General features: G+C 44.2%; 3 protein-coding genes across 7 annotated transcripts; 2 read left to right on the top strand and 1 right to left on the bottom strand.

Moving 5' to 3' along the window:
* The first annotated feature begins 14,069 nt into the window (after positions 1-14,069).
* On the top strand, positions 14,070-19,914 carry SLC46A2 (solute carrier family 46 member 2). The gene is made up of 4 exons (XM_009955403.2): positions 14,070-15,177; positions 16,731-16,814; positions 18,479-18,635; positions 19,857-19,914. Exons 1-4 carry the CDS (start codon positions 14,115-14,117, stop codon positions 19,912-19,914), a joined length of 1,362 nt encoding a protein of 453 aa, XP_009953705.1. The 5' UTR covers positions 14,070-14,114.
* A 6,385-nt stretch (positions 19,915-26,299) lies between these two features.
* Positions 26,300-76,763, bottom strand: SNX30 (sorting nexin family member 30). The gene is made up of 9 exons (XM_086479643.1): positions 76,602-76,763; positions 53,144-53,332; positions 46,884-46,994; positions 42,991-43,149; positions 40,418-40,613; positions 39,577-39,776; positions 34,299-34,385; positions 28,457-28,609; positions 26,300-26,610 (listed from the first exon to the last, which is right to left on the bottom strand). Exons 1-9 carry the CDS (start codon positions 76,761-76,763, stop codon positions 26,551-26,553), a joined length of 1,317 nt encoding a protein of 438 aa, XP_086335769.1. The 3' UTR covers positions 26,300-26,550.
* Positions 76,764-86,635: 9,872 nt separating this feature from the next.
* INIP (INTS3 and NABP interacting protein) lies at positions 86,636-100,119 on the top strand. 5 transcript variants are annotated; one of them, XM_086479674.1, is made up of 7 exons: positions 86,636-86,667; positions 87,259-87,434; positions 87,872-87,947; positions 94,991-95,093; positions 97,616-97,706; positions 99,454-99,575; positions 99,996-100,119. In XM_086479674.1, exons 3-6 carry the CDS (start codon positions 87,923-87,925, stop codon positions 99,547-99,549), a joined length of 315 nt encoding a protein of 104 aa, XP_086335800.1. In that variant the 5' UTR covers positions 86,636-86,667; positions 87,259-87,434; positions 87,872-87,922; the 3' UTR covers positions 99,550-99,575; positions 99,996-100,119. The 5 variants fall into 5 exon arrangements, with proteins under 5 accessions (XP_086335800.1, XP_086335804.1, XP_086335802.1 ...); XM_086479678.1 differs by lacking the exon at positions 99,996-100,119 and adding an exon at positions 99,749-99,844; XM_086479676.1 differs by lacking the exon at positions 99,996-100,119 and having other exon boundaries at positions 87,259-87,363; positions 99,454-99,844.
* The last annotated feature ends 34,765 nt before the right edge of the window (positions 100,120-134,884 follow it).

The raw sequence follows: 134,884 nt of genomic DNA, 5'->3' as shown, positions 1-134,884 counted from the left end.
CCACACAATATCAGAAATACCTACAGAGAAAAGTCAAATATGGATTTCCTTTCCAGTTAGTAAATACAGCTGGAAGCCAGAAAATGGCTTAGAAAACATGCCTGAAAATTTATTCACCAATTCTGATCTCAAATCTGTGAAGAAAAAGAGGTGATTGTGTTTTCAACACAGAAGAGGCTTTCTGGCTTTCTTTGCCTTTCCTTGCTCTGGCTAAGAGGTATAGCATATTGGACTTACTGGCACACAGGAGGAAAGGGAACTCCTTCTAGATCTCCCTTTTGGGTTTTACGAGAATTAAAAGCGGAAATTGGACATTTGCAGGGGAGCATTTAGATATTGCAAAACTAACACAGTGATGCCAGTGGGTGGCAGCAGCTCAAGAATTTTTGGCAACACATTCAGCTGTTACCAGCTGTTGATATTTGTTTAATAACACACACTTAGGAGATCTAAAATGCCCGATTGCATAGCCCAAGCTTTAGAGTATTTTTACAAAGTAGTTAAGGACTATAAAAGAGCCATTTTATCCATCATTTCTGGTGTAGTCATAGAATCATAAAATGGTTTGGGTTGGAAGGGACCTTAAAGATCGCCTAGTTCCAACCCCGCTGCCATGGGCAGGGACACCTCCCACCAGACCAGGTTGCTCAAAGCCCCATCCAACCTGGCCTTAAACACTGCCAGGGAGGGAGCAGCCACAGCTTCTTTGGGCAACCTCTTCCAGTGTCTCACCACCCTCACAGTGAAGAACGTCTTCCTTATGTGTAATCTAAATCTACCCCCAGAGATGCGATGGAGGCTGCCTTCAGCACACACAAAGAGTGGACAAAGACAGACATGCAGAGGAGCCTGATGCCCCTGTTCTTCCACCTGCATGATGAAGGCCACAGCATGGCTCAGGTGGGGATTTCTAAGCCTTCTGAATGTGCCTCAATTGGGGCCCAACCTCCAAAGTCCTTGAGGAGGGCTCCGAGCCCCTCCCCGCCTGCAGCGACAGAGCTGTCAGCAGCTGAGAAGGTGGGCAGGGACATTGCCTGCGCCTGCCCTGCCTGATCCAGCAGAGCTCAGAGCAGTGCGCAACCACAAAGACCTAAGAACTGGAGCCCCCACGGGCTTCCCAGCGGGTTTGCACCCCCAAACCTTGCTGAACCCTGCTCTCCCAGGGAACCCCCAGTTCCTGTCCCCTGGGTGTCAGTGCCATCTCCCAGTCCCTGCTGCTCTGCAGGCCTCTTGGGAAGCCCTCCTTGGAGCTGCCTGGTTCCTGAAGCGGGGGCAGATCAGGAAGCTGCTGGAGACAGAGGAAACATGGAGCCCTGACTGCCCGATGTGGGGCCAGATGCCCATGGGGCTTGCTGCACCCAGGGTGACCCAGGATGGACACAGGCATCCTGGAGGCTGGAAGCAGAGGCCTGGACACAGCTGGCCTGCCTGTGTCTCCCAGACATCAATAAAAGGCCTATGGAACTCCACGCGCTGTCTGAGCTCCTCTTCCCCAAGCCACACTGCTCTTCTGCCCCACGTACCCGTGAGGTGTACCTACTCTGCTGGGCCCCACACTGCCCTGCTACCCCCCTGCCCCCCCCCCCCCCTCAGATAGCTGTAGGGGCCACGTCGGGTGCCATTTTCACACCTGCGGAGTCCTGCTATCCCCCAGGCCCCCATGAGGCCCCAGGAGGGCCCGTACATGGCCCTGTGGAGCCTTGCTGTTCCCCAGGCAGCTGGTGGGGCTCAGCTGGGCCCCACGTGGAGCCCCAGGTAGTCATGCTGCTCACTTGCACCTTCTATGGGGCCCTGAGATTCCCAGGAGAGCCCTTGGAGCTTTCCTGAGGGGCTGCTTGGCCCCGCACATGCCCTTGACAGGGCTGTGAGAGGCCCTGGCATTCTCTGGATGGCAGCAGGGCCCTGCTCGGGCCTTGGCTAAGCCTGGCAGCCATGTCCAGATATGAAAACACACAGCTCAGAGCCTGATGCTTCTCCACTTTCTGCTGGCCAGAGCAGCAGTTCCTCCCCCAGGCACACACAGGGCACTGGGAGGTGTGGAGAGTGGCCCCACATGCCACCTCGCTGCCCATTGTCCCCAGGATGGGACAGGGACTGCCACGGGGACAGGGATGGGACCCTACAGGCTCAGATCAGGGAAAATGTATCTTGACACCACAAGTACTCCTGAGTTGCAGCTCAAAGAAAGTCAGCTGTCCCCAAAGCACCTTCTCGAGAAGGCATAGCAAGCAGAGCTGGCACAGCAAGCAGAGCTGGCCACCGTCCACAGGCTAGCTATTGCCCACAATGCTTTGGTTGCAGGTGCAGGCCCAGCTGCTCCACCACTATTCCCGGACATTCTCATCTGCTTAAATTGTGAAGATTTTCAATCCTTTTTATAATTACTATGCAGCTCAGTTTTATCTACCATTTGTCCTACCACTACACTCCCTGCTAAAAAGTCCCTCCTCATCTCTCCTGATATTGTGCCTCTGATAGTTGTAGGTGGCTTTAACAGGCCTCAGTATGATGGGAAAGCAAACAGAGAGGCAAAGGATCTTCTCTGCAGAGGTGGGTTTGGTTGAGCCACTTTAAAAGGAGGGAGAGCTTTTGGTACGGTGTTTTCAGTTGGGAGAAGGAACAGGAGTTTAAAAAAACCTGCAGAAACAGGGTCTGTAGTTTAAGGAAGCCAAGTCAGACCTGTAGCAGCGGAGAGACAGGGCTAGGCAGGAACAGAGGTACAAATATTAGCATGGACATTAGCACTGATGATGACTTTCAATTATGTTCTAGTTATTGAGTTGACTTGGTCGGATAATCCAGGAAACTATTAGCAGTGCGTGGGTCCAGCCCTTCACTCCTCTCCAGGTTAAAGAATGAACAGCAGCACATGGTGCAAGACCAAGGGGCAGGGGCTATCGTGTCACATCAGCAACAGCATAGAGGAAAAAATAAAAATAAAAAAACCTCCACAAACTAGCAAACAAACAAAAAAGCCAAGCAGCAACAGAAAAAAAAAAAAAATAAAACAAAATGTCATACAAATCTTAGGGTGTGCTGCTAGCTCTGGCCGAGCCCTGATTAATTGGCAACTTAACCCACTGCTTTATCAATGGTGTCTCCAGGAAGAAAGCTTTTACAGTAAGCACTAAATGTGGCATCAGTGTGAGAGCTCCTGCCCAGTCCCAGGCATGTGTCATCTCTGCAGTGATTTCAGGGCGGTGTGCCATCACGAGCTGGAAATGTTTCAGGCCTTGTTCCAATCTAGAGCATGGCAGTAGCGGCAAGAAAAATCGATGAAGGGAGCAAAAAAGTATGCAAAGCTACTTTAGCACATCTCTGTTACTGCAAACTGCACAGAGAGGATGGCATGGTGGGAATCTGTGCAGCAGCAGTGACATCTGGAGGGTGGAATGCACTGTCCATAGGAAGATCTTAATTTCCAAGGGTGTCCCCTGGAAGCCAGATTCTGGGAGAAGCCATTACCCGGGACAGACATGCTGACATGCATCAGTCTCAGGGCCCCATTAGTGCCAAGCCCACTACGATGACACCTGTGTTATTAATGCAGCAAACCCTCTTGGGATCAGCAAAGGATCAAGAAGAGAACTATGGCACATTTCACAAGCTTCCCAGGGGGACACAGTTGGGCTGGGGAACCCCAGAAAACACCGTTCTTAGCATGCACACACAGTACCCTGGGCATGCCTCCTCCTATATCAGTTTTTGGGGTGCACCAGACCTCCCAGCCAGCCCTTGTTGGGAGTGGTTGCAATTTCTTTATTGCCTCAGCAAGCAGCTTGGTGCAGGGCTGTGGATGGGCATGCAGAACGCTTTGCAGGTGCTGTGCTACACTGAACTCTTGCTGTGGCAACTGTTGCTGGCTGGGAAGGTGTATGCAGGGCAAGTGGCAGAGTGGCAGGCTAGAAACAGCTCCATGAAGACAGGAGGGTTTCACAACAGGCTGCAGCAGATAGACCAGGACGATGCACTCCCCTTCGGGGTGTCACTGATGACAAGAAGCTGTGCACAGATGTCCCCAACAAGCACATCTTCCTCTTGCAGCATCTGGGAAAGCTGATCTCTCTCAGCCCTACCTTAAAATGAGCATCAAGGCCTCAAGCTGCAACTGAAACACAAGAAGCCAGGAAAATGCTAGCAAAAACACATGGATAATGACATAACCCTGGTGAAGCAGCACTTTGCAGTACTCATGCAAGGCTTCAAAAGTGTTGCAAACAAATAACCTGTCATTAGAAAGGAGGGAAGAGCTTGGGTCTCTGCAAAGTGTCATCTCCATGGAGAAAGGTGGAGTTTCCTGGTACACAATGGGAATTGACTTGCTGGGCAGCTTTTTCACAACCGCATTGCATGGAGGAAGCAGAAAGGATTCAGCCCTACATAATTGGAGTGAAAGAAGGAAGGCGCTAAAGTAGGGTGCTTGCTCACTCCCTGGTAAGGTTTGTCTGCTTCTGGGAGCACAGCTTTGGGGTACAGCACCAGCCCAAGGTGGACCCAGACTTTCAGAGTATTACCCTTTCCTTCTCCCTGCCATCTCCTTGCCCTCTGCTGTTTGCTTCTGGTTTCCACATTATGCTATCTGCACTTAAAATATAGCTCTTTTCTGGCAGCAAAACTAGATGACTCACACAAGCATGGATATCTCACCCTGCTTCCACTGAGCCTTGGATGGAGAAGACACTTGATCGGACCAAATCCCCAGCCACAGGTCCCTGGCTGATCACCACTGCAAGGCCCCATTGGCCTCCAGTCAGGCTCCCTCCCAGGCTGTTTTCCTCTTCTCATGTATTTAACTGGATTTACACTTCTTTGGCAGAGCATCCCATGGAATATGGATAAACTGAGATCCACGAGATAAAACTTAGACGTACCAGATCTACCAAAGCACTTAGTCACCTAGATACCTCTAAGGACCTTGTTCTTTGAAGGCTACACAGCCCTGAACTCAGCTGGAAGCCCATGGATTGAACGTGTGCCAATGTACTATAAAATGATGTGGGTATGTTAGTGGGGTTGACCTGAAAGCATGTTTGGGGAGAGCCAGGTGAAACAAAAATATTTTTTGGGTGCATTACTTGTGCCAAAAGGGGCATGAGTACAGCTTTTCTTTAATGCAGTGTTTGAGGAAAACAACTGAGCGAAGCTCCAGCCACGGAGTGCTGCGGAGAAGACAGACTGAGCTTTTATAGAGGACTTTTTTAAAAAGAAGTTAATTGCAAGCTGTGGGACTTGATGTAAAAAGAAAACGAAAATTTCTGGCAGGAACGGAGAGGGGGATAAGTAAGGCAGGTCAGAGGGGAGTAGTATGAACAGTGGAAAACAGAAAGATAAATAGGGGAAAATCTTGCTGATGGGAATTTTTCATGCAGGGAGCCATTTCTGAAGCCAGCTGAAAACATACTCAGACCATGTTTAAGCAGGGATGGAAGCTATATGACAAAACACATATTTACCCAAGCCTTCTGGAAACCAGACAAAAAAACTCTGCCAGGTCCAGACTATGGTGGTACAGGACAAGATTCAGCTCATCTGTCCCTCTTGGCCACTGTTTGCTGAGTCAGTCTTCAGCAGAAGGGAGTCAGGAAATAGCTGAATGATATCATTACTCATGAGACCCGTAATTTATTGACATGCAGATTCTTTGAGTTTATAAATTAAAAGGTAAGTCAATATAGTCTGTCTAGATGTTTCCAAGGAATTTATTACCAAGATGCCCCAGCACTAAAGGATCAAATCAGCATTTCAGTACCCCAAAGGATTTTATTTTTCAAATATTGCTTAATCTCTTGTTCCTTTCCTGTATAGAAGTATTAAATCAGTGTGGTTTTAAATGTCAGGGAGGTCACTTTCTCCGTTTACTCCATAGGCATCTGCCTGCTTTGCCCTAGGCTGCCCTGGCTACATGTCCTTGTAGAGGGTGCCTGAAAGCTCATAGCCAGACATGACTTGTTAGCTGGTACCAGCTCCCACTTGCATTTTGGAGGTGACATCCAACACAAGATGTTGAACTGGGGTAGTTACTGACCCTTGGAAAGTGATGGTGTGGAAGTGCATCACATGTGGCAATGAGAGGCATGATACCACATCACCTGGGCATGGTCCAAGCCCTGCAGCAGCAAAGCAACCTCATCTACAGAGCAAGAAAAGCAAGGTCCTCTGGAGGGAAGAGCATCACTTGAAATTAATCTTATCTGTGTCCTCTTGATTTTCAGCAAACAAGAATGTCTCAGGTCCTGCAAAAACTGGAAAGCTCATCAAGTGTTAGCAGTCTTTTGGGAGGTGAGTGCAGCTGGCAGTCCTCCTTTTCAAGGGCAGCGCTGGCACTCAGTTGGTGACTGAGGTGCACTGTGCAAAGCTGTGCCAAAATGGGTAAAGTGGTGCCACTGCCCATGTGCGGTTAGCTGGAGGTATCAAACCACTCAGAGGAACTTCCCAGGAAGTACAGAGGTTGTACTGAGAAGAAGCAGTGCTGCTTTCTACCAATATGGGCAATTCAGCAACCATGCAACAGGGTATAAAAGTGAAGTCTTAGCTCAGCAAAGCTTTGATTACCCTAGGGTGCTGAAATGAAGGGGCAAGGGAATAGCAAACATCAGTAACAGCACCTGTCTTGCCACGCAGCTTAACATTTACAATTGTATATAAATTTATTCCTGCTTGTTAGATACTGAAGAACTGAAGCCTGGAAGAAGTTAGCAGCCACGATATTGCTGGAAAGCTGCCCAGACTTTCTTTTTTCCTTGGTACCTTTTACCCAATACTCCTCTTCAACTCCAGAATTTCCTGCAGATACAATGGGACACTTCAGAGAAAGGAGAAGAGGCACAATATTTTGGTCCCATTAATGTCTTTTTATGCACATACTGTAGTCCTAAGGATACACAAAATCTGCCAAGGCTTTTCATTCACCAGCTGCCTGGGAGGGTGCTAGCAAAAATTCTCCTGAGTAGTGTGCAGAGACCTGTTTTGCCCTATCTACATGAGCTTTCTCTAGAGCCTGGAGCTTTCTCCTGGAGCAGCTTGACTGATAACAGAGTTGGGGGCCTGGGAAACCCCAGACACATCTTCCCTGTGTGTCAAGTAGGGTTGCAGAGCCTCAGCAGCCCTTGCTGCTTTCAAGGGAGGGCTCCCTTGCTCACCCAGGCATACTTCTGCTCTCTCATCTGAAGATTACTCCATTGGTGCCATTTTCCACTAGTGCCCTGCAGCAAAGTGGGTACGGACACAGTCCCCTGTAGCCTCCCAGCCACCCTCATGGAGGATGCTGGCATCCTTCCCTGCTGTCCCAGGGACCTCTCCACCCTGCCAGCTCCTAAGAAGTGCCCCCACCCTCAGGCTGCAAGCTGGGTAATTAGCCAGGCTGGCTGTGGCACATGTTAAAAACCAGGGCTATCCCTGTTCTCTGCTGTGCCTCGTGATGCCAGGTTGCCTGGAAGTCCTCAGCCAGCATTGGGGACTGTTTGCAGTGAGACAAACAGTGATAGGCACTGCCATGCAACCTCATACCCTGAAACCAACTCAGGCTTTGTTCAGCAGCCACCACCAGCTGCGCTGAGGAGCTTGTGAGTGGTCCGTGGAGGACCTGCCTGGCCCTGAGCAGATGGTGCTCTGTAATCAAGGGAAGGGTTTGAGAGCTTGCTATCAAGTTTCTTCTGTTGTTTTTTTTTTTTATTACTTCTGAGCTGCAAAGGTTCAGTAAACACCCCCCACTGGAAGAGCTGCCACATGGAAAAAGAGGGTGGCGAGGCTCATGAATGTCACCAGAGTGTGCTGCAGCATCTGCAGCTTTTGGGTTGTGTGTGCGGTTTCTTGGGCTTTTTTAAACAAATGACATGAATGTGTTTGACAGGATGTTTTGCATAAAAAAGCCTGGAAAATTTAAGTATCCAAGTGACTAAAACCATAGTTACTTTTTCTTGCCAATTTCTCTGCTCAGAACCTAGCCCAGAAGAATAAGCAGAGAGAGGCTGTGAGGAGTGAGTTACCAACTGCCTGCTCAGAATGTCCGGGGTGGATGCCACTGCAGGCTTGTTGCAGGTGACGGCTTCAGCACTTGCTCTACCTGCCTTCAAAACATAAATTTAGCCATGCAAAGGGCTAACCTGAGATCTGTCAGGTGAAAACAGCTGGACTACCAGGCAAGGGTGTCTCCAGAAGAACTAAGAGTGAAAGAAATATTTCACTTTCCGTCCTCTCCTCAAAAAGCACTGGGCCTTACACAAAGCACAAGGCAGAGCCCGTATCTTTAAGCATTTTTGGTGCTTTTGATTGGTTCCACCTCTTACTCTGGAAAATGGGGTGGATTCGTACACTTTCTCATTCCATCTAATTGTACCTGGCTAGGGCTGAGCTATCTAGCAGCCCAGAAAAATTAGCAGGCCTCTTCCCTGTGCTCTTCTTTTCTTCTTCTCACCCTCCACCACTGCACAAGGATGTGTGGGTTACTGTCTCTTTTTCCTCCTTTATTCTGCCACATTAACATTTCCAATGTTCTCTGTGTATAGTCTTCCTCTAATTCACATCCACGCTTAACACACAGTTGCTCTCCAGTCTTATCAATCCCAAGTCAAATTTATTCACACAGTCCTTCTTCTACAGATCTTTTATACACCCTTAATGCCTTTTCTCAAACATTACCATTTAAATGTGTTTGTAGGCTTTTCAGTACCCATTCATCATTGACATAAAAGTTTCTAGACCTACACAAAAAATTAAATATGAAGTAGATAATCAAATTTCTAAACAGCTTTGGGGAGCACTTGAGAAGCAGAGGACAGTTTTTGGTTTTGAACCGAGTTTTTACAGATTATTGACTGTAGTTCGTTCAGTAGTGAAATTTTTTCATAGTCATGTTTTTGCTATGGTTATTCCAGACTGCCCACTTTTGCTTTATTCAACATAGGATTGCTTAAGATGCAGTTTTGGATAGTTTGTTTCATCCCATTTCTCAGGTCCATTGTTGCCTGCACACTCTTGAACTTTTCAGTACTTCTGTGTCAAACCCATATACTTTGACAACAACTCAAAAAAGACATGAATATTAATGAAAAGGAGGATCTGCACAAAACATACAAAAAATCACTTAGCACCAGGATTATTTGGGCTTATCTAAGAACTACAGCAGGATCTGTTCTGTGTTGCAGCTGATCAAGCAGACACCAGGTAGCACAAAAAGCTATTTTTTCTGCTTCCGTGAAAGTATTAATGTTAAGGCACACAGTTAGCTTAAACTTGCTTAAATTCCTCCAGGTAAACAAACAAAAAAAAAGCCAACTCAGCAAAACCTGTGTGTTGAGGATGCTGTTTTGTCTTTCCAGCACAGGGAGAAGCCCACAGGAGACTCCAACCAGGTAAGCAGGAAACTCCAAACTGAGAAAACGAGACAAAAACATGACATTTGGGGGTGAAAGCAAGCCAACACAGGTTTCTGGTGCTGTTTGGTCAGCCAGCATCTGTCCCAAAGGAAACTGGACAGCGCTGCTCTTTCCAGCTCATCACTGCTCTCCCATGTTGTTCTCAAAGCAGTGGGAAGCACCAACTTCTTTCCAAGGGAAGTCTGGTGGACATCCACTACCTTAGCACGGGGTCACCCCTCCTCACTGTGCTTCACGTCAGTGCACTCCATGAGGTCTTTCCATGGAGCAAATCTGTTCTCCAGCTTTTTGCAGCCTGCACAATGCCCCAGGCTTTGCTCGCATGGGGCAACGGGTGAGGCCTCAAGGCATGGGGGAATGAGGCACCACATGGTCGCACTGCCTGTGGCCTGGGCTTCCTCTGCCTCCCATAAGTAGCAGAGGAGAGCAGATATCCCCATAGGTGATCTCAGTATGTCTGGTGGTGCTGCACCTCCTGAGTGCCAGACTGCTGGCTCAGAGGTCTCACTGTCTAAGACACATAAGGGTGCACCTATAAGGACATGGTGCCGTGTTTTATTACGCCAATGGTGGACTTACCAGCTGTTGTGCTACAGACACTGGCACCAGTATCATGAGTTTCCAAACAGCCTGGATGTCGTTTTCCAGAGCTGCTGAAACAAGGCTGCTGGGGTGGCCTTTTACATCCAGGTATTAGAGTTCACCATTGGCACTTCTGGATCCCATAAGGCAACTGCCCTGGACCAGGATGCTGCATCCCTGTGGTGATGCAGGAGCTGCCAGGAGCTGCTCCCCCTGCCCCGTGCACCCGGCTTTCTGTGCAGCCTCCACTCTCCCTCCATATCCCCCAGCTCTGTAAGCAGAACCACATGCCTTGTGAGGACAAGGGCAATGTATAATTAAACACTGGCCAGCGAGGAAGCCAGCCTCCCAAACCACAGAAAGAGCACAGCTTGGCATTGCAGTGTGCGGCCATTTATGACGAAGACATATTTTCCGAAGGAAAACAGGCCATCACTGAAAAAGCTGCTTCTCCCCAGTGTTTGCAACCAGCTCTCCCTCTCTCCAGTGCTGTAACATGACCACAGCTCCACCCGGGCTCAGAGCCAGGCACTTTCCAGTCCCCAGTCGGGTTTCCCCACCTTGCCATTGCCATAAAGTTGCAGCAGGCATCAGGACAATCTGCACGTACCAAGGAGGAGGAGGAGTTACGGAGCTGATTTACCATCTCAAAGGAAAAATATCTTGCCAGTGTGTTGAGGAGACTAAATCACAGATCCCATCAGCAGGCTTAGGTGAGGGAGAAGAAGAGGGCTTGTGTGCCTACGATGCATTGCAGTCTTGGATGTCAAAAGGACCTTTTCAGACAAGGAATGCTGAAGATCAAGCTCCAAGATGCTGGCACCTGCCAAGCCCAGCTGCCCCAGCATACTAAAATCCCTACAGCAGCCCTGTTCAGAAAGAAAAAGTGATGTAACTGTCATAAACGGTGTAAAAAAAGAAAACACAATACTGCATAGGAATGTATAACATCATCACAGGGAGACATTAAACATGTTTATTTGGCCAGACTGACAAATGTTCAAGAGCTAGTGAAACATGGTGCTGACCTGGCCTCTGGTGGGCTTCCAGACAAGACAGCTCTAGAGGGGGATGCCCTAAAACAATGTGTTCCTTTTCCAGCAGGCAATACCAGTGAATTCTTGCTTTTAGATTGGTCTCAGTGATTCTGTAGGTGCATTTTTCTTAAACGTCAAGAGCCATTCTCATAAGGCTCCACTCTGTTTATGCCACGCAAATATATTTTAAAGTGGATCAAATGTCCCTGTAAATGTTGGTCATATGAGAACTGGGCCCCATGGAAAAGCTGATGCTAGAGAATAATAATTTTGAAATCTTTGTGGCATCAAATGAATACGGTATTCATGAAAAGTATTTTGCAGTGGGAAATATTCTGGAGCCTGTGTTAAACTCTTAGTTTAGCACTCCCTGTTTTGCAGTTACTGACGTGAAATTATAACCTTCCCTGAGAACTAGTTCTAAAAAGTACATGTAATGTGAATGAACACTCAGAATATCCTGGAAATACATATTTAATTCATGAGATCACTAACAGCATTAAGTGCAGTTCATTAGCTATCTAGGCCTGAATAGCATTAAGCCTAAGTATCACCTAAGATACAACCACATCTTAAACACAACACACCTTTCCCCGCCCCACTCTGGTCTCCCCGGTCTCAGCTCTGCTCCCTCTTCCCCCCCAGCAGCGCAGGGGGCAGGGAATGGGGGTCACAGTCCGTCCGGCACGAGGTGTCCCCGCTGCTCCTTCCCCCTCAGGGAGAGGGGCCCTCGCAGCCCTCCCCTGCCCCACCGCGGGGTCCCTCTCCCGGCAGACAGCCCTCCGCCCACTGCCCCAACGCGAGTCCTTCCCGCGGGGCCGCAGCTCCCCAGAACCCCCCGGGGCGGGTCCCTCCCGGGGCTGCCGCCCTCCCACCGACGGGCGGCTCCAGCGCGGGCTGCCTCGGAGCCACGGCTGCTCCGGGCCCGGCCCCTGCTCCTCCGGCCCGGGGCCCTCCGCGGGCTGCAGGGCGACCTCTGGGCCACCGCTGGGCTCCAGGGGCTGCAGGGGCTCAGCCGCCACCCCACCGCGGGCCGCAGGGGAACCTCTGCTCCGGCACAGCTCCCCCTCTCCTTCCTCACCGACCCGGGTGTCCGCAGGGCTGTTTCTCTCACATCCCCCTTCGCTCAGTCAACGGGTTCTTTCACTCCTAAATAGTTATTCGTAGAGGCGCCATTGGCTTGACCTTGCCCAGAGGCGGGTCCAAATTGGAGCCCGGGGACCTTCTCGAAGCCTCTTACAGGAGCCACCTCCATAGCCCACTCCCTCACTCCCAAAACCTCGCCAGACACCAAACCACCACAACTGGTCACAGGCCGATGCTCTGCAGTTTTCAGGAAGGCTGTCTGGAATTTCCACGCTCCGGAAATATTCCAGGGTTTGGAGAAAAAGATTTGTCCCACTTATGAATAAAAACTGAAGAAACTAGACACCTTTTACAGAAAATCTGGGGGAAAAATTAAAAAAAAAAAATAAAAAAAAAAGCAGCCAACTGTTTGAACAACCCGCATTATATTTTACAGCTGTCTAGGAGCAAAAAAAAACCCCCTCAAATTCTCTGGTGGAACAGAAATTGTCTAGCAGCAAATCATTCTAGCAGACGATTCCCCACTTCTTCCCATTTTAGTTCTTGGGACTTTTTTCCTTGAATTGGAATATAAAATAAATATTATTGCACAACTGAACCAACAGTGAAAAAATTAAACTCTTGAGCCATGAGTACACAGGCATTGAGTAAATGTCACTGAAGCAATAGAGAGTGCAACAGGTTAAGGTTTTAACATTGTTCTTGCAAATTAATCATTAATTTATTTTTTAAAGTAATCATAAATCTTCCTAGAACAGATTGTTATTCTGCCTGTTATGATTCATTAAACCAGTGCAGAATGAGATCATTACAATTTAAGTTAGCATTTTTGAGGCTGCCAAATATCCTCCAAGTATTTCCTGCAGCTGAGACCGCAAGCATCTTCCTTGGAGCTGGCAGCCTGCTTGCGCCGCAGCCTGCTCACGCCCCATCCTGCTCCAAAAGCTTCTTGTGCCTCTGGCCAGCCACTCCATCATGTCCGCAGGGACCCCAAGCCACTTGGAGTGGGTCACTTCGCTTGACCCCCTCAAGCAGCAGCAAAATCAGAGGCTGACTTCAAGCTGCAAAGCCGCATGTTGCATCAGCACCTGCAGAGAGGCACAGCCACCACCCTGAGGAGCTGGGACTGGAAAACACTTCTGCGAAGGTGGGCTTTCACCCAACGCAGCCTCCAGCTCAACTGGCTGATTACTAGGGTGCAGTGGTCACCAATGCCTTTAAATAAATTGGGACTTTTCTCCTCCACTTGGAAATTCCCACATTGTAAAGCCAAAGGATGCAGAGTGGCAGCTGTGGGAGGCAGGTTACCAAAAATAGGCTTTTCCCTTTTAATTTCTTTTTGGTGTAATTTCCTGACTGCATTATTGTGACGACAATGACATAAAGGGCACGACACACGAAGAGGGCAGACAGGAGCAGGTAAGACCAAAGGAGCCAACATATTTGTGTAGGAGAAATGAAAAAGTGCTGGAGGTAAGGGGAATTCACAAATTACCTGACAAAAAAGCACACAGCCATCCCCTGCCCCCTCAGCCACCCTGAGAGTCCTCTGACTCATGAAGGATGCCAAAAGGGAAATTAAAAAAAACAAAGCAAACAAAAAACAAACCACCACCCCAAATTGCAGCAATTACTTGATCAGGGCATTTTCACTTCCTAAACTGGGAGAGAGACATTCCTCTGGGTCATCTGACCTCTGTTGAAACTACACCAGGAAGAGAAGCAGGAGCAGTCTGCGAGCGCAGGGCGTTCTCCAGCTGTACAAAAGCCTGCTGTGTGTGAGCTGGAGATCAGAGCAGCACAGGGATGTGGGTGCATGTGTGCTGATACACAGCAAGGCGAGGTGCAAGTATCCTCCCAGCCAGATCATCTCTTGCACAACTCACTGATTCTGTGCAGCCCGGCGGCCTTTTTGTTTTTTTCCTCTGCTGCTCCTCTCCAAGGATGCCTCCAGAGCAGAGCTTCTGAGAACCCATTTCCTTCCGTGCAGCTCCCTGAAAACAGCTCTCCCCAAGAAGAGGCGTTTGCCAGTAGCATGGTGGGAGTCACAGCAATGAGGACGTGGATTGAGCCGGTGGTCGCAGTTTCCCAAGTGGCCAGTGCGTTCTACGACACGGCACTGCTGCTGGTGGTGAAAAACTACTACAACCTGACCAATGCCACCGCTTCCTCCCACGCACTGGAAGATGCTCAGCAGAAGGCTGTCTCTAATTTTTATATCATCTACAACCTAGTTCTGGGCCTGAGCCCACTGGTGTCAGCCTACAGCTTGTCCAAGCTGGGGGACAGGATGCATCGGAAGATCCCCATCTGCTTCCCTCTTCTTGGCTACTTGGGCTCCAAAACTCTTCTGCTCCTCCTGATCCTGCTGGGCTGGCCGATCGAGGTGATGTACGGGGCTGCTGCCTTCAATGGGCTGACGGGCGGTTTCACCACACTCTGGGCTGGTGTCATGGCTCTGGGATCCCTGGGGTCCTCTGAGAGCAGGAGGTCTCTGCGGCTCATCATTATTGAGCTAGTGTATGGCCTTGCTGGCTTTCTGGGAAGCATGGCATCCGGCTACCTCTTTGTTGGCTTCAGTGACCGCTATCGAGAGGGCACTGTACTGGTGGGCTGCAGCATTGCTTGCTATGCTTTCTGCCTTCTCTACAGCATTTTTATCCTGACAGTCCCCAAGCCAGCACCTTCCTGCCCAGCGAAAGCCAAGAATGCAGAGGCAGGCAGCCAGCTACCAGCCAACACAGCAGCAGCAGCAGGGAGTTCCCAACCTTCAGAGATCAGCAACTCCACTCCAGTATCCCCATCAAAACTCATCATCATCATGCTGTTTGTGGCAGCAGTGCTCTATGACCTTGCCGTCGTTGGTGCAATGAATGTACTCCCACTTTTCTTGCTGAGGGAGCCTTTAAGTTGGAATGCTGTGGAGATCGGCTATGGCAATGCTGCTGGGTACGTGATATTCATCACCAGCTTCCTAGGGGTATTTGTGTTCTCCAGACACCTGAGGGACATTACCATGATCATGATCGGAGTGGCATCCTTCAGCACTGGCATCCTCATCATGGCCTTTGTGCGGTGGACGTTCCTGTTCTACATTGGTGAGTTGAACGGCCACTTGCATGAGTGAGGGCACCCTGAGAAAGGTTGGGTTGGGGTGTTTCAGCATCAGAAGGTCTTTTGCTCTGCTTCACTGCAAGTTTCAGAGCAGGGAGCTTGGCAGACCGTCACATGCGCCATTCCCAAGAGGATTTCATTATCATGCCGGTCTTCCCACATCTCCCTTTGTATCAGCACCCTACAAAATCTAGAGGGAGCATACACTCCTGCCAAGCTTAGTTTAAGGCTGGTTGATTTGTAATTCGTCAGTTGGTCATAGCCCAGATCTGAGCAGGGGAACAATGCTGCAGGGGAGAGGAAGGTTGCTGGCTACCTGTACTAGTGGGATTACACAACTGCATTAATGGGAAACACTTGCTTCTTGTGAGGTAAGGATTAAGGCTACAACAGAAATAAAGTGGCATAGGTTTCCTATGAAGCAAACATCTTAAGATATGATTTATTTTTGCTACATTAAGGCATTTATGGCTGATGGGAAACTTAATAGTGAAACATTGGAGCTGCTTTAGCAACTAAAATATCATGATAATGTAGTGTACAAATCTTACACTATGTATAAGTGACCAAGGGACAGGTAATAGATAGGGAGCATCCCACAGCAAAGGAAAGGCAAGTTTATTGTTGGGAGGTAGCCTCCGTGGGAACACAGAAAACAAACACCAAAAACTGCATCCGTTGTGGCAGTGAGATGGATGATTCATATGTGACGTTGTGTGTTGCATGGCTTTGAGGTTTTGCTTCTGAAAGTGAGAAAAAGATCTAAGAGAAATGGCCTGAAGTGATTTTTCTGTCTGCCTCTGTAGGGAACGAGAAATTGAAAATCAAAGTTTTTCTAATGGGAAAGACATTAGGATATTATATTTGTGTACTAAGCCAACCATTGACTGAAACGTTTAAGAGATTTTGGATTTTTAGGCAATCAGGCTGGGGAACAAAAGGTAAAATAAAATAAAAAAAATGCTAGTTTAATACTAAGTCCATCGTGAACACATGCTGCTACACAGTGTGCAGGATGCTTATTCCCTGCATTGCAGAAACACCTCAGTACACTAGACAGGAACCAAGTCTCCACTGAGGTTGGTTCTGCTGACAGGAAAGTAATTCCAGCTCCCTGAAGGTTTTTACACTAGAGAAAGCCTAAAATACTGCAAGCTAGAAGCACCGAGATAGAAAACAGCTATAGTGTTATAAAGGTACTGTTCCCATCAAATCATCGGCCTCACTATCTCAAAGGACAGTGCTATATTCCATCTACGCTGGGATTTCAGGCTGAGACCAAGAGGCCATGGCTGGTTTGGGCAAAGTACCTCTGCTAGTGGGAGCAATAGGTGGCTTATACCACCATCGCTTGGATGAAGTGAGGACCTACACTCCTACCAAAGATTTGTACTTCTTTCTTGTATTCAGTGGACAAGAAAAGGTGAAGCAAAGGCCTTGCCCAAGCCAGAGGCACAGAGTTTTCAAAAGCAGTGGTGGTTGTGTTGGGAGACAGGGAGCAGGTACTGATGATAACTACATATTCCTTGCATTGCAGCACGGGCAGTGATGCTCTTTGCCCTCATCCCCTTACCAACCATCAGGTCCATGTTATCCAAGCATGTCGAAGGATCATCCTATGGTAAGTACTTTGGTTACCTCACTGATCAAAAAACCCACAAACCCCTCCATTCAGCCTAAGGTACAAAGAGAAAGGTAAGTTATTGCTGCACTTTGTGCTTTGCATAATAAAACCAGAACAGTTGGTACCACAAATGGGAAAGGAGGAACAGAGAAACTTGCAGGACAAGATTGTCACATCCAAACTTCTCATCCTCGGTTAGGTCATCATTTACCCACAAAATTTTCAGCACGTGCTTCAAGAGATTATTGTCAAGTGCGCAGCTCAAAGGCAGGGAAAGTATCTGAGGTGCTACTCAAAAACACAGTACTCCAAGGAAAACCAAAAGAAGCAAGACATTGGGTTGAAGCACTGTGATATTCACACCATTTATATTTGGCTTTTTACTTCCAGTTTTGGGAAGGATGGATTTCTTTCAACTTTTTTCAGTTATGCTTTCTAAATATGGCTCCAAGTGTTAACCTGGCAATTTGTTCATGTCAGACCATGATTTAACTAACAAAGGATAACCTTCGCATAAAAATAGGCCCTTTTTGGTAAGCAGGAGCAGAAATTCTTTTCTATGAAAAAATGTATTAGAAAATTGTAAAATCTATGTATTTTACAACACCATATTGAAGGCTACAATTTTTACCCCAATCATGGATTTAGACGCAACAGACAGGACTGGACATACATTCAAATAGCACCTCAGGCCCCTGACTGGTCATGTCTCCTCCAAACATGTTCCCGCAGCCAATCCTTACCTCCTTTTCCCTTCTACCATATGAACACGACACTGGTCTGTCACCAGTTCATTCCTACTGCTTGTGCTCCTCAACGTGCTCGATAGCAAACTCACCCACATGCCACGCATGCCACAAATAGCGCAGCTCACACCCCAAATTAATCATTATAATTAATCATAATGTTGTTTTTAACCTCCACCATGAGCCATACAGCTGCACCTGGTTACAGCAGGTGACCAGCTGGCGAGCAGGACTATGCAGCAGAGCAGCCCTTGCTCCTGGTAGCAGCGATGTCTCCTTAGGTGGTGGCCACTGGTGCTGTGTGGCTGGAGAAGGCTGCCAGGGCAGCAAGCTCAGCGCACAGCCCTGACCTTGCTCCTGGTTTGTACACCCTGTCAGGGCTGGGTTACTTCCCCTTCCCCCATTTACTACTACAGAAACAGAAGTGTGCACTTCAGCAAAAAGCTGTTTCAAGTAATATTCAGTTTCTGCCTTTCCCCCACCCCTAAACATCATACAAATCCCATGCACCTCCCCATTTCAGGCATTATTACCATTTTAACCCAGCAGTCCACTCTTCTGGCCTAGGGCAGAAGCAGACCCTGACTAAAATCTCTCCTGTCCTGAAGATGTTAACCCAAGACTATGTTTCTACATCCTAGGGAAAGGAGCACTTATGGCCCAGTTTATTGATAGTCTTCCCAGCAGATACCTCTACATCTAGACTGTTTAAACGATTTTTTGTCTTGTGTCTAAAAGAAGGAAAAGTCATTTAATTCTGATCTAGAACAGAAGCAGATACAAGCTCATGCCATCTGGTTCTTGTGAAGCAGTGATCACATTGCTCTTCCACGCAGTGGTGATCCTGGATTTCCAAGCGAGGTACCAGAGCTATTTTTTTCATCCCTGGTAACAAACTATGCTTTTGATTTACAGGTAAGGCATTTGTCCTGCTGCAGTTGTCTTTAGTTACCACGGGAGTACTGACATCTACAGTCTACAACAAGATCTATCAAAACACACTGACCTGGTACAGCGGCTTCTGTTTCATTTTGTCTTTTCTAGTCGGCTGCCTAAGTCTCCTCCCCTTAAGGTAAGGAATAAGAAGGGTTTTGTCCAAAAGGACATGTGTATTTTCTCCATGCTTCCTGATTCTAGGTCTAAATATAATACAGATGGGGAAAAAAAATAATTTTTTTGAATTTAAAAAAGAAAAATTGGAGGAAGAGAAACAAAAATCTTGCAGAAATAAGTTGACAAATATTGAGGAGATTCAAAGAGTCTCCCTCAGGTGTTTCTTTCAAAGAGAAACCATTACTACCACATAGTGAAGGAAAATGTTACTTTTCTGATCCAGTTAATTTGCCCAACTGTACAGCTACAGAGCAACTGAGAGGTACAATCTGAAGAACAAGTTTTAAGTACAAAAGCAGCTTAATTTGAAAAAAGAAAGCTTAAACAGCATCTCCTTCTACTCTTACAGAATTTTTGAAGGATCTGCCTCCAAATCTCACCTTGCCTGTCATCCCCTCCCCAAGACCCTCCAGCTTGTTACATTACTAGAAACAAGACTCTTCCAGTATGAAGTTAAAGTGAATGGTGATAGTGTCAGTATTTAGTCCATGCAATAATATTATTTTCATTCAGATATAAGACAAATACTGGATAGGCTAATGTCTGATCCGGGGCAAAATTTTTGCCAAGTTTTGCTGTAATCAAAAAAAAAAATAGTAGAAAGTCTAAAGGCACTGACTTCAGTGTTATGACTTAGACAGGAAGAAAAGAAAAAGTGACACTAAGGAAAGCTCCTATACCATCAGCTCTGCCTCGTTCAGAGCACTGAAGGCTTTCTGGGCTTCTGAACACATTTGACACCTGCTGTCAGCAGGACTACGAGTGTGGGGAAGGCTACTTCATACTCATTGTTCCTCTGGCTCTGCTTCTCTCCTCATTTTCCAGACAAAAAGGGTGATTAATTTCTTACGCACAACGCTGCTGTTCAACAGCGAGTCACTGCTAGCTACTCAACTGCTTTTAAACACAGTCTCCAAACAGAAGTTAGCACCATTATCAGCATAAACACGGGTTATTAGGACTTCAAGTCTGAAAGGTGCCAATGTCATTGCTTGAACACAACAGTAACCTACAGAGAGGCTGGCAGATCCTTGAGAGGAATCACATGATGAGCACTCAGCCAGCTCCAGACACCCCAGCAAAGTTTAAGCTAAAGAACTGATGGGGAAAAAGCAAACAGTAATTCAAGAAAGTCGTTTGCTAGCTCTCTGGTAACCTGTATTTTTGTTGCTCTTTACAGCATCGTGGCCATCAAACAACATTCAACCGCTGGCTCCCTTCAGATTCTGACTGAGTGACATAGCCTGTACCAGCTAAAGCATCTTTTGGTCTTTATCAACCTTCTGAGCTGCTAACATGGAAGGTTTGCCAAGCATTAGTCCTCACAATTATCATCATTTCAGGAAGCATCTCATTTCTGTTTCCATTTCACAGCATGCCATGGCCTTTCAGCCACTGAGCTGACACAGGACAAAGAAGTTTGCCTTGTTATTTCTGTAGTACACCATCTTGCAGAGTATGTGCATCAGCTATTGCACGCCAATGGTCACCAGAACATTTTGCTTTCCTGCTAGGCTGGTTAGCAATAACACAGAGAGACAAAAACAGGGTAGAAATGAAAACGGCGTTTCTAGACACATCACTCAATGTGGAGGGGGAAAGCACAGGATCAGTTTTCCATTAGTTCTTTCTTGTCTGTTCACTCAGAAACCACAGCGCAGTTCTTGACTTTGGCTGGTGAAGCAGATGTCTGCAAGACACATGCTGCACGTGCACAGTCGTCAGCAGTAGACACCTGCTCTCTGAGGGCTACAGAAGATGTGTCAGCCCAGCCGATGAATGTTACATAGAAGACAACTAAATACAGAAATACCACTGTAAAAAAACCATAAGATTAAGACACTTCTGGTAATCCCTACAATAAAACACTCTTGAACAGATGTTCACACCCCTAACTTCTGGGAGGTTGTCCCACTGTCCCTGGACAGTGCTTTAACAGAGCTCATGGGAGGGCACCTACGACTCAAGAGCTGATACTGGCATTTCAACACACACCACCAGAATGTACTACTCTTGTAACACGTTAAGAACGGCTAAGTGCAGCACACTACTCCTACAGGCTTTACGGACCTGTAGGGACACTGTCAGGTAATAGTCACCTTGTTACCCCAGCTTTATGCTGGGTTGAAACTCCTACCAAAAAGAACCTCATACAATACAGCAACTAGCATAAGACGTTGTCACTAAATTCAAATATGATTCTAAAGACTGGCATGCTCCCGAGGGACCAGGGCTTAAATTATCTGCTAATTGAATTAACAAGGATTAAGTGGCTTCCAAGATCCTGGACTAAAGGCAAGTTAAAAGCCCTCCAGTAACTTAAAATAATCTGGAGGCAAATCAGGCAGCTTCAGTTTGAGCCAGGGATGCAGCAAGCAGAAGTTGATTACTCACTAAGCAACCCCTTATTCTGAGGAAGTTGCTCCCAGCCCTGTTCTCCCCCCACACACACAGTCTTGCAATCTTTCCTTAGCTTCAGGCTTCACCTTCAAGTAATACCAGATATGCTACAGCAACAGAGAGATGACTTTTAGTTAAATCAGCAGTGGGACAAGATTTTAAGGGAAGGGTATTTCTGCAGTAAGATAGTGAGCTGCCCAACAAGGAAAGATCACACATCATTTGAATGGTGAAGGCTGCAAAAAATGAAACTTTATATTTTAGGTAAAGGAGTAATCTTTTAATACATTTATTGGTCCATTCCATTAAATTAATTGAGGTAAACAAATGGTGCATTTTAAAAAAACATACACACTAATAGAGAATTACAAACAGTTTTACCTCAAAGCATTTTTCTCCATCAATACTAGTTCCATAGTAAACAATGCACAAAGTATATTTATACAGAGATATATGAAAGGGTATAGAAACATGCCAGCACCAGAAGGCAAGACAACATTTCCTAGCCTGTGAGTCTGAACAAGAGCACAGCTGCCAGATTTGGTCGAGTGCAGGAAACAAAAGCCTCCTTCCCCTTTTTACATTGTTTACTAGCTAATTCACACAGAGACAAGTCTTTTCACAGCTTTCATGTGGATTTTTAATGGTATGAATGGTGACACTAGTTCCGGTGAGTGCATTTACAGAAGTTAGAAGTGGAAGAGTCTAGGCAATGAGCCGGCACCATTTTGTTGGACACCTTCAACAAGGAGGGGGATGAGATCCACCTCCACTCACAGGCAGCTGCCATCACCTGCCTGGCCCAATTCTCCAAACCTTAAGGAGAGACAGAGGGATGCAGGCACAGAGGAAAAGAAAACAAGGACAGTGCTGCTTTATTTTCATACATTGAAGACAAAAGCCCTTTGGCTGTTTGCTATTGTAAGACTGTCCCTCTGCAATGTGTCTCCCTGTGCAGTGGGAATGTGGCACTGGCCCCAACACTACTACTTGATCTGAAGGTACAGATACATATCCCAGCAGCAGAGTTAAGGAAGTGGTTTAGCTTCAGAGCATAAAGAACCAAGGCCTTCAAAGTAGTCTAGGACAGGGACTAGCCTTTAATGGTTTAGCATGCCACCTACATAATGGTGATCTACTTAAGCCTTTTTGGAAAGTGCGTTATTTTCTGCACAAGTACTGGGCCTGAGCCATGCAACCTTAAAACTAGCCCAGTTCATCACTGCGTGCTTGTACAACTCAGCCCAGCAAGACTCCAAAGTGCTAAACATAGAACTAAGCATTGCCATTTTATTCCATAAAATTGGTTAAACAGCGCTCCCAGAAAGTTTAAAATGCAATGTTCACACTGCCAGAAGGCAAGTTTATTCCTGTGATCCCCAGTTTTACTGTAAAAAAAAAAAAAAAAAAATCTGTCAAGTAGTAGCAACTCCCCTACTTTAAAAAAAGACCCTACTTTCCCTATTTATGGGTTGTAGTAAAAGTTAATATACCAAGGGAAAGACTGTTCTGCCTTCAGATTATAAGAAGGCTGAACAGCTAATGAGCTGGTTTAGCTTATGCAATTTTGCTCAGCAGATATCAGCACCAGGATTTTAAACAGTCTGCCACATTAATCATAATAATACTTGGTTAAATTGTGCACGTTTTAACAAAAGCATGGCTCCTGTCAAAACACTGAACAGTCACTGGTGGGCTTGGCGTCCTTTTGTACCTTGGCATCTGCAGGACCAGCACTGGAAGCAACACGCATCACAAACAGGCTATGCAGAGCCACTGCTGCAAAGCTATCTCACAGTACCTCCGCAGGACTGCCTCCGCCACTCATGCTTTGCAATGTTTCTTCCTATCATTTGTCCTGCTGCTCTATCCTTAGCACAAATGTCAGTGTGACGCAAACCCAAGTAGAGTTTGGTGAAAAATCCATAGTTTAGTCTTTGATACAACTCACATTAGAAGAGTTCGTGTCTTTAGAGCTACACCTATTACCTTTTAATTTTTCAATGGAAACCTGAAAAAGCCATGATGTTTCAACATCTGTGTTTATTGCAGGAGTCAGAACCTGGTAAGGATACATATGAGCAACACACGCTTCATTACCAAGCATGAAAACAAGATGCCAGTGCTTGCTTTATTGCGCTAATGCCAGTTCAGAGAAGAAACAAACATCCCAGAAATTACACAGAAATAACCAGGACAGTGGTGAATTATGCATCCTCTGAGAGGGAACTTGGTCTGGCTATGGATTGCTAGGAAAACTGGGCTAATTTAAGGACTGTTGAAGGACCCACATGTTACATAGGCTCGCAGAAAGGGTGCAACTACTTTTGATGTCATTTTAGTGCGTGTGCAGAGGGTGATCTTAAGTGACTGAATACTCAAGAAGTTACTCAAAGGTGAAGCCCCTCCACTACTCCTGCTTCCCTTTACCAACACGTTTTACTTTTCACACTTAAGGTTTGGGTCCAAAGAAGAAACTGCTGTCCTGTAAGGATTACAGGATAACATGTTAAGAGTTTCACTAACAGTTCCGATCTCACTCTCCCACTAACAACAGTTACGTAAATGCGCTTTACAGGTGTCACTCTTAACATCTTACAGGAGTTTCCTGCTATTTTGTAGTTCTGCCATTTGGCACTGCTACCCCAAACATCACAGTCAGGATCCTCCCCACACCTCACAGCCTCTCCCAGTTATCTAGTGATTTACAACAGCTCTTTATAAAGAGACTCCTCCATAGCCCATAGAAGCTGAGATACCCACCACCCTTCCTACACTGCAGCAATTCTTGCAGAAGACTCCTCTCCTGAATGTTAAGTTTCATCTCCTTGTAAGGGGCTTAAGAGGTTTCGGTGGCCACAGCTGAGGCACATGTTCCAACCTCTCCTCCAGATCAACTTGCAGGTGCCACAGAGCCACATACTCCAACCGGAAAGTGCAAAGCCTACCTGCCTTTCAACAGCTTAGCCAGAAAGGGATTTATCCAAAATTGAAACATGCTTTGGATACAGACTAGTTTAAAAACCATACCATATAATCAGTGGCATCAGATTAAAGAAAATTTAAGCTAATCTTCAACAGCTCTAGCCTCAACAGTAACACGTTGGTTTGAACTTCACTTGGTACTCCCCACTATCCAATACCCTTCTCATGAACAGCTGTGATGTCAATCACTAAATTCCCCAGAACCAACACCCACTTCAGTTTGACATAAAACTAGGAGGGAATGGCACCTCAGAGTTGTAAGGCATTAGATGAAACCTACTCACCAGTAGGAAAAACACCATCATCCTTTCTACTCATCTTTCACTTTTTTTTTTGATAAGGTGAAGGGAAGACTGTGTAAATAGTACTTCAAGTTACATTTTGCTTGACTCACAGTGATATAGTAGAGTCAACTACAAAATTTCATTTACCACACAGGAATCAGCTCAAAAAAAGCACATTGACATCCGTTTGCAGGAAATGGGGAAGACTGTAACCCTGAAGGTCAGACTGTTAAATGGTATGCAAGGGAAAGATTGAGGAAAACGCTTGGTCACCGCTTCAAGATGATCCCCTTAAGGACTTCCCTTGCACAACATGAGTAGTTTTAGTTTGTCATTCTGAACATAACAGCAATTTAAAGCAGAGCTCTCCTTTACACTAAATACATGCATACTGACAAACTGTGAGCTTAAACCAAAAAGCATAGTTTGTTTAGTACCACAGAGTTGTCAATGGATGCTGAGTTAAAAAGGAAGACCTCTTAAAGTGTCTTAAACTTGACTTTTGCACCCAGAGAGCATCACCTCATTAGCCTGACGCTACCACATTGCTGCAATAACTCATCTTGACTGTTGCTATAAAGCCATCAAGCTGAGTAGGGGGGCTTCAGCTATACTTGGTGTTTATGAAGGGATAAAGTTCAAACCAGACTGGTACCTGGTAGGTTGTCACAGGAGAACACAGAAGTTGCACGTAACTCAATTACTGCTCAGATTCTTTGCAAGAATGTTGCTGGAGATGGAAGTAATCACTCAAGTTTAGTAGTAAGTGCTCAGAGTTATTTATTCCCCCAAATCCGAATATTACACTGATATTAGCCCCAAACACCCTCACTTAGGATGGTTAAAAAGAATTTATCTGCATGCTGTTAAACCAAGATTCTGGGACCCTGGAAATCATGGCAGCATTCCTAAGGCTATTAACACCACGCAGGCATTTACTTGAGGTTGGACTGCATGAGAAAGGGAGAAGAGGGACTTGCAGTTACCTTTCTAAAGGCCAATAAAAATTACTACGAAAATCGACTGTACCAAAAGTAGTCCTAAGAGACTTGCCGTGTGGTTCAGTAGAGACAGGTATGAACACTGTGTGTACCTAATAGTGTATCCATCTACCCCCACCAACCTGTTTAAGGCAAGTTTCACACACAATGATGCTTGCTGTAAGCAAGCGTTTGACGCTTTTTGGCTTTTGGCTGCTGCAAAAAAATACGGGGAGAGAAAGCAGAGTTGTACCTTTACTACAGCAGGCACCTTAAGTGACCAAGCCCAAAGTGGCTCTAGTTCAGAAAAAAAAAAACCACACAACAAAAAACCAAACCACATTTAAAGCATGGACCAAGAGAATTCTACCATGCAACTTCCAGAGCTAGCTTTAGGAAAAAAATACATGACAGACTCATACTTCCTTCTACCACTCCCATAAGCCTTGAAAGGTTGCTGTTCAACTCACTCCCACAGCTAGGCTGATTTTGATCCCCAAGTTAGTCACAAGTACACTTCAGCCAACTGACATTACTTCATAATCACCAAGGTAGACAAAGATACTCAGTATGAACCAACAGCATGCCACACTCACAAAACCACAGTACATGCTTGCATCACAGGCTATCTGCAGGTGGTGTTGGTGCGTTCTGTCTAGGACCAGCCCAACTCCCACACAGAAAAGTCTCCAGAAACCATTTTATTCAGAGGGAGCATACGGGCAGTAGCAAAACAGAAAATACTCATTTCCAGCCTTTCCCTGTCCATCCAAAAAAAAAAAAAGGGATAAGGATTTGTTAGGGAGTACCGTATCATAGGAATAATTTTTTTTTTTTTAGCAAACAAAACAGAATGGTAATAAAGATGTCATTTGGCACCTTGCAGTAGAGTTTTATTTTCATCTTTTTAGTGTTCCACTCATCAGTTCCTTCCAGACTAGAGAGGTAAGTTTTATCAAGATCCCCGTGCACTTTCAGCATGAACCCCCAATCACTCCATAGGATAAAGAAGGAACCATTCAAGATAACTCAAAAAGATGAAACATACCCCAGTTCAAACACAGAAAGTGAAGAAAAAAAATATTCAAATAGTTTTCAGAGAGTCTGTTCCAGCCTAAGTGTAGCTGGCATTTCAGTTAACTTGACAAAAGGAGTCCTTCATACAGTTCCAGTATGTCTAGTGGTACTGAGCACGGAAGTGCTAGACTGTCCATGAAGGTACTTCTTATTTGGTCTCTGGCTTGTCTTGCAATAGTGGTATAATTGACTCCCACGCCGTAAGGCACTGAAGAAAGAAATAAAGATTTAAAAAATAGATTGTACATCAGTTCTTGCAACTTTTGACCAACCCTTCCAGACCAACAGAATGCAAGCTCAAGAAACACTACTCAGGTTTTTATAGATTATTACAGAAGCTGGGAAACAAACAAAAAACCCCAGAATCTCAAACAGCAAGAAGGTGTTCAGAAGACATAGCTGCAGTTTCCAAACAAAGAAAACAAATTACAGCTTTCCAAAGTCATCAGCTGGCCCAAACCATTAAAAACCATCAGAATACCCAGGGTTTCCAAATATCAAACTAGATTCTTCTGAACTGAAGAACAAAACAGCCTTCAGCTAGGCAGACAAACTCTTTCTAGTAGGAACTCAGATCTTTGTGGTCTGACTGTGGAAGAGGGCTGATTTGGACACAATGGCAGCTATTATAGACTCCTCCAGCAAACTTATTTGAAAAGCCCATGCATTTAGTGAAGGTAGTTCAGAGACAACAGTGTGCTCCAGTACAACTCTGGGACTTGACTCCACTGCGTGATGACCTGGTAGTGTCTGGTACAATAAAATAAAAGTGGAGTCTAGCTTCTGGGTTATTAGAAAGTCACTCCAGGCTTTGGAGTAATTTCCTCAGACAGGCATACTTACTTCAGTCCTTGTGCTGTGTATCAGTACCGCGGTCTTTCAACCACATACTGCCCAGAAGTCAAACTGGACAAATACAGACTGTGGAATATGTACTATTAAACACTGGAAATGAGCAAACTCATCACCAGCTCTTGTATATACAAGTCACTGTTGTCAAGCATCTTTCTTCTAATCTTGCTGATTGTACTGTATGTGAACAGAGTATTTCTAGATGCGTATCCTGAAATTATTAGATACTTTCCTACCAAAAATCTTCCTTGCTGCAGCTGAGAGCAAAACTAACATGTACAGATTTAACTGTCAATTGCAGAGGCACTGCTGGATGTTCAGTGGAGTCTTTAATAGCCCCCTCCACAGCAGTCTCAGAAGAGAGAAGAGACCAGGGTGAAGGAAGTGCTGTGTGACTAGTTAGGAATTACTGACAAGACAGACATTGGAAGGGGCAAAGGAAGTGCGTATTAATATTACACGGAGATGTAACCTAGCAAAGGAAGAAGTTTGTAAAGTAAATGGGGAAAAAAGCAATAGGCAAGAAGGTGAAGTAAGTCACCATGCATAAAAGCCTAGTAGTGTTTAATATATCAAGCATGATATATCCATCACGAAGGAAAACTAGATTGGCAGCACATGCAGTTAAATGTCAAGGCCCTTTCACTTAAACAACAAATGGCAAAACATCTGACACTGAATCTCAGGTACACATGCACCAACTGAAAAAGGGCAGATGCACCTGACGAGGTACTTCCAGGACTAACATACAAGTGACAGAGATTAGAATAATTTATGCATACCAGCTGTGATCCATGGGTGTATATTAACCCATGTATTTTGGTTCACAAAAGGAAGAACCAAGATATTTTTCCAGTTTGGTAGTATTACGGGAACATGGAATTTCAGTCTTTTTCATTGTCACTACTGCTGCTCAGCAATTTGTTCAATTCCAGAATGCAAGACAGAGGCATGCAGGCTGAAATGCTGTTACAGGGCTACCTTGCAAAAGACTGCTAGTCTCATGCAGATCACTTGAGCATGACTCAATAGATTACACTAAGCTGCTGACAAAGAGCGGCTTCCACAGCACTAGAGAACTAATTTAGATGTCCAATATTCTTTTCTTCAAGACAGCGTGAAGATTTCCTGAAGAATTATCATCACCTCAGAGGAAAACGAACTACCCTTATTCCTGCCAATGCTCCAGCAGTGCCACATACCTTCTCGTAGTACTGGATGTTTTTATCCGCCATGCCCATGAGTAGCTGCCTAAAGTCTTGTCTTTTGTTGTTCTGCCATCTCTCCATATCTGCTTTCAGGTCAGCATTGAAACACTCTACTCGGTCTTGACATTTCTCAACATCTGTGGGTACCTGCAGCAAAAGAAATGAAGATCAAAACCGTCACTGAGTGCTAGACTACTGAATTAGCTCAAACCTCACTGAGCAAAGCTACAGAGGAAGTGGTAAGTTAACAGTCCAGGAGTTACCCTGAATAAACTCAGTTATGGCTCCAGGGAGAGAAGCCCCAATTCTGTATTAGGTGAGGAGATAGGATTGCTTAATTTGGTCTCCACTGTTTGAGGTGGCGGACAGTTGTGCTGTCCTTCTCCACACCAGATGAAGGCAGACTGAGGAAGAGCTTGCTAGAGGCACATAAAGAAGAAAACCACCTGGTGTAAGTAACGGGTGCCCAGGCTCAGTTCCTAGTTCTCAAACTGAGCAGCTTGTCTACAGCTCCATAGCAAGCTTTCTCTCCTCCTCCCCATTTACAGTTGTTCGAGGCATTTCCTAATTTACACTAGTGTGTACAAAATAACAAACATTTAGGTTTGTCTAAAGAGCTGTGTAAGAGACTTCAGTGTACTCTCTCAACCATAGTATACAAACAGCAGTGATCAACTATGGCTGCAGAATAAAATTCCTAAGCCACTACGTTTCTAACTTCCTCTTTTAACCTTACAGGCTGCCTGAAAAACATGCAAGTGCAAAGCACTGATGATCATCACCATGGATTGGCTCATAGGCCTTTGGGCTCAACACTGGACACATAATCACACATAAACAATGTGAGAAAACTTGAAGGACAACTTATTGCAAGCCTAGGTAGAGATTTCAATGGATTATGACAGTAGTCACCAGCCCAAGGTAGATGCACTTTAGGCCAAAGAAATTGGTGTTCTTTCTTTGTGTTTTAACCACCAGGCAACTACAGGAACAATTTACAAAGGTTTCTTCAGGCAGGAAAGCCATGAACACCTTTCTCTCCCTTCTTGTGCTGCATGATCCACACAGATGGGAAGCCTGTAAGGACATGCAGACTAAACCCATGACCTCAGAAAAGCAACCTCCGAGCTCTAGCACTAACATTAGAAGGAACTTCTACTCTGGAAGCTGTGACTTGCACAAAGGCAAAAAACAGAATGAAGAACAATTTGCAGAAGTTTGTAGTGCCTCCTCTCATACTTGACACTTTCAGGACATTCCCTTTTTCTTTGAGGGGCATGAAGGAAGGAAGAAGATGAACAGAATATGTAAGAAGCTTCATGGGTAGCAATATAGGAAGTTAGAGGTGTGCTACTACCTTGCAGTTTGGCAAGGTACACGACCTAGACAGAAACATACCAATTCTGTTTCTTCTCCATGATGTGGATTAGGGTCAATCACTGAAGAATTACAAAATCACAGAACGTTAAGGTTGGAAGGGACCTCTGGAGATCATCTAGACCAAACAGCTGCCAGAGCAGGATCACCTAGAGGAGGTTACACAGGACAGCGTCCAGGCAGGTTTTGAATGTCTCCAGGGACGGAGACTCCACAACCTCCCTGGGCAGCCTGTTCCAGGGCTCTGCCATCCTCAAAGAAAAGAGGTTTTTCCTCATGTTTAGATGGAACCTCTTATGTTTAAGTTTGTGCTCACTACCTCTTGTCCTGTCACTGGGCACCATTGAAAAAAAATACTGGCCCCATCTTCCTGACACCCATCCTTTAAGTATTTATAAGCATTGATAAGATGCCCCTCTCAGTCTTCTCCAGGCTAAAAAGCCCCAAGTCCCTCAACCTTTCTTCATAGGAGAGATTTTCTAGCACCCTCATCATCTTCATAGCCCTCCGCTGGACTCTCTCCAGTAGTTCCTTGTCTCTCTTGAACAGGAGGCACCAGAACCGGACACAGTACTGCAGATATGGCCGCACTAGGGCAGAGTAGAGGGGGAGGAGAACCTCCCTCGACCTGCTGGCCACACTCTTCTTCATGCACTCCAGGGCACCATTGGCCTTCTTGGCCACAAGGCACATTGCTGGTTCATGGCTAACCTGTTGTCCACCAGAACTCCCAGGTCTTTTTCCACAGAGCTGCTCTCCAATAGGTCGACCCCAGCCTGTACTGGTGCATGGGGTTATTCCTCCCCAGGTGCAGGACCCTACACTTGCCCCTGTTGAACCTCATTAGGTTCCTCTCTGCCCAGCTCTCCAGCCTGTCCCAGTCTCACTGAATGGCAGCACAGCCTGCTGGTGTGTCAGCCACTCCTCCCAGTTTTGTGTTATCAGCAAACTTGCTGAGGGTGCACTCTGTCCCTTTGTCCAGGTCATTGATGAATATGCTGAACAGTATTATATTCACTAATACTCAGAGAAGGCCCTACATCTGTTTTCCAGTAAAGCTGTTCAAGACACAGGAAGTACCTCCTTCATACTCATGGGATTTATTTACATAACTGAATTTACACTACAGGCAGCTTGGGGGTTCAGTAGCTACACAATTCTCCCACCCTCTCTGAGCACTGTAATTCTGGCTACAGAATCAACTCTGCTACAACTCCAGACATGAAGTTCTCTTGTAGGCTTCAGACAAGAACTACCAAGCCAGTGGCTGGAAGGTTTAGAAGATGCTCCCCTCAAGGCAAGTATTCCTTGTGTCATATTTATAAGTACTCTGCTACCTCAATGGGAAAGGCTAGGCTATCAAGAGAAAGTCATGAAGTCTAGAAGTAAAACCACAGAAGATTTCCCAGTCAAGTTAAGTTAGTTTCTAAGCATTCGGCAGCTTCCTGCTTCTTCTGCCAGAACTTGAAATCACAATGAAGCTATTAAAAAAAATTAAAAAAATCTGTTCTCTCTCACAGTCAGTTCTCCTGCAGGTCAAGCTGAGAGGGCTGTACGAGTTTAGAGCTACAGTGACAACACAGTGGTCAGCAAATGGGTCATATATGTTTTAATTAAGGAACAACAGCAATGAACTCCAGCTAAGTTTCCACCAGCATCCTGAAAGCAGTATTTGATCCTGCACCACTCCTATTTGGGCAAGTAAATATTTTTCCTTCCAAAACTGCAACTTCCCAGGACAGAATTTGCAACTCAGTAGCTGAAACAAAAATTTAAGTTAATTAACAGCTTTTAAGCACTTTATATCTAGTGCAAGGTTAATGAAAAGAGAGATTATAGTTACAACATCAAATTTGGGCATAAGTTGAAACACCAGTGCTGATGCTTTTATCTCCTTTTACCATGGAAAATACTAAATATTAGCTAGCAACTAGAAAGAAGACTGGACATTGGGGAAAGTTGCTACTTTCTTACTGATGGCTGGTCTCAGCTACTTGAATAGCTCAAAAAGAATAAACCCGAAAACCAAGTGACAACTGGCTCAAACTAATACACTCTGGAAGGGCCCATCACTATCTTCATAAGTCAATTTAAACAAAGAAGAGATGTATATGCAGAGTCTAAGTATGCCTCACAGCTAGAATTTAGTGTGGTCAAGTGCAGACAGCATCGCTTGTGGTATAAGCATGTCCACTTTTTAAAAACTCCTCTACAGCATGATTACCAAGTCACAAATGGTCCTGAAGCACAACAAATCTGGCATCTATTAGGTAACTACCCTACTTATCTCCGCATATGATATTTCTATCTTCCTAGTTCTCTGGAAACATATATTGTTACAAGCCTCTTTTTTTTTCCTGTAAATAGACATGGTCACTTTCTACTTCAAGTGTTGCACTGTCATATTTACCGTTTCCATAGATCACCACACTACAAAACCTTCAGGCAGACAGAATAAATTAGGTCACCAGATGTGAACTTCATCTCACTAAAAGGAATCAACGCTTGCACTTCACTACGGTGATTGGATTACTGCAAAACCAGCTCCAGCGTGGGTCAGAAATGGGTAAGAAGCACTTCACCACTGTACGTAGAAACACAAAGGCTGCAGACTCTGCACTAATACTGTTACAGTAGTATTAAAAACACCACACACACTATGCTTTTGGTGTAAACTTCAGCATTCTGAGCAGTATTTGCTGACACTTACACTGGCCCTACATGCCTTCTGCATTTATAGGCCACCAAGTTCTAAGCTGGTCATCTCACTGTGAGAATGACCTAATGACACAGACCAAGCTTCATGAAGCCAATCTGATTATGTGCACAGCAAGTACCGGAATGCCCTCCCGTGGAAGAGATTAACAAGTAGTGATAGGCTCTTACTTCTTGATCCACAAGCAGGCCTTTTTTCCCTTAAGATTTGGTTTTGACATAATTTCTGCCCAATCAGCTAAATGTGCCAAAAGGAATACAAATGCCATTCACTGTATAACCCAGCTCACGACTTTCTGTCTGCTTTTAGTTTCCAGCAAGTCATAGCCAGGAGACCTCATTGAATGCAAGATGTGCTGCTAGCCACAGCTCTGAGCTACTAGCTCTTACAGACAAGGACATTCCCTACAGGTGGAAAGGATCTTAAAAGCACAAGCTAGTGTTTCATGAACGTGCAAGGAGTTCCAGTAGTTGATTCAACTTCATACTGTACATGACAAAAGATTTATGTTCTAAAAAAAGGCACAAGGAGTTCCCAAAAGATAGGCTTATACTCTGGAGATGAAACACAAGTATTCAAAAAATTCTTAGACAGCTATTTAAGTGCTGTGCTTTACACAATAATCCCATGAAGAAGTGAAATACAAAACCCTTTTAGGAGGTTAGTGATCAGCAAAGTTCAGCAGTTCCACTGCATCAAGATCCATCTATTAAAATGCCTAAAAACCTCAACTGGCTTGCTGGATATGCTTGATTTAGTTCACTCCACCCTATATACAACTTGTTAAGAATATCTCTTTATACAAAGCAACGCTGAGGAAGTAAGAGCACATACTACATCAGCCAGCAGTGGGTCAAGCAAAACATCAAAATAAAAGAGCACCACAAGATACCTAAGACACCACTATTTGTAGAGTCTGTGACAGACACAAGATCAGAAAAATACTAGTTTGCATTTCTATGATCTGGTCCTCTTCAGCTTCTTAGATTAAAGACATTAAGCGAACCTCCTATAATATTATTGTACAATAGTCCTAATGCTGGAAAGCCATCCATTAGTTTTTAACATAAAGACAAAGGGGAACCAAAAAAACCCCAAGCAGAGGAAAGGAACAAAACCTGTTGGTGAAAGTTGTGGTGATTTAAGATAGGGCTCCTGCACACTGCTTCATGCAGAAAGCAGGTGGCAGCATAAGCACACCAGTTTACAGTTTTGCTTCTGTACAAAGCCCAGCCAAAACCTGTCACCCATTAACACGTGCTGTGTCTGTTCAGCATCACACAGGAAGCGTTCCTGAGCAGAAGGGGCGAAATATGGAGACTTCAACAGTCAAAACAGGTGTCCTACAATACAGTTCAGCAATGCCAGGCCTAGGACCTTAACTCAGCTAGCTGACGTACTGCTAAGTCACCAGGGACTGTTCTACCATTACTTCAGTCTGTGTCACTAAACCCTCCAACTGACTGCTGGCTGTTGTTCAAGGGTTACACAGGTTGGAGCCATCCTGCTCTGAAAGTTGGGAGACCAGTAGCACAGAAGTCGCTAGACAGGTTATATATGTTTATACATAGGTGTTTATTTCACACCAGCTTGCCAACAACAAACTTCTGTTCTGCCAGAAATAGCTTATACTGCAAAGAAGCCACCAGACCAGACAGAACAGGTTTTGTTTCTCCTCTCTTCTCAGGAAGTAATGTAAGTGCAAGACTAAATCGATTTTTGTAGAGTACTTTAAGTACTAACCTTTGGACGGTCTTCTTTTTTCAAGGCTACTGCTTCCAGTTTTGCTTCATACTCCGCTTGAACTTGGTCTCTCTTCTTCAACACATTCTATGGGCAAGAGAAGAGACAGATGTGAGAGGGAGCCTCTTGATCCTTCCCTCCCCAGCCTGCAAGAAACTGTGAAGTGATACAGCTTAAGTGCTAATTTAGTCCGAAGCCAGACTTTCAGCCTTACTTTGTCCTATTTTAAAGTATTTAGGGAGTAGCTTTTAAAAACAAAAAGAACCTCCTCTCCAACAGCTGGCAGGGTCAGATAAAATTCAACTTTTGCACAAGATGAAAGCATGCAAGATGTCATGTAACCATGAATATAACTCTGAAGTAATTCAATTAATCAGTTAACCTGTTATTATCACGAAATAAAAGGTTATTCATCAGTTAACCTGTTATCATGAATAACCCTGAAGTAGTTAGTTTACCTGTTATTATCACAAAAAAGGATATAAACAAAAGCATCAAAGCTGTCAAGGACTACTGCTAAGCTTTTGATATCCTCAAGCAGCAGACTGACAACAGCATGGGCTAAGAGACAGGAACACCGCCACAGAAGGTATTACATCTCCCTCAAAGTCCTACAGCAAACTGTTACATTCTCGTGTCAGAATAAAAGTAAGCTTTGCTTTTAGATCAGTGGGGGTGTGTTGGTTGTTGGTTTAATTAGAAAAATAATGAAAAGATAGTGAAAAGCATGACTTATGTGAAAAGCACTGAACTACCTGAGTGAGTTTCACAAGCCGTAAACACTTTATTGACAGAGTATTCTCAGAACAGAGAGCAAAAGATGCTGCTCTTATCTTGTACTGCACCCACAAGCCAAGATCTGCACTAAGGTTATACTACAGTCCTACAATTTAAAAACAACCACAGAAATCGGTCTTTTTAAGAATATACTACTAAAAAATAAGCAGTTCTGCATCTGCAAGAGTAGGCAACTTGTTTCCTTGTGAAGACTGAAAAAGTAACTAGTAATTTTTTAATAACTCTGTTGATGCAAAGTTATTACTAAAAATGCTCAGAGGGAAGTCAGCCAACACTCATTGCTGAGGCACCTGAATTTCTGATATCAGTAATCTGAATTTCTCTTGCAGCCAAGCTGGCTACTTCATGCTTTGAGTCTTCCTTTCTGCCACCCAGAAGGAACTACCCAACTAGGACAAAAGGAGATAACTAGTGATTTTAACAGTTTTGGACAAGACTAGTAAAGCAGGACTAGTCATGTGCGCTGCTGCCTACAGAAGTATCTGTTTAAAAGAGTAGTTGTTCTCAGAGCTCTAAGAGCCAGTCTAGCCAAGAACTGTTTCCTAATTAAAGATGTACAAACCCTGCATCTACTAATCATCATCTTCCCCCTCCTCCTTCTTAAGCCAAGGGCAGGTCACCAGTGCAGTTGCTCTAGTGTAGGGATAGGAGACATTGCAATCAATATTCTTACAAATCTCAGTCCATGATAAATGGGAATGGGACCCCATTCACAAAGTTGCTATTGGTTTAGGCAGAAAAAGGGGTCAAAACTGAAAAATTCACCTTCAATACCTTAAACCTCCCCTTTTGTCCACAAAGGGTGCAAGCAAGCATGCCATTGGTCATGTATGCTTGAAAAACCACAACGTTCCCATTCCTTTTGGAATCTAAGCAACTATGTGAGACAGCCCTTAAGTGATTGCAGTTACTAATGCAATAAAAGCCTGAGAGATTTAACAGGTATTTCTATTCTGTATTGCTTCTCGAACCTGAGTCAACTGAAATTTCTCCTCAGAAGCAATTGCATTCAGCTTTTAGGAGCCTGGGGCTAGTACAGTAAGCTGGATTTGTACCGGGAGTGGTCAATGATTAACAGGTATCAGCAGACTAGATTCAAAGGTAAGGCGACTTATTTCTCCTTAAGTGCTCAAGTCTGTCCACTGTGGACTATCAACAATATGCTTCTGAATATAGCTTTAAGTATCCATTAATGGCTGACCTGTAAGCAATGAACAAAATACTGCCTTCCCTTTCACTTGTCCTGTATGTGAAAGGAAGTGTTTCCTCTGGCACCTCCAGGCAATCTCTCCTCAGTAGCAGATCAATGCATTAACGCTTCAGCAGCTCCTCTGAAAAGCTCTGTACCAAGTATCCCCAGGCTTACCATAGGCCATGCAATACTTCTGCTAGTTAAGGTCTCACTTAGAGACAAAAATTTTTTTAAGAATAAAAGTTGGAAGAAACCAACCCCAAACAAAAAACCTCACACACGACATTTCCATTAGGTGGGGACAGAATTAAACCACTGGTCCCTGTACAAGTAAGGCTTAGCTTGCTTTCAGTGAGACAGGCCCTTCTCCATTTTGATGTCAGTATCAGTTGAAATATTTCACCTTGGCCTATCTCTCTGAAGGATCTTCAGGAGTTTAGCATCAGTCTCCTTTCTCAAATTGCAGTCCTATGCCATTTGCACACCACATAGCTTCCTGCTACGACTAATGCATGCCTTCAGAGAGACAGCGCTATTCATGTGGTGCTAGCGTTGAACATGCATTAAAAGTAATGTCCAAGCACACAGCTGAGGATGGCATCATCTGATAAGCCTTGCTGGCAGTGTTAAGCATACAGAGTTCATATAACATTTTAATATAACCACTGAATTATGTAGAGCAGAGTTTGTCCTCTGCACTTGCCTTCCTCCCTGCGGAACACCAGTGTACCACAAAAAATGTGGTACCACACGTCTGCTGACAAGGGCCTCATTGCACCAGGATTTGAGATGTCATCTGGTCATCTCATACATGGCCTGTGTTTCAGGAAAGGTCTCTCCTAGACAGTAACAGCACACATTGTAATACAAGCCCACAATACCAATCTCTCCCTGCTTCTGCAAATCTTTCAAACGAACTCAGAGATGGGGCTTCCCTGGAGTCAGTCAGTATTTGTTTCCACCAGAACTACCGGGCTTCACCTCCATATGTGAAGTTCTCTCAGGCTGCCCTTCTCAGGTATAACACACCTTCTGAAGACAAAGGTGAACACACATCTCAAACAGTGAGGAAAACCTGCCAGTTGTTATTTTAAGGGACATTCACCCAGCTAGAGATTGCTCTACAAACTAAGTTCCCACACCTACACCTGGGCTACAGTGTGCAACAGAGAAAGCTATCAAGGTTGCACTGAACTCCTAGTACCTAAAGACCTACTTTCCACCAAGTACCCTGTTCAAAAACTGTGCTCTGAAATACCAAAAGAGACTTTAATTTCACAAGCAGGCCTCACAGCAGCTGATGAATAGGACTGCACTGCTAATGAAGAGGATAGTCCTTTCAGCAGAAAGCCTCCTGCACTCCAAGAGTAGCCTCCTTTACAGTTACTGACTCAGTTTTTGAGGGTCTGGGAAGACAGTTCTGTAGCTGCTTACTGCAGAAATAGCAACAGACTGATAATCTCTAGCATAAGAAAACTGTATTTGGTATGATCAAAGAGATTTATTTTGGTATTTGGGAGGGAAGGAAAATAGGAACGGTCTGCCTTGGCTAGCAATAGTTTCTATTCTTGATTTTCAGACAGAGTAAAGCTAATGAGATGCCCAAGCTGGACACTAAGCAGCATAATCCTAATTTGCTATTAGCTGCTATTTTGCAAATGTGGTGTCTGGATCCAACCAGTTCCAAAGCACCAACACAATGAGTATGTTCAGTCCATTACCAGAGAATAACTGAAGGAAGACTGAATCCTTTAGGGCACTAGAAATCAAGTCAACAGTCTAAAAATTAAGCTAAAAAGCAAGGGTTTTCTCAGCTGAAGAGGTACTTTAGACAGTTAAACACCACTTACCATAGGGAGAGCGGCATTAAAGACTTGCAGTTAAGACTACCTGTCGGCTTGGAGACTGCACTTACGTGTCTTTGCCATCATCTGACAAGAGCCCTGTTACAATGCAGCTGTCTCCAAGCCGACAGGTAGTCTTAACTGCAAGTCTTTAATGCCGCTCTCCCTATGGTAAGTGGTGTTTAACTGTCTAAAGTACCTCTTCAGCTGAGAAAACCCTTGCTTTTTAGCTTAAAAAAAGCTTCCCCTGCTACATTTGTGAAAAGCACCTCTCACAACTCAGCTTGCCACTTCAGATGCCATGTCCAGTAAAGAAAACGCACCTCATTTATGCTGTGGTAAATACCATGACTACAAAAGCAAAGAGTGTACTCAGGGAACTAGTGCAAAGCCTTCTGCAAGAATACTTCAGCCAGGCGAGACAGGAGCCATACAACTAGCTATCTGAAGCTGGGAAAAGAAATCTGCAAGTAAGTGTTTCAGTTCTCAGTTTGAGAAGTGAAGATGATTAAAAGGAAAAATAACTATCATGTTGAGATTGCAGGTTTACAACAGGCTATTAGATCTCTAAAGGAGCACATATAGCCTTGTAACAGTTGTTGGAAGTGGAAAGTCCTTAGAAGGAATTTGTCTGTTAGTACACTATAGAGGGACTGCTAATACATACTGGACCATGGGCATGTAATGAAAAGCTCTAACAACCGAAACAGAGTCCTTGGTTTCAGTTTTCAGTGCAGTCAGCTCAGTAATTCTTTTCCACATGCAATGGAATTGACTACCAATGCTCCTTAACTTCAAGAGAATAAAAACTGCAAAAGTAATAAAAGCTACTTCAACGCATAAGCAGTAAGATAACAAGTTCTTAGAGAGATTAAGAGTCACAGAACAACATCTTTAAGCAGTTACTCGGTACACAGAACTTTACAACAGACACATTCTGCCTAGGTACGGGGATAAAAGAGGAAGCAGAGTCTGTCATTTGGGCACATGGTTTGAAAAGGAGCCACTCAACTCTGCTACATACAAGTGACAGAAGCTGCTAATGCTACCTTGTTTGCAGGGCCAGACACTGACCCAGCAGTGAAGAGCTGAGTCATGACCAACTTTCTAACAATTCAAAGAGAAGATTCTAGGCAGCCACAGGATGTCTCTTACAGAGTATCACCTACCACTCTGATAAAGGAGCAACTCTTCAACACTTTGCGTACAGCCTAGCATTACTGACCTTAGCTTGACTAAATAGCAGAGCAGATAATGCTACCCATACAGCACCCTGCTACTAAACATACCTAGTTTTGGTTTGATTATGAAAAATCCTCTTATTTAATGTATTATTTACTCCCTCAATCTTCCCACCACCAACCTTCTCACTGTTAGAAAGCATGAACTCACTGATACATCATTCCATGCAAACACAGTGTTTCTGCCACAGGGCTCTCTTTACCTTCATTGATTCTGAGTACAATATATATTCCCTAAGCACAGGCAGGAAGTCTTCTGTCATGTCTTCACTGAGTTCTTCAAGAGCTGTGCAGCAGTTCCCAATACAGGCAGACACCCCTTCCAGTGGCTCTGATAGCTCCACTTCCAGCCCTCCCCAGGTTGAATAAACGGGTCCATATTCTCGTAGTTCCACCAAGTATTCTGCAAGAGGCAGATGGAAAAGTAAATTAACAGTAAGTGTGAGGTACAAAGATCTGCAAACACTCACACCAAACAGGAGAAACCATGAGCCAAACTTGGCAAACATTAACTCCCCCAGGAGTCAAGTCTTGTATTGCACCAGCATCTTAATAGGCAGAGCTCTATGGCTGCATAGGTCCAAGTTGCCTCCTGCTTAATTGACCATTCCTAAAAGCTTTCAATACAAAGACACTTGCATCTGTCCAGAAGCCAAAGTATATTTTTTCAAACATATGTAAAACTTGGCTCTGCTAGGACAGGTCTGTACAGGTTATCTCTGTACAGGAATTCCACCTGTACCCCTCCAGATGGAATCTCAGGTTTTTCCCCCTCCTAGAATTCTTTCCAAAAATAAGTCTAGTAGGAAGGTAGGGTGGTTTACAACAAGAGTGGCTTTAAACAAACATTGGAGAGTTAAGATAAGATACTGTGTTAGGCTTTGGGCCTGCTTTAAATCTGCAAGAGGCATTAGATTTTGCTCTGTGCGTGGCTCATTACAGGTCAGAATCACTGATGCAAGTTGTCTTGGTCATGCCATCAATCAGAACAAGATACAGGGCACTCAGACTGAAGCATTATGATAGAGCACCTTCTGTCCTTACCCAATTGTTCCTTGATAATCCGTTGTGCTATTCTGTCAATGGTACCAAGCTTTAGAGAGAATGTGTCTAGATACTCCCCAATGGCTGCAAATTCCAGTGGACGACTTCTTAATTTGTAGCCTCCTGTGACATATTTGACAGATTCCCCCACCTTTGACAGCAATGCCATTCCTTGCTTTTTGTAGGCATTAAGATCCTAGGAAGTAAAAAACCCAAAAAGTTTAGAAATGTTTCACTTGCATGTTCGAAGGTTAATACCAGGAAGGATACTTTCCAGTCAAGACCAAATCTTGCGAAGGCAAGAGATTACATGTGACATATAGCCTTGGACAAAACCTCACTTTGTACAAGTTGTACAGCTGAGCACAGTTTCAAGATTACCTCTAGAGGGAGATAAGCTATCCAGAAGAATGGTGTGAAGTACACTATAAATGATTTCAGTGGTCCACCTTTGCACATGGCCAGACCTTTCCATGCTTCTGTATTGTCACCAGGGAAGTAGGGATATTGACAGCTCTGTTTCCACCAATACTGCTCATGCCATTCATCCACACATACTTTTAAGCCACAGCCCACAATACCACTATTATGCCAACTCACCAGCAGACTCTGGTGACCTAGGACAGAGCTACATATTGCATGCCTATTTAGTCAGCAGCCTCCTCACACCAGTTGTGTGCTCAGATAGGAGGCAGGGGAAGACTGTACACAAAAGCACAGCACGAAGAGACTAGCACAACTTCTCTGCAAGACAGACTGCAGCTCAGGCTGGGTCAGATGTAGCCATATTGCCTGTACAGAAAGCTTAAACTTCCTTGCCAACGCTTTACAAGTTGGCACAAATCAACATTCAGACAACCTATATTAACAAGGTTGTTCACCTACAATCTTCAGGGGATTTCACCTTGACGGCACATCAGAAAAAAGGGATTTTAGGTGAGCCAAAATGCCGTCCATTTTGCATTTTACTCCTTCCAGCAGGTGTCACTATTCAACATCTCAGAACAAGCTTAAGAGCTATAACTAGGTTATCCTACACCGCTTGAGGAAGGGATGTTTTCAAATCAAGTAGACCTGTAGAGGTCAAGAATCAAGACACGGTATTACAGACTAGAGTAAAAGCTTAAGCATTCTTTAAAAAAAAAACCCCACAAAAACAACAGCCATCTTCAAAACACGTACTACGGTATTCTTTCCAAGTGCTTCTACATAAGTCAAATGTAAGCCTGATTAAGGGAACCTGACATCTTAGCAGCTACTATCATTTTTAATTATGTTTGAATTTAAATGCAGTGGTTCCTTGAGTCTTGCCTTCTGCCTGTCCTAAGCACTACCTGCAAGCAGGCATCAGAAAGAGACCCTTTAACTCAAAATTATTCACTCACTTGCTCAAGCATTCTGGTGTGTACTGGTCCAAACAGGGAACTTGAAGAAAGATTGGCTTCTTTTTTTCAACCAGAAGGTGTTCTCATGACTTTCTGCATTCCAAAAGTCCAAGCACACTGAACTGACACCTCACTGCTGCAATACAGCAAGTTCCAACACTAGAGACAGCTGGAACAACATGTGTCCTTTTCCCTCAGCCTCTCTGGATGCTCTGTATTCCCAAGGCAAGCCCTGCCATGGGCTGAGGATAAAGTCCTTACCATTCATTTTACAGGGGTGGGAGAAGACGACAGCAGCTAAGGAAGTTGCATCATGCTTTGACAGCTGAAAAGCAGAACAAAGCTATCTGACATTTAACTATCAAGGTGCTAAACAAATTCTGCATTTCTGCCTTATTTCAGCAGTTAAGTTGACCATGGAGGGGAAATAAAAGGGAAGTGGAGACTGAGTTTCATACTACTAGCAAGCAGAGCACAAGCCTGAAGGAAGCTCAAATTGTCACATTTGAGTGAGCTAGTGTAATGTGACACTGGAAAGACCCGCTTTTACAGCTCTCCTCACTTATCAAGTCAAACCCAAGCATGACTGTACGTTCTCCTAGTCTTTTTTAAAATGCAGTTCAAAAGACAGCCAAAGAAAATTGTACCGTTGCTGGTTGAGTCACACAGAAGATGAGCATAAAGTTTTTGACCAAGAACAAACAAGAATGAGGTCTTCACAACTTAGTTTTGAGGGTAAGAAGTGCAAGCAGTATAGAAGGCAGACAAGAAAGAAAGTCAAGAAATTCGCAAGTTTTTGTGCAAGAGAGATCTCTCCTCCTCCCCCACTTCCCACCTCCCCAAAAGAGTATTTTACGAAGTTTACAGTTTTCTAAATTCTGAACCTCTCTTGATTCAGATGAGTATGTTCTAGACACACAAGGATACAAAACTAGTAAGTCTGCAGAACTAAATTTGTAAGTCTGCAGACCACCCCTCCCTTCAAGCAAAGCGAGCCCATACAGTTGTCACAAACAGGGGTCTGTCACATACAACACTGAGTCCCCAGCAACTCTCTGGTCTTTTACGGGAAGTTCTGACCTGCGCATGTAGTTTTACTAATGCCTTTTTACTTTCATTTCAAAAGAGACCACAAAGGTGCCTGTTCTGTTGTCTCTGTCAATGACTGTTTGCAGATTACTGGCTTACCTTGGCTGTGAGAAACACGTTGAAGTGCTCATTAAAAGAAAGCACCGGGTGATCAGTTATTCTCTTCAAGAATTTGTCTAATGCTTTCCTCCTTGTCTCCACAAACTCTTCAGAAAAGCGATCGACAACTCCCTTCACCACAAATTTCTCAGGAAGAGGCTGTGCGAGACAAGCAAAATGCACAAGATTCAAAAGACCAAAAACTTGCTTCTGCTATTTAGAAACAGACAAAGCAATCAAACTCCAGTCTTAACAGGAACCGAAATGTTACATTTGCTAACAGGAACCACACATCAGTTGGGATGCAAGCCCTGCTCTGAATTACCCTTTAGATGGTCTGGACTAACATTAGCAATTCCAATGAGTGGCTTCATCTGAGAGCTACATCAGTGAAGCTCAAACAGGACTCACACCAAGTACTTCTAGTGTAGCTTAAGGCATTCCCCCCCTACTGCTATCCTTGTTTGCAAGCTCCAGAACTAAAGAAGATGTCAGCAGAGGTGCACGCTATTCACTGCAGCAGTGCGCACACACTCAACCCCTGATGTTGAAGCAACGCTGCTCAGTCCAAGGAAACTCAGAAAATTTAACAATTCTACTTGCTCTTTTTCCCCCTACACACTGAACAATTGAGAGCTCCTCAACAGGGTGCTTCTGTGGAGGGCTGATAGTCTTAGTGATAACACCACACAGATCAGACACAGACGAGCAGGCTTGACACAGCAAATGGTCAACTAGTCCAGGCTGGACCTTCCTGAAGCACTTGCACACTTAGTCATCTATCACAGCCGACACTGCTAAGCATGTTTGTGTAAGTGACAAAGGTCTGCCAACGCATGTGCTCTGTCATCTTACTCCTATTTTGACTCCACCAGTTCGTCTCTGCAGTACAGCTTAACATGTAAACCCAAGTCTACCTACAGACTTGCTAGTTCTGCAGACCCTCCTGTTACACTTAGACTCCAGGCTTCCACTTCAGATGGAAGATAACTCTTTAAGCTGCAGCATGGTTAGTCTCAGCCCTACCACTAGATCTGCTTTTTTTCTCTCCAGACAGCATGGACTCCAAGATTAGTATCAGTTTTAAAACTGTGCTTTGCATTTTGTTCTTGTGAAACAGTGTCCAGACAGTTAATCTGCCTACTCTTAGGCTAGCAATGACATCCATTTTCACCAAATTCAGGATTCAGGATTCTCCTCTGCAAAGAGTTTTTGTCACCTGAAATCTGTTACAAAAGTAATTCAAAGAGAAAAAGTTGCATACACATATGCCTTTCCCACCATACCCTAGCTAATATGGGACGTACACGAAGACTGCACGTCCTAAAAAAATCCAGCCAGCATGACTTAGCTGCAACACAGCTACATTTTGACCACTGTATTTAGTTCTTTTAATGTAAGACTTATCTTATTATATCTTATTATGCTTAGCATTCAGATGAGTCATTCTAGTTAAACCAGTGTAAAGTACACTCTAATTAGCCTTCTTCAGAGTAATGCTTAGTGCAGCAGTCTTCAGGGCAGAAGAAACTCTCTTCCCTTGCTTTGTAAACTTTAGCTGGGACTCTAGGAAGTCACTACCTCAGGACCATATGCAGGAGGAAAAGCACAAACTGGAATAATAAAGAAACCTAGTTCAACCAAACACAGGCAAACTAGCACTGAATAATCACTAAAGTCTGAGCATTTGAGACCCACAGAATGGTGCACCTCTCTATTACAGAGACTTCTGACATTTAATTTGGTTTTAGCTATAGCAGTAGTTATAGTCCTTTACATTTTAGGCCTTTGGAAGTCCCTCCCAAGCAGTCAGCCCACGCAGCTAGCAATGGATATCCTGCTTTAACTATGTGTTACTTATCTACCTTACAGTCTTGCTGCTTAATTTTCTGCTCTTCCTTGCTGTGACATGTGAGCAGAGTTCACTGCAGTCAGAAAAAGCTTCACTTATCCAGACATCACCATCCAAAGACAAGCTCCTTGGCTTATCTTTCTAGTTGAGAGACAAATCAGAGCATTTTTACTGTTGTTTGAAAGAACAGATTAGAATAGGTCTCAGATAATTTTTTTAAAAAGTAAAAATCAGTTACCAAAGAGATGAAAAGGAACCAATATTCAGTTTAGTTTGGGCTCCTAAGTGTAGGCTATCATGACTCACTGCAGTGAGAAGACACATCAACATCGTTTGTTACAGGAAGATTTTAGACAGAGTCACTATACAGAGATTAGGAAGACAACTCCCTTTCATTATTTTGTTAGACAGAAGGACTCCAGGGATTGCAGTATCCCCAGTAATAAATACAGATACTCATAGATTGGCTTGAAACATCCTTTCAGAATACACTTGGGACACGGTGCACCTGAAACTCCCTTTAGCTTCTATTCCCCACCTACTTCTAGGCAATAAATACATAAAGCATTCAGCAGTCTCACCACCATACCACTGCATGGAGGAGATTAATAGGAAATTCCATAACTGGTCATTTGTGCATAGACAGGAGAAAAAAAAAAAAAAAAAAAGAGGGCAGCACATTCTTATGCTTCCAGATTTTGTAGAAGAGATGCACGTAAGAGATTGCCTTGTTCTGCAGCTGGTTTCATGTCCAGTATTAGAGCCACCTGTGCCAAGCCTGCCATTCTGTGTGCAATGAATTCCAAGTCACAGCAAAGCAGCTTGATTTCCTGGCTGTGACTCACCTTCTGCAACTAGACTATTATTAATCGCCTTTCAGTCTTCAGGCAGGACTGGCAGCCTGATAGCACGCTCAAGAATCTGTAGAAGCTTAGCCTCAATAGTTTCAGCTGTTCAGACAACACGGAGGGAGGAAAGAGGGTCTGGGCAGCTAATGCCTTAATGTCATGTCTCCACCTTACACCAGCAAGCTCATTCTCTCTTCTCCCTGCCCCTCAGTAAACATAGTTGCTGCCAGTTAGTGGTTTCACATGATTTTGTAAAGTATTTCTTATCTTTGAGAGACTGAGCTGTTATTCCACTTAAGAGTCAAGTCCCAGAGTAACTAAGGACTTAAATAGCTCTCTACACTGGAGCAGCCTAACTGAACACTTCCCACACAGCCTAGTCCTTGCTGAGGGAGGGAGAGCAGAGAAATTTCCACCCCATGTCACATGGGCAAGCTAATGTAAGGCTAGCAGTGTGGCTATTTCCTAATTCACCTCCTCCAGGCCTTTTTGAATTTCTTTGTTCAAAAGAGCTGATGGTGGTGATCTCACAGGATTCCTACCTTCTCACATCTTCTACAGCATGAAAAACAGACTGCTGAAGATCAGTATCAACCTCTTCATATCACATAAGGTGGTCAGACTTAAAAAGTGACAAGAAGGGGTACAGTAATTTAGCTAATCTCATTAGCTAAACTTCTGTCAACTGAAGGCACAGAACAGCTACCAAGCCAGAGGCTAAGATTTGTAAGTCTATGCTATTAAACATTAGCACATATACTTTTAAAATACTCTCTTTAAAATCACCTCAAAAGGCCATCTTGAAAATTGACTGAGCCTAGGTACTGAAGTACCTGTGTGGCTTTTCATAAGCCTTGGATACTCAAAAATCTAGATGTAATAATTCAGCAAACAGACGAAGCATATTCCATTTATGCCACAAAAAATGTAGTCACCACCCATATTGCCCTACAGGAGGCTGCCAAAGCTCACCTCTCAGATGTGCCACCCAAGAAAGTTTTAAGTTTCATAATTAGTCAAGAATGGGACGCTCTTCCCACTCCACTAAAAGAGCATGTAGTACCATACATAAATCTAAATACTAGAAGAAAATTAAGTACTGTATTTAAATCTAAAGAGACATCACCAAAATATCACCCTTGGAAGACAGATACAGAACTGTCCTTAATAGCAGATTCTTGCTTACTACCTACGGGAATGAGATGTGTTGGCTGAGACTCTTCCAGCTTGTTTCTCAACCAGTCAAAGTCTTGGTATCGCCGGCGGACAGAATACTCTGGCAGATCAAACTCCGCTCGCGTGGTCTGGAAAAAAGAACAGGATACACTTAGTGTGCACTGAAACCTCTCACTTCAGAGCTTAGCAGCAAATGCAGTACAGCCATCACTGGCAAGGCTGAGGCCAAAAAAGCCTTGCACAGGGACACCATCACCAAAATTGTGTTTGCAGCCAGCATAACAGAAAGATCCTCTGGCCTTTCAAGCAGCGGGAAAGCCAGCAATAAGAAGAGTGATTGCTTGGAGCTGATGTGTTCTTAAGACCTATTTGTACTTCATTACATGCTCTGCTCAGACACACTTTATGGAGGGAGTCTGTAGAGAGGAGAGGAGAATACCACGCACCATGTTAATCTCTTGGCAGTTACAAGTTTGTGGGAAAGACTGTACGAAATCTCATTCTAAGGACAGGACTATTTTAGCCATCAAGAATTAAAAGCAAAGATATTTAATGACTTGATTATTCTATGACATGTATTAACGATGGGTGAAAAAATGTTTCACCACTGCCCTATATTTCAGAAGTGACAGACATTACACTCCTTCAAGGTTAAAAGATTAGAACATAAGCCACTACTAGGTTTGCCAAAGGACTGTTTTTGTCAATTTCTGAGAGGAAGAAACAAGTTTGTTTAAATTAAGTTTGCGTATGCCTGATTAGAGATACCAGTACACCGAGTTTGTATCTTAGAAGTTTTTCAGTACTTTCAAGTTTTCATTCTTTAGGGCAAGGAGTTTTTCAGACAGAAGGTAAGTATGCAGAGAAACTGATGGCAAATGTTTTATCCGGTCTTCAAACAGTCCATAGCCTGGAAAGTTGATTGTGTGCAGTTGCTTGCCCAGCACATATTGCAACTGCCTAAAAGCACTAATGAAACTGTGTTCCAACTAGGAGTCTCTGCTAAAAAGCCTGGTACTGCAATAGCCCTGACTGGAACATAAATGGCCCTTTATTACACCCCACTGGTAAGCACAGCTCACAAAGAAGCCTAGAAAGCTATACTTAGCTACTTGCAGTATCAAAACCATCTTGCAATGAAGATGATGCTGCAGCACCAGCACACTACATGTCTACAGTGAGACATCAAAACCACTTCATTCTAGGGAACACACCAGCTCTTCTAGCTTTGAACTGGCATTGTCCAGAGCTAGGTTGCTTTGCTACTCCTAGCCTTTACAACCACCTGCTAAATTCTAGCCGAGATTTTGCATTTACTTCCAGACTGAGAGGAATTGCCCCATATTTGGAGAGAACCAGGTAGCAGCCTTTAAATACAATCCACCTCTTCACTTGCTCTCTGGATGGCACCAACTTTTCAGTTACTGCATGTTACTCCCACAGTCCCCACTGGGGATCCTGTACAAGTTCTATGCCAGAAATCTCTTTCTAGGGGGAAGCCAGCAGCCTTAACACACTATCAACAGAACAGTAGGTCTAGCATACTATAAACAGCATGCTAATGTGATATTACCTATGAAATGGTTTGGTTTCTAGAAAAGGAAGGCATAGAGAGACAGAAAAGAAATCAAGCTCACCTCCTCCCTGCTTTGACCTGCTAGCTATGGTATGAGATATACATGTTTGCCCATGGATTAACATAATAAATACTCACCAATGGAGTAGTTGTGTTTGTAGATGAGGGACTACCAAGACCTAGACATTCACACACACACTGTGAATTTGTGCTTTACTCAGCTACACCTCAGTGTAACAACAGCTTATCTAACATGTTAGAGTGCCACACTGTAAATGAAACTTCTGAGACTTCACATGAACCATTTTCACTTGTTTTGAGTAAGCGACTGAACAGTGTCACGCCACGACAAGATAATTCACACACATGTAGACAGCCCTCATCAGCCAATGCTGCTGACCAACTTGATCTGTTAATAGGGCAGCTATAACTCAGCCTTGCAGGAGACAACCTGAAATTAAAAAAAAAAAAAGGTAATGATTTAGTAGTAGGGAGAGCTTTTGTGAACTGGCTGTGATGGGTCAAAGACCTCTTAAAAGAGATCAGACAGTGAATGAATGAGAGTAATGAGGATATACATACTACAGTGTCTTACCCTGCAGCACAAGAATGAAGGTAAAGTCTCCCACTCATTAGCGCTGAGAATCTTATTAACCAGTATTCTGCTAAGAGTTAAGGGAAACTGTAAAGATAGTATTTACTCTAGAAGTAGGAAAGCAGGATAAGTCCCAGTATACTAACTTAACATCAGTTATCGTTCATCTCTAGCAAACTGCTCCTGCTGCCTTTATATCACAAGCAGATTTGCAAAGTTTTCCATATATCAGGTTTTGTTCCTCAGAGGGAGGCAGATGAAAGCACATCATAGTCATCAGTATTTCAGTATCTGCTGTACGGGCTGTCACATCTAGACAGCAAATAATCTTTTCAAAGACTCCTTGGACCTTGAAGGTTTTAACGCTATCTCACTAACACTGAAAGCATTTGGATCTCAGATCAAACTGTTAGCTTAACACAAGTTATTTTTTCCAGACTGCACACAAAAGGGAAGAGGGTCTTGCCACTGCCCAGGGACAGCAAGTGAAACCTCTGGTTTTGACACAGTTGAATTCCTCCTGCTTTCTTAGTAGGATCCATAAATTTCACCTTGCAAGGACACATATCTCTCCCAAAGGAAGCTGAGAAACTTATGTGGCAGATCTCAACCTCCCAAAAGCAATGGGCAAGACACTTCCATGGTTTTATTGAAGGCTCCAGCACAGTTCCACTAAGTCAGCACTACAGTATTCTGGGCACAGTTTTAGTAGCTGGAAAGCATGCAGGATTACAGACACTTTTACTCCTGTTTTGACTTGAGGCAATATTAAGGCAATCACTGAGCCTTGGTCTTGTGTAAGATTCTTGCTTTTCTTGAAAGGAGTTAGCAGCCAAACCTAAAGCTAGCTTGTGATGACTACATGAAAGTACTTTTGTACACTAGTTCTAGTCTTGTACTCACTACAGCTGATCATGGATTCCTCTCCGTGTTACTATTTAAGTTGGAGGAAAACCTTCAACTAGAAAAAGTGGACAATGGCAGAGGGGGAAGGAAGCACAGTTGACGTTCTTAGCAGTTGATAGTTTCGTTTGCTCTTTGAAAAAAAGAGATAACACTTAGACCTGCTCTACTCCAGGGATCAACCTGTTTCACGCACTCAGGTAATCTACAAATGCATGCACTGGAAGCAGGAGGAGAAGGATAGGGAAAAGAAAACAAGACCTCCACTTCAGTATTGACTGATTTGAAAGCCTCTCCCTTCAAGCTTGCAAAGCAACTGCATGACACTGAGGAATGGCACACAACTGTTCAGACCTCCAGGGGAAAAAGCACAGAAGAAAGCCTTGCTGCCCTAGAAACTACAACAAAAGTGAAGTTAGAAGTATACTTACTTATATTTCCCTCAGGAGAAATGGCTACGTAACATAAGGGTAAGCTTTATTTTCCCCCTCCCTCCTTAGAAAGATCTGCTTCACAAAAATCCCTCTAGAGTGTACATCAGTCTGAAGGGCACAAAGGTGTATCATCAAGAACACCAGAGACGCTTCAATCATCACGGCCAAGACCAATTAAGTTCTAGCACAAGCTTCATCCACCTTTTCCATTTCACTAGCCTCCCCGTATTAAGAAAACTGCTGTTAGCAAGAAGAAAACAGGATATGAGAGAGTCAAGACTGGTCTGAATCACTGTCCACGTTTTGGGGAATTCTACCTGGCTCCCACTAAGAAGCTGTGAAAGCAGGGGCACAAGAAGGACCAAGTAAACTCTAAGCTCTTTTCTCAGCTTCCCTGCAAGCCACTGTTTTGGACCAAATGTTTTGGACCCTTTCTCAGCCACCACCACCTGCTGACAAAGCTATCAGTAGATGAGAAGTCTGGGGCACGCTGCAGGACCTCTTTTTTGCTGTTACAACGAAGGACCTTTCTAAAGAAAGAAAAGAAACCCACACAACACAAAAACAAGACTGCAGTCAGGTTACACTCATCCTTACGGCGGTGTCCAGTCACAGCCACAAGCACACAAAACAGCACTAGCAATTACATTCACCTTTTCCACCTAGCAATGTTCGTTTTCACAGTAAGGAGGTCTTCAGCATAACTCAGTCTAGGACCCGTATCTATCTAAACCTTTCAGGTTACAGTAGCATTCTTCAGTGGAGGGAGAAAAAGCACAGCCATCCCTGCCTCCTCATCCAGAGCCATCAGAGACCCCTTCAGCCCTTTACAGGTCTCAAACCCCGCTCATGCAAAGCTGCAAGGGAAGTGGTGGGAAGATATGACCTTAGACTGATGACAGGAGCAAAGTCCGCTATAGAACTTTGACCTACAACCTGAGGTTGAGCATCAACACCCATCCTTATCACCATCTAGGGATTAAACACAGGGGTTTTTTGCCATGTTTAATTACTGCTTTCAGCTACATGGCTGATTGAGCAACTAGTTTAGCATCAAAGAGGCCTTGTTTATCGGCAAGAATACGTCAGACCATTAATACCATCTTTTTTTTTAAACAATGGTAGATACTGCCAGAGGTGCTGACCGTAGAGGTTAGTCAGAAGTTTACAAGAATAATAAAACCAAAGAGGTGAGGCTTTCATGGTGATTGATAAGAACAAATTATGCACTGTTTGCCAACAGTATTATGTGCTACAGTGAGATTCTAAATTTTAAAAAAAAAATTAACAGACAGGTAGGTAGATATGCAAAATCAGAAGCACAGGATGAGCTTTTTTTTTTTCAATTTAAAACAACCATCACTCTGTTGGGTAATATATCTGATCTAAATACGGTAAATACCGTACCCACATTCCAGAATTCTCCTTTAAGAATGAAGGGAACCCTTGTATGAACACAGGTTTCCAAGCAGAGGAATATTATTAGGGTGCCACTGTGTAGAGTTATTTTTATCTTGACAGAATAATCTGGTCTTAATTTCAGGGAGAAACAACTTTAGCCAATTTCAGCCACTTGGCTGTGGAAAGTTGCATCTCATTTTGTGCTTCATATTCCTTCTGATTGTGTAACAGCTGAAGGCTAAATTGATCCAATAAGAAAAATTTCCTACAATGCTTCTTAGCATTTTCTAGTAGTTAAGATACAGCATTTCTTGCAAGATTAAGACACTCAGAGCAACAAAGAATGACAGGCGTACATTAAGTGTGCAGCAAGAGGTAGCTACTGTTTCAGGGAAACCACATTTTCTCCTGTGCAGCCTGAAAGTGGCATTTTTGACTAGACATTTCGAAAAAAGTATCTATGCCCTGTAAAGGCTTCCTTATCTTGAACAAAAATATTTTCTCCAGTATACAGCACTGCCTAAGTAGTCCAGAGGAATGTTAATCTTTTGGGACAAGTGGATCAAGTATATTCCTAGTGAAGTTACTGAACACATTTTGCCTTAGGTAACTACAAGTGCCCAAAACAGATATCAACATCACCTACGAGCTGATGCTAATGAGAATGAGGTATTTAACAGAAATCAACATTCCAGCTGTGAGTGCAGTGAACTGTTCAGATCACTCTTCCTATTAGTGTAATTAGACTGCATTAATGATCGAACTACAACACACAGTGAAAAAATTTCTAGCATATTTCTTTTGGTAGGCAGTAGCATTCTTGGGCTACTTAGTTTTAGCAGCAGCTGTACAGCTTTCTGTACCAACAACTGCATGGAAGCTAGTTTACAGTTGAGGATCAAGATTATGATTTAGGTAAGCAGCTGATAGAGGAAGTGTGGCAAACACTTCAGCTTAAAGCATTTCAGAAAAGGATAGACACAAAATGTGAGATGATTAACAGTGAATCAACACAGCACGTTCACCTTCAGGGGAGGTAACTCAAACCGAATAGGTGTCAGATTACTTTAGATGAACAAACTTTCAAGTTAATGAAAGAAACTGGCCTTGCAAGTCTACAAACAGTTCTACTTAAGAGTCAGAGACAAAAATCTAAGCTGACGCATTAAAAGTTGGCAGTTTCCTGTACTGAAGTAGTAACAGTTCTACTAAGAGAAGTCACACCTTCAACACATTCACAAGGTACTGATAGATACTAAGTTCTTGTCCTTAAGATAAGGAAATACAACACAAGATAGACGTCCAGAACATGCCTTAAAATAACTTCCCAAAGAAAAAGTACTAGGAAAGGAGAATGTTGCTTTGTACCTTTGTGGTAACCCTGTATGTTATATATGTCTCCATTGTGCACACGTGTTTTTTGGGATCATCAACAGTAACAAAGAGGTCTCTAGTTTCCCCATCCAAGTCATCATCCAACTGCAGTCTGTTGAGAAGAGATGAGGAAGAGGCTGGGCTAGACGTGTCCACAGGTGTGCCATTGGGTAGACTGAGATCCTGTATTGGAGAGGAAAAAACAGCAGGTGTTTAGTAAGTTAACAGATTCACTGTAAAAGCACAGTATTCTCAAAGATGCCACAGACAAGCTTCACTGACACATTACAAGGACTATTTATTTCACCAGCTCCAAGCACCACTCTTTTCCAGGACACTTGAGCAACACCCTAAGGTCTGGGCTTTGAGCATTAGGTTGTTCTACTGTTCCACAAGTTGAAAAGAAAGCACATTACCACCATACCTCCCCTTAGCACGGGGCAACCTGGTTTCTATTCATGAGGAAGTAGAAGTGCTGCTGAACCAACAGTTCCTGGTGAGACTGAACAAATGCAGACTCCAAAACCAAAACAGCTAGGCAAATCAAGAGGTCTGCTTCGAAGAGAGGCTTCAGGCAAAGTGGGAACAGCTCCAAGTGACAGGAATGCTGTCAGCCTTTCCTCTAGAGACTCCTATAGTAGAGGAAGAAGGGCAGACATTCCATCCAGTCCATTAATTTCCAAACATGTTGACAGCAGTCAGAGACTGAATTGCCATCACTGCACTACAGGACAGTCACAGATCATACACTCCAGCATCAGTGTCTATGCACACCTCCCTTTTGGAATCTTAAGGTCAATGAAAACACTGTGTTTTGCTTGGAAAGGTCCTTGCTTCCATCCTCTCAACTCCAAGAGTACCATCCAGTGAGGGAAGACAAAGGCTAAAAGAACTAGCAAGCGGCTATTTTAGGAAGAGACACACAAGGGTTTGGGAAGCCTGTAATTCCTTGAAACTGACTCAGCAGCAGAGAAAAAAAAAAAAACACACACCAAACGAAAACAACAACAAAAAACAACAACAAAAAAACCCTGAAAAACACAAAACCACTTTATAGCCAGCTTCGTATATTCCCACACCTCTTGAGTCTCACACTTTGATACAGATCAACTACTCCATACAGCTAGTAGTCACTCCATTTTGCATAAATATCACAGCAACATGTGTCCTCTGCTCTGGTTTTGTAGCAGAGGGAGCTGACAGCAGGTGATAAGTTGTACAATATGTAGGAATAACTGACAAAAGTGTTAGAAAGTCCCAAAGATCCATTGCTCTTCTTTTCAGAGAGGAGGTTGGTTTGTTTTAGCTAGTAGCCCAAGATTAGACTTGCCCACAGAGTGTTTCCCTTGTAAGGACAGAGGTTCCTCTGGTTGCTAGAAAGAGAAACATCACTACAGCTAAGCAGCATATTAACCAGGAGTGTTTTAGAACTACTTAGTCTCAGCTTCACAGAGTCTTTAAGTGGCTAAATGAAACATGTAATCTTAGCAAAGCAATCCTGTTTGAGTAAGATCCTCTTTCTCGATCAGTATTCCTTATTCAATTATGGTTTATGTTCCAGCTGGACAAGAGTAGTCCCTGTCTTCAAAAGAAGTCCTCCTTTGTTCAAGGGTTCAGAATCACAGGTGAGAGTTTCAAGTTAAAGCTACTTACAATGGTCTGCCTTTAACAATGGCTGAAAGCATTAGGTTGTTCTAAGTTCCTACCAGTCTTTGTAACAAACTCATCATGGGAGTACTGGGATTTTATAGAGAGCCCTCTGCCTGTTGCAGTCCTGAAGAACTGTGGTAGTATTGCTCTTCACCTTGAGGACTGCCTTATGTAGTAGGGAGAATAATGTTTTAGCCTAGATATTTTGGGAAAGGGGTGATCTAAACTATTGTCTACTAATAGGTTAAATGCATTCTCCCAGCTAATGCTCAGAAGTGGCTGCCAACAGATGAGAGATTTCAAGTTTAACTCACAATTGTGCAAGAACCAGAAGGTAGGCACTCAAATGCTCTCTTAAGAGGGCAAAAGAGCAGGATGAGCATGGCACAGCTTGACAGCTCATACATGAGGTAGACAGTTTGAACTACACAAGCATCTACCAAGGGTAAGTCATGTTTGACCAACCTGATAGCCTTTTATGAAGACATAACCAGGTGGACAGACGATGGTAGTGCAGTGGATGTGGTTTATCTTTATTTCAGTAAAGCATTTGACACTGTCTCCTCACAGCTAAACTGAGGAAGTGTGGTCTGGATTACCGGGTAGTGAGGTGGATCGTAAATTGGTTGAAGGAAAGAAGTCAGAGTTATCAATGGGACAGAGTCTAGTTGCAGGTCTGTATCTAGTGGAGTCCCTCAGGGGTCAGTACTGGGACCAGTACTATTCAATATATTCATCAATGACCTGGATGAGGGAACAGAGGACACTGTCAGCCAGTTTGCTGATAACACAAAACTGGGAGGAGTGGCTGACACACCAGAAGGCTGTGCTGCCATTCAGCGAGACCTGGACAGGCTGGAGAGGTGGGAGGGGAGAAATTTAATGAAATACAATAAGGGCAAGTGTCGGGTCTTGCATCTGGGAAAGAACAACCCCATGTACCAGTATAGGCTGGGGACTGAGCTGCTAGAGAGCAGCATAGGGGAAAGGGACCTGGGGGTCCCGGTGGACAGCAGGACGGCCATGAGCCAGCAAGGTGCCCTCGTGGCCAAGGCGGCCAGTGGCATCCTGGGGTGTATTAGAAGGGGTGTGGTCAGTAGGTTGAGAGAGGTTCTCCTCCCCCTCTACTCTGCCCTGGTGAGACCGCCTCTGGAATAGTGTGTCCAGTTCTGGGTCCCTCAGTCCAAGAAGGACAGGGAACTGCCTGAAAGAGTCCAGCGCAGAGCCACAAAGGTGATTAAGGGGGTGGAACATCTCCCTGATGATGGAAGGCTGAGGGAGCTGGGTCTCTTGAGCTTGGAGGAGACAGAGGGGTGACCTCATCAATGTTTATAGATACAGAAAGGGCGAGTGTCAGGAGGATGTAGCCGGGCTCTTCTCAGTGATGTCCAATGACAGGACAAGGGGCAACGGGTGCAAGCTGGAGCACAGGAGGTTCTACATTAACATAAGGAAAATCTTTTTCCCTGTGAGGGTGACAGAGCCCTGGAACAGGCTGCCCAGAGAGGTTGTGGAGTCTCCTTCTCTGGAGACGTTCAACACACCTGGACATGTTCCTGTGTGACCTACTCTAGGCGGTCCTGCTCTGGCAGGGGGGTTGGACTAGATGATCCTTCAAGGTCCCTTCCAACCCCTAACATTCCATGTGATTCTGTGATCTGTCTCAGACTCAACATAGCAGGAGCACGTACAACAGGAAGGAGTACTGCTACAACAACTCTGCAGATAAGGAGTTCTGTTGGAGTTACACAAACAGATTAAGCAGAAGACAGGATAAGATTAGCACAGGAGATGGCTTCGGAAAATCTGCAGTTCAGCTACACAGAAGAATTTGGCTGAGCAGAGTAAAGAGCAAAACAAACCCCAGGACACTGCAGTAGCTATAGACAAATCTGTTCCTGTTTCCAAAAGGAAAAGACAGTCTTCATTGCCCATGTGCAATAAGAGTTAGGATAAAACAAGTTGTGCCAGAACTGCAGCCAAATTATAAGCTTCCAACATGGAAATTAACTAAATTGTGGAAACAGCTTAAGCCTGGTTGCACAGGATCTCAAAAGCTTGTAACAAAACCTTTCCAAAAGAGAGCTTAAAGAATATGAAAACTTTGCATCAAAGTGTCAGAACAACTGGAGGAAGGATCAAAGATTGAGCTTGCAGCCAGTTGCATGAAGTGAGCGACTTTCCTCACCAATTCTGTTGGGAAATAACAATATCATACTGGCATGTCTTTCACTTTTTAAACAGGTCAGAGGTTTGTGAAGGCTGGAATCCACTTCAATCTACTTGAGACTTGAGTGTGCTCTTGCAGTCATGGTCCTGTGGAATATCTCAGGTCTTAAAAGAAAGGCTGTGACAGTTTTACCTGATCTCAGTATTGGATGAAACACCCCAGATCTAGATGAAGTACAGCTCCTAGAGCAACTCTGTTTAGGAGCAGAAGGGCTGCTAGCTGTGGGGGTAGGGGGAAGGACAGAGGATGTGCATGTACATTGGAAGTACAACTGTGCTATACTGCCCCATTTGCGATGGCAGAGCCCTCCCCTGAGACTCACAGCTGGCATCGTAGCTGCTTGGCTATTTTTCAGCAGTCTAAGGCCAAGTTAGAAGCTAACTATTTGTCCTTCTTAACGGGTGGAGTCTCCTAGCTAACTGCACAAGGAATAATGCTTATGACTGCTGAACCTTCCTTCAATAGTAGGCAGGATCAGTTCGCTTAAGTCATGCTATTGCTAGAAAGAGGCAGGCTTTGAAGTGTCACAGCAGATGGCCTAGCAATCTAAGTTTTCTCAGGCTGTAATCCTTTCAGCAGAGAACCTCCCTGTCATGTTAATTGGCACGGGCTTTCTTCCATGGGACTTTGGGGATTTTTTGCAGTTGGGGAAGCGAGACTGCATCATCTGCTCTAGTCTGCTTTTACCACAGAAAGAAGATTATGTCCTGCAGAGCCTAACAGGAAAGGGGATCTGCAGCAGCCATCTGCATTTCTGCCTCTTGGTGTAGTTATCACACCCACAAGCACTTGAAATACTGACTAGTATTAATCGCTTTATATAACAAAAAGTATGACTTCAGTGCCAGGGACTCACACTTCAGCTTCACCTTTAGTGCACCAAGCAAGTGCCCATCCACTGTTTTAAGTACTGATCTGCATTATCAGAGATCAGCACAGTCCAAGTCCCAGCAGACGTACTGCTCACAAAGCTCTTCACAGAAAAAAAAGCCTTTTTGTCAGAGCATTTGTTACTCACAGTACAGTCAGCCTGCCATGAATCTGAGCAGTCCCACAGTGGGGAGGAGGGGAAACTGCTGTCAAGACATTCTTCAAATCTTAGAGAGCATCCATGAGGACTTCCTCAAGTTTCAAAGCTTTTTCTAAAGCAAAGAGCAAAGATCCTTAGCCTCTGTCCCTCATCTCCTCAGGCCAGTCTCACAGCTTTGTCACCTGCTGAAGCAGGTCAGGTGAAGGTCTAGCAAGGCCTGGATCAGACCTTCAGGTTCATGATCTACTGGTTAAGTACTAGGCTATTGTGCACAATTGTACAATCACCTACAGGCAGACTCTTCACGCATTCCTATGGAGTTTGTAGGATTTCTCAAGACACAACCAAATTTATGGGTACACAAGATCAGGTGACTTGAGCAGCACACATTTGGTATTCTCCAGCACAAGGCAAGTAGGAACTGACGGCCTGTTTTTGAAACGCATGACCCTATCAGCTACACAGGCTGCTATCTGGTAAAGAAGCATCTTCCCATTCTTTTGTTGTATTTTGCAGTCCAAGCACCTTGACTAGTTAGCCTGCCCAGAAACAGATACTAAATCTATCAAGAAGTTCACTTCATCCAAGTTCAAAATTCAGCCAAATTTTATAAACTTGAAGTCTGCATGCGAGATGCAAAACAAGTTGGGAAGTTTCCAGCTGATGTCATCTTCTCCCTTCATTCTCCCAGGAGATTTTCCAAGACTCTGGATCTACAGAGCAGCTTGGATCCACATAAAGTAAAACCTCAGAAGCTTGGTATTCAGTCTGCTGGACGGCAGCCTCCCTCAATAGAGTAGTACACATCAGAGAAAGTATCCAGGATTCAACTCCTGAAGGCTAAAAAAGGGTCTAAAATTCTGTAGGTATTGGCTTATTGTCAAGTGAAGGTCACACAGTCTCCCTCTGAGTTAAATGCAGCTAGTCAGTTCTATAGCTTTTACAAACTGAATGTTAGTTTTCACCTATTCTGCCTTAGCAACTGTACAGCTTAACCAGATAAGTTTGCTATCTAACCTGTAGTCCATGAAGCAAGTGGAAGAGATGGTTCAGCTAAGTCTTCCAAGCACAGAAAAGCTCATCTCTGGAAAGGATTAGCCTGAAACCACCTGATGTTGCAAGCACATTGCTCTCATTCAACAGCTATTACATGACATTAAGAGACATTTAGAAATGTTGCTGTTCAGAGGCAGGTGGTGCACTTAATCCCAAATATCCCTGCCTAACTCAAGGACCTTACAGCCAGGCCCATACTACTCCTAAAGCCTCACTGCTTCATTTCAGAAATTCAGAGTGCTGTACCATTGCATTTTAAGGTGTTCTGTTGCTTTTTGCTATCCATTTCCCAGAGAGACAACCAAAGATACAGTCATGTCAAGGGGACAACAATTCCACACAATGATTGCAGCTGGTGTCTAGAACAGTCTTGCCTCCGTACCTTGAGTACATGACAATAAGCCATGGCAGAATTGCTGCTGGTGACTGGAAAAGTAAAATGGTTTAGATGTAAATATTCCCAAGAATGCTATAAAAGCTTGCATTAACTTTGCTTTCACAGACCTGTCCATAGCACTACGTGTCTCATCCCAGCAATTTCAAAAGGAGGTATTTTTTGTTTATAGAGTTCTCTGCCACTGGCCTGTACAGGTCAGCTCTGTGTAGAAAAAGAAAGCACCTTTCCATCCTCCAGTCTATCCAGAACAGTTCATCTGTCACTGACAGCATAGCATCCTATTAGAAGATCTCACTGAGCATCTGTATAGTAAAATCTCAGTCTGCACAAGACTACTACCAGCTCAGACAAATACCTAAACTTCTCTTCAGATAGAGAACAAAGGCAGAAACAGCATTTGCTTCCCCTTCATATATGTTCAGTTTCATTCTCTACCAGGCATCATCATCATACTTTATTTACTACAGGTCACCTTTGTTTCCCCACACATCTGAGACAGACAGAAGATACTGCCTATCACCTCCTCTTCCCATTCTCTTTGGGCAGCCACTTTAAGGCAAGAGTGACTGAACTGGGGATCCAGACTACAGAGAAGAATTCTCTGGACACAGTAGGGAAGGGAAGATAAGGCAGGAGTCTTGCTCTACAAGGTTTAAAAACAAAACAAAACAACCCAACATAAAAAAAAAAAGCCTCCAAACTCCCTATTCATTCCCAGAAGGAAGTACCACATTTCTACATTGACCCACAAACAAGTGCTAAGTTGTAGTTTGATGAGAACTGTGAGAATCAACTTCTCAGGCTGGACCTACCCTCCTTGGAAAGGGTAAGTGGTTACACATATACCAGCTCCTGACATCCTTCTCCAGGAATGGGATGGAAAGTGCAGTATGTGTGGGTGTACTCACAAGGAACAAGATTATACCCTCGGAAGAGATCAGTGGTTTCCACTGTATTAATCATCTAGAATCAGACTGCAAGGTTGAGGCTATTTTAAGAGCAATACAGACCAAGCTCAAATCAGAAGCAATTCTTCTTGGAAATGTGTTGAGGACACAAGCCCAGATTTTTACTTCCTAGCCCTGGAGGGTATTACACAACATGTGGGACGTGCAATATTAGGCAGAAAACACCTAACTCTAATAGGGCATGCATACCACACCTGGACCCAGCCTCACCTCTACAGTTAGAGCAGTACCACTGGTATTTAGCCCATCTAACCAAAAAGCCACTAGACAAGGACTGGATCAATTTGCTCTCAGGATATTTTAAATAGGTGTCAGAGTACAGCATGCTGCCAAGCCACAAGTCTGATGACTTTGTTCTGGAGTTCATCACTCCAACTAGTGTTTTTGCTCTGTAGGTCAGAGTTGCTTGGAGACAGACTCCTCAGTATCCCTGAAAAAATAAGAATTTCAGATGCAGCACTGACTGTAATGGCATGTACCTTGGTACCACTCAAGACCTGGGAGAATTCTTGCTTATAAAGATATCATAGTTGGAATAATACTTCTTTGCACTTCAGCTGGACAGAGAAACATGGAACAAGCTTCACACAGACACTACATGACTCATACGAGCACTTTCCAAGCCTTCTCATGCAGGAGATGGGATTCCCATCTCTTTCCTGAGGCCAAGTTTTATAGGATGGATTATTTTACCTTGTGGTTTGTTTTCCCATAAGTCATCACAGTTAAGCTAGCCAGAGCAAGAATGTGGGCAAAAAAGTGTTTCCTGCAAACAAGTATTTTCAACAAAAGCAATAAGCTATCTTCTACCTCTGTTGCTGAAGTCTTCAGGGACTCCGCTACAACACAGCTCAGTTTCAGCCTTCCTGTGCACAGGGGTAAAGGGGAATGTCACAAGAAGGTGTCAAGTACCACATCAGACCATCTGCTCACACAATCTGGCTTCATGTCTATCTTACAGAGTCCTTAAGAGGGTGGCCTCTTCTCCTAGTCTGGAAGGGGAACTGTGCAACATCACACTAAAGCTAAATGTGGTTCAGGCTACACTCTAAAAGTGAGTATCATGAGAGGCATCTCACAGATGTTTCACAGCAGCCAAGATAAGTCCTTCAGTACCAGTAATAAACCATGTTACTGTGCTACTTTGTGCACAAAAGGTCAAAAGACTTTGGGGGCTGTGCATCCAGCCAACAAAACAGGTGATTTAGAGCAGACATTAGTTATACAAAATGCAAAGGGGTAAGACTTTTGTCTTAGTTACTTTCACTAACCTGACATATACTTCACCATATTCTTTGGACGGGAAGGAAGGTGCGAGGATAAGCTGGATGCTTGCCACATCTTATAGCTCCCTTAATGTGGCAAGGTGTTTTAAATGCAAAAGAGGTATTTTAACACATTTAACAGGATGAACTGTTTTCTTGGAAGTAAGAGTCCCACATCCAAGGTTAGCTTCTACACCTGTTTACGAAGCACTGGAGTACTCACAGAAAACTATCTATCTTACTAAGCAAAAAGCCAGTCTGGCAAGATCAGTTCAGTTATGCTTCAACTGTAGAAAGTAGTAGAAAAGTGCTTGTCATCCAAAGGAAATCAAGAGTTTAACATTCGGGTAGACTTGGATTTGCAGCCTTTAGCAGAGCTAAAGGTTTTCTTCCTTTGACAGTAGAAGGCAACAGGCACCGACTCCATCTTTAGAGCTCTAAGATGTCCACAAATGGCAGAAGCTAGGTGTCTTCAGAATCACTTAGAAAAACACATCGAGTCTCCAGTTACTCCCTTCTGTAAAGTTCCATGTCCATCTGCAAGGAGTTGCAGATGGCAGGGGGGTTGGAACTAGATGATATTTAAGGTCCCTTCCAACCCAAACCATTCTATGATTCTATGCATTTGTTTCAAGAATATTGTTCGTTATAGATCTTGAATTCTTACCAGAAGGGCTCTGCAGCTGTGCAGACAGGAACATCATAAACCTTCTTAACATGCTAAAGAGCACCTTGTTAATGAGCAAGCCTAATACACCCCGTGTTTTCTTTAAAGCTTCATTGTCAGAACCTGAGCTCTAACCTTCTAAATAGCAAAGCAGCAGCCAGGATTCAGACCATGAGCAGGAAAACTGGAATCCAGCATACGACTAGGAATCATTTCCAATCCAAGAAGCCAGATTTATATATGATTACAGATGGAACAGTTTGTTAAGCTTGTCCAAACTGAACTGCTTTCTCCTAGAGACATACAGGTTTGTGTTAAAGCTCTGCAGACATACTGTGCTGGATTTTTTTTTCCTGTATACGCTTTAGAAGCGGGTTTAGCTGCATCAGTTATCTAGGTATCCAGTATCACCAAAGTGCCAATTTGGCAGAGATTTTTTTTGAGAGCAAACAGTAATATTTTTTAAATGTAAAAAGATGCAAAGGACTGGGGAGAAACAGAGGGAGGAAACAGAAAGGAAGGAAGGAGATGACAGAGGGCTGAAAAGCACTGTAGTATCCTGGTGTATACTTCATTTAAACAAGGAAGAATACACTTCCATATTTCACTATGATGCGGGCTTCCTCACGCTCACTGTTCTAGATGAGCGTTAGCATTTACCCACACAATATCAGTGAAGGTTTCTGGAAAGCAAGTTAGACTGACGAGACATCACTGTGCAAGTAAAGGAGGCAGAGATATTCAAAGTGGAGAACTCATGTTTTCATCTCAAACCCTGGGAGAAGTGGAGGAGAGTGCTCTTGGAGGAGCTCTCAGAGTTAGTTTATGCAGGTGCAGTTTAACGGATAGCCCTCCCTCTATCACATTTGCTGATAAACAAGACATTTTCCAGCAGAAAGGCATTTGCCCACAGAGGGGTAAAATAAACAAACTGCATATCTGTTGGAAGAAAAAAATCAAAACAACAGAACCAAAAAAACCACACCACTTCACTCCCTGCTTTAAGGAGAGCAAGTGAGAAAAAGCAGTATTTCCTCACAGTATGAAAACTATCTATAGAGACTGATCGAGGGAAGAAACAAGGCATGAGATCTACAGACTAATTAATCTACAGAAATACCCTTTATTTATGTGGCCTAGGCTCCTGACGGCCACTGTGGCACATACAGGTGTTTGGCACACATGGCTTCAGGTAAAGTATACTGATCCAGAAGTGAACTAGTCAGCACGCTGAAAGTCAGCACACATATCCTGAAGAGGCCAAGTTGACCACTGGCAATAAACAATATTGATTAAAATTTTCCAGGGATTTTCTTGGCAACAATCCAAAATACAGCTTCATCTTGGCAGTATCCAAGATTTTAACTTACAATTTGCCTTATATTAGCATCTAAAAAGCTACAGCAAAGGTGGCAGTTCTACTCAGATAAGCATGGGTTTGAATGTTGTCTGAGGTAGCTTATCACTTACCATTCCCACATGTCAGCACTTTCTCCACTGAGCTAGTCGAAAGTAGCTGTTGCTAACACCATCTGCAGCACTGAAGGGGAAGAGGCTTCTCCGCCCTTGAGCAACACCTGCACTGCAGCATATTCCTTTCAAGGAACACATCATGTCATTCAAGCTCACTGGAAAAGTGAGGCCAACTACACAGACAGACTTTAAGATAGGGTTTTTTATACCCTAAGAGACCCTTCAGAAGAATACAGCGAGTTCCATTCAAGCAGTGTAAGGCAATGCTTCCCCATGATGACAGGGTATTGAACCAGTGTAGTTACAGCTTTCCTGGTAGATGTGACAAAGAAGCTTCACCCATTGCTAGTATTTTGGCTTTGAAAGGCTACTATTCTCATCAGATATGCAGTGTTAGGGAGGGTTAAAAGAGCTTGTTTTTCAGACTTAAATTCAGCTTAAGGTTAGAGCACAGACTAAGAATCAGCCTTAAAGCATGTGCTTCAGTGCTGTAAGCCACTGCATCACTAACAACACTACAGACCACTGCAACTATTATTTTCCAAGAGAGGTTGTCATCCTCACAGTACAGTCTGCACTCCTTAATTTGAGGGTATCATCTAGAAGCAAGTAAAGCCAGTTGCTATTGACATTTTGTTCATTTTCCTGGAGAGTAGGGAACTACATATTTTCATTATGTCTTTGCTCCCACACGTTAGTGTAGTTCTCTTCAAGCTAAGATACATAAAACTCAAACCTGAGTCCAGCAGAAGCCCATCTTTAGGGGTTAGAGACACCACCAATTTCACTTCCAGAGTAACTTCTCACCTCCTGCTTACTGCTCCATAGAAGCAGCAGTGCAGGAGCTCTGAACATGGCTGTAAGACAGTGATGGTCTCCAAAGTAATTTATGTTTTGAGGACCACTTGGCTGAACTCTTTTCTTGCCTATTGTATGAATTTTGGATTGTTGCCTTTATTTTCAGAACAACTTCAGCTAGTTCCACTAACCCAAGTCACCTATACGCTTATTCAGACAGATACTTCATAATTTCTGTGAAGTATTTGGTTGAGAATCAATACTTTTGGCATTATAACATCACCTGCAGCTGAAGGAAACATCTCTTTCTGCCCCCAGCCCCTCCCAATTTAGAAATAAAAAAATGTCTCAAATTCATCTGTCAATAAACCATTTAAGTTGGACTAGCATTGGGAATGCTAACTCATTAAAAGAGTTGCAGCTCACTGAATTTGTTTTTCATCTTCAGTTCGTCATCGCAGTATTGCTCGTAGCTACCTTGCTGTCAGTTACTGCCCTTAGTAACAGGAAGAGAAACAGGTTCCTCACAGTTTTTCAGTAATTTGCTAAGACTAAGTCCTTACTAGGAGTAAATTCACTCAGCTTTTACCTCAGGGTTGCAGCTGCCACCACATCGAAGGTGGAGTTTGGAGCTTCCTACCCCATTCCATCCTAGTGATGGGAGCCTCAGTGAAGTTACTTCTGAGAAACACAAGATCAAACGCCAGTTTTAATTGATGTATTATCTTCTGCAGACCAAAAGCGCATGCAAGTTACAATCTGAAAGACACAGTTTAGGCGCTGCAAGTAGATTTTCATGTAGCAGTACTGAGTTAAGTCTCACTGCACCCTAAGAGCTCCTGCCTTGTCTTCTGACCTACTTTACAGAAACTAGCCTCCCCACTCAGATAAGGAAGAGACTGGCTAGTGTGGCAGCCAGAGGATCTGTTTGAGATACCACAAAGTAGTTCACAAGGCTGGAAGACACCAGGACAATAGTTTGCAGGTTAACCTAGGAACTGATGTCTCCCAGATGACAGTGTGTCAATAGGAAAGCCTCACTCTTTATCCTCTGCTCCTCCCTCCATTAATTACAGGGACACACTGCCTGAGTTTTATCACAACGCCCTGAGGCACTGATAGGTGAACTATGTGCCTACACAGCTGTAAAAAGAAACCAGATTAAGATGATCGTCCCCTTCTCCCCACAAAGGAGCTCAGAGAGCATCCGGCAACTCGAGTAGGTTTGAGGCATTCCAGCACAGGCAGCCCACAGGATTCTTTCCGATCACCAAGTATAACTTATTCCACCATGGCTGACAAGTTACTGCAAGGCTCACCCTTCTGAAGCCCGGCTGAAAAAAATCCAAGTTCCTCTACATACGTTTTGAATATCTGTTTTCAATACTCTGTCTCGTTAAGTATGAAGCAATCCTGTTGAAAGGTTGAGAAAGCTGTGCAACACCAAATTCAACTTCAAAGTATACCCCTCCCTCCGCTGAGTTGAAATAAGAATCACGAAGTAACAATCTTGTTATACCATAGAAGCTATGTTCAGTTTTACCAGATGGAAAGATTAAAAAAAGTAATCTTACTAAGACAGTTATGTTCATACAAGTGTTTGTCCCAAGTTAGCTATCCTTCATCTTGTTCAGAAGAGAAGGGAACTGCCAATTCCCAAGAAACCCACTGCACTGGGAAGATGTGGATCATAAGACGACCACGGAGTACAGTTTTACAACAACACTAGAGCACCTACATTGTCAGATACCATTAAAGCACCCTTACCAATAAAATCCTATTTCTACAAATGAAGGTAACTGTAAGTAAGCACACCAATGGGTTGTTGTATGTGCTTTTGCTCAGCAATATGGTTTAGGGGTGTACTTGGTAGAGTAGTGTTGATGGTTGGACTTGATGATCTCAAAGGTCTTTTCCAACCTGAATGATTCTATGATTCTATGCCATCAAACCCCAGAGTGGCTACCAGCACTCTATCTTTTTTTTTTTTTTTCCAGTGAGATACCATGGTATTAACCTATCCAAGTGATACCATGGTTTGAGAGATGGAACAGTTGGAGAAATCAGTTCTAGCTACCACCATTACGAAAGATGGGAAACCAGATTCAGATAGCAGCTTGGCTGTGGGTAAAGCATTGATGGCAAGCTAAAAGCTATGCAAGGTTTAAGTAAGCTCTTTTAACCAGGAGACTAGAAAAGGGCCGATTCACACACGTGCAGGCACACACACACACAGAGTTCAACAGGAGAAGAGACAGAAGTTCCTTTAAACAAGAAGACTAAGCTCAGCCTTTGAGGGCTGATGGCCCACTTACAAAGCATGTGGCAGACAACTGCTTGTACCTAAAAGTTTCCTGGTCCAAGAACCATGGTTCAGCGATTTAACACACATCTACTATGCAACGTAACCTCCCCATTCAGTGCAGCAACTGGGGGAAGAAAACCACAGGATTTCCCAAACGCCAGGAGAACAGCTTCATAAATAGGTAAATTCCAAACCAGTTAAGAGACAGCTCAACCAAACTATCAATCCTACTGTCCTAGGAGGAAAACAGCATTCCTGTGTCCTTCTAGCACTCCTTCTGCAGACAAGGACTGGGATGTACTGGAAGCCTCACATTCACAGGTCTTTAATCAGCAACGTGAATCACAACAATATTTGCTTGAGGGACAACACAGCAGAAGTGACATCAATCTAGAAGGTTACTGGAGTGCATTGATGACAGCTGTCTGAGACAGGTGATTGATAAGCTGACAAAGAAAGATGCTTTGCTGAACTTTAGTCCTACAAAGAAATAAGAATTGGTCAACAATGTGAAGGTAGGAGGCTGCCTCAGCCACAGTAGCAATGGGCTGGTGGAATTTGGGATTCCAGGAGGAGGGTGCAAAGCATAACGCAGTATCACAACATCAGACTTTCCAGAAGCAGACTTTGGCCTCTTCAGGGATCTGCTAGGAAGAAGGTACATAGCCCTGGAGAGGCATCCAGGAGAACTAGATGATTTTCAAACATTGGAGTTCAGGTTCCTGCATGGAAGAAGCAGGGCAATAAGTAGGATTGCAACCCTGGACTTCAGGAGAGCTAACTTTGGCCTTTTCAAAGACCTACTTGGAGGGATCCCATGGGATAGGGCTCTAAAAGATAGGAGGGGACAAGATTGCTGGTTCCTATTCAAGCACCACTTCCTCCAAGCTCAAGATCGCTGCATCCCTATGGAGGAAGGAATCAAGCAAAGGAGGCAGAAGGACTGCTTGGATGAGCAAGGAGCTTCTGGAAAAGCTCAGCTGGAAAAAGGCAGTTTATAAAATGTGGAAAAAGGGACTGGCCACTTGGGAGGATTATAGGAATTATAATCCTTTCCAGACTATGCAGGATGCAATGAGGAAGGCTAAGGCCTACTTGCAATTAAGGCTGGCAAGGGGTGTCAAGGACAACAAGAAGGGCTTCTTCAAGTACATCCATAGCAAAAGGAAGACCAGGGAAAATGTGGGCCTGATGCTGAATGAGATGGATGCCCTGGTGACGGCAGATACGGAGAACGCAGAGTTACTAAATGCCTTCTTTGCCTCAGTCTTTATTGCTAAGGCTGGCCCTCAGGAATCCCAGACTGGGACTGAGAGAGAAAGTCTGGAAAGAGGAAGACTTTCCCTTGGTCAAGGAGGATTGGGTTAGAGTTCATCAAGCCAAACTGGACACCCACAAATCCACAGGACCCCATGGGATGCACACACGAGTGCTGAGGGAGCTGGCAGACATTGCTAAGATGCTCTCCCTCATCTTTGAAAGGTCACGGCGAACAGGAGAGGTGCCTGAGGACTGGAGGAAAGCCAATGTCACGCCAGTCTTCAAAAAGGGCAACAAGGAGGACCCAGGAAACTACAGGCCAGTCAGCCTCACCTCCATCCCTGGAAAGGTGATGGAACAGCTCATTCTGGATATCATCTCTAACCGTGTGAAGGAAAAGAGGATTATCAGGAGTAGTCAAAACTGGCTTCACCAAGGGGAAATCACACCTGACCAACCTGAGAGCCTGCTATGATGGCATGACTGGCTGGGTGGACAAGGGGAAAGCAGTGGATGTTGTCTACCTCAACTTCAGCAAGGCTTTTGACACTGTCTCCCATCACATCTTCATAGGTAAGCTTAGGAAGTATGGGATAGATGTGGACAGTGAGGTATGTTGAGAACTGGCTGAAGGACAGAGCTCAAAGGGTTGTGATCAGTGGTGCTGAGTCCAGCTGAGGCCTGTAACTAGTGGTGTTCCCCAGGGGTCAGTACTAGGTCCAGTCTTGTTCAACATATTCAGCATTGACCTCAATGAAGGGACAGAGTGCACCCTCAGCAAGTTTGCTGATGATACTGAACTGGGAGGAGTGGCTGACACACCAGCAGGCTGTGCTGCCATTCAGCGAGATCTGGACAGGCTGGAGAGCTGGGCAGAGTGGAACATAACGAGGTTCAACAAGGGCAAGTGTAGGGTCCTGTACCTGGGAAGGAATAACCCCATGCACCAGTACAGTCTGGGGGTCTGGAAAGCAGCTCTGTGGAGAAGGACCTGGGAGTTCTGGTGGACAACATGTTAGTCATGAGCCAGCAACGGGCCCTTGTGGCCAAGAAGGCCAATGGTGCCCCGGGAGGCATGAAGAAGAGCGTGGCCAGCAGGTTGAGGGAGGTTCTCCTCCCCCTCTATTCTGCTCTAGTGAGGCCACATCTGGAATGCTGTGTCCAGTTCTGGGCCCCCCCCACCGTTCAAGAGTGACACGAAACTACTGGAGAGAGTCCAGCAGAGGGCTACGAAGATAAGGGCACTGGAGCATCTCCCTTACGAGGAAAGGCTGAGAGACTTGGGGCTCTTTAGCCTGAAAGAGACTGTGAGGGGACCTTATCAACACTTATAAATATCTAAAGGGTGGGTGTCAAGAGGACAAGGCCAGTCTCTTTTTCAATGGTGTCCAGTGACAGGACAAGGGGCAACGGGCACAAAATGGAGCACAGGAAGTTCTACTTCAACATGAGAAAAACTTCTTTGCTTTGAGGGTGACAGAGCCCTGGAACAGGCTGCCCAGAGAGGTTGTGGTGTCTCCTCCTCTGGAGATATTCAAAACCCTCCTGGACGTGATCCTGGGTGACCTGCTCTAGATGAACCTGCTTTAGCAGGGGCATTGGACTAGATGATTCCCAGAGGTCCCTTCCAACCCCTACCAGTCTGTGACCCAGCATCCCTCCAGCCCCAAATCTGGTCCATCCCAGTGAGCAGAAAATCAAAGGTGGCTGTAGACCTGGATGCATGAACACATACCTCCTAGCTAAACTCAAATATAAAAAAGAAGCAAAAAAAAGGCAGCAGCAGGCACAGTTAACTCAGGGGGAATACAGAGACATTGTCTGAGTATAGCAGGGATGGGTTTAGTGGGATGGAGACAAACCTGGCAAAGGATGAGAACAGCAACTAGAAAGGCTTCTACATCAGCAGCAAAAGAAAGAACAAGGAAAATGTAGTCCTGACAGGGCCAAGGATCTGATGACAAAGGACACAGATGAGGCCAAGGTACACAGTGCTTCCTTTGCCTCAGTCTTTATTAGACATCCAGACTTCAAGAATCCCAGGCCTCTGAGCTCAGTGAGAAAATCCAGAACAAGTCAAAGTTACCATCAGTGGGGGAGGACCATGTTAGGGAGCATTTCAACAAACTGGACAGACATAAACCCATGATGAAATGGACTCACAAGTGCTGAGGGAGCTGGATGATGCCACTATAATGCCACTTTCAATTATCTTATCCTTACGGTGATGAGGGGAGGTTCCTGAGGACTGGAAGAAACCAAGTGTCACTCCTGTTTTCAAGAAGGCACAGGGAACTACAGGCCAGTCAGCCTCACCTCAATCCCTAGAAAGGTGATTGAGCAAATATTAGAAACCATTTCCAAACAAAGGACACGGTGATGAGAAGTAGCATGGATTTAAGGGAAGTCATGCTTAAGCAACCCAACACCTGCTATGAAGATAGGACTGGCCTGGTGTAGAAAGGAAGAGCTTTAATGCGGTTCATCTCAACTTTAAGACAGCTTTCAACACTGTCTCGCACAACATCCCCCTAGACAAGCTGATAAGGTACAAGCTAGGCAGATGTACAGTGAAGTGGACCCAAAACTGGCTGAACTGCTGGGCTCAAAAAGGGTTGTGACCCCACAAATTCCAATTGCAGGGCAGTCATTAGTGGAGTACACCAGCAGACAGTAATAGGGCCACTACTGTTTAACATCTTCACTAGTGACCTAAATAATGAAATAGGGTACATTCTCCACAAGCGTGCTGAGGGTGCAGAACTGGATGGAGTGCTTGATACATTAGACGGTTATGCTGTCATTCAGAGCAACCTCAACAGGCTGGAGAAATGGGCTGACAGGTACCTCATGAAATTCAACATGAGGAAACGCAAAGCTCTGCACCTGGCAGGAATAACCCCATGTAGCAATAAGTGCTCGGAGCTGCCTGGTTGAAAAGCAGCTTGTCAGAAGAAAAAAAAAATCCCACACGCAACCACACATACACACAACAGATCCTGATGAAGAGCTGACCATGAGGCAACAATATGCCTCAAGGCAAAGAAAGTCAACAGCCTGGAGCGGAGAATGCTCAGGGGATCTTACCAGTACGGATAAATATCTGACGGGAAGGTGTACAGAAGGTGGTGACAGACTCTTTCCAGCGGATCCAACAACAGAACAAGAGACAACGTGTATAATCGATATATTGGAAGTTTCATGGATGAGAAAGAAATTTTCTCATGAAAGAAATTTTATTTTGCAGGTGACTGCATGCAGGAACAAGTTGCCCAGAGAAATACTTAAAAGCCAACTTCACAGCACCCTGGGCAGCCTGCTCTAGCTAACCTTACTCTGAGCAAAGGGGCTGGACCAGAAGATACCCAGGTGTGCCTTCCAGCCTCAACTTCTCTGTGATTGTCAGCTTTCTGTTCCTGTAGATTGGAACTGAGATCAACTCATCCATACCAACACTGTTTCACAAGTTCACCAACTTCAGTTCCTGACTTTCTGTAGTCCTCAGTCTCTCCCAAGACCAGCTATTAGAACAATACATGGTGCTGGTCTAAGAGTCCTCATTTAGTCAGAGAAGGAAGAGGTTTGTAGAAGCTCAGGCAGATCTATTTTAAGCTTTCAGATTATACTGCAAACTGGTTTCATCTGTGGGTGGATGAAGTTAAGAGCAATAATTATAAACTAGCAACCAAGGAGGCTGGAAGTAGAGCTCCAGACTCTTGGTATATTTTTTGCTGGAGAGCTGCCAGGCTCCCTTCCAGAATACGAGGGCTAACTAACAGCACTCCAGCAAACACACCAAGTATTTAGGTGCTTACACAGGCCTATGGGTTCACCAGGATCATAGCTCGGGAATAGATAAGCAAGGGGTCACGTGCAAGCAATAGTTTTCAGTTAGTACCCAGAAGTTTGCAGTAGGAGTTTTAACTTCCATCTCCATGAATTAGCAAATTCAAGTTATGCACTCATTGCAAGCCTGGTATTCCACATCAGCTCTGCTTGATGTAAGACCTGTAAAACTGCCTTGGAAGCTCATTTCAGCTGCCTAGTGCTAATAGAGCCAAAACCAAGGCACGCACGTCTTCAAAGAAGAAAAGCTGAACAGGTTATAGGTAGCTGGCCACAAGCACACTCAGGTAGCCAGAATGTCTGAAAGAGAACAAGAGAGTCTGAGCCCTAGGACAGGTGGGATATGAAAGCTTTTGGAGTGACAGGCAAGAAGCAAGTACTGGGAGTCAGGACCCTATCAGGCAGCTGCAAGAACAGCCAGCATCATCCTGTGAGGAAGACACTCTCATGACACAGGTCTAGACGGACTACAAAGACCATAGCTGGAGGACAGCAGGAGCAAGCCATACAGAACACTTTCTAGTTCTGCACAGCCTGCCACTTCCAACACTGAGAAGCATGCTATTAAATCCGCATAGCCTCAGTGGGGCTGCATCCTGCATCTTACCATACTTCTACAAGCATTTGAGTACAATCACACAGCAGAATACCATCTACTTCCCACCTCTGCTCCAAACCCAGTAACCCATTAATAATGCCTTTTCTCCTCAGAGCAGATTCGCTATCGAAAGTGACAAACTAGTCAACTGGAGTCACGTAGTCACATGCAAGCAGAACTTCCTTTTTTTTTTTTAAGAAAAAAAAAAAAGGAGAGAATTCCACACTGACACTTCCCCATTTGTCTTACCTTCCTCTGTAGAGGATCTGCTCTGAAAAGCAGATCTCAGTTAGCTTGCATGCCTTCCAAAAGCTCTGTAAGAGAGGAAGAACTCAGTTTTACAGCTAACTCTGCAATAGACACTACCATGCATCCTGAGGGATTGTTTCGTCCTGTATGTTCCCCCTCTCACCTGGTCAAAAAAAACCAAACCAAACCAAAAGTGGTCAGTACTGCTTAGGCTCAGCTTTAGCTATCTCCTTATTTGGAGGCTAGCAAGGGTAAAGGGAAAATAAGCTCAAAAAAGCTGATGATGGTCAGGTATCAGGACAAACAATGTTTTATGCAATTAGATTTGAGGGGAACAGAAAGATCTTTATAGGAAGATCTAGCCCAATACAGAAATACTTCAGAGACAAGAATCTACAACTCAAGTGTTTCATGTTTGCTGCAGAATCACTGTGAAAGCCAAGTACTCAGCCAGAAATGTCCATTTCATTTAAGAGGTTAGATGCTGCTCAGAAGTCATTTCCTGGCTCCTAAACTAGCTTTTTCCTGCAAGTCAGGATGAAGGCACTATTTCAGACAATGAAAGCTCTACAGTCCTCCTTGTAAGATCCAGAAAACTTGAGACTAGCCTACTTAGTGGGCCTTAGAACCAGGGAAGCCACAGAAAATGGCTCAGAAGGTTTTCCTTCCCTTTCCCATGACCTACTGCTTTAGTAGCATTAGCCACTGATCTTAAACAGCAACCAAAGGTTTATGAGACTTCAAAGTTAGACTGGGTCCATCAAAAATCAACAGGAGACATGCAGGCAGTGTTCCCGTCCTCTAGGCTCCTCTGACTGAGGATGAAGTAGTGTTCTTAGTCAGCAACTCCAAAAAAGCAAGGAAAGCATGCTTTAAAGAATGCAAAGGCAGAGATTCAACCACTTCAGGCTGCATGTCTGTGACAGTGGAAATTGAAGCTGCTTTACGGGCAGACAACTTCCCTTAGTTCTGCAATTTCTCCTCTCAGAGGATTTCAGTCTTAGGTACTTTAACCTTGCAATTTAGGAAGTATTTGTTCAGAGCAGGTAAAAAGAACCCAGAAAAACAAGTTATCCAATTCATGATGATGGGTCAGCCTTTGCCACTATCCCTCTGCCAAAGGGATGTCCTAGTAAGGGCCTGCTTATGGACAGTGGTCCTTACAGAAGCCTACTGACTCAGAGATACTCTGAAGCAGGAAACTTCAACCCAAACTTTTCCTGCAGTGCCAATCTCCACCAGGCTCTCAAAAAAGGCCTTGGAAAGGCCAAGAGAGCAGACAAGCGGAGTTCCTATTTAAGAGTCAATAAAAAACAGCTGCAGAGCTTTAAGCCTGAGTCAGACTTGAATCCTGACCTCCCTGTTACCCAACTATTGGAGCTAGTTGATTAGTGAGCCAGCCTTTCAAGAGATGAACAACCCACCATCAGAGATTAAGAGCAAGAGACATACTAACCACCTGAAAGGCAGTTTCACCTATTTACCTCCACTTAACCATATTCGTTTGTTAGACTACTCAATACACAGTGCAATCAGTTAAAGTTTACTACTGCCTTAATGTTAGAACACCTGTTTGTTTGCTTAAGTTTCTGCTGAGGTGGGAAAAAAAGTCAACCCATTTTTTTCTTGTCAGTGCATCAGGTGTTAAGTTGAAGAAGGGACATCCCTCACATAGCAGAGCTGTTGGACTCCTTCCATTAGAAGGATCAGAGGTTTGGTTTTTTCTGCTAATTCAGCTAGAAGGAAAAAAAAAAAAAAAAGAATGCAGCTCTCTTCCTACTGGAAATCCTTTTATTCTGCAAGACTTGTTACCCTAGTGCCATTTCCAGGTCAACCACAGAACAGCTCTCAAGTCTAAAAATTGCTTATCTCAGCCCCTTTTTGCTCTCCCCTTTAAAGTACTTCTGTCTTGTCAAGTGCCTAGAACAGGACAGTACTACATACAGGTACTAGAAGACAAGATTTCACCTATGTTGCTGGTGGAAGAACTGGGCAAGAACCTTCCTACTGACAAGAAGTTGGCCAACCACAGCCTAAGGCTAGAGGGGTATTTTTGTTCTGAGTTTATCAGGGATGCTGATACACTTCTCAGACACCACAAAGCAGTAAAGCAGAGAGGAGCTTGCCTGCACTGCAAAAGCAAAAATGGTCTTTAATACAGCTGAGGAAAGAAGTTACAAGGGTGTGAGCTACTCCTCAGAACAAAGCTTCTCACCAACTACAGAGTAGGCTGGACAGACAGTGCTAACAGAGTGAGTACAGTACCACCACTGCCCTCCTGAGCTGCGAGAAGACCCATGAAGACAGCTGCTGACTCCTATTGCTACAGGTTGGTCAGACAGCAACTGAGTTACATGAGTAAATCCAGTCTATCACAGACAAAAAAACCTCCACAATTCCTACTCCCACCTTACTCACACACCCCTTCTGTCAGAGGGCCATCAACCCTTTGACAGGTTTCTCAGATGAAGGATATGTTCCCAGAGGGAAGGTAAGCCTGGCTTCTCACTTGAGCAACAGTGGGCAAATGTTCAAGGAGAGGGCTCCCTACACGGGCAGGAACAAGCAATGAATCTGTACGGCACAGTTACAGGGCAGCAGAAGGTGACACATGGAAGAGGCCATACTACCCTGACTCATTTCCCTAGAGCATGGGAGTGTATCAGACCAGACACTACTGGCAGCCCCAAGGCTTTTGGAGGCTAGCAGATCCATCCTGCCCAGAAGCAACTCCACACTCGCCAGGACAACAGCCAGAGGAAGCACCTCTTGCCATCAGTAGCTCTCTAACACTTTGTACGCACACCAGCTGGCCCAGAACTGTTTATTACAAAGTTTCAAACCTACCTCACCCGTTGCAACTCTTGCTCTCCTGAAATCCTAAACACATTTCAGGAAGTCTGCCCACAGAGATACTAAGTCCTTGCAAGAGTCGTTAATGCATCAGCAGCGCTGTGCTGCCACTACCGCTTTCACATTCAGGAATTATCACACCCAAGGCCCACACATGGGCAAGGCATTTTACAAAGCCCGCCAGTGTCCTGCAGACACATGCCAGAGCTATGGAAAGGAAAGCAAGCACAGACACTCCTGCAACAGCATCCTTTCCGTATTACACCGCTGTGAAGAAGCAAGCAGGAGCTCAGCTCTGGAGAGGACCACCACAGACAAGCTGATGGCAAGCTCGGCGGTAAGGAAACAACGGCAGCTCCAATCCTTCCCCGTGAGGGCTACAGGAAGGAGACGGCGAGTGAATTGCAGCAATTCCTGAAGCATTCAGACCCAACTGTAGAGGGTACGAGCCACAGGAAGATACGAACAGTAAAATCTTGCCTCTTGCACCCACTCTGGCGAGAGTGGGAGCACTGGTGTCCCAGCCGGTCCCTCGCAGAGAGAGAGACGATGCCTGCAGCCCCCACACCGGGTGCCTCCTCCCCGCCCCGGGCAGCCCCGGGCTCTTGCAATGGATGTCAGCAGCGCCCAGGGCTTCATTTCCCCCGCATGGAGCCAGGGGTGCAGCCGGGGAAGGGGACGTGGCGGGGAAACACACACACACAACCTTCTTCCTCCTCTCCATGCTCCCCCTCAAAAGCAGAGACACCCTCCCACACCAAATGCCGCGCCCCCCCCCCCCCCCCCCGCCCCTTCCCCGGGCCTTACCTTGTCGGCGATGCTGCGGGGCAGGAGCAAGTCGGGGCTGGGGGTGAGCGCCGGCCCCATCTCCTCGCTGCTGGACGTGGCCAGGGGATGCGGCATCTCCCGCAGCGACTTGGGCCCGGAGGACGGAAGAGGCTTGGGGGCGCCCGCCGCGCCGCCCGACATCGCGCCGGGGACGGGCAGCGACCGAGGGAAGGAGGGAGCGGAGGCCGCGCCGCTTCGGCGGGGAGCTGCGGGGCTGCGGCCGGAGCCTGCCCGCCACCACCGCGCTACGAGGAGGCGGAGGCGGAGGAGGAGGAGCGAGCGCAGCGCCGGCCCGCACCGCCGCCGCCCGCCCCTTTACAAAGCGCCCTCCGCGCCACCTGCCGCCCTCCCTCCCCCGCCCCGCGGCGGCGGCCGCCGAGCCGCCCGCCCCCTGCTCCGGGCGACGAGCGGAAGGCGCGGGTCCGCCCCGGCGCGGCGGCAGCGGGTGGGCTCCGGCGGCCACGGGCACCGCCCCCGGCGGGGCGGGGCGGGGGGCGGCCGGTGCCAGCCACCGCCCGGGCGGGCCGCCCGCTTGCCGCCAGCCGGGCGGGGCAAGGCGGCGGGTTCCCGGAGGGCCGCGGCCCTGCCGTCGGGCGTTGTAGAGCAGACACAGGTTAAACGGCAGAACCTCGGCTTTCGCAGGCTCGGTTCGCCGACTTCAAACTGTTCACACGGTCGAAGGGAAACTCTGCAAAAACCGCGGGCGCCCGTGCGGGAGGAGAGACCGTGTCGGTCGCGATATGGGCGGGAGGGCGGCTAAAATGGCAGTCGGGCTCAGGGGGTGACTCCTCCGCTCCCCCGAATCAGAAGACCGAACCACCAAGCCGGGCGCAGGGACGGGGCTTGTCCTGCGGGACCTCGTGTTTGCCGTGGGCTGTGTGTACCCCGCGGGCTGTGTGTACCCCGCCAGCGGAGATGTCCTGCGCCCACGGCCCGCAAACCGCAGAAAGGGGCTCTCCACGGCTGCAGGGTGTTGGCTTTCACTGCACGTGAGAGATTGCACATTTTTGTGGAATAACGTTTCGTAATGGAGCTGCTTGGAATTCGTTGCAGAGACTTCTTTTTCTATTTGAAAAAATGATTTTTAAAGAAGATGCGCTGAAAAGTTTTACTCTGACCCTGTGTGGAAAGAATTTTTGTATTTTTTCAGGCAACCTTAAACTGAAGCTTTCTTACGATTTGCTAAAATTAGCTGAAAAATTATATTGAGTCCTGTAGGAATGATCCACGTAATTTGTCCAACAGTATGTATCAATTACAAAAATTCAGTGATCCCTCCACAGTTAACAATGTGAAAAAAGTGTTGATGACTGATGAATAATTAATAAATAGAAGAAAAATCATAGCCGGGTTTATGATACTGCTTGAGCAGATAAAGCAGCTACATTTAGCTGATAAATTATTCTTTGCAAATAATTTGCACAGCACTAATGAGACGTAATAGAGTAACATGCTACTGGCGGAAGAGATGGATCACTGTGAGACTGTCATAATTCCTTCCAGCTATATATAGATTATATAAAGATACACATACAGATATGTGACCAAACAGAACTTGGATGATGTAAAAATTTTTGCTCGTGTTTAACTTTTCCTGGGGGAGTACAGCCCACTGAAATCATCACGGGCAGCACTGCTACTTAAAGCTAAGCTAGCAAGTTTTACAGGTGCCAACACCAGGTGCTGTGCAGCAGGACAAACATGGGAATGTACCACTGTGGGCTTTCATTATGAAAAGAAACGTAATTTATCATAGGAAAAAACTATGAAAAAAATCAATCTTTACTATAAATAACTACATAGTGTTACATAATATTTGAACTCCAGTAACAGTCAAAAGCCCAAACTAAGCCCCAGGCCCCAGTGAGAGGCTGTGAAATAGGTCTTGTTCATTACACAACCACCTATTTATCAGTCAGGAAAAGGAAACAATACAAATTAGCCAGCAGAAATACATACACCCCAGCTTCTTCCATACTATCCAAATCTTAAGTGGAAACTATTGTGATGAAGCAGCAGGCAGGTTCATGCTATTGTGATAAAGCAGCAGGCAGGTTCGTGTGTCTACCGCACTGCTCAGGATCCAGTTCCCTTCATTTTTGTGAAAGCCCTTGTCTCAAAGGCTTACAACTTACCAAGAGCTCTTCCTATCTTTTCCCTTAATCATCCTCACCCAGCTGTGTTTCCAACTCAGACCCTTCTCCAAAGGAAACCTGTCAGTGATGCTTACACCAACACCACCAAAACTCGGAAGCCTGGGGATGTTCTAGCTCTCTGCAGGTATAAACGACCTTCTACTCATTAAACCTATCGGCTTGGTGGGCAGTGAGCTGAGCACAAGCCTGCTGCATCCTTGCAGCAAAGACCACCACTGGTACGCAGGCTGCTTAAACAGCAAGCAGCGCAGGCAGCAGATCGAGGGCAAGGTTTATCACTCTCTACTGGGCACTTGCTAGACTTTATCAGAAATATTGTGTCTGATTGTGGGCCCCTTAATACAAGAAAGACACCGACAAACCGGAGAAAGTTCAGAGGGTACTGAGAGGCTGGTGACTGGAGCACTTGGCCTGCAAGCAGAAGCTGCAGGGCCGAGGCTTTTTCAGCGTGCGGCAGACATGGTTTCAAGGGCACTTAACTGCAGCCCCCATAGGGAGGGGATGGAAGAGATGGAGCTGGGCTCTTCACAGCGGTGTATAGCAGGAAGACAAGAGACAAAGGACATAAATTGAAACAGGAAATTCCTGATGGATGTTAGGAAGAACTTTTTCCCCCAAGGACAGCCGAGGAGCAGAGCAAGTTGCAGAGAGAGGTTGTGCAGCCTCTACCCTTGGAGATTTTCAAGACAATCTGGTCTGATCTCGTCTGACTCTCCATTAAGCAAGATACTGGACCAGAGACCTCCCTAGGTGCCTTCCGGCCTGAATGAGTGATTCAGATAATGTTTGTTGCTATGGAAGCCAAACGTCAAGTTTCTGAAGCGATGTGAGGTGACCTCTCAATTTTCCTGTATATAAGGATGAGGTTCCAAGGTCCAGTGATTCACTCACTGTTCTAGTTCCCTCTGAATACTGTATGTACAGGCAATGTACGCCTCCCTGTTTACTAATCACATTTGTCTGTGTCACCTAGATGGTTTCTGCTTGGAGATGAAACGTCATCCTTGGTCTTTTCAACTGACACAGACTACTTAGAAACATTTTCAAAGAACTTAACTGGATCGGTATATGCAAAATACAGCAGTATTTGTGCATCTGTGAATACAAGCAAGCTGAAGTCTGGTTGGAAAATGTTCAGAAGACATTAGCAGGAGGACTTTTAACCAGGAAAATAGACAAACCTAGTGCTTATTATGGTGATACTCCTAAATTGTGACTATGATAGGTTTACATTTCGGAATTCCAACACCATAGCATGCTGTAAAGCCAAGATGGTTAACTGTTGAGCAGGTCTCTTTCCTATATTGATCCCTAGGTCACTTCGATTTAAATGTTCACTACAACTAATTTCTGATAATAACATGCATTTTGTGAAACCAAACAGGCAGGGTTAGGGCATCTGTAAATCTCTTAAGGACTAAAGATACACATCTATCTTCCTCTGATTTCAGTGAGTACTAAGTCTGTAAGTAATCTCTATAGGCAGCAATCTACGTTTAACAATGATATATACCTTCAGTAGCACATGCAAACTACCATGCTGAGAACCAGAAGAGTTCAAAAATTAAATCATATCTCAAAATATATGAAAATTACTTTAAATTTGTAATATGAAAAATCTGTACAACTTTGCTGTCTTCTCTGCAAGTTGTTACCATAGACTGAGGTGAGTTTTTAGCTTCCTCTTTGAGCCATGAGAGACCCATTTTTTTTTTTTTTAACATCGAAGATGACAATCTTAGGTACTTGATTTCAAGAGCTGGAACTTCAAAAAGGCAGCAGATAAAACATTTTAAGACTTGCATTTGAAAAATTAGAGTTAGGAGCAAATTCTTGTACCTTGGTTGGAACTAGTCACACATAGTACCTGAAGGGGCCTACAGGAAGGCTGGGGAGGGACTTTTTACAAGGGCCTGCAGTGACAGGATGAGGGGTAATGGTTGGAAGCTGGGAGAGGGCAGGTTTAGACTAGATACAAGGAAGAAGTTCTTCACCCTGAGGGTGGTGAGAGACTGGAACAGGTTGCCTAAGGAAGTTGTGGATACCCCCTCCTTGGCAGTGTTCAAGGCCAGGCTGGATGGGGCTTTGAGCAACCTGGTCTAGTGGGAGGTGTCCCTGCCCATGGCAGGGGGGTTGGAACTAGATGGTCTTTGAGGTTCTTTCCAACCCAAACCGTTCTATGGTTCTGTGATATGATTATCCACAGAGGCGATAAATAACTCCCAATCTTTTGTGTGTGAAACAAAACAGAAAAAAGGTACACTATGTAGCTGACTTCTGGTAAGAAATGTTTTCCACACACAAATCGAAAAACTCTAAATGCATCAGCATGTGGGTCATCTGGCTCCAGCAGCAGGCACAAAAACGTACAGCCAAAAACTGAGGAAGTGTCTGTTTTTCTAATAGTAGCAGCACTGAAATAAATAAATGTCTTAATTATACTAACAAATTGTGAGTGATTAAAAACATGGTAATGTTCGATTCTCCAGTTCCTACTCCATACCACCAACTTTGGTGGTATAATTTTATGACTGTAATATATTCCTTGACATTTTTATTGATAGTTTTCTTTTTGTTAAACATTGACCAAGTGAAAACCAATCAGCACATAAAGCACACAACCAGCAGAAAAAAATACACAATGAGAATCAAAACCAGTGACTGACTGCAGACAGACTGCTATTCAATGCCCACCTCTTAACCCAAGTTAACCCAAAAAAACCTGGCACACTGTCCTAGCAAAATCCTAACTATTTATGACGTTTACATCATTTCAGCTGAGAAACAAGATACAACAGAATAAGTATGCATATAATACAAGCTGGACAAGAAGACAAATTTGGGGATCAAGAATCTCACTAATTCAAGACAAAGGTCACCAGTTTCACGTGTTTTGTTCCAAAAAAAAAAAAAAGTTCTGCCTCTGTATGTCTGAAATAAAACTCCTACAGGCTATCTGTTTGGATTGTTACTAGGATAAATAGAGAGAGGAAGGATCTACAGGTTGCCTTCTCATCCTTCCTTTTCATTGATACTCTTGCACCTTCATTAAGTCAGTGTTAGTTCAGGCAGTCATCATATTACTACTGCTGTTTAGGTGTATCTTCTCAACCAGGGCTAATACACAATTAAGCATCTCTGGCACCAACTGGAGATCATTCTGTGTATGCTACATCTCCTGTCATTTTTGCTAAGGGTGGGACATAGGCCAGCATATGCAAGAACAGGAATTTTGAAGAGATTCTATGCAGTGCTTCTCAGTTGCATTATGTACAACATACCTACAGTTGTTGGTATAGAAGCAGTTTGGTGGTGGGTTCTGAGATCCAGGTGCTTTCTTTATTGACTGTCTAAATCTCCTAAAAAAAAGAGCATTTGCTTATTTAATACAATTTCTAATTTTAAAATAAGTTAACAGATGTTACAGATGGCAGCAAATACAGTACATGGCAGCAATACAGTCAAAGTGCTTTTCTTCAAAGCAAGGATTGGAGCAACTCTTTAATAGTAACAGAAAGTCACCTGTAGGAAAATCAACTTACAAATTTAAAGACAGGCAGCACCAGTGGTTCACTGGTGTTCTGATCTGGAGTGCCAGGTACTCCAATAATACCACTCAGGATGTTTTCATAATGGCAGATGGCTTTTTAAGTGCTCGGTGTGAGCCTGAAAAGGACTCTCAGTTGTTTCATAACATTCTTTTAGTAATGCATCTTCCTCTTCTCGTTCAGATAATGAGACATAAAATGGCAATAGGTTTTACAATGAATAGCAGGAGGCTAACTTCAGGTTGAATTTATTTACTAGACCAGACATGTAAAACCCACCTGCTTTTCATCAAGTATTCCATTTAAAGCCTAAATGTTAGATATAGCACACTCTAGAGTACAGACCACAAATGGTAAGGTAGGCCGGCGGCCACACCTGCCAGACTGTCAGGCTCTGCTGGTTTGCCAGGTGAGTGGCAGTAAAAGCTTTTTTCCCCTACTGCCGACTGCCTCTCCTTGACCGCTTTATCTCCCCCCCCCGTGTTCTTTACCCAGAGGATAACGTTTGTGTCTCTCAGCATATGAAACCGTTACGAAACAAACCATTCTAGAGGATGCAAAAAAAATTAAATCCAGCTACCTTTTGAAAAAATGTCCTTCCTTCCCGATGCTACTAGAGCTCCTGTCTTGTACTGCAGAGATTGAAGGCAGCAGGCTTTGGGCTAGACCCAGTTATATCTTATGCATGTGCTTGTTGATTCTGTACAGACACAGGATTACTTTCAAGTCAACAGCACTGCTGATGCACACATTTAAGCTAATGGGTAAGCTTTTGCTGCATCAAAAGCCTTCAATGCTGTCAAGTTTGATGGGGAAGCAATGAACAGGATTATGGGAAGACAGGGCACTTGTGACAGAAAGTGGAAGTCTGCAAAATTGGCTATCAAATGAAAAATCAGTCCAACCATGAAGAAAGAGTACAACTATGGATACAGTAACTTGAGGCAACAGGATATAAAAAAGTAATCCAACTAAAATGTTTAAAGAGTCTTCAAAAAATTCTCATTTGTTTGGGTTTTTATTTATGCCTTTTTTTTGTGACATGCACAATAAACATAAAAATAAAAGGAAAGGTTTAGAATGGACTGTATGAGTAGCATTGCCAGTTGGAAATAACAGCAGCATTCTGTAAGATCTTGGCTCAAGCCAAGGAGATATCCTGCAGCCCATTTTCACTTAGGGGGAAAAAAAAAACCCCACAGGAAAAAAAGAGTAAATCACTGCTTTACCTCAGCTTTTTCAACTGCAAGCAGCCTGTACTGAATAGAGCTGCCCATGGCCATTCTGAAATACTGCAGTTTATGATCATTCAGTATCACAACCAATTTAACTCAGCTTTTGTGTATTTAATGAGATACACAGCTCCCTCTACACCAAGATGATGAGAACAGCCAGCCTAAAACCCAGCATTTTACTGGGTGAAGAAGCAGCACGGCCACATTTGTGACGCAATGTTCAAGAAAAGCCTTTTTTAAAACTTAAGATTTTGTAATCACTTTCCAATAGACATGCTATAAATGCGGTATTTTATAATTTTTATTTGATTATGGTGAATAAGAAGGAGGAATTTCAGGCAAAATGAAAGTGTTCTGATGCACGAGAGATTGGACTCCATTCCTTTCAAGGGCTACATTCCTTCCTGTTTCTACAATCCAAGGAGGAAATTAATTTACTGGCATGAAACTCCTCCCAAAGCCAAAGGATCATTTGACTTGAGGCAGGACTATGTTTTCGTAGAGATGCTCAAAGTTACTATGATCAATTTTCTTCACACTTGTACAGAACTGCAGAATTAATGAGTTTCCACTTTTTTGCACCTGAGTTTCCTTGCTGATGACTCCTCCTCCTTGCCCTGCTACCTCTTCCTTTTCTACCTTCCTTCTTGAATGCTCAGCCAGGGACCACTGTCCTCTACTTAATAATTCTTACCGGCAAAGAAGAGCCTAGCAGCTAAGCCCATCTGTCTCAAACTGCAGCTTTTCAGAATCACGTCGTAAGTCCTGGCATGACAATGCAGAGAATGCACCAGGCAGGATTGTTAGCTTGTTAGCCTGGGCACTGCACTGCTCTTCATTCACAGTGCTTCCCAGCGGTTAAGAATTACAAGCCAGATGTCTAGGTAAAATGGACTGCATATCATTCAAGGCAGAATAATTAAAAGGTGAAAAAAAAAGCACATGACAGTTCTCAAGGCACAATGAGAAATTACAAAAATGAAAATACACCTCCCAAAATATCAGGAGGGAAGGCATTCAATCAGCTGTTCAGGCAAAGAGACGAGTTGAAAAATAATGCCCATATGTGGGAAAGACAGCAATGTTTGTCTTCCACGGTATTAATTAACACAGCTTTAAAGCAAACAGAAAACTCCCTGAGATTCTCAGATGTTTGCTGGTTGCTCAGGTGCTGGTTTGGGTTTTCATTAACACTCACAAACACACAGAGGCTGGTTTTACCAGGCAAATAATTTAGGTAACCAAATTCTAAACCTGGACATTACAAGACTCTAGACATACTTTTGTTCAGTTTTACAATTTTTACGCTTACTGAAGCTTCTAAAAGTATGTATAGATGCAGGGACAGACAGCATATTTGGTTAGCAGAACATTCCCTATCTCAGAATTGGTATGCATAATACTAATGCACACTATTTTAAGTCAGATGAATCAATTGTTATAGATACTGGTAGGATTTTTATACATTCTGTACACTCTCAAAATTTTAATTTATTTTTATATCATTTAGTATAGCTGGCTGCAGCAGAAGATCTTAAAAAATTGTTAATTGCTTTCAACAATTGTGTATTTTTGGTTGTCCAAGCTAACAGACTAGAGTGGCATTCAGCACTTTGTACACCCTGTGTATGGTCTTACCAATATTAATTCCATCATAACTAATAACAATTTTTAATAAGCCCTTTTTCCACTTTACACCTGGAGAGTGATGAGATTATGGACTTTTAAGACTTGACAGAAGAAGAAGCACATGAAATTAAATGCCCTGCATTGTACAGAAAGTTTGACTACCAGATCCAAGACTGCCCTTGCCATAGGTGCCATTTGCTCAGAAACGTCCATTACATACATCACCAAAATCTCACTATTAAAAAAGTTTAACACCCTGCAGTAAAAGCATATCTAACTAGAGACACCTTGAACTAAGATGTATTAAAAAAAAAAGTGATTGATCTTTTGCACTTATCTTTAAATTTGGTTCTAAAAAAAAGGGCCTTGATTTAATGCAAATACATATAAAACTTAAGTAGGCATTTTGACCGCTTCTTGGCTAGCCAGAGGTCAGTGTTGGTCCCATCTGTTTGCAGCCTGTTACATTCTTTTATTGCCATTCTTAAGAACTGATTTTAGGCATGTATGATCAGAAGTACAGCTGTTAAGGGCCACAGTTCAAGTCACTACTCAGCTTGGCTTGAGTCAAACTTAAGTATTTTAACAGCAAGGAAACAAAATAAAAGTCACACATCGCTGTTTTAAGACTAAGGCTTCTCCTCTAGGCCAGACTTGATCACATTTATAAAGCTGCTACTTGACATTTCAAAACCACAAAATAACAAAACAAAAATACACAACCCTTTCTGGAATTCCTGCCAAATCATCATTCCTGCTATGCTAAAACTCCGTGGCTGATAAAAAATTAAACAACTCTTCGTTTCTACTTTTCTTTTATTCTCTACTTCATTATGCTGACGCCTGAAGTCCCCTTAGCGCGATCCAAGCGTGACCCTCACACTTGCCCCTGAACCCCTCCCGTACCCAGGCCGACGCCCCTTGCAGGAGCCATGAAGCGGAAACGCAGTTTAAGGCCTGAACCGAACACTCACGGGGGCCTGACTAAGCCTCGCCGCGCATAAGCCCGTGCCCTCTGGCCCTAACCCCTTCCGCCGGGCTCTGCCAGGCACAGCACCGCACGCAGCCAGAGGCGGCCGGCCAAAACCCCCGCCTCAAAGCAGGGCCGCGCCGAGCCGCCATGACGAGCCCACCCGCCGGCCCTGCCCGTCGCCTAGAGACCAGGGGCGGCCCCAGAGCGAAGCAGGGGCGGGCCCTCCTCACCCTCCTTGAAGCGGACTGGCCATTCTGATCTGTCAGTCAAGCTAGGCGGACGTGACGGACGTCACCGCCGCCTGGAGCGGGTTGAGGGGTGTCGTCGCGCAGTGTGTGCGTTTTCTCATGTGCCGCGAGCTCATTGGCTGCGGCGGGGCTGGGCGGGGAGAGCCGAGGTGGGGAAGGGGGCGGGGCGAGGCGAGATGGTTGAGAAGCTGCCGGGCCGCGGCTAGGGGCGGGCGGGGGAGGGAGGAGCGGAGCGGTAGCCCGGGCTCTCGGGCAGGTGGGTAGCGGGGGCCCGGGCCGAACCGGGCCTGGGCGGGGAGAGCGGGAGAGTCCGTCCCGTGTAGGCGGGGGGGAGGAGGTGGTGAGCGGGAGAGCCCACGCGCGGGGAGGGGGGAGCTGTGTGGGAGAGTCCATTCCCGCGGGCAGGGGCGAGAGTGGCGTCCCCTCCTTTCCCCGCGGCGCCGCCGCCTTCCCGCCGGGGGGGGCGGCCCCGCCTCCCGGCCCGGGGGACCCCCCCTTCCCCGTCCCGGCCCGCCGCCGCCGCGCCGCGGGGCTCCCCGCCCGGTACCAGCCTGTCTGCAGCCGGGCGGGGGCGGTCGGCGAGCCCGCCGGCGGCTGAGGGCCCCGCGGAGCTCGGGCAGCCGCAGCGGGCACAGCGGGGCCTGGCTTCCCCGGGCGCTTCTCCCCGGCCCGGGTTAGACCGTACTTCTTGGGGAAACACGGTCTAAGGAGTGCCACTGCTGGTGTTGGAACTATTTTTTCCGTGGCACTAGCGTTGCTGCTGAGGGACGTGCAGTTTCGGGGTGTAACTGTTTCCTGGTCTCCCGCTGAGATCTGAGCGAGACTTCTCATTCGTGTTTCCCACAAGAATCAGTGCTCCCGTCCCTCTCCTCCACCCGGCTGAGCTGGAACCTTTCACCGCTGCGCTTCACAGCCTGACACCTTGATGGAAACAAGTTGATGGTGGCCCGAGGTGACATATGTCTGAGGAGCTGGCATCCCTTTTCGTTTTGATACAGCTGTGAGGATGGTAGCCTTCGGCAGGTCTTGTAGCTGGGATTTAAATTGTCTTTCCTCAGATAATCAGTTTTCTTGTGTTAGACCCTAAACTGAAGTTTTCCAGGGCTTTAGCATTTAAGATGTATAATGCTTTAATCTGATTCTTAAGTGTAGTCTGACATACTTTGTCAGGAAGAAGTTCTGTTAGGAAATGTGTGTATGACTCCAGAATGACTTTAAACGTTATTCTTAAGGTTACTAGAATCTGAAAAAGAATTGATCACAACTCTTGATATTTCGAGCTAAAAATTTCACGCAGAACAATATAAGTGGTAATTGTGTATTTTAAGTGATGCACGTGCTGTATTTGGCTTATGCTTTGTAATGGTTGCCACATTTATGAAGTCTGTAACAAAATGAAATCCAAGATTATTTTTTTTATCCAAGGAATATGTTTATATTATATTGTGCCTGTTTTGCAGATACTTGTAGATTTGAGCTGCAGCTGAATAAAACGGGGTGAAAATTGAAGCATGGCAGCAAATCCTTCAGGGCAAGGTAGGTTTTAATCTAAGTGTTCAAGGGGAAAGACTGTGTGTAAAATGTCAGTGAAGTCAGCAGAACCGTAAGTTTATTTTGTAGCAAGAGCAAAAAGGGGAAGAGAGGCAGGAAGATGGGGCTGAAAGTAGCAGAATGTGAGCACGCCTTCTAGCTTTGAGTGATTGAAAAGACCACTGATGGCTGGGGAGCTCTGAAGTACTGTGCTCAGGTAATGAAGTACCCTGTGGAGCTGTGGCTATTTCGGTGCTGCACTTATTTCCTGAAGCGTATTTCGGACACTTACAACACTTAGCATTGAACATCATGTGCAGCTCTTGTGCCCAGCATCGGGGAACAGCCAGAAGTCTGATGCATTCCACGTCGTGATGGGAGCAGCAAGACCCAGTAACAGCTGTCAAAGATAGCAAGTGGCCAGGCCTAGGAGGAAAAGCCAGATAAAAATCATGATGCTAACTCCGATGAAATGTTTCTTTGCATGATGACACATCTGAATTGCATCCGTAGAATCGTTCAAGGTGTGGAAATAGTCAATTTCTCTAGTCGTGGCACGTGCCTTAGAGGGAGCTGAAGGTCTGGCTGGAAGGGGAAGCACACAGTAAGTTGAAAGAGGGTCTTAAATCGCCCTCTAGAGGTGCTTTCTGGAAATCTTAGCGAAACTGTGAGGCTTGTCTCTTCTACTGAAGAGCTGAGGACAAAGAAGATTCTCAGGTATGGCGCTTCATATACTGGTTTTGAGAAATGAATTCAGAATTAGTTTCCCAGCCACCAGAGACTTCTTCATGCACATTATGTGTGAGTGTCCTTATACGGAAAGCAGTCCCACAAAGCTGGGTGTAAATTTTGAAGTGCTGATACTTTGAAGGGGTACCAGATCGCTTGTGTGTGCCCCCCAGCAATGTCCCTCTGCTTTCAAAAGAAATACAGAAAAATGTGTCGGTCCAAAAGACAGATTTTACTTGCTGCTTGACTAAAAGAAGGTAATTTCTGGAATGCTTATTGAGCTTTTGTGAAGTGTTGAGAGGCGAGTACTGCAGATTGCAGATAATTGTTTGCAAATTTTAACTCTTGAGAAGTTTTTGGTACTAATGGTAAATCTTGCGTTATTCTGTGACGACCAAGTCAGCATCATTGCAAGGAATAGAATGTTGTCATAGACAGTTAAAAGCTGTTTTTTCTTAAATATGTGAATTTACTGAGAAGTAGGATGGGATTTTAATGCCAGAACGCCTTTGCTTCCCTCCAAATCCCAGAGGCTTATAATTTAATAGAGCCTTGGAATCTGCTTTTATACTTTGAGATAGCCTTTAGAGACTCACTAAAGGAACTGTTTAATTATCATATGAAAATTATTTGCACTAAGCAGGCAAGAAACACTATAAAGTTTAATCACTCAAATGAGCCTATAAATAGTACACCTAGGAAAATTAGAAAGGAAGAGGTAAATATGAACAACAGTTCAAGGCTGCTTTATTTTTCCCTTGGCCAGGTGCAGTCTAGTAGTGAAAATGATTGAGACAAATACTGCGTTTTCAGCTTGCTGCGCGGCACATGGATTGGTGCCATTCAACCAATTCATTCACTCATTTCCCTCCTCTTGGACAAAAGGAATAGGGATTTACTGAAGCACTCAGTGGAAGGGTTACTCAGACAGAACTGTAAGGGTGAATTAGCCTTCTACACAGGTAGACTGTGCTTGTAATTTTTGGTACCAAGTTGTTTCTTTCCCTTTAATCAGTACTGGGTATTTTCCTAGGAGTTAATTGAGTTTTCTGTTAATTGCAGACTCTGACTACAAAGGTTAAGATTTTGTGGAGTGGACTTCCTTTAATTTATAGGCCTTTGCGGAAGGCACTCTTTTGATTAGGATTTCAAAGGTGAGGAGCTGCATATGAGCTGCATATTTCTGGAGCACAGGAAGTTCCTCTTGAACATGAGGTTCTTTACTCTGAGGGTGGCAGAGCACTGGAACAGGCTGCCCAGGGAGGTTGTAGAGTCTCCTTCTCTGGAGATACTGAAAACCCCTTGGGAGGCATTCCTGTATGGCCTGCTTTGGCGGGGCAGTTGGACCAGATGATCTCTAGAGGTCCCTTCCAACTCCTACCATTCTGTGAGTGCAGCAAAACCAAATAGAATTGAATGAAAGACTTACTTTAGGCCATTGGTACCATATGGAACTGATTGCACGAGACCGATTGCAGCGTTTAAAAGAAATGGAAAGCCTTTAGCATGCTATGTATTGTCCCCAAGATGAGCTCATAGACCAGAGTGGGGTGTATTTTGTGCGTGTGGCGGAAATCAGCTTTTGAGTTACAGAAATTACTTTCAGGTGCTTGGTAATATGCTGCTTCTGCAGCAATACTTCACAGTACTTACACAACATGTGTTAATAAGGCTGCTCTTGTAATGCTTTTGCTTGTGCACAGCAAGGCTAGAGTGTGCCTTGTGTATTACTAAATTAAAGACTCCATGTGCAAGTTCTCCTAGAGGAAACCCTCGGTGAGAGAAATGAGACTGCTCAGGAAGCAACTCTCCTTTAGGTCCCCAGAGGTGGAAGAAGCACAGGTCCTGCTTCAGATAGGGGTGAACTTTTCAGAAAAGAAGAGTTCTGGTACGTTTGAAGAACCAAGCTCTTAAAATACAGAATTCTAAGCTTCAGGCTATAGCAATTCTACAGGGTCCCTTTTTATCGTGGCATTGTTTATCCTTTTGGCCTAAAGGTATGTGAGCACATTCACGTAACACAGTCTGAGCAGCTGGATTTGGCGTTCTGTTTTCCAAGTCTCTGTTAAAAAGGAAGATTGTGCTGTTCTGCATTGAATTATGTCATAATCTATAAACTTTGCTGCTCTGCATCTGATCTATGTGCAAGCATAGTACTTGAAGGCTATAGCCTATTTCTTCCCTGGAGAACTTTGTGGCCATAAATCAGTCAATGACTTACATTCAGCTATGCATGTAGCTGTTTTCTGGAGGGACAGACAAAATATTAATATATCTTTTAGTAATTCCAGTTAATTTACTGAATTACTAATAGGCATTTTGTTTTATTGTCAACATATATGAAAGTGTATCCGAATGTAAATCGTTACTGAAAAGGGTTGATGTGCAGACTATTGGATGATGTGTTGTGATGCCAGTAGTCATAAGCAGAAGAGGAAATCAAAATACAATTACTCCATCCTTTTTCCCAAGGGTTATGTGTTTAATAAGGTCTTTAGATTCTGCTTTTGAAGAGGTTGCTGCCATTTATGAAAGCATGCACTTCAGTAAAGAAATTGCTGTGAAATGCTTTCTGAATTGAGCAGGCAGAACAGTGTGCAGTGACAGTGCTTTTTAATGTACGGAGCTGAGAGTGGACATCCAGCTTTGAATGGAGTGGACATCCATTTTTCCCCGTGGAAGTGTCTTGAACACAAAGGCGGAGGGCTTTTTCGTGCTGTTACACATCTATAGACAAATGATAAATAATGCGTATTAGAAAAAACTTACACATACCGTGAATTTGAAGCAACCAACAGATCAGGGAAAATATGAGATTAAAAGAATGAACATTAAAGTAGATAAAGGTAATACTGTTCCTTGCCATGCAGAGTTAGCTAGTAGAACTAAGTGACATAGATATCGGTGAGGTAGTGTGGTAGGATTAGGTTAAAGAGTGAAGCTTGCTGTGAGCTCTTACAGCTACTAGTATCACTCAGCAAGGCTTCAACTTCCTCTAATTTTCTGCTTTTCACATGCAAAACATCAGTGCAAGTAAACTTTTAGGTCGTGCACAGAGCACATAATACAATGCTTGATGTCAGAAACAGAGGTGTCGGAAAGAAGAGGTTTAAATTTTGTATGTCCTGAGTCTGCTACCTTGGAGAGTTAATCTGAGGATCCAGGTGCTCAGTTTGACATCTGACACTGCCGTTAATCTATTGATTTAATGGGTCATTTTGTGTTATGACTTTTGTGTCTGCAAAGCAGAGAAGAATATTAATTAAGTGCAATATTCATGAACTGTTCAAACTCAAAATACAAGTGCAACTCAGCCCAGTTAAGGGAAGTATAAACTTAAAGCTTTATTAAGAAGTTACAGTGTTTCAAAATCTATACTTCCTTTCACTGATGAGAATCCAGTCTAGACTAAGGATGTCTTTTTTTGGTTGTTGCATGTCTGCATTTTTAGTACTAGAAAGCAGAACAGACATACTAAATCTACAGATAGAAAATTTTTTTCCTTATAATTAAACTAGGAAACTTCTGTAGCTGTTTCAAGATGGTCTTTGCATAAGCACTTTGGGTTCTGGGCAGGGAAGAATCCAAATGGAAGTCTCACTTGTGTATTTCCAGATATGATTAATTATTTTGTAAGGATGCCAGATTTTCTCTCTAAAATGGATTTCTGATGTCCCGCCTCCTCCTTTCTGTAGGAATTTCACATTGCTCAGCTGAGGAGCACTAACATGTGTGTCGGATGTCTGTTTTCTCAACTAGGCATTTTTCTACTTACCATTAACAAATTCTCTTGAACAATTACTTTTGCAGCACAGCAGGTTTCTGATGGGCACAGTCTGAATTCTAGAGCAAAATACTACTTTTAATTTATTTTTTTAAAAACCTCTCTCACTAAAGGGGTACGAAAAGGAAGAAAAAATACATGGATTTCTTCTGAATCCCTCTAGAGTTTCTGCCATAAGCTACTATAGCAAGACTTGTACTAAAATAGAAGACAGTGATAATCTTGCACAGTTTCTGATCACAGTTTAAAAACAACATTTAAAATTTTATTCTTAACACATATCTCAAGCCTTTCTGAATCATACCATCTGCTTCATGATAAATGTAAGCATATTTAGTCTTTATTTTTTAGCTGACAGCAACTTCTATTAAAAAGGGTCTCCTTTTTCTTGCCTCAATCGCCATATCATCTGTATTCCAAGCATGCATTTAGATTTATGCAGTTAGGGATAAATAAGCACTAGCAGAAGGCTGCTGAGTAATATGTCAAGTATCAAGCTTTTTTTGGCTGAAAACTGTGTAGAATGAGCATACAGACCTGATAGCTTTAGCTCAGACTCTGTTAGAGGTGCTTTAGACGTCCTATTATAGCATTCTCTCCAGAATTTACAAGGAAGTAAAGTCTGGGCTAGCTGCAACTCAGAAATGTTGAATCTTAGCTTGTTAGAAAGATCTCTCAGCCTTCGTATCCCTTAGAGCACATGTTCAGCTGTGTTTTAATGTTTCACACTCATTGCAAGTGCAGAGCGTTCAAAAAAAGGTAGTGTACAATACCTAAAGAGCAGAGAAACATCGAAGACCTGAGTCAACATACTTGCAAAACAGAGCTTAAGTGGAACTAATGCCATGTGGGAAGGAGAGAGTAACAATGAGAAAATAGCAATTAATTAAATTTAATTTAAAAAAAAAGTTAACAAATGTAAAGATGATTATGGGTGATCTTGCCTAAAATCACAGTAAAATGTAATCAAATTGTTCTGCTGCTTTCAAGAACTCTGAGACACTGAGGCTGAGGAGTGCATACGTTAGGCATAGTAGAAGAAAAAGGTAAAGGTTTGATAGCAAGGCAATATGGATGCAAATTATTATTTAGAGTTGAAATTTTCTACCTGGTAATTGTCTCCTTTGTTGAGCCATGGTGATGAAAGGAATATTGGATTATGTGACTGAGCAGCAACAGAAGATCTCTCAATGGGAATGAACTTTGAGTGCAGCTACTGAAAATAAATTTGAAATACTTTTGCCTTGACATGCTAATAATCCCCTTAAGAGTTACTGTGTCTGGCCTTTCTAACAGTTTGTGGGCTACCATTTTTCAGAGGTGTTACTAAAACAGCACTCAGGACAGGGATGGGGGCACAACATGCACCAGTTTCTGATGGGAATGACTTTGACTTTTTGTATAGAGGGAATAAAGGCGGTAACTTGACTTTTATATCTTTTTTTTTTTTTTTAAATGACTGTGTAGTGGCTTGATACTTACAGAATAGCAGCAAATTAGAGATTAAAAAAACTGTATAGTATTGACATAAGCAGTGTCATTAGTGGCATAGAGGCCTGCAAGAGTCAGCTCTGTAACTGTTGTCCTTAATGGTGCTGTTTGGGCATACTGGGCAGCAGCAGGGACTTGTGTATCTAGTTTATCTGCTGGCCACAGTGAGATCCTTTACCATATCTTAAAAGTCCTGTGCAAGTACAGCAGTTTTGCCACATTTAGAAGGCCACTTTGAAAATACACAAATGGCAGCTATTTTATGCATTTTCTAAATTCCCTCAGTCACTCTACTACCTGACCCCTTCTCTAGTATACAAGGTCCTTTTGGGAAAGTTATGTACAAAGCAAATAAAGGCCATGTTCTCATATTGTGTCCAGATAGTTTAATTTTGCTTTTGTATTCTGGCATTGTGGTCATACTCCATTGTGGTCATACTCAGAATAAGGGTACTGTGTTGTATGTAAGGACATCAGTATATTAAAACTGAAACCTTTCTGCACAGATTGAATAAAAGGTTGTAATTTTTTGTATAAGCACATGTGCAAGCTTAGTGGCAATCTCATTTTTACCTGTTATATATATAAAACTTGTATTATAGTTTGAGTTTACTGGCATAGAAATTAGGCCCAGTGAGTGTATTAATCCATTATTATCATTAAGTTTTACGTTCAGTGACTGCATTTTAAATCTAGAACCTGGTAAGTTTCCTTCTTTTTCGAAAGGCAAGTATTTGATAATGTACCTTGTTTATAGTGCCAGTGCTGGCTTGGGAAGGGGTAGAGTCTAACTTGAGATAGAAACCTGTGTTTTAAAATGTATTAAAATGTATGATAGCTTAAGGAAGCTATTTCATGTTGTAAAATGAGAAAAGGAAAAAATAAATGTATTTATTAATAGCCTTTCAGATGGGTGCAAAGCTTTGAAGATTAGTGTATTCATCATAATGTCGTACTGTACAGAGACTTTTTAATTCCACAAGGTTAGAGTTGGGCCATAGAAGCCAAGTAAATCTCTCTAATATTTTTCTGTCATTCCCACCAGGTTTCCAGAATAAAAATAGGGTTGCAATCCTGGCAGAACTAGACAAGGAGAAGAGAAAGTTACTTATGCAAAACCAGTCTTCCACAAATCACCCTGGAGCCAGGTATTTTGTGTTCTTAGACCTATTTGGACATCACTGATTACATCAAAGGAAAAATAGCAAGTGACCTGTAAACTTACATAAACACTTACCAGAAGTGTTTTCTGACCATCCTCAATAACCAGTCAGAGAGACCTTGCAGTTCAGGAAGATGCTAGTATTTAAAATTGTTTGCAGACCCTGAGTTTTGGCTTGCGTGATTTGCATTTGAGAAGGGGAGAAGCCTACATGCTTACTCCACTCTATTTAAGTGTGCTTTAAAGAAGAACTGGGGAGCAGGCACTGAAGAAGTCTTTAGTTATTAAGCTGAAATGCCCTAAAGAATGGAAGTAGCAGACCATTAGGTTCTGGGTACTGTGTGTTTGGAGAAGAACAGTTGCAGCAGAAACTCCCTGTGTGCAAGACAAAGCCAGTTTATGTTACTGTAGATCTTGTAAAAGATGCTGTGTTGTGAGGATGATTCTACACCATAAGGTGTAATAATCTAAGCTGAGTTTAAGAGCTGTTATTGGGATTTCTCCCATTTAAGACAAAAAGATCAGATTTTTGTCATAAATCAGTAACTAGAAAATAACACGCTGGTTTACGTGGAGAAATTGAGATAGTTGAACTTCTGGGTTAGCATGAAGTGAGTGCAGTGTCACATTCTAGACACTGTGTTACATGCAGCATCTGTGCAGGAGTCTAATACTCGGAATACAGTGTGAGTGCTGTCTGTCTTTTTTTTCAACGGGATTCTAGGTCACCTTTAATTCCTTCATACTGTCAGAAAGCATGTAGGATATTTGAAATTGCCTGAGTTAGATCTCTGAGTGACTCTGTGTACAGTTATTATTCAACCAAAATTAGTGATTAGAGAAGAAAACAGGAACATCATACTGTTATACAACCCGTGACTCCTGGTAACAGTGTTTCCATACTTCATTGAAAGTCTGGCAGAGTTTCAGGGGGTGTTTGTTTGCTTTCTTTTTTCTTTTAAGGAAAAGTAACGCTTATATGCTAGTGAGCAGAATTAGAATTTACTAATTTTGAAGATGGGGATGGGGAGGAACCTGCAAAGCAGCAGTCAAATTCGCTGCTTTGGCATGTGGGCTGATGGCTGACTTTTGAGAAGCTGACGGTTCTGTGGCACAGATGTTGTGCCAGAGATTTTGGACCACAGGGTTGTCAGAAATGAGACCATAGAAGTTCTGCAAACTTGACAGAAAAGAGGTTGATGTCCCTAAAGCACAATAGTGGCATGGCCAGCATAAGGGGGAACAAGTTAATTGATTTCTGGTGTTGGCATGTGGGAATCCTCTATTGAAGAAAAGAATACCTCTTTTGAAAAGTGCCAGCCTATGATGAAGCCTTAAGACTATCTACAGAAATCATATTGAAAAGTTATAGAATTAAATGCAAAATAAATACCTTCAAAATAACTGAAAATGTTTTCAATAAACTGAGTTGTACTTTTCTCCAGCAGTGAAGCTTATTTTAACATTTGTCAAAATCTGTTCGGAGGATTGTTACTTAGCTTTCATTACGCATTTAGGTGTAGGTTTGGCTTAAAGGTCTTTTCATGAGCATGGCTGCTTTTGAAAAACTGACTTACTAAACCAGCTGTGACACTGAAGCTGCTGGGAAGGGTCAGTTGATGAGTTTGCTTGGATCTCTTGTTGTCCATCGTACTTTTGTCTCTATGACTGGGAGAACTGGGCTCTTGGCACCAATCTCCAGAGCCAGTTTCAGAGGTAGTTGTGAATTGCCTTGCAATACAGGTCTAATGGCACTCTTCACTGATTTCTGTCTGAAGGATGGCTGATCACATTACTTTTGTATAGAGCTGGGGAAAAAAAAGTCTGCTTTTTATTTCTTCTGTTGGTTAACAAGTTGGACAAGTCTTAAGATATAAAAGCCAAGAAAACCTATTTAGACATTTTAGTTTGAAACCTACTGTATGCTGCACTGAGATAGATGAGCAAAATAAATTCCAGGTACTCTAAGCTATCATCAGAGGATAATTATTTCAGTTACATCAATAGGAAGCTCCTTTACCGTAAGCAGTGATCTGCTGCCCACCTGCTGAAGAATTGGTCTTATGCTGAAGACTGCAGAGCTCTTGTTAGTGCTTCTGTTTATTGCAGTTGTTGAGGGCAGTCACTGAGTGACTGAGTAATGGTGAAAACACAATACTGTTGTTTCAAAAAATGCTGACATTGTCTAATGTTGCACCCCAGTGGTTCCATTGCCTTCAGTGGGACTCCACCCATGAGCGAAATCCACAACAGATTTCAGGACTGTGAGTCTTCTGGGTTTAGTTTGACATCAGTTGTTTATGCTAGGTCAAATGTTACAGCTACGGTTGCTCCATTTTCCTTTTATCTCTTATGTTAACAAATAGTAATTCCAAACAATAGTTAACAATGGTCAAGCTGTGAGTCAAACAAATCATGAGCTATGAAAGTCATGGAATCTATAGCTAGAATGGCAAGTACACTTGTTTTTTGTGGTATGTGTCATACCATCTTGTTATTTTTCTGCAGCATTGCACTTGCAAGATCACCGCTGAACAAGGATTTCCGTGATCATGCTGAGCAACAGCACATTGCAGCACAGCAGAAGGCTGCACTGCAGGTAAGCTGATACAGTCAGGTAGAGTTTAGCTTGTCTCTGTTTTAGATTTGCATCCTCTTAGAGAGCAGTCCTGCACCTAGAGAGAATGAAAAGCATGTTTTAGAGGTTAGGTTTCATGCGTTTCTGTGTTTGTCACAAATGAAGTTTCTTCTGCTGTTATGATGAACGCTTAGATCTATCAGCTCATTCCCTCAATATGGCTGTAAGAATGTAGCCTACACTATCATCATAGCTGTTTTGTACATCTCAGTCAAGAGTCAGTTTCATTGTACTTCAGAATGTCTCATGAAGTGTAGAGAGAACTAGCCACATGGCTTTCCTTGGTTGAATCTGAGTAGATGCCAAGTAAATACTCTGCAGTTACAAGTGACACGGGTGAAAGACTTAGAAAACTACTTGTATGTTTACAGGCTTCTATTTGCTGCTGTTTTGCACATGTCAGGTGAGGTTGATTTTTGCTGTTGAAATTGGAAATTGAGTGGGAAAGCCAGTACCTGGCCACCTGCCTTCCTGGCGCTTTAAACAGCATGATTTGGCAGAGAGCGCAGGAATGGGAAAAAAGTTGAGATGCAAACTAGCAACGCTGTTCACATATCCTATGCCTTGTTGCATTTCTGTTATGCAGTAAAGGCGCCAGATTACTGCTTCTTAAATGAAAGGGAGCAGAAGTGAGCTCTGGATGGAAGGATCCTCTGGAGGTTTCTAGTCCAGTGCCCTGCTCAAAGTATGGCTAACAGCAGTGCTATGTCACATTGTTCAGGGCATGGTCCCGTCAAGTTTTGAAGCTCTCCAGGATGGACTTGTCACAACCTTTCTTGGCTCTGAGTCTGGCTCTGTATTCTCTATGTCCTGTCACTGGGTACCTGAAAACAGCATAAAATCTCCCCTCACCTTTCCCTCCTTACAAGAAGCTTGTTTCTCTCACCATCCCCTTGGACACTGAGAGCTCCAGCCCAGCCCCCAGCCATCTCTTTGGGTTTCTGTTAGACTCCCTCCAGTTTCTATCTCAAACCAAACACAGTATCACAAATGCAGCCTCATGGGTAGCTTCCCGTGGCCTGCTGGCTGTGCTGTTGCTGATGCAGCCCACTGTGCTGGTAGCCTTTATTGCAAGGGCGTGCTGCTGGCTCAGGCTACGTTTGATACCCACTAGGGCTTTTCCCTGGTGGTGGGAGGAAGGAACATGCAGGCTGTCTAGCTTACTGGAGTCCAGTCTTTGAACTGGGAAGGGCTACACAGGATTTTACAAAGGTTGTCCAGCAGCAGCTGCTCTTCTCGACTGAACAAGCATACGTACATCACATGAGCAGAAGGCTGGTGTCCCGTGTTGTACAGGAGTGTGTCTGGTGACGTGTCACTTGTACATGCCACCTCAGGTTGTGTGACGCTACTGATGCATACTTCTGGCAGTCATATGTGGCAGCTGTCACAAACCAAGACCTATTGGTTATAGATGGAAGTGGAAGCATGGGGTCTAGGCAAAGGAGAGCGATCAGGAGTTTGTTTACCACTGTCCGCACCTCCATGGGATTTGCTGAAAAAGGAGCAGCGGGGAATGGCCAAGTTAATTCCCTTGATGGGCCCTGTTCAGATGTGGCTGATGTGAAATGCTGGTTTTGAATTTGACTGTTGGAGTTGAGGAGCGGACTGGGAGAAATAAATAATTAATGCTGCAGAAGCTGTAAAGTCTTAAATTATATCAGTGCTGCAGGGAGTTTTGCTTTAACAAATGTTTTTCTCTTTCCAGCACGCACATGCACATTCCTCAGGATACTTCATAACTCAAGACTCTGCATTTGGAAATCTTATTCTTCCTGTCTTACCTCGACTTGAGGCAGAATGAGGAATGTTGTTTCTCAGAACTGCAAGGTCTGATTTTTGTCTGTATCAGGAACTGTCTGACCTTTTAATTTCTTTACTTATCTTAAAACCTATTTTTTTCTGGATTTTTGTGGTTGCTTTTCAGAGTGTGAGCTCTTAACGATGAATAAGCAATGTTGTTGAACAGCAATTTTTATCCTGTATTTCTGTTGCTCTGTCAGGTCAAAGTCGGACGCCAGAATTCCTTGGTGTGTGAAGTGCATAACGCTTGCTCTTCCCTGTTTCTGTGCTTCCTTTAAATAAATGTCCAAACAGGAGTCATAGAGATGGACGCTCTATTTTTTTATTGTGTACAGGTGCTATGTTTGACTTTAATGAAAGACAAAAGTTAATTTTGTCTATCAAAACAGACATGAATTTATCAAATGCATCACTCAGTCTTTTTTTCTTTTTTTTTTTTCTTTGCAGGAACATTGCTAGTGTATTCTTTGCTGTTGTAGTACCATCTGGTCTCAAGTCCTGAGATACAGTGTGCCTGCCTCTTACTTTGTTTTGTGAGATATGAAAATGAATTAAAGTGAGGAAAAAGCAATTGTTTCAAACAGTCTTTAAACAGACAAAATAAAAAGAAGTCTTAAGTTCTGTGGACATTTCAGATGGAAAATGTTGTCTGCAAGGACAATTAAGTTTAGAAGGTCGTATTTGTCTAGTCATGCCTTTTTCAATACTTAGTGTGTTTCATTTGCTTTTTTTCTTGCTGTTTTTATCTCTGGTAAGCAATTCCAGCTCCATGCTGAAAGCAAGTCTGTTCATCTTAAGGTAAATTATTCTGGAATTGTGATATGTTACCAGGGTAAAGTAACTTTGAGTGAGAAACACTACATAGATTCCTTGCGTCTCAGCAGCTTTACTAATACAATTATACTGGTGCATTGATAGCATTACTAAGGAGGCAAGTTTTAGAAAACAAAAAGAACAAGAGAACTTAAGTGAGAACCAGAAAGCATCTGTTAAATTGGTGCCCATTTGAAGCTGCTCTGTCCTGTGCAGAAATATATCTGTCCCATGAAGTTTCCAGGGTTGTAGTCTACAGATTTCCTTAGTGGCATTTAGGGTGTCCTCTTTCTATCTGCAGGGGATTGCCTGAACCCAGTAAGCACTACTGAACTATGAGCACTGTTATAAATTCCATTCCTCATGGACACAGAGTGAGGCCCAAGAGATCGGGGCAGATATAAGGAAAATGCCGCTGCTTTTCATACACCTCAGCTAGTACAGACTCTTGCAGAAGTTGTAGTATACTGAAGTGTTTTCAAGGAGAATCTTGTGGGGAAGGCCTGATAGAGCTTGAAGATGTGCAACTGTAACATGAACTGTTCATATCCTGTGCTCTTTTGAAGGGTCTGATGTGGTGAGTCATGGGAACAAGGATGGTTTTGTGGGCAGTGGAGAAAAGAGTACTGTCATTTCTGTTTTCAGTGGTTGGGTCTGTGTAGCTTTTTAATTACCAAGAGTAACTTCACCATTAAGCTGTCCTGACTATTCTGCAGTGTGAGCTGAGTGTCTTAGAAGCTTTGAAGAAAAAAGATCTGCAAATCTCTGTGTGTAGAAGAGGCAGCTATGAATCAGTCCAAGCTTGGAAACACAAAGGCAAAGAAGGTGAACCAGATAGAGCAGGAAGTTTGGATTTTTAGATTTTTAAATTCAACTAAAAGTAGGCTGGGCATTTTAACATTAAAGGAGTTTTTCCTTTTTTTCTTGAGAAAAATGGCAAAAGAATGTCGTCTTTCTCTAGAAACAGACCCTCTGTGCTAACAAATTGAACTATAGAATCTCTCGGTGTTGCTGCACAGACTGCATATGATCCAGACAATGAGACAATAATGATCCTTCTCCTTTGAAAAGCTATAGTTGCTCAACTGAAGGAGTTAAGACTTGCTGGCTATGTTGTTTTCATCTCAGGTATCAGAAGATCTGCTTTTGAAAATTCAGGGCTTGGGCTCAAAGATGGAGGTACTCGAAAGAGGAGAAAAATTAACACAGCTGTTGTAATATTTTTAAGTTACAATGCCTCAAATTGGTCTGTGTAATCGTGAGGGACTTGGTGATACATGTAGATATAATTAACTGTCAAAGGTAGAAATGCTGTGTATGAAAGCTTCTGTCTCAGAAACCACAGACTCTAGCGATTACTGTCAGATGCATCAATTTGTCTTGCCACTACTACTTTTTCTTTTCTGCTATTCGTCAATATTAAAAACAATCCCTGTACAGTAATTTCAGCAAAATCTTTTCTCCTGTTGGAAACTCAAATCATTACTAGTTAGAATATACCCAAACCAGGAAGTGTCTGGGATGTCTTGCTTCTGCCAGTAACTGTTAACATGATCACATAAAAGCAGAAGGCTTGTAATCTAGTGCTGACCTGGGTACCTAAAAGTATCTGAACACACGTAATCACTTGAGTAATTTTATTTCATTTGCTACGGTAGTAATTGGCCTTTCCACTCCACACAGGTGGTTGGTGTAGAGTTCATATCAGAGCTGGGTGGTGGGGTGACAGCAGGTCACAGCACTGGGTAGGTCTTACATTAAATGGATCAGGTGGGAGGTGGGCTAATACACAGTGAGGTTAGATTTTCTAAGTGATGGCAGAGTTGTGATCTGTCAAGAATAGACGAGGTAAAGAAGTCAAATGTCTCAAAATGAAGCACTGAAAGAACTGCACCACAGCTTCTTAGCTCTGTGCTCTTTTCTTCCACTAGACAAGTTTCCTCTCCACACCCTTATTTTCCAAAGTCACTCACCATCTCCCCACCATTATAGACTCTGGTAAATGCTCAGTTTTAACCCAAGAAGCCTGGCCTGTGGAACCACATGTGGTTTCCTACCACTACAGGGTTTTAGTCTCCATTGTTCTTAGTATTTTCACTCATCTCTTAGAAGCACTGGTATGAAACTAATCCATGGTACCTGATGTTACTTTTCACTTTACATCAGAACACAGAATACCTGTGAAACTCATTATTGGAAAGAAATTACACCTCTGATGTGACTTGCCAGGAACTTCCTAGTTGCTTTAATGTGTTCAGTCTGTTAAAATAGCTAAATGCTACTTCTGCCTTCATGTGCACTGAGCATGGGACAAGCCAGCTGTAATTTGCAAGTCCTGTGAATGCAGCTGGGTACCACTGTTCATGCAGAGGAGTCCTGTCTGAGGTAGACGCTTTGGATGGCTCTAGTCTCTTAGGCTACCTGTGCTGCTTGAAGTCTGGAGGTTGTTTATCATCTTGCTGCATAGCAGAGAGCTCAGTGCTCTGACCCTAACCTGGTAGAAATGCATGATGAGGCAAGGCTTTTCCCATGCTCTTTAGAAAGAAGAGGAAAGTATCAATTATCAACTGGGTAACAGGGAACATGAGCTTGAACTGGTGGAAGGAAATGCAGGCAAACATGTTTTAGAGTCCACAACTTTTTGTGGCTTGACTTACCATTGCATTTGCAGTGTTTCAGGGACAGAGCACAAGAGCTGAAGGAGGGCGATGTGCCTAGAATAGTGTGGCATGCAGTCACAGATGTATGAGCAGGCAGTGACCATCTCGGTGCATCCTCTTAAGCATTGTGATAGTTAAAATGGCTTGGTGTATTCGCCAGGAAGAAGCATTGCTAAGAGTAGCTGTCTTGTGCAGGTGATGTTCTTTCACCTTGTGTCTGCTTAAACATGTATTTAGAATCAGGAGGATGCCTGAGAAGGCAGCTGGATGATTCCTATTGGTCAAAATTATGGCACTTTCTTCCTGTCAAACCAGCTCAATTAGCAAGTTTTCTTGAAGGACAGGGTCAATGCACTGTGCTGTGGACTTGTGCTGAAACCGAAGCTGATTTCCATGTCCTAGGGAACAGGTGGTAACCAAAAAAACACATGAATCCAAGGGAAGAGCTAAGAGGAAGCAGCTCTCTGCTGGGTGATCTGTGTGCACAGATGTCTCTGAAGGAGGTGGAGAGAGAGGGAAGGATTGTCTGCACCCAGCTGGAAAAGTCTTCCCATCCAGAGCTTCATGTGCATGATTCATGTTTTGCTAACACACAGGGAAGATCCTATAGCATCTGCTAGTAACACCCTTGTGTCTGGAAAGTGTGTTCTGAAACACTTTTGGAGGCTGTAGGGAGTCCTTCTTGGGCTAAAATACACTATATGAAGCTTTCTGTAGGGAACAGTAACTTTGAAGATTAGTTGGCGAAGCGGATTTCATATGCTATTGGGTTAAAAGCTTGTTCCAGTGAGTTTTTGCATTTGTTGGAACTACAGAGCTTGCCCCAGTTTTTACAACAAGGACAACACAACTTCCTTGTTTCCTGGTTCTTGCTCTGAAGGATTCAAGTGACATACCTCCCTGAGGAAATGATTTTTACAGCCCTTGAACAGGTTTTTCAGAGAGGAAGAAAGCAGGTTAAATGCACTAAGTGGAGAAAACTTCATTAGTGCAGTGGGATGTTATGAAAAACAATACTTAATGACGGGTGAGGAAATGGCTCTTCATTACTCCACCCTTCCAGGTTCATTCAGGCATTGAATTATGAAAGTGGTGGCACGATTCAACCCATTCTCATTAAGGCCTCTAATCTGGATATTTTAGTGTCAGTGGATGCTACTTTTGGCATGCAGGTTTTGTAGATTGTGTCTGAAAGTTGTTAAAAATCTACCCTACTTTTGTCCCAAAAGTTGTAGTGATTCATTTAAAAATGCAAATCACAAGCTTGCACACCACCTTCACTGTGCCCATACATTGCACTGTACATTAGTATTATATGTATTACTGGTTGGTAGAGCATGAGTTTCAGCAGGGAAAGATGTCTCATTGTAAAAAATATGTGTAGATTTATGGACATCTTTACATCTTCTGAGGCTTTTTTAGTGCATTACCTGAATCCTTGCAAGGCAAACTAAGTTATTGTTACCTTTGGTTTTGCAGATGGAGAAAAATGCAAAGGGGTTGCAATGCCTGTGGGTACCCAAAAAGCCTGTGGAGTTGTCAGGATTAGCTCCTGATTCGTGAGCTGGTGTGGGGCACTGTCTGAAGACTATCACTCTGCGTCCTACACCAGCAGCTGGCTCATCTTCCCCTCCTAGAAGATGCTGAGCTCTTTGGTTTCTGGTTTGTCTGGGCTTTCATGGATAGCTGTGGGTTTGTTTTGGGTTATTTTTGAAATGGCGAGGACAACAAAGTAGGGCAGACTTTGGGCCTTTTATGTTTGAAATTTGGGGTGGGGACAGTGGCGATAAAAAGACAGCAGTATTGTACTTGGTGTTTGGAAGCAAGGGCAAGTGTACTTTCTTTTTCACAACAGATAAACTTGGCCGTTATGCTGGTGTTTAGCTGTTGTTTCATGCCCTAACTAGAAGTACATTAGAGTGTCTGACTGTAGACCTTCTCCATCTGTCAGTGGGTGACTGCTTGTGGAAGTGGGAATGGCCAGATGTGGGCCCAAGCCAAAGCTGCTGTCTTCATATGTCCCTGCCAGCAAGAGCTGTGTGCAGCTGGCTGACAGCTGGGACAGAGGGACTGCCTGTTCACAGCCATGGATCATTACAGCCTGTCAAGAAGAGACACACCAAGAGTCGTATGTTTTCAAAGTCTGCCCTAGCAGATGTGTTGTTAGTCCAAGGAAGACGCAGTGACCATGCATGGACTGTGTACAACTGGCTGATGTGCATGCTGCAGTGCCATCAGCCCTGGCAGCCCCTCTAAGAACCAGGTGGTTTCTGCCCCATCCAAGTGAAGGTGTATTGTGCTGCCTTGGCTTGAAGCTCCTCCCTTCTGAGTATAACCTGCACTTCAAGGTTTTCAAAGGCTAAGTCGCCCTCTGAGCTAGGCCTGGATATATGTCCCAGTCTCACACAAACATGTGCAGAGAGGGTTTTTGGCAGATTCAGACCTAATCACTTTCACATTTGGTATCTTGAACCAGTCAGCTTGCTGTTGTCAGCAAACAAACCTGATTATCGTGTTGCTTTGGATAGACCGCCTTTTGTCAATGTGTTTGTCAATCACCTGGCACAGTGGAGTCCTAACATAAGACAGGTTGCTAAGCACAGGAAGTAATTTATAATGGAAAATACTGCTGGTTCAACCTCTGTTACTGCTCTTCCTTTCAGTTGAGCGTTCCTAGGGCACTCACAAAAAAATTATGTCCATTTATAGTAATATCCCCCATGCTACTTTGTATCTTACTCCAATGATAAACCCAGAGACAGGGTTTCAGAGGGACCTGTCAGTATGTTGTCCCAATCCCCGTATGGGGCTTTTAGCAGTGATGCTGCAGTACATCAGAAGGGAGCACAATGCCAGCACCGCTCAGCAGAGCTTTCTGATGATGCAGTCTGTTCACACAGTTCAAGGTAGCAGGTGATACTCAGCCATCTAAGACTGTGAAGTCTCAAATCTAATAAATGATTGTGTATCCAAAACCCCAGCTCAGTGATACTCTCCAGGTCTTAGTCAGTAAGCTGTTTACCTCAACACATGGCTGAAGATACCTCAGTACAGCAACTGAGCCCTAAAGCAGATGGGAAATACGGTAGTTCTTGTTCCTGTGGTTATTACTTTTGAGTCTTTCCATGCTAATGTGGTCTGTGATTCTAGCTGACCTGTTTATTATACCCTTTTAGTCCTTTGGTAGTCTTTTCAGCATTTTCTTAAGACTTTCTAGGATAACACCTGTTAGTGCTACCATTTTTGCCTGTGCTACTCACTTCCAGCTCTCAGTTATGCTGTATTGCTCCTCCAACTCCACTTCTTCCTTCCTATCAGCCTCCCTTCCTTGCAATATCCTTTACCTCAGCTATGTTGTTATACCATAGCAAATGTGGTTTAATGAAGCTCTATTTCAGTAAAAACAAACTGTAATTACATTTCTTGACAAATGCAAGTAAGTTGGATCGAAAAATTACGTTTGGGAAACCTGAGAGTGCGTTCAGCTGCAGAAAAGTTCATGACACTGTTGGGTAGCTCAGCATCACTGTAATGTACTTAGATTTATTGATGAGGAAGTTGTCTTTTGGAGCACTTGAACAATTCTGTTATTACTGGAGAGTGACATTTGATTGCCTAGAGCCTGGCAAACCAAGTCAAAAGACATGTTGGCCAATTCCAGCCTGAGCCCAGGCCTGGTGACATGAATGTGGGTGCTACCTGATTTTGGTGAACTTTACATTAGGTAAGCACCAACACCATCTGATAAAGCTCACATCAAGCCCTCTCAGTCCAGAGCTCTCTGGGGGACAGGTTAAGGCGAGGGGATGTAACCCTTCCCTGCCCCTACGCGTGGAGAGCATGTGCAGCCCTTGTGTGGCCAGTCCGCCTCATCCCCAGGCTCTGACCCAGTGGAAGGCAGTTGGCACAGCGCTCACGGAAACTTACTTTTGCTGCTGCACTGTAAGGGTCAGGAAAAGGGGGCAAAGCAGGTGAGTGGTGCCTGGATGAAGGTTTCTCTTGTGGGCCTAGGGGCTGCAAGTTGAGATGCCGGTGCCGTTTTCCAACGTAGGTTTGCATTGTGCGGGTGGGAGCACCTCCATCATTTTAGCCCTGGAGACATCTCTGTCCTTGTTTGTTCCCCAGAGACAGCCTCAAACTCCAGCTCTGCCAGAGAGGGCAGATGTTACCTTAAATGCAAGGTGATGATTAAAGCTGAGTGAGGAATACTACTCTCTTTTCAAGGAAGCTCTTGGGACTTCAGAATATTCTTATTCTGTGCTGGTCTTTCTCAGACCATCTGAAACACCAGAGGTAAAAGTTCACCACCCAGGAGCAACCTGCATGCTGGTCTGTCCAGGCCTAGGGTATGAGCCTGATCTCCATACCACAGGTGAGTGCCCGCATTTATGCTTGCAAAGGCAGCGTGCTTTCTGTCTTCTCTTCCCTTGGGTGAAATGGTGAAATAGCCATTGGAACAAGGGTTCCCATTGGCCCGGGGTTTTCCACAGGCCAGGGGAGAGCCTGACCCACAAGGTAACAAGGCCTGTTTTGTGCCAAGCCAGTGAATATTCATTGTCCCATCTAAACAGGATCAGTTCCAAAGGGGGAGGTTGGGAAGGGTGGGTCAGGAAAATGCCTGTCCCATGCTAGTGAGTATTTTTATGCATGGTCAGGCCAAGCACGATGCCAAACTGAAATGAGATGAGGAAGCTACATCTCCTCTTAGTAGTTCACACCCAAATGGAATTAATATAGGGCTTTTCCTCCACTCACAGGACACAAATCTCCATCAGATGACAATTCACTGCCTCCCAATTCTACACTGTGTGTTCAGTATGCATTGTGCATTCTATGTAGATGTATCATTATAGAGCTCTTTCTTGCATACTTACAGCAATGAAAGCCAATGCCTGACCTTCTTTCCCTCCCTGACTCTCTTTGTTTTTCTTTCCTGTAAGACATTTCCTACAATATTGGTTCAAGTGGCAGCAGGAAATAACCTATGGGATTTCCTAACACATATGGTATAGTGTAAATTATACAGTCTTCTATCCAACAGCCAAATTGAAAGTATTAATATAAGTAATATTTACAGTGAGTTAGAAAATGCACCTTGCAGTCCCCCTGAGACCATTTTCACAAGGAACAAAGCAAAATACTGAATCACTGCTGTGGTTCTTACCAGTGTGACATGTAATGCGTTATTTACCAGCAAATGTTAGCTTTCCTGCATCTTTTAATATTGGTATTTCATGTAACAGGTGGGAATTATGTCTTTAATTATTTTGTGTTCAGTGTCTGGATTTGGAAGTGAAAAGAATTCAAAACTCGGATGAGGAAGGACTCGTCCTCTGGTGACTTAGGGATTCCAGTTGCAAGTAAATCACTTGAAAGATTTTACTCTCATTAGTAGTCAGGTGATGATCAACAATTATGCCATGGTGGTCCGCTTTATTCTGATGTGGCAGGGGAAATGTGGGAACATCTAGTCTCACAGTAGAGCACTCCTTGCAATGGGATTGTTTGTTCCAAGTGCAGAGCACCTCTTTGACTTTGTTCTGTCCCCAGGTTTGAGGAAGAACGTTACCAAGCAGTAGCTGTTTTATTTTCTGAACAGAAACATAAACTAAGTCACAGAAAGGGGAAGTGCCTTGCTGAGCTCATCTAGTTATGTGTTGGCAGAGTACAGGTGAGGACGCACTCCTCCAAGTACCAATGGGCCATCATTTGCTTTCTCTTCTCTTCAGTATGTGCTGAGGACACCCAGTGTGTCATCAAGTGCTACCCCTTCCTGGGCCTGGCAGATCTCAGCGGTGAGGTGCCTCAAAAAGAAAGAACACCACCTCCCCAATATCCTCATTACTGCACATCCCCCCACCTTGCATTGTAGCAACACATGCGTGTTTTTACAGTTGATAGGTTTCCTAATGTCTGTGCCAGGATGAGCTTTTAGTCATGCTTTCTAGACTAGTTGTAAAGCAGAACACATACAGTGCTCTACAAATGTATACATTTATGTCACTGCAGTAGTGATCCAGTCACTTAACACACATAAGTCTGCTGTTTATCACACACTTCTAAGCTTCTTTCCCCACTGTTCACTCATCACAAACTGCCCTGGAGTGAACAGCAGGGTAAACCACCTCAAACAATTTATTTTATTTTTTAATTTCCTTTTTTTTTTTCCTAAGCAAATATTTTTTATTATCCTTTCCTGAAGATCCATCATCTACACTTCAAACAACTTTAAAAAGAAAATGACAATTTCACTGGAAAAGAGATAGGAGTGTTTCTGTAGGGGACATAACTGTAGTAGAGCAAGAGTGCAAAAGCCTCCAAGGATGGCATGTTTTTTCCGTATCTCAAGAAATTGTTTTGAAGTTGTTCTGGTTCTGGGTAACAATGCTTTTGGACACCTCATACCTGACTTGATATAGCTGTTTCCAAAGAAGATAAGCAATACCCTCACTCACCCAAGAGTGGTCACAGACCGTTCCTCAAGACACAGTCAAATCATTCAAAGCCTAGGTGTCAAGGCAGGAGGCAATTCAACTGCTCACGGCGTTTATCCCTGCTACCGTTCTGGTCTTTAACATCCTATTGAAAAATCCACCTGAGCTGAACAGCACGCACAAGCAGTACCAGCACTGTGCGCTGTGTCTCCTGGAGGCATAATCCCACACCGCTGCTTCATTAAAGGAGGAATTAAATCCTCAATATGTGAGTTGTGGGGCATGCCTCTGTCCAAAGCATTGGGACCTATCACAGGAAAAGATGAGTTATGTGTGGTGGTTTCTTCAGGCTTGCCTACAGATCTCTGAATCACACCAAAACCAGGACAAAAGCCCGCTTCTGAGTGTTGGCACCTGGCACAAAGGCAAGTGCACATAGTGCAGCTGAAATTCAAAATGGCTTAAGGCAAAGACGTACATTTTTCCCTCACAAGTGCAGGGCTTTCCTTGCTCCTCAGCCTGTACCTATATGATCTAAATGGGCTTCCTCAGAGACCTTTTACAAACTTAAACGTGTACAGGTCTCCTCTTTCTTCATCACGTACACAGTGCTCAGGATTTGCCCTAGAGCATCAGCACTGCATACGGTGTAGGGTATGCTTTGCTGTCACTAGTTGTTCCAGTCTAGAGCAGGGGAGGGAAGGAGGAGTGTATTTGCATTTGGTTTTGGGTTATTACCTACTGTGGCCCTAGGTCTCTGGTTTTGGTTTGGTCCTTAGCAGACAACAAGCAGAAGTCTCAGTCCTGCCAGAGTGCCCAAGTGCTGAACTCACCGTTCCCCTGCAGATACGACAAAGCATACATCACAGGAGGTGGCTGAGACCAGGCCTCTACTGCTGGGGCTTTGGGGACAATGTCTCTGATGTCAAAGTTCTTCATATGGACCATAGGCATCTTACATGCACATGGACCACATTCAGATCCCCTGCAGATGTCTCTGTCAATGAGTGATCATGAAGTATCACATTGTTCCAGCACTCAGAAAGGCTCAGAAAAAAGCCCAGCAGCTAAATCCTCCATCAGGGCTGAAACGGGCTGCAGGTGAAGACATGACCTTCCAGAGCATATGTCAAAAGTGAGATGTCTCAGAAATTGACTCCAGCTATTTGAACAGTCCCCTTGCACCAGCAACGAGGAAGTCTTACTTCTTGCTGTTATTTAGCTTACAGACTCCAAGGTGGTGGTTCTTCATGTGTTACAGAGAAGTATTACAAAGAGCACAAGAAGGCGGTGTTGAAACTATAAAAACAATTTTGCTGTAATAGGATTTTTATAGAAGTCTCAGGTAGGCAAGGGCCATTCTAGGATTTTATTAAAGCAAGTTAACATCAAAAGTACAAACTGCATCAAGTGCAAAAGCCAATGCTATTGGTATGGAAATAGTGAATCTGCTCCAGAAGCGTGTGAAAAAATACATGCTTGTCCTGTCATTTGGCTTTCCTTGTAACTGCTGATTCTTGACACAGAACTGAAAGAGGGTAGATTTAGATGAGATATTAGGAAGTCCTTCACTGTGAGGGTGGTGAGACACTGGAACAGGTTGCCCAGAGAAGCTGTAGCTGTCCCCTCCCTGGCCTCCATTCAGTATTGGAGCAGTCTGCAGTAACAACTATTGTCACCATTAGATCCCAATAACCTCTAAAACAGGCTGGTGGCAAACAGTCAGAAAATATTCAAGTGCCTGATCAGAAAGGCTAAAATGCCTTGACATGGACTTCATTTTACGAGATCACAGGGTAGTGTCTGACTTGGCAGACAAGTGTGACTTGGCAGCCAACTATGTTTTGTCTGAAAATAAGAAAGCCAGCACCGTTGGGGAGAGATGCACTGTCACCATGACTTGCACAGATATGAAGGAATAGGTAGGGCCAAAGTAAATCAAGATGCTCCAGGGTCCTATCGGGCCATAAAAATGGCACTGCCTCAATAAGGAATATACCAGTCACAAGGCCATGATGGGAAGCAGATCGAACACTCAATACCCAGAGAGATTCCCACCAGGGAACAACAGGTGGCAATGTCCCTGTGGGGCAGAGATGGGAAATTAAGGACTTGATTGCTCAAAGGGCAAAAGAGGGCAAAGGAGCCCCAGCCCATGGTAGTGTCAGGGCAAGGGAATGTGCTTCTTCCTTGCAGGAGCAGGGTTGCTCACTGGAGGGGCTCTGCAGCCTCCGCATAGGGCCAGCCCTCGTTATGGTGCTCAGAAGCCCTGCGAGTGCTTCAGTGCCAAGCAGTCACAGAAGAGCAGAGGGTGGCTCTCCCCTGGGACCAGGGCTGGGGGGAAACGCTAGGGAGCAAAAAGTCTGGCTCAGTGACATAGTGCGCCCAACAGACATGCAGGACAGCTCCTTGCACAGCTTTCAGTGCCATTGTCAGAAGGACTTCAGTCTGGAGAGTTAAGACTAGAGTTGCATCTTGGACCACTTCTTTCTAGTAAATCCTTCCTTCTAACAAGCTGGGATTGCTTCTGACAAGCAAGAGCTTGCTTCTGAAGCTGATGCCAGCTTCAGCACACAGGTTTGTCATCTATTTGTCCTCTATTTCTTTTAAGCTCTGCTTAGCTGTGACTTCCAGCTGGTCAATAGCTGTTCATGTGCTACATGAATGCCTGTTTGTAAGTTTAAGTGTATCCTTCATGAAAAAAACCCCACAAGGTAACCAAGGAGAAAGGGAAAAAGAAGGACTGGCAGGTTCCTTCAAGCTCTGACCCCAGCTTGACTCAGCTTGGGTTGTGTCAAAATCATGCCAGACACAACAGACTGTGTCCCTGTGGGGACACTGCCACACTCACTCTGCTGTGTTTGAATGAGCAGCAGAGTAATCAACATGGCATCACTCAACTTCACAATGAACCCTCTGCTCATGTAAATAGTGATCCTGCCCCTCAGACCTACTATCCCAGGCATCACAACTTTGTTTTATAATAATCTGCAGGTGTTCAACAACATAAAGCACAGGCAAGTGCCCCCCAGAAAATGCCACTGCCTTGAAAAGCAGTCATGAGCTGGCCCCTCAGTTTGTTCACACTTAAAATGGCCAACATGTAATACCAGAGGAGCCATTCAAATGTTATGGTGTTCCTGCCAGTCTCTGTTAGCATCTTCCTCCTCATCCCGAGAAATCTCCTCCCCAGCCCACAGCTGCTCTCCCTGTTTGTGGGTGCAGCTGCACCCCAGCGATGCAGATGGTAACCCTAAATAGCAGAATGTGCTGAGGCAGACCGACAGACCCTGCTGTTAGTAAGGAGGGTGCTCAGCAGGCTTCGAGCCAACTCCATGACTATCTCGCCCTTGGGAAAGAGACTGTGTTCATCAGCGCAGCCAGACTGCAGCAATCAGGTGAGGTCCTGTTCTCCCTACACAGAGCAAGGAGGATCTTGGCAAGATGCTGGAATTCTTGAGAGGGTTTTTGCTAGCAAAGTGAGAGACCCTCACAGGGCAAGGTTAAGGGTTAATTTTTCAAGCAGAGCACAAATCCACCCCATGGACTCATACCCAACCGGCTGGGCCTCACCCTGAGCTGCTCCTAACACACACGGACAAATTTGGGGTAAGTTTTTAAAAGCCACAGCCTTATTCAAAAGCCCCAGATTAAAAAGCTCCAGCCTCATTGTGCAGGACTGTTTCCAGCTAGAGTGTCCTTCCCCACTAGCAGCAGCAGACGGCTAAAAACTCAAAACTCAAAAGCACAGAAAATACTCCAGAATTGCTATGGGACTTCTTCAAGTAAGATCATGCACAACAGCTTGTTCTTTGACTACAGCACACCTGTGACCTTGGCTGCCAGATCTGGGATAGATTCCTCCCAGCTCCTGAGAGGTCAATGACTGAGGTGGTGATAAAACGCTGATTGTGTTTTAACTAGATATAAGAAGCTGTATTTTGAGAATAACCACTGTGGCTCACCTCACTTCTCTTGTTCCAGCACAACATGACTTGATCACATCTCCTCTCTGCTTTTCCCCACACAGGTTCCATTTTCCCACAAACCTCACCAGTGAGCTCAGCAAAAGCAGCCTCATCCACCAAACGCATCTACAGATCGGGCCCCTTCACATAGATCTTGAAGAGTTTTGGCAGGACCCTAAAGAACGGGTGGCTCACCCAGTGACTGGCCATGCTGCAGCTGTCCTGCGGATGACTAAAGGCCCTCAGCCACCATGTAGGGACCTTCTCTGTAGCTGTAGGCTTTCTCCACCCCTTGTTCACTTGGTGTCTCTGGGAAGGGCTTCTCTGACCACCCTCCATTCGCTCTTGGAACCCCTGGCAATGGGACCACTGGGAACGGTCTGTGATTCTCTGCTTTGCTTCCTGCACCCACTTTTCTTCCTTAGTGCCACCCCTTTTCTCTCTGCACTTCTTGATTAATTGTCTGTTCACCTGCCTCTTTTTCCACAGTTGCCCAGTTGCTTTTCTCACCCTAGTATTAGCACCAATAATGAGAGCTCTTGTTTCTATCAGGGAACAAACTATTCAGGGAGGTGTGGAGTTCAAGGCAGGGTTTTCCTTCACAGTAGAAAAATATTCAATAATTAGCATATCATAATTGATTGTGGCTCTGTAGACCCTCCCACATCTGGACCTGGGGCTGTTGTTTGAGGCTGGGAGGTATTTCCCTGTTTCCTGCCCTGAGTGTCCTTCCAAGCAGAGTTTTTTCTAAGTAAAGTTTTGTAGGTAAAATTAGACTCCTTCGTGGAGATGTTGAGCATAAGATTTGCAGCTCTCTGTCTCCCTTCACTTCCCTAATTTCGACCCGGTGATCCGCAGTCCTGGTTAGTTCATGTTTTGTCTTTCCCTTGCCTAACAGTGCTCGATCTAGGTCTTGGGATGAGCCTGACAAGCCCTGTGGATGCTGCAGTGTGTGTCTTCAATAGGAATGATTCCTTCTCACTCTCTGTGTAGTGAATAGCCTGTCTACACTGAAAATTGCAATTACCCTTGGGCCACCATGGCAGCTAGAGACTTCCAGTCCAGCAAAAAGGACTAAGCCTTGACACCCAGAGCATTCAACTCCTTTATGTTGCCTGCCCCCACCAAGTCATCAGATTGGCAAAGAGACAACAAAGGAGTGGGGAAAAAACAGAGTGTACGAGGTTTTTTTTAAAGTAAATGATACATCTTAAATGCTGTTACTATTTTCCCTTCTTTGAGTCCATAGGAAACCTGTGGGTGGGTTACAAATGCAAGGTTCTTTGGACTCTGCCTACGTGCAGGTGTATTCTGCATCGCCTGGCTCAGGACTGCAGTATGTGGCATTTTTGGTTTTGTTTTTCATGAAAGCTTAGTGACTTACTAAATAGTATTGAGCAGATAAGGTCTGAAATCACTGTTCTGAGTAACTGAAAGTTTGCCAAAGAATGGAATGCTTTACTTAATTGAATTAAATGTATTTCTTACATTGGCTTGAGAAAAACGTTTTCTTGGAGCAAAATTGAAACATCACTTAATTTCAATTTAAACCAAGTGGACTGAATGCATCATGCCAGGTGCCCTACTGGCTCCATGTCCCTGTAAGTTCAGCTGTCAGGAGGACACATTTCAAAGTGAAGATACAAACACACACTCTGACTGCTTGGCTCTCTGTTCTGTGTAGCAGGAATGTCTGCCTCCCTCCCCAGCATACAACGTTGTAGAAGGACATTGTATTAATCATCCATCCTGATGACAAAGAATGTTCAAAGTAAAACACCAGGTCTGCCTGATATAATGTGCTTCAGTGTACAGCCCCACCCTGATAAGGAGAGAGGTATACGTGTCCCCTTTCACCCATGCCAAGGGAGGGGTCATTCTTAGCTATGCCAAGGTCTTCCAAAGTAACTAGCAACTATGAGTGCCCACCTGACGCACTGCAGAAAAGCCTCGAAGGCCTCAAAATTATTACCCCTGAAGTCTTATCATGATAGTCACTCAGCTAGGCAGTATTTTGATAATCTTGGGCATAATTCTGTAGCCTGCCAGTGTGAGCATATGGCTCACATCATAGATGTGTTTGGTCTGGGGTGAGTGGGGAGGGAATGCAAAATAAAATCCCTGTGATTAACAGCAAGTTCTGAAGGAACCGTAATCCTACCCACCTTAGAACCCAGAATAAGGAATAATGCTGTGTCATCGCAATCTCCATGGCCCACAAAACCTAATAAAGGCGGGATTTGCTAAGTGCTCTGATTTGCAATACAAGAGGTATTTTAAAGGAAAGTGTTGAGTGCAAGAAACACTCACTGAATAAGGTATGCCTGGCTGGAAGTCTTCAAGAGCTAGCTTCTCAACAAGGACAGAGCACAGCCCAGCGTGTGAAACATGGCTGGAAACATAAAACTCATGGCCTAGCTCTCCAGTGCACCACAGAAACATAAGGCTGCTATAAACCCATCTACCTGGAATTTGGGTGTTTGGTCACAGAACAGACACCTGCTTTGGCTGGAAATGGGGCCATGCCAGAGATGCAAAGGGGGGGTTTCTTTGTCCTTTGCAGCATTTTTTGATTTTTTGTTAATAGTCAAAAAGGGTAAGTGTCGCTCTTGATGTATCCTTATTTTCTTTTTGACTAGGTGATTCTTGAGTACCATCTCTTACAGGACTCCCAGAGGAGTTAGTTGCATTGATCAATAATGATCTTGCAGTTGAGGGGTGTCACAAGTGGACATGGCTGAGACAATGGCTGTATCCTGCTACTGACCTGCACTGTGGCCTCTGTCAAGTCATATTGAACCTCTTTTGGCCTTGTCTTTTTGCCTTTTTGTAGGAATTGCTTCACGAGGGAAATTGTCTCCTTCAGATAAAACTAACAAACATATTAATATGATGCTGGTCTCATTAGAGCGCATTAACCACTGCTGAAATACAGATATTTATATGCTGAGCCAAAGAAGTCAAGCAAGTTAAATATTGTTAGATTAAACATAGGTTTTGGGATTGTGGATTTTAAGAGCTGCCAGAAAAAAAGGACCATCAGTACTGAAGGATAAGTTTGGCTAATAGGCAAATATTCCTTGTGACAAAAATTGACAGTTAAACACCACATGTTCTTTCTGTATATATACACAAATATTTATATACACATATCCCAGTAATTTCTGTAACAGTTCCATTCATAATGGTTCCACAGTTTACAATGGTGATATTGCGTTTATTTCAGAACAAGCACTGCTTGTAAGTGAGAAAAGAGACATCAAATTGTCAAACCCAAGGACATCAGTTAAAGGAGTAAGACATACTGTGAGACAAAATCAAGACCAACTCTTCTTCTCAAAAGCACTCAGTAACTTTTTTTCTCTCTTTTTCACTCACTTTATGTCCGTGTTAAAAAAAACAACTCATAGAACTCTGATGCACTGTAAGCATTTCCTCTATGGTATCGAATGCCACTGCAGGAGGACAAGAACAGAACAACAAACAGGATTAACTCGAAGTCGGTCTGAATTGTAGGATACCTACCAGCCGTGGGGATTTACTCAGTTTTCCTATATAGAATATTCGGTCCTTTGCAAAACATGGAAAAGGAACTACCCTCCTACTTGGGATACTGCACATAAGCTAAATGGTTTCCTTAGATATTTATTGATTCTTACAAACAACATATGCATGGGCAGAAGACTGCTGTTTAGTTACAGCCACTGCTCCTAGTGCCTTGACACTGTTGGGGGGAACAGGGAGAAGATTTTTCGTTGAGAAAAACCACAGCAGTTCCTATCATCACCATGTGTTAAAGGAACCAGTCCTACTGCTCTGTATGTTCCCTCCGCTAATATATGGAACAAGTTGTTCATTTTGCAGAGGTCTGAACCCAGGCAAGCACCCACCTGTCCTGCAACGCCAGGTTTCCCCTGGGCACATGGGCAAAGAAGGGAGCTGACGTCTTCTCTAGGAAACCCTCCACCCTGTGCTACCACAGGGCCAGGGCTCTGAGGCCCACCACAGGGCATTCCTGACCCACCAAATACAGCCACATCAACTGACTGAAGAAATTAAGGGCAAAAACTTGCGGAGATTAGAGGAACAGGGCTTTTCATACCTCCTATTCATGCCTAAGGAAACCTCACGATGAACTGCTTTTACTGCCAACAGCCACCAGAAGGTCCCAGCCCACAAAGGGCTTTGGTGGCAGTGACTCCAGGAGGAGCTCCCGCAGGTCAGCACCTCTGAAGAACAGGTACCTCAGTTAGTTACTGAACAGAGTCTGGGTGCACTCAGGTTTCAAAATGGTTTGTGTTAGAACAGCTGCTTCTTCTCCTTTCACAGACAAATAAACCCTATCCCAGCCCAGCTTCTGCTTTTCATCAATCTTAACTGGTGGTTTGCTCTGCAGGACTCAGAACGGTATTTTTGTAATAGGGAATGCCCTTTATCATTGCCCATGAAACAAAATAATGATGACAAACAGCATTTTTCCTCTGGGAGTAACGCCAACAATGCATACATGAAACCGTGTTCAGGCAGAAGCTCATATTTCCATCACACAAGCTTGTCTGGAAATCCTGAACAACTTCTGCGTCCTCCCGCAAAGGCTGCCAAGGCTCCCCAGGATCAGGCTCTTAAAAAACCACACTGACAGTGGGAAATAATGTCCACAGCCTGTGAGGGCTGCAGATAGCATCTTTTCCTAGCAGATGTTTCCCCTGCTAAAGTTGATGCTACTCTGTGTTTCAATATCCAGCAAATTACTTTCTTAAAATTCAAATAGTGCCGTGCAAAAGCATTTAAAAGACAGGAGCAATACTGTATTTTACAACATAGAGATCCTACAGATCAAACTAATTTTTTTTTTTTTTTTAAAAAGAGAATTCAAGCAATGTATGGGAGAGAGAAGCTGTCTTCCAAAAAAGTACAACTAAATGTCATTATTTTATCTTTGCAATCGTGTGCCTATTGGGCTGAAGCTGTGGTTTCAAGGTGTCACACAGTACTAGAAAATCAATGACTGTATAGCAGTTTTGGTAAACCTCATCAATCCGCTCACAGCCCCACAATCTGGTGGAAAAAACCCCAGCTGTTTCATTCCATTAGAATAGAAGCGGATTGCACATTGTCAAATTGCACATCCCCAACTCTGTTTTAGGTCTTACAGGTTTTCTTTTTTGTGACTTAAAGGCTTGCCACAGCTCCAGTTGAAATGAAGTCTTCCTCTCAACAGAAAATGGACCAAGCTGCAGCTTAAACTTCTTTAAAAAACTTCTAAGTTTAAGGCAATTATTTTTATGACTGACCACTGATTTTTAAGAATTACAGCAATTAGATGCCAGACTTGAGACACATTAGAGTGCTTTCACTTTCAAAAGATGCCGTGCATTTGACTTCTGATATAAGCTCCCTTTAAGATGTCTCAAAACTCAGACAGCCCCAAACTCCTGATTTTTGCGTGATCCTCATTTACAAATGACTGACTGTCCTTAGGGGATGCTGCAATTAATTTCGTACGTACGTTTGTTATTTGGTGAATCCTATAGTAGTTTCCAGCAGTACCTACAGATACAGCGTAAATGACCATGTATTGAAAAATATCTATATTTGTGATACATCAAACAACTGGAGAAAACTGTGAACCATCAAAAAATATAGTTCTCAAGACAGTAACTTTTGTATAGTAGCTCTGAAAGAAAGCATAGGCACTTCTGCTTCAGGAGATCTTTGTCCCTAAAACTCAGTCTCCTTTTTCCTAGCTATGCTTGCTAAGTAGGAAAATACACAATATACACATTGCTGCTTCTGATCAGGAAAAAGCTCTCCACCACCTGCTTGCTCAGAAGACCTTGCAGTTGTGGAGGAGACCACTGCCCCCCCACTTTTCAGAACAAGGCTGTATTCATCCCCAAAACGGGACTGCACCATTTGCAGTCCTCCTCAGGAGGAATTGAATGTCCTGTCTTTCCACCTTTTGCTCTTGTGTGAAAGCAACTCACCTGCTTCATACCACACTAAAGCTACTGGGCAAAGCACTTTCTTGGGATGCTGGCTGGTGAGAGCAGACAGAGCTATTGGTAGGAGCTAAGAGGGACAAACTTCCTGGGAGCTTGAGTGAAGGAGACAAAAGTAAAATTTTCACAGTGCTCCAGCTTCACTTTCTTCATCAGCTTGGGGACGACACCGCTGAGGGAATGGAGCCTCATCCTCTGCTCCTCATACCAGACATTCCCCACGCTGCTGACCTCCTTCTGGGCTGTCAGGAAGAAGGGAGACTTGGCCTCCATCTGCATCAGGGGCTGGTGTATGTACATGTACATGTAGAGCAGGCAGTACAGGCAGAGCCTCTGCCCTTTTGAGTGCTCGTGGTAGACCTGGCTGTAATATGCGGTGTTCACATTCACCCTGTTTTCTTCCTTCACGCTATCTGTTCTGGCAAAAAATGGCCTGTTCTGGTCATCTTTGAGCACTTCAATGTCACCAAACATTAATTCCAGATATCCCAGCCTTGCTCAGGACCTTAAGCTTCTCCTTGAGCTTTCTGGTGGAAGAGCTGAAGGTGCTGCTGGTGATAGAGAAACCCCATTCTTGAGGATTTGGTCAAGGCCTCGTCAGATAATGTGGAGGGACGTGGCTAGAGAGTCAGACCCATCTGTTTTCTTCACGGTGTTGTAAAAGTCCTCCAGGAGTTCATTGGGCTTCACTGCTGGGATCTGGAACAAAAGAGGAAGGAGAAAGATGTGTCAAGACGCTTCTGGGAAGGAAATGTGTCACAGGTGAGGAAGACACATTTAGGGCTTCTCCATGCTCTGTCTGAAGAAACCTGCAGCAGCTTCCACACTTCCTCAGAAGTTTGTTTCTGGGCAGCCTTAGAGTCTTGGGAAGAGGCTACACGTTTATCTAAGCAAAAGAGATGCAAGGAAATCCCATGGTGTAAGGATGCTCAGGCAGACCAGATCCATTTCACTGGCTGGCACCACTTTCCCACCAGTAGAAATCCAGATTCAGAAGAAAGGAGCCAAATTCCTGTCTTTTTTGAAGTGAATGAGGGTTTCAGTCACTAAGGAGGAGGAGGAGAAGAAGAAAAAAGAGAAGCAGCAGGAGCTGCTTCTTTCGGCCATGAGATGTCACTATTGCAGTCAGGCTGCTTTAGCCTGCCAATGGCTTAGATCAACCTAACAGAGAAACTTAGTTATAAAAATGTGAGTGGGGCTTTTTGTATTGTAGCCCTGAGCCACAGTCCTTATTTTTGGTGTGTACACTGGTTTTGCTGGGAATTAATTTTTGGAGAAATGTCCTCAAATGCTCTGAACTGCATTAGCTAGCTCTGGGAGCAGAAACCATGCAAACAGTATGTCCTTAGGGTAGCAGCAGGAAATCTTGTCACATGGCAGCATGAGGCCCAGGTTGCGTACAAGTGTTATGAACATGGAAAACTTTAATGTCACCCCGGGTTTCCAAGCTACTGGCTCAACCATAAAGGCAACAGGGTGTGAATTAGAAAAGGTTACAGATTTATTAAGAGAAACTTGGAAGGTCCCCAAGACCACAAGGATGTAAATAAGGCTGAAAGCCCATCTCTTTTCAAACTTCATGATAATTTAATTTGACCAGGAAGGCTGTGTCCCACCATTGAAAAAACCAGTATTTTGCTAAGTTTTCTGACCTTAGTGATGTCCATTTAACCTCTGAGTCCTTTGGTCATGCACCAGTATCTCCACACGTTGAGAGTATAGAAGGTGGCTTTTGTGGTGTTGGGACTCAAAGAACTGATACACAGGTACTTGAGGTTGTCATCAAATTTACAGGCGGGAAACTTGTTGAGCTTAGTTGAATATGCTAGAAAACAAAGAAGGAAAGGGGATAAAAATAGCTTGTCCCAGTGACATGCTGCCATCATTTCTGGCTAAGAGCAACTTGGTGTTTTTCACAAAATGTGAGGAATTTAAGAAAGATGAAACACAGCACTTCCATGATGATTTCCCATGAGTTTGTGTGCTGAAAACTCAGATGCAGCAGGAGGGGCATCAACATGAAGTCACCCTAAGGTTGCCACAAAGCTAAAAATGTACTCCCACACAGAGCCAGTAATAGAGAGGGAATAACACAGCATCTTTTACCTTGCTGCAGAAACAGCACGAGGATGACAAAGGCAAAGGTTTTCCCTTTGTTAGTCACCCCAGGAACAGGGAAAAAACTCATCCTATCCCTATAAAGCTGGAGTCTGTGCTGCTGGTGTGTCATGCCACCACAGGTGTTTATGCAAGCTGGACAGGCAATGCTAACCAAGTAGGGTTTTCCACCCACTTTCTACTCCCTGTTAGGCACAGCAGAATCAGGCCCTCTTGCTTCAGTGGACAAAAGGTGGATGCATCTGATGAACACCATGAGTTAAGTGAAGACACACAGTATGCATGTCTTAAATGGAGAACCTCAGCCCCACAGGCAGGTACTGAAAGTAGAGGATTGATGGAGAACCTTTTTATAGATGTTCAGACACTTAATATCCTTTATGAAAGAGTAATACATTTTTATGATACCACTATAATTTTATTATATCCACTATACTTTTAGTCTACTTTTTATAGGGCTGAAGCTAATGGATTTTACAGCCCAATGCATGTTAGCTGTGAAAGGTTGCTCTGAACATCTGTGCACTGAGCTAGTGATCCCCACAGTGACCATCTCAGCACGGCAGGAAAAGGGGAGAGGTGGTACACTCAAGAGGAGGGAGATGTTGGATTTCTCCTTCTAACCTTGAGTTCTGCAGCCACAGCTACACAGTGACTGCAACCCCAGAGGTGTAACTGCACACTAGCAAGAGATTATTTTAAAAAAAGGTCACTATTGTTGCAGTTTTTCTTGTTAATATAGTATATAAAAGTTAAAGGAACTGTATAAACCCAACTGAAGAACCCACTGCAAGCCAAACAAGCTGTAAAGCTGAATAGATGCACCATGCACAGGCTACAGTGTAAGCGTGCTTTCTGATCCTCTGAGGTCTGGACCCTTCTGTAACAGGAGTCCTCAGACTGAGGTCTGCAGAACCCCAACAGCCCAGGGTCTCCTCCTCCAGATTCCAAGAAAGATTGCTGGAAAAAAGCATGCTATGCAGAGGGCATACCTGCAAAACGCACATTGCCAAGCAAGCCCATCCAGGAGCAGAGGTCTGACAAACTGAAGGGAGCCTCTCTTCCTTCTGTACACTGCAACTAGTCAGTGGACAAAAATAGGACTTCTTTCCATCTGAAAGGTAGGCTGCAAGTATTTTTTCTAAATAGATCTGTGCTTTCAAGCTTTGCTGATGGCAAATGATCCTCCTCTACCTGTGCTGACGACCACTCCCTGTGGTGCCTGGCAGCTGCCTTGCTCTCCTGCTAGCCCAGGGATGGTGGTGCAGAACAAAGGTGTTGTGACAAATTCAGGTGGCATGAACTTGCATGGAAGTTTCTCTGGTCAGGGGCTTCAGGATGAGTTATTAGGTGGACAATTCTGCTAAAGAAAGGCTGCGATGCCCATGGAAATGACGAGCTGTTGAGTCACCAGCAGTCTCCTCTACAAGAGTTTGCCCTCTTCCACCCTTACACCTTGCTATAACCTGCTTGCAATGACAGTTCAGGTGCTGTTTGCCCCCTACCAATAAGAAAATCCCAGGTCAGTTCTCTATAAAGCTTTGCAGTTCCCAGGATGTTTGTTTGCCCAGCCTGTGGATTGGTAACATTCACCCCCGCACCACATTTCCCCACAAGTTGCTTGCTATTCTGCTTCTGAAATTGCCATCTCATCAGCTGCCACTGGCTCACACTGCTGGCTCACCCAAGGACTGCTTCTGAGAGCACCAAAAGCACTTTGGGAGACAGCCTACTAAAATCAAGAGCCTAACCATGCAATGCCAGTTGCCCTGGAAGATAAACTAGCACCAGCATCTCCGAATTTTTCATACTGCAATTAATCCCACATGGATTAATTAACTTCTGACAGGCCTCAGTTTGAAAATTATGGTGGCCGTTTCCTGAGTCACAGTATCACTCGGGCAATTTATTGAACCACAACAGAAGACAGAGACTTAGACTGCTTCTGGCTTCCCAACGCAGGGTTTATCATGTGCTAGAAAATTAAGCCATAGTTCTTCGTTTCTTCATATTCCAGATTTTCAAAACTGGGGCATCTGAGCTCTGATACTTGGCAGTGGTTACAGTAACAGCTTGTTATTAGTGCTACTTCAGTTCTGAACTGGGACAGTGAGTCAAGTGCTGCACCAGAACAGGATACACAGATAGCCATTCAGGGACGTTTCATACCTTGTCCACGGTGATGCCCATCAAAGCCTGTATTACTTTGTCCTTTTCTTCCCATTAGATACATTGTCCTCATGAACTCAGAAACTACAAAAATGGGCATGAGTTGCTCTAAGGCTTGGAATTGTAGCCACATCAGAAGGTGATGGCTACTGTGAGCAGTGTGCAGCTCTAATACTTGCAGCAAAGGAGTCTTAGTGTAACAAAATAAAAATAAAATAAAATTACGGCGTTGTGATGGCAGGCATGTATCAGGTACCATCTGTAAGGGCGTTGTATCATCAGAAGGCTGGAACAAGAATTACCCCGTTTTCCACTCCTGCAGGAAAGAGATCATCCTTGCTTCTCTCTCTCTCTTTTTTTTTTTTTTGGGTTTTTTTTTTTTTTTTTTAATCAGCATAATTCATTATTTGCTTTCTTTTGATCAGGAGAAAACAGCTTATCCCTTTCATTCTTGAACAGTGTGGAGGAGTCCTGGAAAAGGCTGGGATCTTGGTTTAAAAGCACACCAATGCACGGGCTCTGTTTAAAGGTAAGGGTATTCCCACCGTGCCTTCCTCGCTGCTTTCAGTGGCAGCATGCCAAACCACAAAGCTCTTTGCCTGACATCACCTGTCAGCAGCCGGATGATGGTCTAAGAGGTTTAAATGATATCTGAACACCTTGTGGAGTACTTGATAAAGGTGTTGGGATACCACTAGGACACACTAACAAAACCAGCACCCTTACTGAGTGTGGGCAGGATTTCTCACTGGACCTGTCAGACAGAATTAGGAAAAGCATTAAGCAGCCAGGAACACACATCCCATATCCAGAAGGGCCTTGCAAACACTGACGCTCTGGGTTATAATCACATCAACACTTGCAGGTTCTGGTTCAAGTCCCACAAGACTGCACTGTCATGTGTGTGACCCACAGGCTGCCTGTGAAAGCAAGCAATTCCTAACTCAGTACCACTGTAGGTATGGCATGGGTAACTAACAAACATAGAGGCCATCTTGCACCTAAATCTCAGAGTCCTGCTCCCTCACCCCTAATATGCCTTTTGCCTCTCTCTTCCTGGAGGTTACCTGAGGGCTTGTTTTCAAACAACACTTCAGGGAATGTGGGCTAGGTATGTCAATACGCAGCTCTTGAACAATTCAGTAATGATGGTTCCTTTGAAAAAATTGTCTTTGTGTTCAGTTTACCTGATGCCACACTCGGGCAGAAACCCTGCAAAAATCACACAAAATGGGCATCTGCTCAGGCACAAGCCCTCTTGCCAAACTTCCGTCACTGAGATGACACCTTGTACAAAAAAAACCAGTTATATTTGTCTTGCCAAAACATGCATACACCCCACATCTATGCAGACAACCCTGCTGTTATCTGATGGTTCATAGGTGCTCCATGCCAGATCTTTTAAGCTGAAATGCACATGGTAAATGTCTAGACACCTAATGCTCCGCTCCATGCTGAAGCCAGGAGTTGTACTGTGTGTCGTCACAACGGTTTTAGCTTTTATGACAACAGGACATTCTTTGATGACTATAACCTGCTAGGGAGGGATGGAATCCACCTGTCTAGAAGTGACAAGAGAATCTTTGGCAGCAGCTGGCCAACTTGGTGAAGTGGGCTTTACACTGAAGGACTCAGGGGTGGGGTCTGAAGTGGCAATGCTCATGCCATCACATCCAACAGGGGAGTAAGCCAGGCCAACCAGAGCAGTGACAAATGTTCCTTAGCCGCCTCTCAATGTGAGTACCAGAAGGCCAACCACCTCAAGGGTGTGTATGGCTGTAGTGGGTCCTCTTGCACCAGGGAAACCTGTGTGCTCAACTACCTCTCTGAAATGCCTGTACACTAATGCACACAGTGTGGGGAATAAACAGGAAGAATCAGAGATCTGTGTGATGTCACATGGCCTTGATCTCATTGCAATTACAGAGACATGATGGGACAGCTTGCATGACTGGAATGCTGTCATGGATGGCTATGTACATTTTAGAAAGACAGGCCAACTAGACGAGGTGGGGGAGTTGCTGTTTATGTGAGAGAGCACCTGGAGCTCTGCCGGGGGGGGGGGGGGGGAAGAACAAGAATGAAGCAAGAGCTTATGGGTAAGACTTAAGGGGCAGTTGTGGGTATTTAATACAGGCCACCAGATCAGGAAGAGTAAGTGGATAAGGCCTTCTACAGACAGTTGAAAGTTAGCCTCATGTTCATGGGCCGTGGTTCTCATGGGGGACTTCAACCACGCTGATCTTTGCTGGAAAGGCAAACAGCCAAGCAGCCACAGTCCAGGAGGTTCCTGCAGAGCATTGATGATAACTTTTTGACACAGGGGGTGGCGAAGCCAATGAGGAGACGTGCGCTGCTGGACCTCCTAATAACAAATAAAGGACTGGTTGGGGATGTGAGGGTTGGGGGCAGCCTTGGCTGCAGTGACTGTGAAATGGTGGAGTCAGGATCTTGTGTGGAATAAGCAGGGCAGTAACTGCAACGCTGGAATTCAAGACAGCCAACTTTGGCCTTTTCAAAGACCTACTTGGAGGGATCCCATGGGATAAGGCTCCAGAAGGTAGGTGGAGCCAAGAGAGCTGGTTACTGTTAAAGCACCAATTCCTCCAAGCTCAAGATCGCTGCATCCCTATGAGGAAGGAATCAAGCAAAGGAGGCAGAAGGACTGCTTGGATGAGCAAGGAGCTTCTGGAAAAGCTCAGCTGGAAAAAGGCAGTTTATAAAATGTGGAAAAAGGGACTGGCCACTTGGGAGGATTATAGGAATTATAATCCTTTCCAGACTATGCAGGATGCAATGAGGAAGGCTAAGGCCTACTTGCAATTAAGGCTGGCAAGGGGTGTCAAGGACAATAAGAAGGGCTTCTTCAAGTACATCCATAGCAAAAGGAAGACCAGGGAAAATGTGGGCCTGATGCTGAATGAGATGGATGCCCTGGTGACGGCAGATACGGAGAACGCAGAGTTACTAAATGCCTTCTTTGCCTCAGTCTTTATTGCTAAGGCTGGCCCTCAGGAATCCCAGACTGGGACTGAGAGAGAAAGTCTGGAAAGAGGAAGACTTTCCCTTGGTCAAGGAGGATTGGGTTAGAGTTCATCAAGCCAAACTGGACACCCACAAATCCACAGGACCCCATGGGATGCACACACGAGTGCTGAGGGAGCTGGCAGACATTGCTAAGATGCTCTCCCTCATCTTTGAAAGGTCACGGCGAACAGGAGAGGTGCCTGAGGACTGGAGGAAAGCCAATGTCACGCCAGTCTTCAAAAAGGGCAACAAGGTGGACCCAGGAAACTACAGGCCAGTCAGCCTCACCTCCATCCCTGGAAAGGTGATGGAACAGCTCATTCTGGATATCATCTCTAACCGTGTGAAGGAAAAGAGGATTATCAGGAGTAGTCAAAACTGGCTTCACCAAGGGGAAATCACACCTGACCAACCTGAGAGCCTGCTATGATGGCATGACTGGCTGGGTGGACAAGGGGAAAGCAGTGGATGTTGTCTACCTCGACTTCAGCAAGGCTTTTGACACTGTCTCCCATCACATCCTCATAGGTAAGCTTAGGAAGTGTGGGATAGATGATTGGACAGTGAGGTATGTTGAGAACTGGCTGAAGGACAGAGCTCAGAGGGTTGTGATCAGGGGTGCTGAGTCCAGCTGAGGCCTGTAACTAGTGGTGTTCCCCAGGGGTCAGTACTAGGTCCAGTCTTGTTCAACATATTCAGCATTGACCTCAATGAAGGGACAGAGTGCACCCTCAGCAAGTTTGCTGATGATACTGAACTGGGAGGAGTGGCTGACACACCAGCAGGCTGTGCTGCCATTCAATGAGACCTGGACAGGCTGGAGAGCTGGGCAGAGCGGAACATAATGAGGTTCAACAAGGGCAAGTGTAGGGTCCTGCACCTGGGGAGGAATAACCCCATGCACCAGTACAGTCTGGGCTTGACCTGCTGGAGAGCAGCTCTGCGGAGAAGGACCTGGGAGTTCCGGTGGACAGCAAGCGGACCATGAGCCAGCAATGTGCCCTTGTGGCCAAGAAGGCCAATGGTGCCCTGGGGGGCATGAAGAAGAGTGTGGCCAGCAGGTCGAGGGAGGTTCTCCTACCCCTCTACTTTGCCTTGGTGAGGCCACATTTGAGTACTGTGTCCAGTTCTGGACTCCCCAGTTCAAGAGAGACAAGGAACTACTGGAGAGGGTCCAGTGGAGGGTCCTGAAGATGACTGGGGGACTGGAGCATCTCTTTTATAAGGAAAGGCTGAGAGACCTGGAGCTCTTTAGCCTGGAGAAGAAGAGAAGGGACCAAGAAGGAACCTTATTAAAGCTTATAAATATCTAAAGGGTGGGTGTCAAGAGGATGGGGCCAGGCTCTTTTCAGTGGTGCCCAGTGACAGGACAAGGGGCAATGGGCACAAGCTGGAGCACAGGAAGTTCTGCCTGAACATGAGGAAAAACTTCTTTACTCTGAGGCTGGCAGAGCACTGGAACAGGCTGCCCAGGGAGGTTATGGAGTCTCCTCCTCTGGAGATATTAAAAACCTGCCTGGACGCATTCCTGTGTGACCTGCTCTAGGTGGTCCTGCTTTAGCAGGGGGGTTAGACTAGATGATGTCCAGTGGTCCCTTCCAACCCCTACCATTCTGTATGATTCTTTGATTCTGTGTGTGTTTGGAGAGGGAAGAAGAGGAGGGTTTGCTAGACAAGCAAGTAAGATGCCATCAAAAGTGGTGAGATCTGATTTCTCTTTACATCTCTGCATTCTTCCCCTAAAGCAAAGGAAGTTCCTCATACAGTGCCTGTTGCTGTTCATGCTGCAAATTAGCAGTCACTGTTTCAGTAGCACCACGTAAGAAAAGCTGGGTGACTGTATTCACCCTCCTCCAACAGAAGCAAACATACTAATCTGCCACCCATCTATCCTAAATAAAGATAAAGATGTCTGACATATCTCAATGTTGCTAAAATCCCCAGATTCTACTAATCCTTAACTGGCTTTTACTCATTATTGTCCTAGTCCACACTGCAAAGATGCTGACACTTATCACAGGCTCCTGGCACTGTTGTCCAGAAAGAGTAAGGATTTTAGATGCTGTTTAGAGGCCACCTAGCTCTCACAAGGTGAGCAGGGAGATACTCCTGTGCCTTGCAGGCACCAGGCATGTGATACAGTGTCAATGTGGCCTGACAGACTTCTGGTCTGCTGAGCAGTTTGATGACCACATTTTACAACCGTGTAATCAGTTCCTCTTCCAGAAGCAGCTCCAGACCCAGGAGCCTGAAGGACACAGATGATGTGGAGAGGTGACCCCCATAGCAGATGGCATTGCAGAGGATACTGCTTAGCAGTCTGTTTTTGGCCAATGCTTGTCTGATCAACCATGTCCTCAGGCAACCCTCTGCACACAAGAACATCTGGCCACCCTAAGCCTCCGAGAACGTTTCTGAGTGTCCTTCACCAAGGTCCAGACAAACAGAAATCTCCTTCCAAATACAGATGAATTGCATAATGTTGTATTACACAGAATCACAGAATGTTAGGGGTTGGAAGGGACCTTGAAATATCATCCACTTCAACCCCCCTGCCAGAGCAGGACCACCTAGAGTAGGTCATACAGGAATGCGTCCAGGCGGGTTTTGAATGTCTCCAGAGAAGGAGACTCCACAACCTCTCTGGGTAGCCTGTTCCAGGGCTCTGTCACCCTCACAGGGAAAAAGTGTTTCCTTAATGGCTCCATGGCTAGCAGCATGCTATCTCCTCAACACTCAATGCCTTTCCCTGAGTATACATTTGAAGCAGGTTTTTCCCCAGTCCTGTTCTGCTTGCCATTTTGCATGGGGACAACTAAAAGTGCTGTAGTTGCAAGTACACGAGGACATCTGAGGTGAATAATCATGCTATATGCAGGATTTTTGTCTTCAAGCTCTTCCAAATGTTGTTTCCTCACAGGAAGCTTCCAAGTGTTGTTTCCCCCTTTCAGAGGAGCAACAACAAGCGTCTCTCATATGCTGCCAGTCTTGCGTGCGCATTCTCTTCCAGTTACCTGTAGGAATTTGGCCCTTAGAACAAAGTGTCCATACACAAATAGCCATATCTTCTTATACGTAGCTATATATATATATCTTTTTTCTTTCCAGTCATTCTCTTTGAGAGCTGATCAATGCAATCAATAGTGAAGGTTGTGGTGTAGTAAGCCACCAGGCTACTCTAAAAAGAAATCTTTCAGATCTTTCTATGGATAGCTGCCAATTTATATTTGTCTTCGGTGTATATTACAAAGCAAACCACCAGCGAGTTACAGACCTCACATCTCCAAAACCTATCTGAAGGGCAACATGTCACGATGTCCCAAAGCAACTTCCACATCAGTTGCAGTCATGATATTCTTAAGCAATGCCTCAAGAACAATGTTCAGATATATTCAGCTGCAACCAGACTTCATCACGTTTGTGAGATCATCCCAGGGAAGCACTACAGATTGCCCAAGCCAAACTCCTCAGTGCTGTTTCCCTATCTACCCAGAAGGCCTGAACCCTGCAAGACTGGACACAATGTGTGCACCTTGCCGATGGTTACCCTTGGGTATGAGAGGAGGAGGAGAGGACATGCAGCCATCCCATGGGCTGTGGAAGCATGGCAGTTCGTAAAGTGGCAATCTGGCTTAAATCAGTGTACAAAGGGAAAAGTGAAAGCAGCTGAGTTACCAGAACTTTACCGATTTGCTCAGCTGAACCTGCATTAACCACGTTAATCATTAACCACCACCTGCATACTCACTTTTAGACCAAAGGAAAGCACATTAACTTCAACATCTGTGAAGACAGCTTAATCCAAGCTATAGAGTTCAATCCAACAGGTTTACTATGCATTTGCAACAGTGAAAGCACTTGCCAGCCCCTGGCCATCACCTGTCCATACCTCACTTCTTTGTCACTTCATCCAAAGGCCTCCGATTTTTCTTTCCACTTGTCACTGGGACCACGGCAGGACCTTTGAAACAATGCCTTTTACGTGCTGTTGCGCTGAGCAACAACACACAGTCCCACTGCTAGCACTGAGCAGCAAGAAGGCGATTTTTATTTATTTAGCAGAATTTGACAGGTGATGGAGGAAATGCAGTCCCAGAATACCTAGGGAAAGTCATGTTCCTCTATCCCTCATCCATGGTGTCACTTCTCTTTTACTGTCCTGCACTGATGTCCCAACACCAACACAAACACACTGCTGTTCCCTAGATGGCAGTCCCCTGAGGGATTTGGCTTTTTCCTTTTTCTCATGTTCTTTTGGCAGAACCTCAGATACTCTGACATTCTCCAACACAGTTCTCATCCCATGAACAGCAGCTTGGTGGAATTTCATTTGCGTTCTCAAGAGATTTTTCCACTTGGGATGTTTCTCTTTCACAATATAGGGGCTTTATTAGCTTTAGTATTCTGGTCCTTTAATTTTAAAACCTCTTGAACTGAGAAAATTCAAACTTGACAAACAATTGTCTTAAAAGATGCAATTCCTTGGATGCACATTTAATTTTATTCTAGATTAACATTAAAAGAAACCTATGCGGCAAGCACACGTTACTGCTGAAATTCTAAGTGCAAAATAAGTAATTTCAAGCTAAATTGTTCCTTAGAATTGATGTAACCCGATGAGGTTCAAGAAAACTACTTTAATCCAAAAAGGCTCTCAGGATCTAGGCTTCAGTCCTACTGAAGTGAGATTAAACGAGCACATGTGTTCAAGTCAAGCTCGCTTGTAAGTACATTCCTAGGCAGGGAAGGACTTAAGCAATTGTTTAAATGTTTTCCTGAAACACAATCCCAGAAGCTAAAGAGAGTATGACAGCAACTATTTCTTGGTGAGCCTATTTGCACTCTGCTAATCAAAATGCATCACAGGTCCATGGGAACTTCACAGCTATGCTGATACTCATACTTGAAAAGCATGAGAGAGCGCTGTGCTTTTTTTATACAACGTGCTTTGAAATGCCAAGTAAATTGTTCTAACTTGATTAAAGAAGGCAGGCAACTTTGCAGAAAACAGTTTATTAAATACATGAGACTTGGTTGCTACACCTAATTACAGACAAAATACTGTGAATAAAGCATGCACTTATCACAGACATCAATGACTATCTATCTTGATTAATTTTTAAATGGTCTTTAATTCTGTAAGTTTAAGGCTGTACCAGTACAAATTTTTTTTAAAAAAAAAAGTCACACTGCAATAGTAGCAAACATTGTACGGACAGTGAAATCAATCTCTAATGCAGCAGAACCAGACTTCTTAAAGATTATCATAAAGGAATAAAAATGGAGCTCAATTGCAGTAAAGATCAGAATATCTCTGGAATTTGCAGATCAGTAAAACTGAATGTCATACTCCAATTAGCACACAACCGAATCCATTCTTTTCAAAAGCCTAATTATCTGACAGCTGAGCAAGGGATGAAACTCAGACACCATTAAAAAAAAAAAAAAAAGACATCTTGGTTTCACTTTCTTCTTATTGAGGGCACTTTTATACTCAAACACTAAAAAAGCATTTTTTCAAGGAGACATCTGACTGAAGTGTGGCAGACAGCAGCACAACATACGTTTGTTTACTCCATCCCAATTAAAGAAGAGTGGAGTATCATACAGTAGGAAAAAAAAACACAACAAAAAAAAACAGTTCTCAGCTGGCACATGTGACAGACAACTTTGCTGACCATATTGATCTTCACCTGTGAAGGACCTTACCCTGTATGAAGTTTGTTTCTTAAAAGTACGCTGCAGAAATAGCCATGTGGCATCCCCATGAGTCAAAAGTTATACGGCTCACGAGTAAAAAGATTACCAGCCCAGTAAACACAGCTGGGGATCTGAGGATCAAAGTAGGTTATGAAATCTTTCCTCATTTGCTCGCTTTTGTCAGGTCGCTGTGCAACTCCAGAAAGAAAGTAATTTGAGGACAATGAGGTTGAATAGGTAGCTCTGAAAATGGACTGTAGTTGACCAGTTTGTTCATGTTTTCAGAAAACGATCCAGTTATCTCTTCCTTCCTCTCAGATATTCTAGACTCGCAGAGCTTAATGCATTAAAACGCATCAAAATACTACTTCTCCCTAATAAACCGCTATATATACAATCTCCCAAATGCAGGAGCAAGGGATCTGTGTAAGAAGGTGCCCTGTGTACAGAAAACTGCACTTTGAGTGGAAGACATGCAGCACAGCTCATGCTAGATCTCTGCCTTAAATTATAGTTGATTACAGCTGGGGCTTGCAAAGGGGTCTAAAAAAAGCTAAGTCTCCAAATTCCACTGGGGTTTGGAGGGATAATTCTCTTCTGGCTTCTTTCAGCAGCACAGCCTAAGCTACAGTTTTTTCTTTAAAAAAAAAGAAAAAAAGAAAAAGAAAAAAAAGGAAGCTAGTCCTGCAATACAAGGTACTTCAGACAAAATGCAATGACAAGAGCAATTACAGGACTGACAACAGGTACGCTGAAGGCATCACAGTGATTGGAAGGTGGTATCTAAACCAGCACACCATTATCAGCCAGCTTGTCTCTTGAATCCGGTGAACCATGGTGAAAAGCGAACAAATGCCACTAAAGACTGACACGCCACATGCAGCAAGCTAAATCCTAATGCCATGTCTGCACCTGTAGAACAACAACTGCATTTCCAGCGTGCAAAGTGCTAAATAAAGGTTATTGTTTGTTTTCCTGATTCAAATCTAAGCTTGAGATAATGCAGATATATCTTGCTTCACAGTGGAAGAGAAAATGATGGCGAAAAAAATAGCTGCCGTGCTGCAGGAATCTGATACATTTTTTTTGCAACTTGGGCCAACACACAGAAGAAGCTAGGAAGACCAATTGGCAAGACAATTAGTGCAATTGATGGGACCATGGAAACTCAGATCTAGCTATAAAGAGAAGAAATGCAGGAAATAAGACCATGTATCACTGCCTTGCATACTTAATATTAGGGCCACATAGGCAGGAGTTCTGCAGAGTCAAAACTTTTCACTCATGCTAGAGGAAGCATGCGTTCATGTGTAAATGGCTACTAGACAAGCAAAACAATGGAGAAACACTTTGCAACTGGTCTTGGCTGGCTTCTGATCTGGCAGAAGGACCTGAAGAAGCTACCAATTTTTAAAGGACAATAAAAGGGCTTAACTTTTCTGAAGAGAACCCTATTGTCTCCAAGAGATGGGAACTGAGGTGCTGCAAAAGGCTTCTAAGTATCACTTGTGCAAGGTTTAGATCTTCAGCTGTAGTTTTCAAATTCACCAATTTGCGGGGCACTGGCTTGTGACCTACTACATGTGACAATTTTTCAGTGTGTTTGGGGCTGCATCCTTCAATATTGCTTTTTGTATATGTCCTGGGTATCATGAAAAGGAGCAGCTACACTGAAAATTTTGGCATAAACTTTTTGGAAAGTATTTTACATCACAAGGGCTGTAAATTGTCTTGTTAGGCCACAGAGATGGCTTTAAACCAGTACTTGTAAGGACAAATTCAATTCACTCTTATTTTCCCAATCACACAGTTTTTCTGGCAACTAGGTATTCCAATTTGAAAAGTCTTCTCGAGACTTGTAACAGGCTTTCATTTCTCAGCAGAGATGGAAAACTGATGGTTAGTCTTTTCTTTTTTCCATATAAAAGTATTTTAAAGACCAGCCTAGGTACAGCTGACCATGCCTGATGGCTGGGAAATGCCCTAGACAGATGAACATCTCACATTTCCCTCCTGCCTGTTTCTGTTGTATGATTACAATATGCTATGATATCAGCCTGTCAAAACCTTATCAAAATCAAAACGAATGCATATATGTGTGCATATTTGCTATACTGCCAGATTCTAAGCAGAGGGTGGAAAAGGAACTGAAAATGCCATGTCAGAATTTTGATAAACAGGGCTTGTCTGACATGAAAGCAGTTGGAAAGAACGAGACCAAAAATCTTGGGCTTGAAACTCATCCAAGTCTTATTTGGCAGCAACGTGTGGCTTCAGTGGAGGCAGAACAGGGACTGGAATCCACCGCTTGACCAGACTGACAATTGTTTACAAGAGCAGGCTCACAACTGTTACGAGAGCTAACAGTTTCTCATGGTAATCAGAGGATTTCTTTCATTAAATGGCATTTTAGCACGCTATGCAATGACTTGAACAGGCTTGGCT

Source organism: Leptosomus discolor, chromosome Z (assembly GCF_034619465.1).
Source record: "Leptosomus discolor isolate bLepDis1 chromosome Z, bLepDis1.hap2, whole genome shotgun sequence".
Taxonomy (NCBI): Eukaryota; Metazoa; Chordata; class Aves; order Leptosomiformes; family Leptosomidae; genus Leptosomus; species Leptosomus discolor.
Note: the sequence above shows the minus strand (reverse complement) of the source record. Positions and strands in the feature narration are given on the sequence as shown.

Coding starts and splice junctions, on each gene's coding strand:
- SLC46A2 (XM_009955403.2), top strand. CDS start 14,115: ATGGTGGGAGTCACAGCAATGAGGACGTGGATTGAGCCGGTGGTCGCA. Junction 15,178..16,730: donor GACGTTCCTGTTCTACATTG/GTGAGTTGAACG, acceptor CTTGCATTGCAG/CACGGGCAGTGATGCTCTTT. Junction 16,815..18,478: donor TGTCGAAGGATCATCCTATG/GTAAGTACTTTG, acceptor TTTGATTTACAG/GTAAGGCATTTGTCCTGCTG.
- SNX30 (XM_086479643.1), bottom strand. CDS start 76,763: ATGTCGGGCGGCGCGGCGGGCGCCCCCAAGCCTCTTCCGTCCTCCGGG. Junction 40,614..42,990: donor ACGTGTTTCTCACAGCCAAG/GTAAGCCAGTAA, acceptor TTTACTTCCTAG/GATCTTAATGCCTACAAAAA. Junction 34,386..39,576: donor TGTACTCAGAATCAATGAAG/GTAAAGAGAGCC, acceptor TCTTGCCCATAG/AATGTGTTGAAGAAGAGAGA.
- INIP (XM_086479674.1), top strand. CDS start 87,923: ATGGCAGCAAATCCTTCAGGGCAAG. Junction 87,948..94,990: donor AGCAAATCCTTCAGGGCAAG/GTAGGTTTTAAT, acceptor CATTCCCACCAG/GTTTCCAGAATAAAAATAGG. Junction 97,707..99,453: donor AGCAGAAGGCTGCACTGCAG/GTAAGCTGATAC, acceptor TTCTCTTTCCAG/CACGCACATGCACATTCCTC.